General features: G+C 37.1%; 13 protein-coding genes, 3 long non-coding RNA genes and 4 pseudogenes across 25 annotated transcripts; 10 read left to right on the top strand and 10 right to left on the bottom strand.

The window, feature by feature from the left end:
* Positions 1–3,087: 3,087 nt before the first annotated feature.
* On the bottom strand, positions 3,088–4,281 carry LOC137714135 (LOB domain-containing protein 15-like). Its single transcript, XM_068453417.2, has 3 exons — positions 4,115–4,281; positions 3,704–4,019; positions 3,088–3,622 (listed from the first exon to the last, which is right to left on the bottom strand). Exons 1-3 carry the CDS (start codon positions 4,126–4,128, stop codon positions 3,179–3,181), a joined length of 774 nt encoding a protein of 257 aa, XP_068309518.2. The 5' UTR covers positions 4,129–4,281; the 3' UTR covers positions 3,088–3,178.
* A 16,974-nt stretch (positions 4,282–21,255) lies between these two features.
* On the top strand, positions 21,256–23,791 carry LOC137715053 (CBL-interacting serine/threonine-protein kinase 10). The gene is made up of 2 exons (XM_068454271.2): positions 21,256–21,399; positions 21,804–23,791. The coding sequence occupies exon 2, from the start codon at positions 22,236–22,238 to the stop codon at positions 23,604–23,606; it is 1,371 nt and encodes a 456-aa protein (XP_068310372.2). The 5' UTR covers positions 21,256–21,399; positions 21,804–22,235; the 3' UTR covers positions 23,607–23,791.
* Positions 23,792–24,963: 1,172 nt separating this feature from the next.
* Positions 24,964–26,253, bottom strand: LOC148698241 (uncharacterized). The gene is made up of 2 exons (XR_015961013.1): positions 25,922–26,253; positions 24,964–25,651 (listed from the first exon to the last, which is right to left on the bottom strand). It is a non-coding gene; the product is annotated as an uncharacterized LOC148698241 (long non-coding RNA).
* Positions 26,254–27,480: 1,227 nt separating this feature from the next.
* Positions 27,481–30,316, bottom strand: LOC137715621 (UDP-glycosyltransferase 87A1). Its single transcript, XM_068454966.2, has 2 exons — positions 29,333–30,316; positions 27,481–28,534 (listed from the first exon to the last, which is right to left on the bottom strand). Exons 1-2 carry the CDS (start codon positions 29,826–29,828, stop codon positions 27,654–27,656), a joined length of 1,377 nt encoding a protein of 458 aa, XP_068311067.2. The 5' UTR covers positions 29,829–30,316; the 3' UTR covers positions 27,481–27,653.
* A 3,233-nt stretch (positions 30,317–33,549) lies between these two features.
* Positions 33,550–38,657, bottom strand: LOC148698240 (uncharacterized). Its single transcript, XR_015961012.1, has 2 exons — positions 36,619–38,657; positions 33,550–34,494 (listed from the first exon to the last, which is right to left on the bottom strand). It is a non-coding gene; the product is annotated as an uncharacterized LOC148698240 (long non-coding RNA).
* A 7,884-nt stretch (positions 38,658–46,541) lies between these two features.
* Positions 46,542–48,418, top strand: LOC148698239 (uncharacterized). Its single transcript, XR_015961011.1, has 2 exons — positions 46,542–46,865; positions 47,729–48,418. It is a non-coding gene; the product is annotated as an uncharacterized LOC148698239 (long non-coding RNA).
* A 1,839-nt stretch (positions 48,419–50,257) lies between these two features.
* Positions 50,258–51,890, bottom strand: LOC137714220 (uncharacterized). Of its 3 annotated transcripts, none has more exons than XM_088691519.1 (3): positions 51,279–51,890; positions 50,609–50,758; positions 50,258–50,532 (listed from the first exon to the last, which is right to left on the bottom strand). In XM_088691519.1, exons 1-3 carry the CDS (start codon positions 51,807–51,809, stop codon positions 50,506–50,508), a joined length of 708 nt encoding a protein of 235 aa, XP_088547645.1. In that variant the 5' UTR covers positions 51,810–51,890; the 3' UTR covers positions 50,258–50,505. The 3 variants fall into 3 exon arrangements, with proteins under 3 accessions (XP_088547645.1, XP_088547647.1, XP_088547646.1); XM_088691521.1 differs by having other exon boundaries at positions 50,258–50,529; positions 50,655–50,758; XM_088691520.1 differs by having other exon boundaries at positions 50,258–50,529; positions 51,279–51,888.
* A 1,800-nt stretch (positions 51,891–53,690) lies between these two features.
* On the top strand, positions 53,691–54,688 carry LOC148698238 (uncharacterized). The gene is made up of 3 exons (XM_088690409.1): positions 53,691–53,973; positions 54,254–54,474; positions 54,590–54,688. Exons 1-3 carry the CDS (start codon positions 53,691–53,693, stop codon positions 54,686–54,688), a joined length of 603 nt encoding a protein of 200 aa, XP_088546535.1.
* Positions 54,689–58,521: 3,833 nt separating this feature from the next.
* LOC137716520 (LOB domain-containing protein 12) lies at positions 58,522–59,972 on the bottom strand. Its single transcript, XM_068455978.2, has 2 exons — positions 59,678–59,972; positions 58,522–59,272 (listed from the first exon to the last, which is right to left on the bottom strand). The coding sequence occupies exons 1-2, from the start codon at positions 59,834–59,836 to the stop codon at positions 58,895–58,897; spliced, it is 537 nt and encodes a 178-aa protein (XP_068312079.1). The 5' UTR covers positions 59,837–59,972; the 3' UTR covers positions 58,522–58,894.
* An 8,179-nt stretch (positions 59,973–68,151) lies between these two features.
* LOC148698237 (protein DOUBLE-STRAND BREAK FORMATION-like) lies at positions 68,152–75,484 on the bottom strand (annotated as a pseudogene).
* Positions 75,485–76,083: 599 nt separating this feature from the next.
* On the top strand, positions 76,084–78,571 carry LOC137715026 (protein FLC EXPRESSOR). 2 transcript variants are annotated; one of them, XM_068454231.2, is made up of 5 exons: positions 76,084–76,662; positions 76,853–77,019; positions 77,148–77,233; positions 77,674–77,779; positions 77,860–78,571. In XM_068454231.2, the coding sequence occupies exons 1-5, from the start codon at positions 76,184–76,186 to the stop codon at positions 77,889–77,891; spliced, it is 870 nt and encodes a 289-aa protein (XP_068310332.1). In that variant the 5' UTR covers positions 76,084–76,183; the 3' UTR covers positions 77,892–78,571. The 2 variants fall into 2 exon arrangements, with proteins under 2 accessions (XP_068310332.1, XP_068310331.1); XM_068454230.2 differs by having other exon boundaries at positions 76,090–76,662; positions 77,850–78,571.
* Positions 78,572–78,985: 414 nt separating this feature from the next.
* LOC137715025 (transcription initiation factor TFIID subunit 15b) lies at positions 78,986–82,591 on the bottom strand. 6 transcript variants are annotated; one of them, XR_011065506.2, is made up of 8 exons: positions 82,295–82,591; positions 82,089–82,209; positions 81,146–81,881; positions 80,785–80,935; positions 80,635–80,710; positions 80,032–80,254; positions 79,854–79,908; positions 78,986–79,687 (listed from the first exon to the last, which is right to left on the bottom strand). XR_011065506.2 is itself a non-coding variant. In XM_068454228.2 (6 exons), exons 1-6 carry the CDS (start codon positions 82,515–82,517, stop codon positions 80,131–80,133), a joined length of 1,431 nt encoding a protein of 476 aa, XP_068310329.2. In that variant the 5' UTR covers positions 82,518–82,591; the 3' UTR covers positions 78,986–80,130. The 6 variants fall into 6 exon arrangements, 1 of the variants encoding a protein (XP_068310329.2); XR_011065505.2 differs by having other exon boundaries at positions 78,986–79,507; XR_011065503.2 differs by having other exon boundaries at positions 79,854–80,254.
* Positions 82,592–82,990: 399 nt separating this feature from the next.
* On the bottom strand, positions 82,991–85,943 carry LOC137716545 (glucan endo-1,3-beta-glucosidase 9). Its single transcript, XM_068456000.2, has 2 exons — positions 85,494–85,943; positions 82,991–84,466 (listed from the first exon to the last, which is right to left on the bottom strand). Exons 1-2 carry the CDS (start codon positions 85,829–85,831, stop codon positions 83,353–83,355), a joined length of 1,452 nt encoding a protein of 483 aa, XP_068312101.2. The 5' UTR covers positions 85,832–85,943; the 3' UTR covers positions 82,991–83,352.
* A 10,291-nt stretch (positions 85,944–96,234) lies between these two features.
* On the top strand, positions 96,235–98,729 carry LOC137715690 (uncharacterized). Its single transcript, XM_068455027.2, has one exon. The coding sequence runs from the start codon at positions 96,426–96,428 to the stop codon at positions 98,604–98,606; it is 2,181 nt and encodes a 726-aa protein (XP_068311128.2). The 5' UTR covers positions 96,235–96,425; the 3' UTR covers positions 98,607–98,729.
* Positions 98,730–104,449: 5,720 nt separating this feature from the next.
* Positions 104,450–105,561, top strand: LOC148698236 (uncharacterized). Its single transcript, XM_088690408.1, has 2 exons — positions 104,450–105,212; positions 105,524–105,561. The coding sequence occupies exons 1-2, from the start codon at positions 104,465–104,467 to the stop codon at positions 105,559–105,561; spliced, it is 786 nt and encodes a 261-aa protein (XP_088546534.1). The 5' UTR covers positions 104,450–104,464.
* A 7,900-nt stretch (positions 105,562–113,461) lies between these two features.
* LOC148698235 (ferritin-3, chloroplastic-like) lies at positions 113,462–115,476 on the top strand (annotated as a pseudogene).
* An 8,814-nt stretch (positions 115,477–124,290) lies between these two features.
* On the bottom strand, positions 124,291–126,517 carry LOC137715775 (small ribosomal subunit protein eS4x). The gene is made up of 5 exons (XM_068455123.2): positions 126,383–126,517; positions 126,198–126,275; positions 125,684–125,864; positions 125,468–125,565; positions 124,291–124,940 (listed from the first exon to the last, which is right to left on the bottom strand). The coding sequence occupies exons 1-5, from the start codon at positions 126,383–126,385 to the stop codon at positions 124,503–124,505; spliced, it is 798 nt and encodes a 265-aa protein (XP_068311224.1). The 5' UTR covers positions 126,386–126,517; the 3' UTR covers positions 124,291–124,502.
* A 2,251-nt stretch (positions 126,518–128,768) lies between these two features.
* Positions 128,769–131,471, top strand: LOC137715764 (Mitochondrial import inner membrane translocase subunit Tim17/Tim22/Tim23 family protein). The gene is made up of 4 exons (XM_068455108.2): positions 128,769–129,177; positions 129,800–129,990; positions 130,091–130,163; positions 131,106–131,471. The coding sequence occupies exons 1-4, from the start codon at positions 129,027–129,029 to the stop codon at positions 131,189–131,191; spliced, it is 501 nt and encodes a 166-aa protein (XP_068311209.1). The 5' UTR covers positions 128,769–129,026; the 3' UTR covers positions 131,192–131,471.
* A 276-nt stretch (positions 131,472–131,747) lies between these two features.
* Positions 131,748–134,211, top strand: LOC137715692 (putative disease resistance protein RGA1; annotated as a pseudogene).
* An 813-nt stretch (positions 134,212–135,024) lies between these two features.
* LOC137716623 (gamma-interferon-responsive lysosomal thiol protein-like) lies at positions 135,025–137,709 on the top strand (annotated as a pseudogene). The gene is made up of 6 exons (XR_015961009.1): positions 135,025–135,416; positions 135,727–136,030; positions 136,115–136,180; positions 136,505–136,648; positions 136,913–137,005; positions 137,168–137,709. The product of XR_015961009.1 is annotated as a gamma-interferon-responsive lysosomal thiol protein-like (transcript).
* Positions 137,710–141,946: the final 4,237 nt, after the last annotated feature.

The raw sequence follows: 141,946 nt of genomic DNA, 5'->3' as shown, positions 1-141,946 counted from the left end.
GCTACACGAAACAAGGAAATTTCTCTGGTACACATCAAAAGTGAAGAGTTACACATCCAAATAACAGCGATTAGATCATGTGCAATAGAAAAAGTTTAAAAAATATTATCACATAATATTATTATTTCACTTAAATTATATTAATATGTATATATATACACACATTTTTTACTTATATATTCTAAAAGTGGGACACATGATTTCAATGCAATACATATGTATGTTTATTAAACATTTTAGAATTTGAGTTTATTTTGAAAGCTGCTATTTAAGCTCCAACAAAAAGTTTCCACAATGTCTTATGTGATTCACATACTTGATCACTGGAGCTATTTCTTTTCATATATGTTCGTTGTCATGCAAACAGTGTAGCTCATCGCTTTACTAGACTGGCTGTTTACTCGCGTGGAGTTCGTACCAGGTTGGAACCTGCTAATTAATGTCATTAGTGAGATTTGTTGTTGGAGAAGTTTCTTTGTTGTAATCTGTTTCCTTATTTTGGCTTTGAAATGAAATTATGCGGCATTTGATTTAAAATATATATATATATATATATATATATATAAGGATATTTCTGATTATTTTTTTTTTAATTTTGTTTTGTATTTATTTGTTGATTATATTAGTAGAATAGCTCATGTGAAAGCTTTGTTAGCATAAACTGCATGTTTCAAATTGCTCACATGTCTTGAGAAATAAATTGGGAATGCATGTGAGCTGAATAAATTTAATTTGCAACATGGTTTCTTATCAAATCTTGTGTGGTTAAAGTATTTAGTAGCTCCTGATCTCATGTTCAATTTATTGTATCTAGGAACCTCATAAAAGATTGACGTTCACATCCAACTAATTAGAAGTAGTCAAAGCTATAATGCAGCATGTTAATCAGCACAATTATTTATTCTGTCACTGCTGAAGGAAATGTGAATGTGATTATACTGTTAATTAAATTTGTGATGGTACTGTAGTAACTTAAATTAATTAGCTTGAATATATCTAGTTGCCCTCTTGTTGGAACCAAAAGAAGTAAATTGGAGTCATATGGCGAACAATTTTTTTGTGGAGAGACAATTTGATCATGTCCATAATTTCATATTGATCATATAACTCTGTTTAAATTTGGTTTGTTTAATTTTATTTTGAGCTTAAGCTATTTTTGAATTGCTTTTTAATTATATGAGTCGAGCTTGAGCGAGCTTAAAATGTAAAAGCTTGATAGAGAACTCGAGTCGTTTTGAGTATACAATAAATTATGTTGGTCCACTCTTAAAACAAAACTTTGCAAGTAGATTTCATACCAGAATATATTCAACATAAAGCATATAACACAAAATCCTCAAACATAATACTTTAAGACAGCCACATAAACGTCTTTTTTATGATTGGAACGCTATGGGAGTTTATGCATCACGCATGAAGGTTATTTAGAACAAAAGAAAATAGGGAACATAATATCATTCTCCATATCTAGTAGAAAAAATTAAATGTGAAGATAGTCAATCTAAATTTAGGAAAAAATGTAAACATGATTCTTTAAAAGCAAAATCTCAAGCATAATGATCTGCCTAGGAAAAAAGATGAGCTGCTATGTACCAAACTTTGCGAGCCAAATATACCAATGTTTAAACTTGACTTGTTTCTTATCGGGCTTGAACATAAACTTGACTTATTCACACACCAAGTTTCAACAAATCAAATTAACACGACCCGAATTGCTACAAACTCAATCTATTTTGGGCCGATTTACTGTCCTAGCAATGCAACCTATAAATTAATGAGGATCCAATTCCATCAAAACCCACTAGATTTCTGCCAATTTTGTTGATCTCTAATGTGTCTTTTCCAATATTTAATTTTTAAATTTTAATTTGTTTGCGTATTATAATACATAAACTGACGCCTCTCCCAGATCAGTTTAAGTTCCACACGCCAAGGAAACTCTAATTCAATATATGTACTACACGTCATTATCACAATTTTATCGGCATGGATCACCCAAATCTTATTTAAGGGAAAGGGACATTCTATTGACACTCCAAGGCATGTCAATACATCGATATAACGTCACAAAATTGGTCTGCAGCACGCCACCGATGGGTAAAAAATATAAGAGTCCCATATAACACCTGTGTGATTGTTCACTATAATAATTGCCCTCCACCATCAAACATACAGTTATCTGTAGAAGAGAAATATGAAAGAGTTCCTACTATAATTAAAAATAAAAGAATGCTCAATAAAAATATTATCTTTAAATGAGTTTAAATTTACGTAGTAAAGAGCAATGGAAAGCTATACCAATATAAAGGAAGAAAAGATAAGGGTACTATAACATGTTAGAGTTTTGGTCGATCAAATATAAAAACCCTAACACCTTTTGTCTCCCTCGAATAACATGTGGTACTCTTTAAGAAGGTTTCAGGTTCATCTTTCACTGGCACAGACTAACATGCATGTGTACTGTGAAGACATGGCTAGCTAATTAAAGTTAAAGTCAGAGCCCGCGTATTCCCACACGTGCAATTAACAACTTCTTCCAAATTGTCTGCACCTGTGGCAACCCTACTGGAAAATGCACACCTACCAAAACCCATTAGGTTGCACATGCAGTAAGATTCTAAGACTTCTCTTTGTCTAGTTTCAGATCACTACTGCATTTTAGGTTTCAAAATCTGTTGTGCCTTTAACTTCTTCCAAAAGATCATGAGAAAGCATATTGGTCAAGTCTGGCAGGGAGCCTTACCAAAAACCCTAATGCATCTTTGGTCAAAAACCCTTTTGTAAATTGGCCAGGTTCAGACGGAGTAAAAATTACTACAGAATATATATATATATATATATATATATATATATGAGAGATTGAAATGTGGTTAATATTTAGAGGCCAAAAAACCATGTGAAAAACAAATCTTGTTAATTAAGGCATAGAGGTAACTTGAAGAACTTGGAGAACTACTCACAACAGGATGGGGATTGGAGTAATTGTTGTAATTAGACTCCAAGTTTATGTTTTTAACTTCTTATGCAATCTTAATGTGTGACTTCTCAATCATAAGTAAAGGGAAACCATATCAACCCCCATACATATAGATAAAACTAATTCTGTTGATCTATCAAACATGATAAGCAATAGAAATCAAACAAAGAAAAAGGGGCTAATAAAACACTATATATCATTTTAATCAAAATACGGAACATTTTTGCTTGAGATGGAGCTATAGCCTGTCGTGTTTGTGGATGGATTGTATAAAGAAGAAGCTGAAGACGAAGACGATGAAGAAAAAACAACTGAAGACGGAGCTGATACTGGTGGTAGTGGCGGCAGCGGTGGTGGAGAAATCGCTTGTGGTTGCGCCGCATAGGACACCATCCCAGAATTAGAAACCAAAGCAGCATGGTGAATAATACCCCTAGGAGAAACGATACTGGGACTAGTGGCCTCTTTGAATTTGTGTCTCAATATCTGAGTCCTTACTGCATTGAGTTCAGCTTGTAGAGATTGAATTTGTTGCTGCAAGGCTGAAATTACACCCATGCACCCATACACTGGGTCTCTCAGCCTCAGATTTGCTTCATAAACTAGACTATTGGCTGCATCAGCTCTTTGATTCTCAGCCACTTCCTATTAAAAAAAATAAAACAGAAATTAAGTAGTTCATATAAAATTAGAGTACTTCTTCCTAAAAAATTAATTAATTAGTACCAATAGCATCTTGGAAACATTGCTTGCACCAAAGACTTTGTGAACAGCTGAAAATTTCTGGGGTTCATGTGGAGAGAAGTAAGGAGAGAAAGGGCACTCTTCAGCACATCTTCTTCTCAAGAGCTTACACGCAGCACAAGGTGTGATTGTGTTCAAAGTTGTTGTACTCATCATCGTGATCCCTTGATGAGGAACACCAAACGACGATGACGATGATGACGAAATTCGAGTAGTGCTCATGATTCCCATCTCAACAACAGATGCATCACTTTCTCTCCTGATCTTCTTTCCTATCTCATCGAAGGTTGTGATCTCCCTATAAAACAACAAGAAATTAGTTAGGTGAAATCTATTTAAGGCTTTGAAAAGAAAAAGCAAACCAACCAAAATAAAAAGAATATTGATAAGGACCTTCCTATGGACATATATTCAGTTATATATTGTCCGAATGAAGTTGGGAGCAAAGAGAGGAAAGGAGAGAAGGAGAAAGAAAAGAAAGTTTGAGAATGGGGGAAGAGAGTGCTTATAAGGCAAGGCAAGTTGGGAAGCACAGTAGCCAGTAGGTCAATCTTTATGAAAAGAAACAAACAAAAGGGCATGAGAAAATGGTTGAAGAATCTGATATTATATTCTCCAGGTCGGTGAGATATAGATAGCATCCAAAGGATTTGGTAATGATTTTATTTTTCCTCTGTTGTCATGAGAGTAAAGTCTCTCTTTTGCAATAGGCTGCCACTATAGCATTTGTGTACGATGTGCTATAATTATTCATATTCTAATAAACCCAAATTATCATAACCCATCACATAACTTGAATTTTTAGGATGCTAATTATATTCCTTGTGTTACAGTTAAAAAAAAAAAAAATCATTTCTGTATAGTTATAGCCAGGTGCCTCAACTTAGAACTTGTTTCTCCAAATCATCTTTCATGCTTAAAAAAATTAAAAATTAAAAAAATAAAAAAAACCTTCTATACAGTTATAGCTAGGTGCCTCAACTTAGAACTTGTTCCTCCAAATCATCCTTCATGCATGTGTCAGAAGAGTTCAGTGATGCTCATCTAATAAGGTTCTCATTTTGAGAAACTGTGAGGACCTCTTTCATATAAATCTTTCATATAAATCTAAGGGTAAATAAACTTATAAGTCTAACATATTCCCATTATACCTAAACACAATATTGCCGGGGATTTGATGTCCCACACACACGAGTCGGTATTGCTAATATCTTCTCATTTTGAGAAACCATGAGGACCTCTTTCATATAAACCTAAGGGTAAATAAACTTATAAATCTAACGTATTCCCATTATACCTAAACACAATATAGCCTGGGATTTGATGTCCCACACACACGAGTCGGTATTGCCAATATCTTCCCCACTTTAGCCACCCAGGAGAAATGGGTATGAGGTTTTACCAAAAAGCATCAACAATATGTGTGTGTGGTACCATTGCTTATAAAGCACTGGATATCCCCCCACTTTAGCCACTCGGGAGAAATAGGTATGAGGTTTTACCAAAAAGCCTCAACAATATGTGTGTGTGGTACCATTGCTTATAAAGCACTAGATAGCTCTCCCTCTAGCTGATGTGGGACACTAAAGTGGCTCTCAGCAACCGAACTCCGAAAATCTCCACCTTGGCGAGATTCGAGCCATCACCAAGTTGACATCTCACGATCCAAATACACATAGAGCTCGACTTTGACCACATGCAACCAAATTCCAAATGAGCTCTTCAACTTCAACAATCGTGAGAGTCACCAATCTCAAGCGATATATGGGCTCTGATATGAATTGTTGTGCAGAAGCACACCAATGGGTCCCACACACACGAGTCAATATTACGATATCCACCCCACTTTAGCCACCCGGGAGAAACGAGTATGGGTTTTACCTAAAAGCCTCAGCAATATATGTGTGGTACCATTACTTATAAAGCACTAGATAGCTCTCTCTCTAGTTGATGTGGGATACAAATGTGTCTCTAATCTCACCCACCAAACTCCAACAAATCTTAGATCTATGGGTCCATTTTTTGTTTGTTTCCTACACTTGTGTACTGGAATTGTTGGCTTGTAGCTAGATTCATATCAAGTTTGCTTTTGAATTTTAATCCGGGTTCGATCAATTTACAAAAGAGGAAGTATCAATTCGGATTGTTGGTTCTATTCAAATGTGTCTCTAACCACACCGTCATGCAAGGACTCAACTCATTTTCACCGTTGTGGTAAAGGACCACTTGCCTTTTTATTTTTTTATTGATTCGAATTTTGTTTAGGTGTAATAAGAAGAATTTAAGCTAATAAGCCTAGCTACCTTCAGATCCAAGGGGTTATATGAAAGAGATATGATAGGGCTTTTTATACCTGCAAAAGTAGAGATAAAAATACTTAAACACACTTGCAAGAGTACAAGGTTATCGTAGTATAGTAGCTCAAGTAAGGTCGTTCTTCACAGGGATTGAATTAATAATTTATATAAATACCAAATCTTAATTAATTATTTGAAAACAAAGTTTGGAAGAGGTTGATTTTATGACCTAAAATATTAAAAACGAATTTAATTAAAAACAATTAAATAAATTGGGAAAGTAAAGAAAACAAAAGAAAATAGTTTGAAAATCTATTTAAGCACTAGGGTTTCGCCATCATCTTAACAATTATACGTAGTTCTTCCAATTACTTATGACTTACACATGCATATTTTGAAGGTTAGGTTTTCCTAAAGTATGCCTTACTTGGAACCTCCAACATAGAACGTATATCTAACATGCAACCCGTCTGTGGCATCCAGATTAAATGTGAACATGCAAGACTCATTAAGTTTTGTGAAAACCTTTTGAAAAACCATATAACTCTTAAGACGTGCACATATTAACCACAAGAAGTCTTAGTCAATTTTAGGTGCAGCCCTCCGCCAAATTTGCATCAAATGACTTTTCTAAATATCTGGTGGCCAATCATCAAGACAATTAGATAGTTTTAAATATGGTGATTAACAATTCAAAACTTGCATGCATAATATCATAAATAAATTGAAAAGAAACTACATATTATTGCTAAGGCTCGTGGCCTCGCCCTTGCAAACGAAACTAGTTACGAACAACCATAAAACAAAATAAATTTTATTGAAATAGAAAAAAAGATAAAAAACAACTTGAAATGCAAATTGTCAAAAGCTCCAAAGTAGTGCGTCGGTAAATTTTATGCGTTCTCCTCCCCCTTCTCTCATGGCTAAAAAACCTTATTTATACTACTACAAAATAAAATCCTACCTAGAAAAGGTCTTCTAAAAACTAGGAAATAAAAGGTTTCCCAATTGAACTAAAATTCGGACTTCTCAGAAAATCAGACTTTTGACCAACCAAATCAACTCCGATTTGGCCCCAAAAGGTTTATTTTGAAATCTAAAGACGTCCCCTACAAATCCTCATAATGAATCTTCTTCAAGATATGCCATTTTTACCTTCAAAATGCCCAAAATGAGAAACATCAATCTGGGAAAGCTGCATGCTAGGTCTTTATTTTATTGCTACAGTCAAACGTCTTGGTAGAAAAATCTAGAATTTTGACACGAATATCTTGAAAGACTCATGAACATCATCCAATTAGAATCACTCAAAAATTCATCCGTTTAGTCACTTTTTTCTCTAGGGGAAGTCGAATGTCCTACATTAAGAATATAAATCAAAGCATCAATATTCTACCAAAATAACGAATAAATTAATACTAAGATAATGGTAAAATATATAGTATAATATGGACTCATCAAGATCATCACAAGTCCTTTTTTGAGGACCTTAGGTAAGCATTTCTTTAGAAGAGTTTAAGGTCTTTGGTTAATTAAGGAAGCCCTCAAGGAAAGATACATGTATTAACAATAAGCTATGAATTGCAGTAAAAGGAGAAGAATGAAAAGAAGAACAATGACAGAATGTTTAGAGAGGAAATGAATGACCAAAGATTGCATTACTCGAATGAATTACAGAGAAAATGAAGTCAGTATTTATATATCTATCATTTGCTTCAGAGATAAGCAACTGACTAACTAACTTCCTTATATTTCTACAATCTTAACATACACCCCAACTGCCTTGCTAATGTCTCACCTAACTACTTTGCTGATGTGTCACTTAACTGCCTTACTGATGTGTAAACATTCATGCTGACATCTATCCAAAACAATGCTGATATGTATATATCAGTTAACATCCCCCTTCAATCTCAACTGGGTTCCTAAGTTTGAGATTGTAGGAATGCTTCAAGAAAGAAAGAATAAGTAATTCCTTTGTTAATATATTTGTAGTTTATTCATCCGTAGGCAAATATTAGACATGAAGATCGCCATTTTGAACCCTCTCTCGGACAAAGTGATAGTCCGTGTCGAGGTGCTTAATCCTGGAGTGAAAAATTGGATTTGCACTCAGAGCAATGGCAGACTTATTATCACAATATATCATAGGTGTAAAGGGTATCACAACAGCCATATCTTTCAAAATGTTTCTTATCCATGCTACATCAGTTGCAATGTGAGCTAATACTTTATACTCAGCTTCTGTAGAGCTTTTCGAAACTGAATTCTGCTTCTTCGATTACCAAGAGACTAGATTGTTGCCAATGTAAACTACCTAACCTGTGACTGACCTCCTGGTGTTCAAATCTGCAGCCCAATCGGAATCACTAAATGCAGTAGTTCCCACTTCTGTATCAGCTGAGAATGCTACACAATTTTGAATAGTTCCTTTTAGAAACCTCAAAATCCTTTTAACTGCCCCAATATGTACTTATGTGGGAGCAGCCATGAATTGACACTCAAAGTTGACTACATATGCAATATTTGGCCTTGTAAAGGTTAAATATTGCAAGGAGCCAACAATGTTGCGATACAAGCTTGGATCAGTCAACAAAGTGCCTTCAGTGACCAATAAAGGATCATGAGGCTTGCATGGTGTATATGTTGGTTTGTAGGACTCCATACCAGCTTTATGCAACAAGTCCTTTATGTACTTGGATTGATTAACACATATATCCCCATTCGATTTATAGTTTACTTGCAAACCAAGAAAGTAAGTGAGCTTTCCCATATCTTTAAGCTTAAAAACTTCAGATAACTTTGTGATAACACTTTGTACTTTGCAAGAATTAGATCCATTAAGTATAATGTCATCTACATACAACAATAGAATGACAACATCCTCATCAATATGTTGAACAAATAAACTTGAATCAGAAGTAGATGCTTTAAACCCCATTGTAGGTAAGTAACTTGTGAACTTAGAGTTCCAAGCTTTTGGAGCTTGCTTAAGACCATACAATGACTTCATTAACTTGCATACATAAGATGTCTTAGCCATATCCACAAATCCCTTAGGTTGTTTCATGTAAATCTCCTTTTGTCAGTCACCATGCAAGAAGGCATTTTTGATGTCTAACTGCCTTAACTCCCAATGATTAATTGCAGCCAATGCTAGTAATATTCTCATTGTCGTGTGTCTCACACCAAGATTGAAAGTTTCTGAGTAATCTAAACCTTGTTCTTGTGAAAAACCTTATGCAACCAACTTAGCTTTATACCTTGATATAGACTCATCAGGGTTTTTTTTTAAGTTTTTATACCCATTTGCTGCTAATAATGGATATATCATCTAGAGGTGGTACTAGTTCCCAAGTTCCTTGAGCCTGAAGAGAGTCATACTTATTTTGCATTGCACTTTGCCATTGTGGTATAGTAACAACCTTCCTGAAGGTTGTTGGTCCTGCAGAATCACTATTACTCACAAGGAAAGAAAATCCTCCACCAAAGAATGTATCTTCAGTTAGTTGAAGTGACTGTAGTTCAGGTAATGTAGCTAAATACCCTTTGTACCTCTTCTGTATAAGTACCCCACTCTTCAATCTAGTAAGCATTGGATGTGTAGATGCAATTCCAGAAGAATCAGAATTAGATAATATATGATAAGAGATTGGAAGAATTGCTCGAAGTTCTGTATCTCAAGAACTTTGTCAAACAACACTTGATATGGTGACTTCATTTCCAGCACCTTACTTGGCATTCTATTAATTAAGAAAGTTGCATAAGAACAAGCATGAAACCAAAATGATGCGGACAAATTTGCTTCAAACATTAGAGTAAGTGTTGTCTCTATTAAGTGTCTATGCTTCCTCTCAGAAATACAAATCTGTTGAGGGGTATATGGACATGAAATTCTATGAACAATCCTTTTAGACTCCAAAAAATCAGTAAAGACTTTACTCATGTACTCTCATCCTTCATCAGTTTGCAAACATTTAATGGAAGTATGTAACTGATTAAGCACAAAGGCATGAAATTTCACAAATGCATTCACTGCTTCAGATTTATTAATCAGAGGAAAAATACACAAAAACCTTGAATATTCATCAATGAAACTAATGTAATATCTATATCCTTCAATTGACATTTTTGGAGAAAGCCTTTGTACATCTGAATGTACTCTTTCAAAAAATAAAACTTGCACTACTATGTTTTACAGGAAATGATTGCCTACACATTTTGCTTGAAATACATGATGAACATACTAACTGTGAAGAATTTATGGTAATTGGTACTTTAGCTGACTTTAACATAGTTGTTAATATCTCTTCAGAGGGATGACCCAATCTCTTGTGACAAATTGCAGTCTTCACCATCTTTCCCAGAAAACCAACTCTTAACTCCTTTGCTTCTCCATTCCTCAAATTCGATCTTGAAAACACTATCACATGTATGGTAAAGAGATCCCCATCACTCATTCCTTGGTAGAGAATCACATTGGTTACCTTATCCTGTATGAAAAACACATAATCATCACAAATAAACCAGCATTCATTATCATGACACAATTTCTTCACTGATAAAAGATTGACAGTAATATTGGGAACATGTAAAACATTTTTCAAGTATAAGAAAGTTGCTGGAGTAAGTAATGTGGTTGAACCAATATGTTTCACATCCAAACCTTGACCATTCCTTATTATTATCTTTTCTTCTCCATTATAAGCAGTGACTTGATTAAGAGTATTGACATTGTTGTCATGTGATGTGTGGCACCAGTGTCCAACACCCATGTATCAACAGTAGAAAACCCATGTGGTTGTGAATCATCTCTTTGTTGAGTAAAGCCCTGTGAACCTTGAGCAGACATTGCAGTGATTGTTGATGGTGGTGGTGGTGCTCCCTGATAAGCATAGTTATTCCTATGATAGCATTCCAAAGCAACATGGTTTTCTCTGTTGAAATCCCATGATTCGATCATCAAGAAACTGCACCAAGAGTAGCAAATCCTCCAAACTAACAGAAGAACGACAAATCACGCGGCGGAAAAACGGAAAATCACCATAGATCGACCTCCGGCGATGATACCATACTAACAGTAAGCTATGAATTGCAGTAAAAGGAGAAGAATGAAAAGAAAAACAATCACAGAATGTTTAGAGAGGAAATGAATGACCAAAGATTGCATTAATCGAATGAATTACAGAGAAAAGGAAGTTAGTACTTGTACATCTATCATTTGTTTCAGAGATAAGCAACTGACTAACCGACTTCCTTATATTTCTACAATCTTAACAAACACCCTAACTACCTTGCTGATGTGTAAACATTCATGCTGACATGTATCCAAAACAATGCTGATGTGTATATATCAGTTAACAACAAGAAGGTCTCCTTGGACTCTCTAGCAAGTGTTAGACCTAAATTACTTATAATTAACAAGGCAAACGAGTATCACAGTTATTAGTGCTTGGTTCATGCATATACAATCATGTACTTTTCTGTTCTGACAATATGGTTGACAATATGGTTAGGGGAAAGAGAACTTTTTCTTGTTTGACCCGTAGTTCAAGGCTAGCAACTCGCACTCTTGTTATCCTCAGATAAATGAGAGTGCTAACTGCTAAGGAGACCGACCCATCCAACAACCACGAAAGTCGGCATTAGCGATTTGACGGTGTCTTCGCTCTCTCTCAAAAATAATTTTTTTCATAGATTTTTTATTACTTTATATTTCAAAGTCAATTTTCATATTAATATTATTACACATTGTGTCAAAACAAGTCCCTTTAACATTTCTCCAAATATATTCTTTACAACAAACAAAATTAATCAGAAACTTGATCCCACTTTGCCATTCAAAACCCTAGGAAATTATTAACAATAATACTTGCCGCACAATTCTCAAACATTATTAATTACCAACATTAATATCAAAACTGGGGTATCATAGACTGCATAAATTACTCACAGGCTCTTTTTGGATTAATATATATCGGGAGTAAATCCGTCACACCATTTGAAATTAAAACACCAAATATTTTTCTTATTGTTGTTCTTTAAAAAGTATGGGGATCAACTCAGGCAATAATTCTAATAGCAAAGATTTACCTCCATGCGTACATAAGAGTTTTGACTCAAACTCTCCTAATTCTCCTCGTATAGTGAAATTAGGTCAATTTTGTTTACTAGGGCTTGTTATTGTTAAGATGATAAAGAAAACGAATTGAAAGAAAGCGAATTGAAAGAGAGGAAACTGAGAGAAATCAAAGATAATTGCAATTGTATTTCACTATAATCGTAGTAGCTTTATTGCCATATATCTTATATCTCTTTACAATAGTTACAACTAGGGGTGGGTTCAAAAAACCGAAAACCGAAAAAAACCGAAAACCGAACCGGACCGAGACCGAAAAAAACCGAACCGAAAAAAAAACCGAACCGAAATTGTCAAACCGAACCGAACCGAATCTGACCGGTTCGGTTTCGGTTTTTGAGGCTCGGAAACCGAACCGAACCGAACCGAACCGATATATATATATATATATAATTTTTTTGAATATTTATAAATAGTTTAGTCATACAATCATAACAAAACAGAACCTGTTGCCAAGTTGGTTTCAGTGAAACTTTACAAGCATGGAGGCATGGGTTCGAACCCTCATGCCTCCAGGATTTGTAAGATTTTTTTTAATTTTTTAATCTTTTTAACAAAACAACCCTAACCCTCCTCCTCCTTATTTTTCATTCCGCCTAGCCTATTAATATGAATGTGAACTTTTATATTTCCTTTTTTTTTTTTTAATAATTTTGGAGGGAGAGAGAAAAAAAAAAAAAAAAAAAAAAACCGAAAAAAACCGAAACCGAACCGAAAAAAACCGAACCGAAAAAAAACCGAACCGAAAAAAACCGAAAAAAATTTGAACCGAACCGAACCGAACCGAAATTTCGGTTCGGTTTCGGTTTTGAGAAAAAACCGAACCGAAAAAAACCGAACCCAGCCCTAGTTACAACTGCCCTTCTAAGTTCTAACAATACTACCCATACACTCAAAAGAAACACGGTCTTTCATGCTCTAATTGTTTCAAATTTCAAATAAACAAATTTGGTTGCTGGATGCACGAGTGGCACAAATGTTATTTGCGTAAGGCTTATCAATTGAAATGCTCCCTGAAACTGCCATTTTTAATTCTTTTAGTCTCACTTCACCTCATTCTGTCTCAGTTTACTCTTTGAAATTGGTTTTGTCTTATCTTGTCCACTGAAACTGGCATTTTTAACTCTTTTAGTCTCACTTCACCCCATTCTCTTAAATAAAAATTAAATTTAATGGTATTTTAGACATTTTAGTTTTTACACATCTATTTACCTCTAGCCTACACACTAAACCAATTTCAAATACATTTTTAACAATTCAAATTCAAATTCATGAGTTTTGGGTCTTTTTAAAAATAAATTATTTAATAAATAGAAAAGTTCCAAGAAATAAAATCATTATATCAATAAAAATAAGGGTTATATTTTTGTTCGTAAAGTTATTTCACTTGCAAGACATCCATGTATTGGCTCAAAACTTTGCACTTGAAACACACTGCAATAGAAAAGAAACATGATAAGTTTCACCCTTAAAAGATTATTTCAGATTAGTTGCACAAAATATAATCTAAAAAAAAATATCATTAAGCTATCATGTCCAAAATACTTCCCCCCCCCCCCTCCCTGCCCCCAAAACAAAAAAAATCATCTAAAGCAACTGTGCATAGTTTGAAACCAAAGGTTTCACATTGTTACTCGGAATTTTTCTATTGATTGAATAATTTATTTTAAAAAGGCCCTAACTCATGGGGTTTGAATTAGAGTTGTCAAAAATGGAATTGAGATTGGTTTAGTGTGTAGCCTAGAGGTAAATAGATGTGTAAAATGTAAAAAAGTCTAAAAAAAGAGGATAAAAAACAAAAATTAACAGAACTTATGTATAAGGTAAAAAAAAAGGTATATTGATAGCACCACCCTGAGTAATTTCTAAATAATTTTAGTATTTTTCTGGTTTGCCATGGAAGCACATGATTTGGCCCGACATTAATGGCGAGGTATAGGGCCATAAATGGGCCTCATAAAACAAGATCAGACAGTGTCATGCAGCCAGAAGATCGGAGTAGACAAAATCATATGACAATTGCGAATGCCTTGTTACTAACAAGCATGATGCATGTCCAAAAGTTTGAGCTGATATGTCACACATGCATTTGATTCAACAATAAGCTGTCACACGAAGTTGAGTAAGATTATGGCGCATCATTTGTTCTTGGTTTAACAAAGGAAAAATAATAATTGATTAATTATGTTAAGAAATTGATATGCACACATTTACAGCATTGACACATTCTCCGCATTGACAAATGAACTTTACCTAATTGATTCGATTCCAGTGTTCAGAACAATGTGTTCTTCTCTTCCTTAAACTTCAAACAAGTACACTACACACTTATCTTCCTATATTCTTTTGCGATTCACGAGAGATTGATAGAGAAAGAGGAACAATGAACCCGGGATAGGGAAGTTCCTCTCCAATCGTGGCTAATTATATATGTTTATTCAGGTAAGCATGCATGACAAGGAAAAGTTAATTGAGATGTAATTAACAGCTCAATATATAACGTGCATTAATTTCACTATATCCAAGTAACAATCTGATCACAATTAAGCTAATTGGTGATCATACATTTGTTTACAATGCATAAGCAAACTAAAAACTTAATGAAATTCCCTAAGAAACAACTTAATGAAGGGTGCATAGCAACCTCTAGTTGAAAAATTTGACCCATCATAGTCCTCGTACTGATCATGATGATGAATCCTTGAATCAACAAAACCCTTCGGGCTTGACATCGATCTACCTCGAGCCAGAAATTTCTTCGGTGTTACTGGGGAAGATGGCACTTTGTATGTTGTTGAATACGCTGATGACGACGAAGAAGAAGAAGATGAAGGAGATGCTGATGAAAAGGCTGGTGCTGATGATGGGGTTGATGCTTTTCTTGAAATAGTACTAGTACTACGCATTTTGGGGAAAATATTGTGTAAAAGAAGAGACCTTTTTGAGTTCTTTTTCCTTGAGTGTATTTTCGGGGAATCGTAAAAATATGAAGGTGGGGGTGTAAGAGGAGGTAGACGACTAGGGTTTCGGTGGAACTTGGCTTTAGGAGTACCTGGTTGAGATTCCCAAGTGAATGGAACTGAAACAAAGGCAGAGGCTCCTCCATGGTATTGATATTCAAGAGCTGATGAGAAGTCAGCCATAAATTCTTGTTTGGGTGCTTAGAGAGCTTGTCGTGCTTGGGGTTGAAGCAATCGTTCGCTTCAGTTTTAATTAAAAGTGTCTTACTAACACCCTAGATATATATGTATGCATGGGGCAGAGTGGAACAATCTCATGCCTCTTTTGCTAATTTGAAGGATCGATTTGTGCCTTAAAATTGTCTGCATGTGTTTGTCTAACATGCTGATGTATGACTTCGATTAGTTTTTCTTATATAAAAATAGGAGGGGCTTGAAAAATTTGTTAGTGGAACATAAAATTATAATTTTATGGATTGATAGTTATATAATTGACCATGACTGGCCAACTAACATATTACATACATAAAAAAAAAATAATAAAAGATTAATTCCAGGTTTAGTTTTCATCATTAGTTATAATCTAGGTTTAGATCGCTACCGCATGCACATTAACTAAAAGCCCAGTCAACCGTCTAGGTTTGCTAAATCAACTGCTAATTAATTATGTTAGATTTTTTTTTCTTATATATAAACCAAATTAATCAAATGTTCATTTTTAATGGTTTATAGGGTTTTTTTTTATTAGCACTCACATATTGTTAAATAAACCCCACATAAATATTTATTATTAAATCACTTATGTATCTTAACATGAAATGACTATTTAGCCCCAAATAATTTAAAAGAAATTGAATACACAAATTATTTACTAATATGAACCCTAACTCTAAATTGGTTGACTAAACTTGAACCCTAAAATCCTAAAACCCCTAATTAAAAAAAACCCCCAAATTGATAGAAACCTAAACCCTAAAAATAAATATAAAAATGTTATGAATTCGTAACCATACGTACTTCATTATGGATTTTGTAAGAACTACAACATTTTTTTGTTATCAAAATCTATAACTATCCAAAACAAATTTTCGATTTCTCAAAAAAAGAAAAAAAAAAAAAAAAAAGAAGAAGAAGAATAAACCATTATAATATAAACAATTTTTTTCTCTAAGTGGTAAGCTTAGCAATTGGCACTACTTTCTTTTAAGTTTTGTACCGTAAAAAGAATTGAACCCATTATAATTTTGGAAAAAAAAAAATTCACCCATGTCCTATCATTCCTTTTTGGGTCAAAATTTTGTGAGATTGACTCTAGAGGAGTAAGAGAGAGGGATACAAATTTTGGATTTGTGCTCTACCAATAAAATAAACCAACAATCGAATGTTATGTAGTCGACCTCATAATTAGCATTTACATGTTTAGCGAGAGTCTTGAAATTTGGAGGTGTGGTGAGAATGAACAATGAGAGAATGTTGAATGTATGTGAAGAATGTGGGGTGCATGTAGAAAGTTTGGGATGTGAGGGTAGTATAGAAAAGTATGTGGGGTGTACTAAGATAAATTTTGATTGAAAAAGTAGATGTGAGGTGTATTTAGTATGTGGGGTGTATTCAACAATATGTGGGGTGTTAATAAAACAACTCAGCAGATGATGTTTTATTGTAGTGACAGAAAGCAATAATATTTATGCACCTTAGTGAGGATACGATTTTCACTAATCCTTCTCCCTCCTAACATTTAACAATTTTGATGCACTAACTCCATCGTTGGTAAAAAAAAAGGAAAAAAAGGTTTATACTAATGTAACTGTGTTAAAAAGTCAGCTCAAATATACGTATTGTATACAGCAACTTGCTTACTCCTTTTCGCTTTCATCTCATCAAAAGAGGTATGACCATCATTTTAATGCCTTTGTTTTGGCTTGCCCTCTGCCCTTTTGGCTGTTTTGTTTCTCGACTCTTGCCTTTGTGCCCTTTTATGAAAATATTTTTCGATACAAACAACTTGGAGCATGCGATAACGAACACATGATCTCATATGCAAAAAATGTACTTAATTTCTTAAGTTACGAGCCCTTGGTATATTTGCAATTAGTTTAAGCTTGATAACCATGTGCTTAACCATTAAAAAATGCATTTATATAACTTCAACCAATCCATTGCAGAATTTATGCAGATGCAGTAGAGGCTTGAACCTTAAAGCCAGGTACGTCCAGGTGCGATCCATTTGCCTCACTCACCGAATTGCTCATTTTCTTTAATTCTGAATAGATTAATATATTAAAGACCCTAGAAATTTAATCATCGTTTAAGTATCGTAGTGGCCTTTTGCGAACTTTTTGAGACATTTTCCTACTATTATTGCCCTATGAGCGGCGACTTCGGCGATCTGTTGATCAATCTTAGTCTGCTAAAATCTACTATTATTTAAGATTGCCCACATAATTAAAAAATATAGGCATATTGATTTTAATTATTTAGTCAATTTATTGGAATTGACATACATTTAAACAATTTCAAGTCCTTATTTTCTAACAGTTTAAAAGTATTCGAGAATATTTTTAGATCTTGGAAGTTGCTTTGTAAGATGCATGGGTTGAGTTAATTAGCCTCTATTGACAAGTTGGATTGATAAGCACCTAAGGAAGCTTTGTGCTGAACAAGTTTGAACTTGCGTTTAATTATGTAGTAATTAATCTTCCTCAATTACATCAAACTACTACGATTGATAATTGTCATGTTTACAAGAACCATGGAGAAGTCGGTGTCTAAATAATAAGAGGGAAACGACCGGTCTAATGTTTTTTGACCAAAAGATATTATTTACACTAAGGTGGATGAGAGTGGCTTTAGTCTCATAATGGACTAGTAATATTGTAGTTCAAATTCGCTTTTGAGGAGAATCGAAACAAAGATCTCTCACTTACAAATGAAGAAGAATATTACTAGACCGTATTATTAATTGACCCGACTGGTGTTTACCCAACAGTTTTCGATGCTTTATTGACTCAGCACACCAAAAAAAAAAAAAAAAAAAGTTACGTGGCGAAATGATCAAACAACTTAGATCAACAAAAAAATTACGGAGACCATTCAATGCCGCAGGCCCGCAGCTGACCATTCACGGCTTGTTGTACAAGCCTGCAATTGGTCCCCGACCTTTTCCATCCCCCTTCCTCATTGAACAACCATGCAAAAAATTTGTAAGGGTTTTGGGTTTTAGGTGGTAATTATAATTGGATTTAGAGGGCATATAAATCTATCCAGTTGAGTTTTCTGCTATGGGTGAATTTTTTTATTTATAAAAACTGTAATTTATGAATTGAATGGTCAAATTTTGGCTATAAACGATAAAAATCCCTAATTAACAAGGAAAGACAAGTGGATTCCTAAATTGACTAATTTGTGAGAGGGACCTCATTCTCTTCTTGAAAAATATGAGCAATGAGAAACCACCATGTGCTGTAAAAAGGAATGGCAATTTTTCCAACGTCCAAAGCATCCACGGAAGAGAGAATGAGCCAAAAGAAACGTAATATATCACATTGAAAGAGTCACTAGTTTCAAGCAACATAGTTTACCAACCCTGCGGATGCCCCAACTCCACAGCAAGGATGGACATCATGAAGCTCCACATAGAAAGAAGTAGGATGCCTCCAAACTTTGAGAGAAATCACCACGAAAATAACCTGCGAAGTTTCGAAAGCCCCCACCGCAAGTCGCAGAATGTAGGTTACCCTCAACGAGCCCATCTGTATTCACTTTGACCCAAGCATACAGAGAAGGATGCCAAAGAATGGAAACAATAAAAGGAACTCTAAACAACTCAGCTAAAATCCCTGACATGACCGAAAGAATGCTCCAAAACCTCTAATCGAAGCCAAAGTAGAACGACATGTGTGTAAAAGGGAAAGAGGGTCATTTTCTTCATTTTATTACGCATCTTCTAGATAGCCATTAGCAAGAAAAACCTCGAAGCAACCAAAATATTTAAGATCTGTGGAGAAAATGTTTTGATATAAAAGAGAGTCAGAGATTTGAAATAGAGCTAGTAAGTACAAAACAGTGCCAAATTTAGCAGCAAATAAAAGCCAAGCATGTTATGCAAACTCACAACTAATAAATATGTGATCAATGGATTCTGCGTTGCAGTAACATAATTGGCAGATTGGTACCAAAGGAGTACATTTACGTTGTAGTTGATCCTATGTTGGAGGCTTATTGAAAAGTATCTTAAAAAAAAAAAATAGAGCCCAAAAAAAAAAAGGTTTTTAAATCAACAAATGATGTTCCTTATCAATAGGAAGCGGTACTCATTTTCTCATACTAATAATGTTTGAGACCTTGGTGCGAAATAGAGAAGCATTGAACTCGAGAACACTTCCAATCTTTGAAACAGGTGTACCCAATCACTTATCAATCCAAAAGAGAGTTACTAGAACGAGAATTTTGAAACAAAATAGGGAGAATAGATTAAGTTTTGATGCATTGAACAACCCTAATAAGCTTGAACAAAATGGAAATTAATTAGTTGCTAACATGCTTGGATGCCTCACTAACCAAGTAAATTAGTATTTCAGTTAAGGAACCCTTCCACATGGAATCTCACATGTAGATTGATGCAATACATAGTTGGAAACAAATTATTTTAGTCTCTCAAGAACTTGAATTGCCTTGATGTTTGGACTATTTTTCTATCTGATAAAACACTGTGCTTGCAGTTCTATTAGACAACGAAAAACTGCACTGATTGGAATTGTTTGCATTGCATATGTGATGTGAGCTTCAAGTGCCAAAATTGGTTTTTGACACCTATTTTCCACCGCCAACCAAATCTCTCCATGCTTTTACTATGTCAACCATTATCCTTAAAAATACCTTTCTTTCTGCATGTAATTATATAATAATAAGGATTCGAGCTAAAAATCAAATTATAATATGATAATTCCCAATATAAGGTTGTCGAATGAGAACGTTCTGGATTAGCATGACGCTGAAGTCCATTTATATTCAATTAACATATACAGAGTCATATTGATGCTCAATTTATTTTAAATTAATGCAAGTCAAATTACGTTTGGATTGTGCCACTTTCAATGAAGGAACCAAAGATTTTTTTCTTAAAAGAACAAAGACTGAGAAAAATTTGTGCTCGACCCAATCTGAATCTCTCAACATTCATATCCATAAAAAAACATCGAAGAAAGATGCTAGGATACTTTGATGAGAGACATGAATTTTCAGAGGGAGCGATAACTTTCATTAGCTCTTATCTGATTCCGTCACTGCTCATTCTTTGATATTTTCTTTTAAATCATTTTCTCTGTACCGTCACATAAAAATTGAAATGTGCGTATCAATTTTTCGTTGTTTTGACAAAGATCCTTTTGTATATGGGTGATATTGTAAGTATCCTATCAATCTTTTTTTAGTAGCTGTTTATTATAAATAGGATTCGTTTGGAAGTGTTCTTGAAATGATTGAGAGTGTTTTTTGTGAAATTGATTTTGTGTTCCAAAAACATTTAAAGTGTTTTTCCAGAATCTACTTGAATTTTTACTACAGATTCTAAACACAAATCTTACCAACTTTATTTGAACAAGCGATATTATTTACCCTAAGGGGAGGGGATGTCTTTAGCCTCACAATGAGCTAGCAATAATGTGATTTAAATTCGTCTTTGGCGAGAATCAAAACTAAGACTTTTTATTTACAAGTGAGGAGTAACACAACTAAATCGTAATAGTAAGCGACACAAATTTTACCAACTGAAAAAGTAAAATAAATGAAAAACCTACAAATCCTAGCGTGTATAGGTAGGCGCGCACACACGACACAAAACGGAAATATAAGTGGTATATGACGTGTTTTTATGTAAGTGGTGAGAAATTTTATTTGTTAAGTTGTTAACTTTTTAACACATATATCTCATCATTTGTATAATAACATGTGATGTACCATCTTATATGTCGACCACAGTGAAAAATCTATCTCACGCGCATGGGCTCATACGTAGGCCCGCACGTTCTGGGTTACCGGGTTTCTGGCAGAGGTAATATTACTTTTTTTTTTCTTTTTTTTTTTTGAGGTAAAGCCGTCCAGGTAATATAATTAATTAATATAAAAACCCAAGGGTTTACGTGATTATTTTTCAAGTAAAGTTTGATGTTAATATTTTGAATTCGAGCACCACCTCCTGCTTTTCTCTCTCTCCTTTTCTTCGTTGTTCCTCTGGTTTTGGGGATCTCCATACCCAGGAGCTTCTCCTTCGTCAACAAAAAGGTATGATTTCCAATTTTCCTTTTATTTTATATATTGTTTTTCATAGTTTTTTAGCTTTGAGAATTGATCGAAACGTCTAGAGGGAATTGGAATTTTCAGTTGAAAATTTAAGCCGGATTAGTTTCGATCAAAAGAATATAGAAGAATTAATTGCTAGTTATTTCATGAAGATTTGTTGTTTTATAACATTTTTCTGGTTCCTCTGCTTAATCGACGGGTTACTAATTTTGTTGAATAAAAGTTTGAACTTTGAATCAGGGTGTGTTATCAATCTTTCGTCAAATTAGAGCTTTTTTATGTATTATGTGTAATTGTTTCAAAGGGTTAGTTTCAATTCATGGAAAATTGACAAAGATTGTAGCTTTTTTGTGTTTTAATCGCTGTCCTGTTTCCGACTTTTTTAGGTTTGGCTTTACAAATTTGAGCTAAATTTTGGGTAATTGTGTGGAAGATCGTTGCGTTGCAGTTTTTTTTTTTGGTATAATTCATCATTACATTGGAAGCAAAAACCCGGGGAATGCTGAAAGATGTGCCTTAGCGCGCTGGACTCTGCCTCACAACTCCATGAGGTTGTGTCTATAATCGAACTGCCCTTCTTGATTCTTGCTGGTGAGGGACCTGTAAATCAAAGCTGGTTTGGTCTCGGATTCCAGAAGCAAGTTGGGCCTTGTATTGTGCACGCAGCGCCAGTTGTGTTAATGCATGACCATTGTGAAGACGGTTGACGGTTGAGCTTCTTGTGGTATTATAAACTCCTGCACTGTATATTGTTGATCATATAGATCATAACCGCAGGAGGAAGTTGTGTATTTATTGTTTATTAGGTTTTGATTGGGATGGAGAATAAATCGCATGTGCTGATGCAAAGATATGAGTTAGGGAGATTGTTGGGTCAAGGGACTTTTGCCAGGGTTCACTATGCAAGGAGCTTGATAACGAATCAGGGTGTGGCCATTAAGGTTATTGACAAAGAAAAGATTATGAAGGTCGGGTTGATGGATCAGATCAAGCGAGAAATATCTGTTATGAGACTGGTTAGACACCCTAATATTATACACCTCTATGAAGTCATGGCAACCAAAACTAAGATATACTTTGTCATTGAATATGCTAAAGGCGGTGAGCTATTTAACAAGGTTGCTAAAGGAAAGCTGAAGGAGGACGTTGCAAGGAAATATTTTTTGCAGCTAATCGATGCTCTTGATTTCTGTCATAGTAGGGGTGTTTATCATCGGGATATAAAACCAGAGAACTTGTTGCTTGATGAGAATGATAATTTGAAGATCTCTGATTTTGGGTTAAGTGCCCTCACTGAAAGCATACGCCAAGATGGGCTACTCCACACCACATGTGGTACTCCTGCCTACGTTGCTCCAGAAGTTATTAACAGGAGAGGCTACGATGGTGTGAAAGCTGATATTTGGTCTTGTGGAGTTGTCCTGTATGTCTTATTGGCAGGCTATCTACCATTTCATGATTCAAATTTGATGGAGATGTACCGGAAGATTGGGAAAGCAGAATTTAAATGCCCAAATTTTTTCTCACCGGAAGCACGTAGGCTACTGTACAGGATGTTGGATCCAAATCCCAATTCTAGGATTTCCATAGCCAAAGTTAGGGAGAGTTCTTGGTACAGAAAGGGACCATACTCCAAAAATATGAAATCTGAAATAGGAAACAAGGATGTGGCTCGTACGAGTGCAGAAGCTTCTGGTTCCAGTGAGAATAGTATGGCTTCTGAGGAAAAGCAAGAACCAGGGAGACCTCCAAACATGAATGCTTTTGATATTATCTCCCTTTCTGCCGGGTTTGATCTGTCTGGCTTGTTTGAAAAAGATCCTTTTCACAGAGAAGCAAGATTCACTTCCAGACAACCTGCTACGGTCATCATCTCCAAGTTAGAAGAAATGGCTAAGCAACTGGAGCTGAAAGTGAAGAAGAAGGATGATGGATTGTTGAAAATTGATGGATTAAAGGAAGGTAGAAAGGGGATTTTGTCCATAGATGCAGAGATATTTGAAATCACTCCAACTTTTCATCTAGTCGAGGTGAAGAAATCAAGTGGGGATACATTGGAATTCCAGAAGATGTTGGATGACATAAGACCTGCTCTTCGAGACATAGTCTGGGTTTGGCAAGGCGAGGAAGAGCAACAACAACAAGAAATCCCGCTGCAGCAACAAGAAGAACAGCATCCTCCACGATAGTAACAAGTTGCCCGCATTCCCATGGTATCTTATTTTTGTTTGTACATTTTACAGTCTGCTAAGTTTTCAACTTTGTATTTCTGTCCTTGCAATTGTCGTGACCGTCTTAATAAACTTGTTCTTCCTCGTATATGTACATGACCACACTGATTATGATTGTATGAAACTCCAATTGTTGTTTTCGACATCGTTCTGCATTTTTCCTGCAACCATGTTCTATCCATGAATTTCGTTACCTGTTCGACATCGATTTTCAGCTGGGTGTATGCCTCTACTGCATTCTCTTCTTTCTGAGACTACCAGTTGATTTAAGATTAACTTTCAAAATAGTTGTAGAGTTAGGTTTACCAAAACCAAATTTCTAGTTGAATATTAAGTACGAGAGGGACGCTTTTCCTTTGTGTGCCCCTATGGAAAACCTTTTCTCCTGACCTGCTAGTCCAACTGCTTATCATATACTTCCAACTCCAAGCGTATTGACAGCAACTGGCAAACAAATTAGGTGGAAGTGTGGAATATCTAGCCATTAGGATACACCACATGTGGGACACAGATGTGCATACTCAATGCTGATGTGTAGACTTACTAGTCTTTTAGACACGTGTCACGGTTTCAATGGGGAGAGAGGAGGAGATAACACTAGATCAGGGAGCTTTTTTGCTTACGATTATAATTATAGTGTATGGTCGCTATACACTTTATCATTTACCATATGTCTTTTCACTTAACATTAGGTTTTTTTTTTTTTTTTTTTCAAAATTGAAAAATGAACATTTAGTAGCATGTGGTCTAATCTCCTAGTAGATAGGATGTTTGGTTTCTACTCATGCGTTCTAGGTTCGAAACTGCCTCATCTCCTAAATTATTGTAATAGTTTCGAACATTTTCTCTCCCATTAATAATAATAATTTTCTTTAAAAAAAAGAAGAAAGAAAATGAACATTTAATATTAAAATTAACCAGAGTTAAGTGAAATGCCACGTGACAAATGATGAGCATATACTATAGTTTATATTGGTGAGAAAAAATTCGCTCCTACATCAGGGTGGAGTAGAATTCTCTCTCCTATTCCCATCACCTTTCCTCCCATTCTCTCACATATTGTTTTTTGTCTTATTGTCTCTATAAAAAATCAATATAAGATGTTGACGTGGCTAAACCGTAACCGTTTAAATAGAAGAGAAGGGAAGTGGAGAGAATCCTCCTTCCATCAGGGTTTAGGGGGACGAACAAAAGCAGACCGCTTATATCTTGAGAAAGCACGTTGGAGGAAATATGGATAAGAAGGGTTAAGAGATCATATATTTATACCTCATTCGTGTATATTCACGTTTGTAAGTGATGCATAGAGTCAACATTCAATGAGATAAATTTATTAATTGATGTAGCGTGTACACATCATTTGCTAAGATCCCCCTCCCTTTTTTTGGGCTTCAAATAAATACCACTCTTTTTTCTTTTTTTTTTTTAATCTAAATTGTGGAGAGAGGAATCCGAACTCGGATGCAGATCCCCCTCCCTTTTTTTGGGCTTCAAATAAATACCACTCTTTTTTTTTTTTTTTAATCTAAATTGTGGAGAGAGGAATACGAACTAAGGTGAGCACATCATCTCTAGCTAATGTTGATGTCCTCACATCTATCATACCCAAGTAACCCCACTCACAATCGCTCAAACCAAAACAACCACAGAGAGAAGAAACAAACTCCACTTGTTCCTGTACGATCGAAAACACAAGAAAACACACAAAATTAATCACTTAACTCCATCTCTTCTTCTGGATTTACCGTTACCTATGGAGAATCATTCCCTTGTGCTGTTGGGTTTTCGCCTCAAACCCACCGATCAAGAGTTCGTTGGCCACTTTCTCTACAACTTTTTGGAGAACATACCGCTATTGCCGCCACACAACACCCTTATACATGAGTGCAACATCTTCGGCAACAAATCAGAACCCTCGGAGATTTGGGAAGCCTATGGAGGAACTCAACTTGCTGATGATCAACCGGCCTTGTATCTCTTCTCCGAGCTCAAGAGGCTAAACCCTAAGGGTACCGCAAGAAATTAAACCTTAATTACCGCAAGAAGTTAAAGAATGAGCAGGTTTTGGAGAAAGAAAGTAAAACAAACTCAAAATGTAAGGCAGCTAAAGCCAGTTTGCAGTACTTGCAGATATCAAAGCAGGGCAGTACAAGTAGAAAGATTGCTATTCCGGTAAAAACTCAAAAGGTTGAATAAATATTAATTTGATCCCAATCAGTCACATGATTAAAGAATATCTAAACTTTAGGCGGAAAGAAAAGAAATGAAGAAACCTGGAGAGCAACGAGTCTTGTCAAACCATAGATTTCCCATGGACGCTTTGCCATTGTGCTCTCGCATTTGATGCTTATATTCACATTGAATCTGCATCAAATGGCATATAGGAGTCATGAAAGGTACAATTACAAAGCAGCATCAGGAGATTAGTCCTAGATAATCTAAGAGGAAACTAATCCCTAGCACAAGAGAAGATACGATTGCAATAAGCAGCATAAGGAGATCATATATATATATATACACTCAAGAATGAGAATGTTGGAACACGGAGAAAGAGACGCCGGCATTGGCCAAAACGACCCCGTCGCGATACTCCTCCTGTTCCCGGCATCGGACGAAGTTGATCTTTAAATTATAACAAAAGAAATCAACAATTTCAATTATGATGTTCATATTACAAAAGATGTTCTGTTAACGAGGAAGGAGAACTATCCTTTTACAATGAATGAAGAAATTTAGTGGCATTCTTTTTCATTTGTAAGTAAGAGATCATACGTTCAGTTCTCGTCAAAAACGAATTTGAACCATATTATTATAACTAACCATGTTGCTTATCCCACTCTTATCCTTCCTAATATTAAAAGAACGTAAAAAAATTTCATGTTCAATAAGCTATAGCATGTCAAGTTCATTTTTTGGTTAGATAGTGTAGATGTTTTAGTGTCAAACTTTTCAAGCTCGTTTATCAAAACAAAACAAAAAAAAAAAATTCAAGCTCTATTAAAATAGGGGTGTGCGGATTATTTTACTTCTCACACACTTCTTGATAATTCTATTTATTTATTTTCTTCAATTCATCTAATCTGACGGCCGAAAATTAAAAATGTGTGTGAAAAGTAAAATGGGGTGTGTGGATATCACACCCCTTAAAACATTTCAAAATCTCAATTTAATATATATAAGGGAATTTTAACGAAAAGCTCCTAGTACTATTTATTTTAACGAAAAACCATATTTTTACACTAAAAAGTCAATCATGCTGTTATTCACTTTACCCTTTATTTTGTTCTTATTGTTCTTATCCAAAAAAAAAAAAATTTCAAGCTTTATTAAAATATTTCAAAATCTAAATTTAATATATATATATGTATGTATGTATGTATGTATGTATGTATGTATGTATTTGACGAACGATAGTGTGCTTGTGTTCACGGAGGATTGGACTATTAAAATGCTAAGCCAGATATCAACACTTAGAACAAGTGCATGGGCGGATCCACATAGGTACCTAGTGGTTCCGGGACGCTCTTGAGGTCGTAAAAAAAAAAGCTGATGAAGGTCCTCAGGGACTCTTCAGATTTGAGTCCACTAAATGTCCAATGAAATGCAGGTTTAACATATTTCGATATCATTCGATATGATGCCTCGACATTTCTCAACAAGATGCATTACTCAACAGAGAATTTATCGACAACACTTGGTAAATGTCAACATCTGCGTAGCATGGTTCAGCAAATGACGACATGCATTCCAAGTGCTAGATGAAATCTCCAATTGATTAAAAAAATAAAAACCTTGCATTAAGCGTGCTATATTTGTTAAATAAGGAAGATCATTACACTAATAACCCTCAGAATTTTGAATTTTGAATCTGCTACTGAACAAGTTACTACAAGTTTTAAACACTTTCACCACAAACATCAACAAAAATGTTGAGTTTTATTTGATAGAAAAAAGAGAACGAAACAACGAAATAAAGGCAAACAACAAACAAGAAATGCTCAACCCTCACGCCCTATGAGAAATGTCTCCAATGAAGGCCTTGATGTTGGCATGAGATGATCCACCTTCTGCAATGGCATCATGACATAACTGCTTAAGTTCTCTAGCTCTCCTCCTCATTTCCTTCCCTTCATCATCCTCTAAATCCATAAACTTCTTCATTAAGCCTGCAATCTCCTCTTTTGTCACCAAATGGTCAATTTTGTCCTCAATCTTCCTCACCCTCCACCCAACCTTCCAATCCTCCACAATCTGGTTACTATTCATTCCTTGATCGTAACCTATAGGTAAGGTAAGAAAAATAACACCAGCAGAAACACCTTCCATAACCGAGTTCCAACCACAGTGACTCAAAAACCCCCCAATACTAGAATGACGCAAAACCCTCAATTGGTCACACCAAGGCACCACCAACCCCATGTCCCCACAAGCCTCTTTTAACCTTTTGGATTCTCTGCGAGCCGCCCAAATGAACCGAACGCCGCTGTTGCGCAAACTAGCAGCGATCTCATCAATTTGGGCGCTAGAAAATGAAAGGAAACTTCCCATGCCGATGTACAAAACTGAGCTACAAGGTTGGGAGTCTAGCCATTGGAAGTAGCTATCATCACTAGTAACTGGATTAGGGAGGTCATTTTTCTTGGAGTAGGGTATTGATGGGCCCATAGTGTAAATGGGTAGTGATAATTCTGATCGTAAAACGTCGATGGTTAGGGTTTCAAGTTCATAGAAGGTGGCAGGGAATAACAGGTATTGTGCTTTAGGTACCCAAGATAAGAAGTTTAAAAAAAAGTCTATATTCTTTTGGTTGCTTTCATAAGCAAGCAGGTCCGCTAGTCGTGTCGAAGAAACTCCTGGAATGCAGTCCACACGTTCGTTTCCTTTCTCTGCTAACAATGCAAAGTGGTTATCGTAAGTAGCAATGTTACACAATAAATAGGAAATCTTAAAACAAAGTGTTAAACAACAGAAAGATTGTTTACTGCTATCACATGCGTAAAATTGCTATCACATACGTAAAATTCTTAGTACTCAATAAGATCTTAAAAGCAATGTTATCTTGATAGACTCGTACTAAAGGCAGAGGCAGCTATATATACTGCCATGGTTTACACTCCAACCCTTGTTTTAAATGAAGAAAAATGAAAAATAAGAATGGTACTAATATTTCAACCCTCTTGTTATCATGAAAAATGTAAACCTTACATCGGAAACTTCGAAATAAAGACTTGCATATTGAAAGATTTTATTTCTAATTGCACAGTGAAACCTTTTATATTAAAGCTTAACACTTACTGGATTTTATAAGTGGTTAAATTATGACAACTTTAATGTGATTAGTGAAACACATGACCAAATCTGAAATCTTGACACTTAATACTCACTCTGTGCCACAACAAAAGAAAAACATTTAGAAGGTTTTTGAAACCTTTATCCCAAATGGTGATGGTGGGTGAAAAATGAGTCATGATTAAGATTAGGTGCAGTGTTTATGTCATAATATCAATATAATATGTAGTGCCAGTGTGCCACTATGCAATTCGTTGATGTGCATAGATTGGCTTGATTCATTTTTGCATGTGTTGTCCAATTTCGTAGTGGGACAACATAAATATTTGTAGTTAGAGACAATTATTGTAGCTGTGACTGTCGGTACACAATAATTTCTAGTTACAGACACTCACCTAACAGGTTAGCTGGGAAGTGCTCATTCTGCGAGAGAAGGTGAAAATGCTGATACAGTGAAAACCAGGAGGCGGACATTGGCCAAAACGACGCCGCTGGGATATTCCTTCGGTTTCCGACAGCGACTGCCCAATGCAGTATAGTGTCAGCTACTATCAAACTAGGCGGCTGCTCCAGCTGATCTAGGAGGAGCTCGAACGGCTTTTCCATTTTGGTCCTGACGGCGTCCAAGAAGGCATCCATGTCGGCGACACGGACATGCTCCGATGGGATTACGTTGGGAATGGCAGTGAACCGAATGCTGTCGGGTTTGGAGTCGGAGCCGATGAGGCCAAGCCACTCTTGTGTGAGGACGAAGGTGACGAGAATGTCTTTCTCTTGTGAAGCAAGCAACTTGCAGAAGTTCATCAGTGAGTTAATATGGCTTCGGCTTGGGTGAGGCACTGCCACCACGTGGTAGACACTGGTTCGTTGTTGTTCTCTGGTGGAATCCATGTCCGAGTTCTTTGACAAAGCAATGTAGTTATGGAAGCATTTGCGCAGGTGAGGGGATTGTAACTGGCTTTGAATAACCTAAGTATCCCTTGTGGTTCCAATTCACTAGCCTTAGAAGGATAGGAACTTGTAATTCTCTCTCTAGAAAACTCCATTACTGTTCTTCATTGGTTGAAGATTAACAACTGGTACTGTGATGTGCCACGTACTAATATATACTAGATATTTCTTGGTCTGTCCACACATATCCTTCTCGGAACACGCAATGCGTTAAAAAATTTTGCGCTTGTAACTGCTTTTGCTTGCAATAATTAGTTGAATTTATGATGAGTGGAATGAAACTTAATAATGTATATGTCAAGTCTCATTCACTTTCATCAATAATGAAACTTTGATAATGAAACTTTGAAAATAGGACAAAGCATATCATGTTTGTCTACAAGTGATGAGTTGGGAATCCAACCTATGGGAACCTTTTCTCCTGACCTGCTACTCCATGAGTGCTGATCACATACTTCAACTCCAAGCGTATTGACTGCAATTGGCAAAAAAAAAAAAAAAGGGGGGTTTTTTGAAATAGGTCCAAAGTAACTAAAAATTGGACCTATTTCAAAAGTCAAAAGTCACTAAAAATTGGACCTATTTCAAAAGGTAGTCTATAAAATTGGATTTATTTCAAATTTTCCCAAAAAAAAAAAAGGTGGGGGCCTGCGATTGGAAAAAAAAAATTAGGTGGACGCGTGGAACATCTATCGATTAGGATACACCACGTGTGGGATCAGATGTATATACTCAATGCTGAAGTGTAGACTTGCTAGTCTTGTAGATGGGGAGAGAGTAGGAGGTAACACTAGATCAAAGAGCTTTTTTGTTCACCATTATAACTATGTTGTATGATTATATACACCTCATCATTTATCACGTATCTTTTCACTTAATACTAGATTTTTTTTTAAAAAAAATTGGAAATGAACATTCGATAGCATGTGGTCTAATATTTTAGTGGATAGGATGTTGAGTTTCTACTCATGCGTTCTGGGTTCAAAACTTCCCTTTCTTAAATTATTGTAATAGTTTTGAACCTCCCCCCTCCCATTAATAATAATAATTTTCTTTTAAAAGAAGAAAGAAAAGGAACATTTAACATTAAAATTAACTAATTAGGTGAAATGACACATGACAAATGATGAGATGTATGGTAAGCATATGCCGTAGTTTGTGGTAGTGAGAAAAAAGAATGCTCTTTTACATCAGGGTTAAAGGGGGGCGAACAAAAATGGACAACTGTGTCTTGAGAAAGCATATTGGCGGACATTTGGATAAGAGGGGGGTTAGGAGATCATATATTTACACCACATTGGTGTATAATCACATTGGTGAGTGATGCATAGAATCAATATTCAATGAGATAAATTCATTAATTGACGTAGCATGTACGCATCAATTGCTCCAATCCTCTCTTTTTTCGGCTTCAAATGGAACCGTACTTTTTCTTTTACCAAAAGTAATTGAACTTAATTAATCTAATTGTGGATAGAGGAATACGAACTCGGATGCCTAAGGTGGGCACATCATCTCTAGCTAATGTTGCTATCCTCACATCTATCATATGCAACTCCGTACTTCAAATATGTAGAAATAGATAAACCTTGTTCCTTCTAATTTACGCGTCTAGTTGTAGTGCTATATCTCATCCAAAAGACCAAAGATATAGATTTTATTGAAGACTTAACCGTGACAAAGATTTATTAAATCTCTATATACATGATCTAACTGTTGATTTTCTAGACCACTCAATAATACGCAACTTGAAGTAACAGATTAATATTATGTATTATTCATGCTCCACTAAAGAGTTATTTTTTGTGACAAAAAATGGTACTTAATAAAACTAAGTATTAAATTAAAATGCTTGTTAAGTCGCTTAGTACTACGGTTTAGTGGTATTCCTCTTCACTTTTAAGTGATAAGTCTTAGGTTCAATTCTCGCCAAGGGCCAATTTGAACCACATTATTACTAGCTCATTGTGATCCTTTCTCCTTTGTGTAGATATTATCGTTTGTTAAAAAAAATTTAAATGTTTGTTAAAGGAGTCATAAATCATAAAGAATACGGCCCAATTAGGATCCAATGGGTATGGTTAATCCTCAAACAGACTAACATGAGTCCAAGATAGTTTCTCTCTCTCTCTCTCTCTCTCTCTCTCTCTCTCTTGCTCTCTCTTTATCTCTCTCCTCTTTTTTTTTTTTTTTTTTTTTTTTAATGATTATTATTATTAAAGGGAGGAGGAAGCGTTTGAAACTATTACAATAATTTAGGAGAGGGGAAGTTTCAAACCCAAGACATATGGGTGGAAATTCAACACCCTAACCACTTATAATATTGGATCACATGCGTAGTTCAAAATTAAGTTTACTAAATCCTAATAACTTCAGGAATCTATTCACTGCTATCCAAGAAACTTACCAAAACCCTAATTTTGTCACTAAATCCTACTATTATCAGGAATTTTAAATCCCAAATCTCCAAGGAACTTACGAAAATCCTTGTACTCATCGGAACCTATAAGTACCCAAGTATCCCCACTCACAATCGCTCAAACCAAAACAATTACAGAGAAGAAATTGTTTGGGTGGATATTTAATATTGGGTTCAGTGCATTTAAAGCAGGCGTGCAAAAATCTTTTGGTGATTGGGCTGGAAGAGGAGGCAGTCTAGGGTGGTCTTAAAAATCATTTTTTGGCAACTAATAGGTCCCAAGCCTATGATGGAACTAACAAGGGATAGAGGGCAGCTCACCCTCAGCAAAAAGTACTTTTCCATGACATGGATAGGTAAATAACAAAAGCAATTGGTGACTCACTGTGCTCTAGAAAGCCATCACCAAAAGGGAAGGCTTGGACACTCGGGCTAATGGGTCTATAAAAGCAGCAAGGGATGCGAGCAAAAGACTCTCTCTCAACATACTCAACTCTGAACTCAACAGCAAAACCAGATAGCTTTAGTTTGTTCACTTACCTTTTTCAGTTGTAGGTCCACTATAGAAAGCTCTCTTTTGTCAGTTTTTAGAAGCTCTGCTACATTTTCCCTTTGTTGTAGTATGAAATCCCTCTAGTAAACCTTGTTTATATTTTATTTTCCAAGACTTTTGTCTCTGTAAAATATAAGAAGAAGTGGCTACAAGAAGATGAACCTTGCCAGCCAAGGTTGTAATCTTGTCTTTATATAAAGTAAATTTGTCATTTATGCATCTTTAATTAAATCCTATGTCATTTTCAACTACTTTAGTTCAAGTTTTATCCATGATTAATCTTGCCAAACTAACCACTCTTGCTTCCTTATTGTTAACCTAAACTAATAACTAAGCAACTAACTTGAATGACCTTGAATCCCTTTATAAACATATGGTATTATAAATAAAAGTCCTTTATCAAAAGGCAAGAAAAGAACTTAGTACAGACTTAACCCATCTGTAAATAATCCTTATGAACCATGGAGTTTAAGTGACTTATGGCACAAGTAAACAATTAATCCAATAACAAAGAAGACTATCTGTTAAACAAAGAGAATAGTGGCATGCCGGCTTGGACTTATATTAGTTTTGATTATGAGCCTCAAGGCCTAACAAAGACCCCACAAAGATATCATTCAAACTAATGACAAACGTATTTTGCAAAAAACCAAGCACCAAACCTGAACAGAAACAAACTCCACTGGTTCCTGTGCAATCGAAAACACAAGAAAATAGACAGCATTAATCAGTTTACTCCATCTCTTCTTCTGGAGTTACTGTTAGCTATTGAGAATCATTCCCTTGTGCCGTTGGGTTTCCACTTCAAACCCACCGATCAAGAGCTCATCGGCCACTTCCTCTACAACTTTTTGGAGAACATACCGCTATTGCCACCACACAACACCTTATACATGAGTGCAACTTCTTCGACAACAAATCAGAACCCTCGGAGATTTGGGAAGCCTATGGAGGAACTCAACTTGCTGACGATCAACCGGCCTTGCATTTCTTCTCCGAGCTCAAGAGGCTAAACCCTAAGGGTACCAACATCGATCGCAAGATGGGATGTGGAGGTAGTTGGACTGGAAAAGCAGTCACCGTACGGGTTGAGGGTACAGTCGATGGAAGGCCTACCGATATCGGACAAAAAAGAACATTTCGGTACGAGAATGAAGGTCCGGAGGACCACGAGAGGTGGCTGTTAGATGAATATAGTCATTTTGCTGGTCTAGGAATAACAACAGTAATTTAATTTACGATTTTAATGTTGCACTTTGTCAGTTGAGGAAGAAGGATGGGTCCAGAATTAACAAAAGAAAGTGTTCGACTTCATCATCATCAGAGGATCAAGTGCCGAATTCAAAGAAGCAGCGCAACACAAAGAAAAAGATGAAAAAAGAAGATGATCAAGTGGTATCAAAAGGTTCATCATCACAAAATATCAATGTGATCAGTGCCGTTGAAGAGGAGGCACCACAAGGCAGTTCTTTCTTAGGTAGTGAGATTGTAGTCGCGATTGAGATCAATAAGTTCACCGATGGGGATGATGTTGCTTACAATTATGATCTCTCTGATGAAACATTCACTGTTGATGAATTATTGTCTATGCCAGAAGCTTCCCGGATCGTTGTTGGTGAAGCAGTAGAAAGCAACTGTTGTGCCTTGGCCCGTTCGTTAGTGCGGAACCGAGATTCAGATTACAACCTCACCAAAATCACACACAGTTGAACAAAATAAAATACAAGAAATAAAGACACAGAGAAATTTACGAGGTTCGGCAAAAACCTGCCTACGTCCTCGGAGAGATATTGCTCTTCACTATGAGAAAAACAGTACAAGTTACACATGAGTTAAATCGACATAACCCAATCCCATATCCCTTGTACACCCACTCACAGAATTTTCCCAAGAGCCTTACTCTACCCCAAGAGTTCTTTCACAAGAGATCTTTCACTCTAGCTCTCTTGATTTCTCTCACCTATGCCCATGGTAGAGCCAAATGCTCACACCATCTCTTTTGGATGCTTTCCTTCTCTTCCATCCGTTGCCCATGGTTTCCAAATGCTCTTTTTATGCTTTTCTTAATCCAAGCCTTCTCCCACAAAACATGGCTTTGAAAAAGCCACAAAACATGGCTTTGAAAAAAGCCACAAAACATTGCTTTGAAAAAGCCACAAAACATGGCTTTGAAAAAAGCCACAAAACATGGCACTAATTTGGCCATTATCCAACAATCTCCACCTTGGCCAAATTGTACCAAAGTCCATTGGCCTTACGTACCAGCATGCACACTCTGAATCAACCTCATTGGTCCTGTTCCGATTCAATTACTGCCAATGCATGTGCAGCTGCTGCAAGCTAAAAATCACCATTTAGCTTCAAACAGGATCTCAACACATCCTCGTCTCCTCCAGCAGGTTTTCCTCCTCTTCATTGTCTGCAACCTGGAAACTCGTCAGTGCACCCATTTCCAGCAACACCCGTCGAGCCAGACAAACATTCCTCACACTTCCTCCTACCTCATGACCTTCTCATCACCTGTGAATCCCATAGCTCCACCTGCTGCAAAACCCCTGCAACACTTGAGACTAAACATCACCAGGAGAAGTGTTGCTTCGAGTACCTAGAGGGCATACTCAAAGTCTTCCACCACAAACTTGCTAACCCGGCCTTGCACCCGTAGCACTGTGGACCCTTGCCTCCGGAACTGGATCCGAACCTGCTGTCTCTCTCAGATCCTCTTTCCAATTTTCTTCCACGATTTCAACCTTGAATAGCTTAAGCAGTCTTGTGCCCACCATCATCCATGGTCTCTTGTGTGTATCATTCCACACCAAAGAAGCTTGCACCTGCTCCAAACTTACTGTTTCTTTCCTTGCAGTAAAGTTTCACAAGGTTCTCGTACAAATCTGAAAGTGAGGTAAGAAGAAAGAGGCCTTTGTCTTCTTCCTCAACATCAACTTTCGCAGTTGATCCAAGCATCCCTAAACACGGCTTCCATTTCTTCAGGCTTCCATTACTCTCCTTTACCAAGAGCAAAACCGCCTCTCCCTTTAAACTGCTAAACTGAAAATTCCATGGTGAACAACAAATCTGGACCTCCAACGAACCAAAGCCCCCAATGATGCTTTGATACCAATTGTTGTGCCTTGGCCCGTTCGTTAGTGCGGAACCGAGATTCAGATTACAACCTCACCAAAATTACACACAGTTGAACAAAATAAAATACAAGAAATAAAGACACAGAGAAATTTACGAGGTTCGGCAAAAACCTGCCTACATCCTCGGAGAGATATTGCTCTTCACTATGAGAAAAGCAGTACAAGTTACACATGAGTTAAATCGACATAACCCAATCCCATATCCCTTGTACACCCACTCACAGAATTTTCCCAAGAGCCTCACTCTACCCCAAGAGTTCTTTCACAAGAGATCTTTCACTCTAGCTCTCTTGATTTCTCTCACCTATGCCCATGGTAGAGCCAAATGCTCACACCATCTCTTTTGGATGCTTTCCTTCTCTTCCATCCGTTGCCCATGGTTTCCAAATGCTCTTTTTATGCTTTTCTTAATCCAAGCCTTCTCCCACAAAACATGGCTTTGAAAAAAGCCACAAAACATGGCTTTGAAAAAAGCCACAAAACATGGCTTTGAAAAAAGCCACAAAACATGGCTTTGAAAAAAGCCACAAAACATTGCTTTGAAAAAGCCACAAAACATGGCTTTGAAAAAAGCCACAAAACATGGCACTAATTTGGCCATTATCCAACAGCAACCTTTGAGTCCAAATATGTTAAGAGGATTTAATCCCTGAAACCCAAGAACTGCCTCTGCCAGCAGCTTCTGTAGTTGCTGCAGATGGAGCCGTAGTAGAGAAAGCTTGGGATCCAAGTTCGTTGGACGAATATTGGCTTGTTGGATCTTGAAACCCAACAAGACCCTTTTCCGACTATATCTGGTCTGTTACCTTATTTAGAGGAAGCTTGCAATCCAAGTACCATTGAGAATGTGGGCGACCAATCCTTATTCGACATGAACCATTGGAATAACTCGTTTATGGATGATCAGTTCATGCCACCATATCATACAAGTTCAGCATAATTTTCACTTTCTGCAAAACTTGTTCCTGAAGACTTATACCACAATTTTGATCGGCTTTAATTTCTTTTATTAGTACTTTTCGTTTCTTCAATTGTCAATGAACTGATTTTGTTTGTTCGGTCAGTTCTCTTAAGTTGTCGTTGCTTTGCTTTACATGTTCACAATTTCCTTTTAATTTGCAAGTTCTTGTTGGCTACTTAATTAATTTGCAGCAAATCAATCATTTTAACCATCAATTGAATCCAAGTGAGGTGCTAATTGTACTGAATTCTTTCAAGCCCTGGAACACAAAACAGAAGAAAAACAACACATACTAAAATTGGAAACACCGCCATCGTCAAATTTCAGAATTCTACATAAGTAAAACAGATGAAACGTCAGATACAATAAACAAGATGTGATTTGAGTGGCAAATGGGTTAAAAAAATTTATTTCAGTGAAGCCTGTAAGATTTAAACATATTTGACACTTGTTTTCGTACAATGTGCCATCAGGCAAATATGACAACGATTTCTCTAAATTATTTGACCAAACAATAGGAGCAATCATACGCATGTTTGCTTCTCCTTTGTAGTCAAGTCGATAAACACTTCTACATAGCGGAGCTGGAGTTGTAAGTATATTACCTCAGCTCCACGTAAGAGGCTTGAGACAGCTTCTGCGGGGCAACTGATCATTATCTGCAGCTTTAGTTGCTAATGGATCCCTTTGTCCCAGTTCAACACGTACCTTCATCAGCAGATTTACGCTTCTACACCGCTGATGTGATGAAACTAAATTGCTTTGTACAAGCATCATCTTACTTCTTGATTGCATCCATATACATTGTTAATTATCTTTCCAGTATCATTCTTCTAATCAACTGATGGATTATAAACTATAAAATCTGATCATGTTTCTTCCTGTAAGGTACCGTCATTCAAAGCATCATCATCATACTACTTTTAATTGTACCGCTCGTGCTTATTTACAAAACGGTCATCAGATGGTGCTGGAAGGAAGCTCTATGGAGCAAACTTTGCCCTCTATTCTGGCAGGTGTGGACGACCAGCAGATAACATTCTATTAGTCCGTAGCAACAAAAGCATGTGTGCAGGGTCCAATTTCCCATCAACGTTCTCATCCGTCATGATGCTCCTCATGTTTTAGGTGTAGTTCTCAAGTGAGTGATTTCTTGGCATCCAACTTGGTCTTAACCCCCTCACCTTCAACTTTGTACCTCTCTGCCTCCTGTACAATCTCGATCTCATCCTCTTTCCTTTCTCAACCAGAGTTTGTCAATGGTTGTTTGAAAAACAAAAGAAACCAGAAATTTCTCAATCTCCTGTACCTCCAACTTTTCATATTGTGGAATTGTAAGAATAGATTTGAAGTTCAAATTTCCTATAGTATCTAAAAGGAAAAAAAAAAAAAAAAAAAAAAAAAAAACCAACCATCAATAGAAACTTGATAACGGGTGCAAAGCGATATTCTGAACTACTCTACTTACAATCAAAGCGTACAATAAGTGGCTATGTATCATACTGTTGGAAGCATTAGCTAATTTTAGAGGGAACGAAAAGAAATGAAGAAACCTGGAGAGCAACACGTTAGTTGTGAAATCAAAGATTTCCCATGGACGCTTTGCCATCGTGCTTTCACATTCAACACCTTGGATTCGCATTGAATCTGCGTCAAATGACATATAGGAGTCATGAAAGATACAATTACAAAGCAGCATTGATAGGAGCATATTCATGCGACTTAAATGGCTTGTTCTCGTACATTTACGTTATGTTTTCTTTAGTTATTTTAGTTCTTTATGCTTCTTTTGTGTGTTTTCAGGTTCTAAGGGCTTAGGGAGCAAGAAAGTGCATTTTGAGGCCATTTGGAGCATTTTTGGGCATGGATTGGATAGCTTATCCATGGAGCCAAAGTTTGGACGAATTTGAAGGCCTTATTTTCACTTTGGACATAAAACAAAGGGCCTAGCCCATTCTCTCTTATTCTATCCCTTATAGCCATGCAAAGAACCATCCATTCCATCAAAAACAATCCATCAATTCACATGCAAAACCACCATTAACATACATGCACCCAAACAAAGCCAACCTAGCTAACCCTACATGCATTATTTATTAGCATCTTTACAAGACATTATCATTGCATAACATTCCACTTCCACCTCTTTCCAACCTAATTCACATGCATATCAACCCTACATACATTAATTAGTCATTCTTTTCATATTACACTCAAATGCATTCACATGCATTTCAAGAAGCAAAACAACATTGTGCCGTGAGCTTCCCTTGCATTTTCAGCTTTCCTCCTTGCATTCACATGCATAACCAACCTAGTGTCACTCCCATTCATTCCCTTTAATTATTTAGCCATTATCATACATTTATTCTCCCATAAACAACCCAACAATGCCGTGAGTTCCCACTCCCATTTCCAGCTTTCCATAACTTTTCCTAGTTGTTTTATTACATACATTCCCCCTTCATTATTCCAAACACATGCACCCATAATCATTCATCCCCTCCTAGCTGCAATATTCCCTCTTTTGTTCCCCCATTTCACCTATAAATAAGCATCCAACACTCCTCAAAATTCATTCACTCTTCCATACACATTTTCAGTTACAAACACTTCCATTTTCTGTGCAGTTTTTCTCCTTCATTGCAGCCACTATCCAACCACTTCCCATCCCTCCAAAACACTTCACATAATCCCCAAAGCTCACCTTAGACCTTGTGCTACAACAACGAGGAAGAAAAGAGTGCCTAAACGTTCATACAATTCAAGTTTGAGTTGTTGGAATGTTTAGGTGTTTCTTTGATTTCAAAGTTTAAATTCAATTCTCTTTGTTTTGTATGAGGAACTAAACCCCCCTTTAGCTAGGGGGGGATTCGAAATATATGTTTATGCTTGCATTTTGATTTGATTACTTTTAATTACGTTTCATAAGTTGTGAATTCAATTTGTTTAACTATTTGATTGATATCCTATTTATGTATGTTTATTGAGAATGAACGCTTAATTTTCATGCATGAATATGACGCTAGAATATAAGTGAGTTTCACCTAATCGTTATGAACTTATATTCACAAGTAGTGGAGGTTGCTTATAAACAATCGCGTTAAACGAATTCTTGGCATAAGTTTCATGCAATCATAGTAACGAATGCCTCGTCAACACTTATAGTTTTCATGATGCTTAATGATTCTTGCTTGTTTCTCTATTATGCAATTCATGAAGGGAACTTGTGAGGAATGCTTTGGGTTGTCGTATGCAATCATCCAATTCATTAACTTAAGGAAAACTTGACGGTTAATTTAAGCGGACCTAATTAACCCGGGGTGTTGAGAATTAATGATTTGTTGAAATGCAATTGGAAATCGTTTTATTATGCAAGTATAACATATGTGGAGAAGAACCCCTTAGCTAGCCATACCATCCATTCATTTCCGTCAATTTCATATTTACAATTTGTTTTCTTTACAATCTATCCATTTTAGTTTAAATTCGTCCAAAATCAATCCCCCCATATTTCGTTTAAAGTCTTAGTCTTAATCTTTCTTATTTTTAATTTTGAATTCTTCGAGTTTAGTATAGCATTTTAGTTTGTGTTTTTAAAAGCATTTTGAGTCTTTTGATTTGTTTTAGTGTTTTAAAGTTTAGTTTTACATTCTTTGAGTCTAGTTTAGTGTTTTATATTATGTTTTTACGTTTTTAAGTCAAATCCAAGTGATTAACAATCCCTCCTAATCCCCGGTCCAGAACGATCCCTACTTATACTTATACTACAATTGTCAAAAAGAGGGTTTAATTTGAGTGTCAAGTAATTCTCGGCACCAAGCATCAGGAGATAAGTCGTAGCAGTAATCTAAGAAGAAACTAATCCCTAGCACAAGAGAAGAATAAGCAGCATCAGGAGATCCAATTTTGCTAACCAAAGGTGTAGATTTTTTAATATTTAATTATTAAAAATATATTTAATTATTTTTAATCCAATTAGATTATTGAGTGGAACACGTGTCGGGTCACGTCAGCATTTAACAAAGAAATTAACAGAAAAATTGACAGAGGTCTGACATTAGCACAAATTCGTAAGATGAGGTATAACATTGTCAATTTTAAAAGATGAGGCATGAAAGTGTCGTGACACTAATAGTTGAGGTAGTTTTTTGTACTTTACACTATATACTATATATTTCTTAGTTTCTATCCACATATTCTTACATATTACTGGTTGCAATAATTCATCGAATTTACGATATTACTGGTTGCAATAATGCTCTCAAAAGTTTCTATCCACAGTGTCTATCCACATATTCTTATGATATTACTGGTTGCAATAATGCTCTCAAAAGTTTTGCGCTTTTAACTGCTTGCAATAATTCGTTGAATTTACGATTTTGGGGGACGGGGGGGAGGCGAATCCAACTTAAAATGTATATGTCAAGTCTCATTCACTTTCACCAATAGTGAAACTTTTTTAAGTAGCACAATGCACGTCATGTTTGTCTACAAACGATGAGTGGGGAATCCAACTTATAATGTATATGTCAAGTACCATTCACTTTCACCAATAATGAAACTTTTTAAGTAGCACAATGCACTATCATGTTTGTCTACAAATTTTTATATTTTAATTAAGCAAATATTTCACCAAAAGAGAAAGATTTAAGTACGTAGTAATGCACACGTTGTTTGTCTACAAGTCTTCGCTTTTTTAGACGAATATTCTAATCTAAATCGCATAAAAGAGATGTGAACTCAGATCAAAGAAAGAAAAATTGAAACACATCATTTAATCAATTTTAACACGCACATATTTGCTGTACTCCTGTTTTGTTTTGTTCAATAATCAAAAGTTAATATATTTTGCATTCATGTGATTTAAACTAACGAAATTCTTATGAGCACTGTTTTAATTCACGTTTTCTAAAAATTGTCAAAAGAACTAAAAAAGTTAAAAAAATATTGCAGCATAGTTGGCTTTTGCTAACTGCTACCTTATTCTGTTGTCGACTTGGCATTTGTTAATTTACATTGCATCAATTTGACGTAAAGCATATATTACACACTCCTGGTGTCACGTCAAAAATATAACATTGAATTTAATAATCAAAGGGACAGAGAGACTAATAGTGCAACAATTTATAACTTCAAATGTTATTTGTGTCAATTTCTAAAAGGCAAAGTAGAAGCTCAGCAACTTCTTCTCTTGTCATCAACTTTTCATCTTGTACCTCTGATTTACCCCTCCTGCCAATCTTCCACCCTTCAACAATTTGCCTGCTGTTCAGAAATTGATCAAGAAACAGAGGAAAGGCAAGTATTGGAGCACCAGCAAATACAGCTTCTAAAGTCGAGTTCCATCCACAATGCGACCAAAGACCACCCACAGAAGAATGGCACAACACTTTCAGTTGCTCACAGCATGGCACCACCAACCCCATATCATCACTACCATTACAGCTCTCACTCAACCGAGCCGCCTCTCCTCGCGCAACCCACTGTTGGAGCAATATTAGAAAATATGAAAAATAACAATATAATTTCAATGATAATAATCATAAAGAAATTCACAACATCAATTATGTATGAGATTAATATAAACAACTAAAAAGAAAGTTAGAAAAACTGACAAACTTGGAGATTGAGGCTTGCATAAACGCAATGTCCTAAAGACAAAATTTCGCCCCTACTCTTTTGCTTGTAGTTCGGTAGGCGTCCATCTCCCAGGATTCAACAATCTATAATCCGAAGTCAAAGCACTTCAATCTTCGGACTTTGGCGAACTTTATATATTCCGTACTCTTAAGACACGACTTGGAATTTGACTCACAAAACATGAGAGAAACAAAGTGGGGAAACCCTATTTCTCAAGAGTAAAAATTAACTCTAATTTTCTATATTTAATACCAATGGTTTCATGGTTTATATAGAATCCAATTTCTACTTATCAAAAAGATGTAATTTTTCATCTATAAGCATACATCATTTATCAAGGGAACACAACTAAACAACATAACCTTTCTAAGAAATTGGTTAACAATATTTTTCATTCAATTATTAAAATTATATATTATAATATATAATATATAATTTCCAACACCCACAAAACCCCACTACGCCTCAGACCCGCTGCATTTCGTCCATTTGGGTGTTCGAAACCGAAAGAAAACTCCCAAAGGATAGATCATTATGATTTTAAGGCATTAACTTTGTAATTTACGTTAGGATGCTATGACAGGTGTCATAATTCTATAGGCAACACGTCTGCAGAAGTTAGTTAGTTAGTTAGTTACTGGGTTGTTAGTTTTGGTTGTCATTACATGTAGCAGCTTGTAAGAGAAGATAAAGGGTTAATGGATTGATATTTGGTATCTGGCATTCTATCTCTCTGTGCAACCATTGAAGACGTAGAGCAAGGTTCTAACATTGGTATCGAGCCAGTCGTTCATTTCTCTCAATCCTTCGTTGTTGTATGACGCGTCAGGCTTCACGCAAAACTATGGAGTCAAGAGTTTCCAATCTGGAAGCTAAATTCGATGAATTCAAGAGCTCACAGGAAGAATGCAAGAATTTGCAGGAGAAATTCCAGTCAACCCAAGATTTGATTTTACTTCAATTGCAATCTATCTTGAACCGCAGCAATGGCGGATCATTTGGGAATCTTCTAAAGCTACTCCCGGCGATCCCCATCTCCAGACCCACATGAACCCTAATTTTGCTCGTCCAAACAATGGTCAAAATTGCAATCAGCAACCTCCTCAACCTTTCTTGAAGATGGATTTTCCAAGGTCAAGGTTCAACGAGGGTGATGATCTGTTGGGGTGGATTTATAGAGCGGAGCATTATTTTGAGTTTTTTAGCATTGACGATACCAAGAAGGTAAAACTGGCATCTTTCCATATGGTAGGAGAAGGTCTTTAGTGGTTTCAATGGGCAGAGTGTCTCATCAATTATCCAAATTAGGAGGAATTTACAAGGGTTTTTTGCCAAGAATTTGGTCCATCAGAATTGGAAGATATACTGAGAATTTGGTGAAGTTGAGGCAAACAGGCACACTTCGAGATTATGTTCTTGAATTCCGAAGATTGGCAAATCGTACAAGGGATATTAGTCCTGGTTTTCTCCGATCTTATTTCATTGGTAGTTTGAAACCTGAGTTGTGGCATGATGTTAAACTCTTTAAGCCTAAGGATGTGCTTGAAGCTACTGCATACGCTCAACAAGTAGAAGCCAAAACCACATAACTCAAGGTGAAATCTTTATATAAACCTTTCGCCATTCAACCTAATTTTTTATCACCACTGTCTCAAAATGTTAATATTACTACCATGCCTGAGAATCGTATGAAAACCAATAATGTTAGGAAACTAACACCTGAAGAAGTTGATCATTGTGGACGAAATGGCTTATGTTTTCATCGCAAAGATACACATGTCAGGGGACATACTTGTGAGAAGAAACAATTGCTTTTAATTGATGTTCAAGATCCTGTAATTGATGATGTTGTTGAGTTAGAAAATTAGGAACATGAGATAACTGCATGTGCTCTGTTTGGTACACCTGCCCTTTCATCCATCAATACTATGAAAGTCTCAAGAATTGTCCTGTCACTATAGTGGTGGATTCAGGTAGTTCTCATAATTTTGTGGATCTAGGATTAGCGAAACAACTGAGAAGCTATTTGGATACTAAGCATGTGTTTAATGTCAAAATTGCTAATGTGGGTAAAGTGGCTACCAAAGGTACCTTAGCTCAAGCTTCTGTGAAAATTCAAGACTTCCACTTTGTGACAGATTTGTATGCTATTCCATTGGGAAGGTGTGACATTGTATTGGGTATTCAATGGTTAAGGACTCTTGGTCCTATCCCTTGGGATTTCGCCAAATTATATATGCAGTTTTCTAAAGATTCAAGAACCTACTGTATCACTAGTCCAGGAACTTCTAGTCATGTATTGAGGATATTTCAGCTTTACAAATGCATAAATTATTGCAGCAATACAGTACCATGGGTGCAGTGCTTTACCACATTAAGCCCGAGTTAGCTTCTGTGCATAACATTGATGGTGATTTAGTAGTTTCTCTTTCTTCAAATCTCACAACTCAACAACTAGTAGAGTTAAATTTGTTATTGGCAGAATATGAGATGGTTTTTGTTACTCCAAATGCCCTACCTCCCCATGGAATTCAAGACCACATGATTCCATTACTAGAGGGAAGCAAACCTCCTAATAGTAGACCATATAGATATGGCCCTGTGCAAAAAAAAAAAAAATGGAGATAGCAAGATCTTTTGAATTCTGGATTCATCAGGGTAAGTAACAGCCCCTATTCTTTTCCAGTTATACTAGTAAGGAAGAAAGAAGGAACTTGGAGAATGTTCATGGATTACAGAGGCCTTAGGAATCACAATCAAGGATAAATTTCCTATCCCTCTTATTGATGTGTTACTTGATGAGCTATTTGGTGCACAATATTTTTCTAAGTTGGATTTGAAGGCTGGATACCACCAAATTAGAATGCACCTGGATGATGTTGAAAAAACAACCTTTAGGACACATGATGGGCATTATGAATTCTTGGTGATGCCCTTTGGATTAAAAAATTCTCCAGCTACATTTTAGTGTCTCATGAATGAAATATTTAGGCCACATCTCAGAAAATTCATTTTGGTTTTTTTTTTAATTTTTTTTTTTATATATATGATATTTTGGTTTATAATGCATCTTGGGCTTTACATTTGTAGCATTTGAGGATGGTTTTTGATACACTGAAAACTACACTAAAAGAACATACTTTGTTTGTAAAACAGTCAAAATGTGTGCTTGGTAAGGATCAAGTAGAGTACCTGGGCCATATGGTCTCTAAAAAGGGTGTTTATGCAGATCCTTCAAAGTTGGAAGCCATTGCTAATTGGCCTATGCCCACATTTGTTAAAGCATTGATGGGTCTCTTTGGGTTAACAGGGTATTATAGGAAGTTTATACCCCAATTTGGCAAGATTATTAAACCTATCACTGCATTTACCAGAAAAGACAGTTTCAAGTGGAATGAGGAAGCTACTGCTGCATTTCACAGTCTTAAATAGGCCATGCTTTCTCCTCAAGTATTGACACTGCCTGATTTCAGTAAACCTTTTGTGATTGAAAGTTATGCATCAGGATTAGGCATTGGTGCAGTATTACAGCAACAAGGCACTTTGTCCAAGGAATCAAGCATTTATTTACTTATGAAAGGGAAATATTGGCTATTATCCATGCTATTCAAAAATGACAGTCATACTTGGTAGGAAACCATTTTATTATTCAAACTAACCATCACAATTTGAAGTATTTCTCAAAAGGTAGAGCTCATACACCCTTCCAACAAAAGTGGGTTATTAAACACCTTGGCTTTGATTACGAAATTCGGTATGAGCAAGGTTGTGACAACCAAGTTGCTGATGCATTGGCTAGAATGCCTTATACTTCAAAAGATCCTCCTTGCCATCCATTGAGTGCTAGTGAAATCAGTGCCATTTCATATCCTTAGTCTTCTTGGTTGGATGAATTAAGGAGAGATATGGAGAAAGACACTTGGGTGGTTGCCAGCAAATTCTTAATACTCCTGATGATGCACCTATTGGTACTTTTAGATTTCATTTTGACAATGGTTTTTAAAAATATAACAATATAGTTGTGCTAAGCCCTTGTAGTTCTTAAAGGGATAAAGTCTTTATTAAACATCACTCAAGCCCTGTTGCTGGACATGAGAGGTTTCTAAAAACCTACAAGAGAATATCGAGATCATTCTATTGGGAGGGCATGAAGAGGGATATCAAGGACAAAGTTGCTATTTGTGCCATTTGCCAGCAGAATAAGTATGAAACCTTGTCACCACCTGGACTTTTGCAGCCCTTACCAATTCCTGCAAAGGTATGGTCTGAAATATCAATGGATTTTATAATTGGTCTTCCACCTTGTAGAGGAAAAACTGTAATTTGGATCGTAGTTGATCATTTGTTTAAGTAGGCTCATTTCACTGCATTAACATATCCATATTCAACCTCAATAGTTGCTCAACTCTTTGTTGACAACATCTTCAGGTTACATGGAATGCCGCACTTTATAGTGAGTGACAGGGATCTAGTTTTCATGAGAAAATTTTGGAAAGAATTCTTTCTTCGCTAGGATCTGAACTCTGTTTCAATTCTGGTTACCACCCTCAAACAGATTGTCAAACTGAGGTTCTTAATAGGTGTTTAGAAACCTACTTATAATGTTTTTGCAGTTTACACTAGTTACCAAAGAAGTAGGCTTTCTGGCTTTCTTAGGCAGAATGGAACTTGAAACAGTTTATGGGTAGGTTCCTCCTCTCTTTGCTGCTTGTGAAAGTGGTACAACTAAAGTGGAGTCTGTGGAACAATGCTTACAAGAAAAAAAATTGAATTTTGTCCTTGCTTAAGAACAACTTGGAAGCTGCTCAATGTGGAATGAAGGTTCAAGTTAACAAAAAGAGAACATAAAGGGTGTTTGAAGTGGGTGATTGGTTCTATTTAGGATTGGTTCCTTACCAACACAAATCATTAGCAGCTCATCCATTTCATAAACTCCAACCTTGATTTTATGGACCCTTCTAGGTTATGAACAAAGTTGGGGATGTAGCATACAAGATCAAATTACCAGAACAATCGAAACTGCATCATGTGTTTCATGTTTCTTGCTTGAAGAAACATTTGGGGCCTAATGTTCAAACCACAGTTCCTTTTCCAGTTATCACTAACTCTGGTATTTTACAGGATGTTCCATTGGCTATTGTGGATAGAAGGATGGTTAAGAAGGGTAACTCTGCTATTACTGAGGTGTTGGTCCATTTGCAAAATCATTCTGCTGAAGATGCTACTTGGGATAGCTACCATGATTTGAAGTTGAAGTTTCCGGAAGTTGTTAACCTCTGAGTTGTCAGTCTGTCAGTTGTTATTGTCTTGTTGTTAGTAATTATGTTATGTTGTTGTACTGTTGTTTCATACTCTATTGTATTATTCAATTTCTGTTGTAAGTTCAGTTTTAAGGGGGAGGTAGGTAGGATGCTATGACATGTGTCATAATCCTATAGGCAACACATATGCAAAAGTTAGTTAGTTACTAGGTTGTTAGTTTTGGTTGTCATTACATATAGTAGCTTGTAAGAGAAGATAAAGAGTTAATGAATTGATATTTGGTATATGGTATTCTATCCTTCTGTGCAACCATTGAAGACGTAGAGCAAGGTTTTGACAATTTAACTTGATAGTGCAATACGCATGTCAAGTGATGAGTGGGGAAGACAGATAGGGAAAGGCAAGAAGGAAATGTACCTAGTATCCTGGTTGAGAAATGATTTAGATGTGGTTTACAAAATGTGATCTCCCTAACATTTTTTTTAAGAGAGTTGTTAACATTTGTACATGTTTTATCAAGATATAATACAACGAGCTTCCATTTTCCTTTCTTCTCTGTCTTCATTTGTGAGGTTCTTCTTTCTTTCTACTACTTTATGATTACTAATATAAGTAGTCAAAATATTGTTGTACAAAATGCAGCTCTTTGTATATTGTGTTTTTGGCTATTATATAGCTAAACAGAAGGGACAATATCGAAATTGGAAATATCATGGCTCGTTTATATAGAAAGTTTTAGACGTTGAAAAGACAAAAGGATCTAGTCTATATATCTCACTTGCAGCTTCTCTCTCTCTCTCTTCTAGATCTTTCTCAATCCAAATTCCTCTGTCTCTCTCGCTCTCTCATTGTTGTATGTAAGTTCATGGCAAGGGCTACAATGATGCCTTTTGTGAACGGTGGAGTGGCTGGGTTAGGTTTGTTACACGTTGTTCTTCATCTTCATCTTTATTTCTGCAATTGTTTCTCTCTTGTAAAGTATTCACTCTAAAGCTTCTTGCTTTGGACTATATTTCAAAGGCTTTTTGTGAATTGGGCTGTTGGAAGGGTGTTTGATTTGGTTGAGCAGATGAGGGGGCAAGTTTGTGTAAGAAATAATTTGATTATTCTTGATTAATATAGGTCAATCTGTGCTAGGTTCATTAATTCTTGAGATTGGGCCATTCGTTAATGGTAAGCGCGCGGATGATAGTAAAAGTTGCGACGTGTTTGAAAAATGCCTGAGGATAAAGAGGAAAAAAAGGGTTACGAACTGAAGGAAAACATATTAGCAACATAACAATAACAATTAATCCTGTATTGACAACTATTTATAAATATTATCAACAATATTGTGTGACCATATAAGCGACATATTCAAAATATATCAACGCTATCATTCATTATGGATATCATTTCAACAATTTCTATGTGTTTCATTACTATATTTATACCTGACTACTTTAGACATCTCCATTATTTCGTCCTATTGTTTATGTTTTTCATACTGTTTGTGTCATACTTCACCAATCCTAAAACTACCGAGCATCAGTCAACTTCATACATTTAGGGACTCACTTAAGGATTCATGTTGAGGCACTCATGCCAAAGCACATGAGTTGCTCTAACCATGAAGCCAATCACAAGCAACATGTGTCAACATCAGAATAAAACTCCTAAAGTCCCACATCGACCACGGACGAAAGTGTGTGACTCTCCTAAACTATATAAGGAAACATTTTTCCTACAATTAATTCCTAATATCATCATTTCATTTAGTTCATTATTAGAACTTACTAATGATGATTATGCTTGGACTTGTGTACTATATAAAATCCACATTATTAATGAGGACTCCTCTAACCTTATGGGTGTAGCCCAAATTAGGATGAACCACGTACATCCTGTATTTGTTCATCTATCTCTTTACATATTATTCCCATTAAGTGACCGGAACAACATTACGAAAGATCACTCCTTAAATGTTACGCTGTTCCAAAATCCATCCAATTTTTTGTGTCAACACATATCATTCTTTCTATTTCAGCAACAAAAATTTTAATTATAGCATTTGCTCTCTTGGCTTTGGCAGCAGCGTATTATAAAGAAAATGACACAACGTAAACAAAATCCCGTAAAGAGCAAAAGTAAAATGGTATTTGACATGGACCACCACTACGTATATGACCAATATTATTCCCACATGTCCAATAATTACACACTTGACAATCCACTGAAATTAACCCCTTCAATGAATATATTGCTCGTCAAAGTCCATCTATGTGATTGATCGAGCTTATGATCACGCGGTCCAATTCCCATCACAAAATGCCAGGAAAAGGCCATGCCATATATAATATAGCATGAAATATAGTACGAATCAAACTATATGGAAACCATTTCGACCAATAAAAAAAAACTATATGGAAACCATATTATTTCATGATAAGTAGACCCCGCAAACAGAGAATTTTTGGAATTAATCAACTCCCTAAAAGTTAGATATTTTCATCTTTTTTCATGTAGTTGAATTAGAGATATTTTCAGTCGACAAACACATTCAAAAGTTAAAAGTCCACGGATATTGGAGTGAGATATTTGTTGAGATATTCCATGCTCTCTTTTTGTTGAGTTGATAAGTATTTTCACGTGGCAAATCAAACCCTCTTCACAAATCGACCCTGCTACACCAAAAAAATAATTTCAAATTTTCAGGATATATTAATTAGGGGAAGATAGAGAGAGAGAGAGGACAAAAACCTTGAGTCTAGGTCTTTTATCTGCATTGAGCTTGCGGACTTGGTACCTTATCTTTTTGGAAAAGAGTCTAGACTGGCGTTTCTCCTTGTACCTTAGAACTCTTGCCTCTCTTCTTGCCTTCTCATCTTCCATTACTGGCACCTCCCCTATCTGATGTTCATACACAATTAATTAACATAACATTCTGGTTAATTAAGAGGCTCATGATATATGCAAAGCCACTTGATTTATTACAGTATGTGTAGAGTTTAACATTTAAAACCAATCTCAATTTATAATGTGATCATATGGGAAAAAAAAAAAATTAATACAATAATTTACATACTACAAACAAAATTATTTCATTCATCTTAAAAATAAAAAGTAAACTAAAATATTGTACACCATTTAAAGGGTTTTCCATACCTCGAGCATTTTGAAAAGGGAAGCGCTATGCTCTCATGTTTACGACAAGTGTTATTTACGCTTCTTCACAAAAGTGAAGAGAACACAACAAAGAGTGTGAATAGTATTTCTCTTTTGGAACAAAGAAGAAAGAGTGCAGAAGATCAAATGCATGTTATATCAATGAGATCCGTTTTCTTTACAATTGGGGAAACAGGAACTATGAAACAAGGTCAGAAAACAGTAAAAGGATGATAACATATAATAAAGTTAATCAAGCACTAACATAATTGCCATTGCTAGCCACGGAAGAAAGTGAACAATCATCTGCCCAAAGAGTACCGCGATCAGACCAAGCATCCATAACCTCTTGATAATTCAAATTCAAATTCAGCTGCACCTTCTTCTCATCATCATCATCCCAAAACCCTAAACTCTCACACTTTACAACATTTTTTTTGTAGTAGCTCTCCTCTTCAAAGAAGCACTTATCAGTGCCTTGATCAACTTTTTGCTCTATCTCCTTCCCTTCTTCTTCTCCATTAGGAAACTCGTCCCAATCCATAAAATCCCAATTGAGCTCGTGACCGCTGTACATGTTATCGCTCGGTAATTTTCCATCTTCTTCCATTTTGATTCCCAAAATTTGCTCCCAATCATCCATGATATCAACCTCATGATCATTGTCTCCATTGGTGTAAGCATCATCTAATTTTGTAGTATTAGTGTCTGAGAATTCTTCACCAGAATTATGGGTACTGTCCGGAACTTGTTGCTCTTCCTTCTTTAGGCTTCTTAAGAAAGAATGGTACCTCATCTTATCCTTGTTCGATCACTCTCTTTTCTACTACCCAAATTTGAATTTAACAGATGATGAGAGATGTGAGAATAAGATGTAAGTGGGAATTTGTATATATGGTATGTTTATCCTATGTGGCACCTTATCTTCTAACCATTGGCTGATTCAAGGCCTCACTATATATCAGTTGAAAGACTCCAGCTAGGAAAACGGACAAAGGGTAAGGATGACCAATTACATGCCTTTTTACTCCATAAAAAAGAGGAGTTGGGGACCAATTCAAACACTTGTTGAACTGTTGCATTAAGAAGAACGTGCCCTAAATGGGCTGATAAAAGCAATAATTTAGATATTCATAGTAGGATTTTGTTCTGTGCGTGCCGCTGTACGTAGTTGCAGTAGATTCGAGAAGGAAGGAGAAAACGTATAAAGAAGCCCCATATAGTGTTGTTGGTATTCGACAGTTTGTGGGGCGTCGTTGGTCGTGCTGATATTATATCCGATGCCCATCGTGTGCAGCAGTCTAGCAGTAGCAGTTTGCAAAGCATATAACCCTAGAAAATATACAACATTTTACTTTAAATGGGGCTTTTTCAGAGAAGTTACTGTTCGGAACTCACATATAACCCATCTAATCTTACTACCTAGTGTGACATTGAAAAATCTTGGTGTTATTTGAGGAGATATATCTAATCTTAATATCATTACGAGTAGGAGATATATCTAATCTTAAATCTCGGTGTTATTTGTGGATGCAAATTTCCGTCTTCCTTTGATTGACGAATCTGCACCTGCAAAATAATAACACATAAAATTAAGGCCAAAAGCCTCACGTGCCCACGATGAATTAGGAGGGGGAGCTTTGGCCGAAAAATCTTCAATGCCAAAGTTAGAATTCTGAAAAGAATGTGAGTGTTTGTGGGAAGCAAAAAACATCTTTAGGCATAGCTAAAGCTTACTGAATTTTGGAGATAAAATGGTGTATTTATAGGAAAGGATAGGAGTATGGGCCAGCCCTCTAGGGTTTAGGGGTGGCCGGCCCTAGGTGGTATTTTGGGTGGAATATTCTAATATATTTGTGTAAATAAATATTTTAGAATATTTAGGTAAATATCCTAAATAAATGGGATTATGAAGAAGTCTTCTCTAATTTGGAATGTATTTATGATAAGGATAAAGGATTATTCTATCATAAATACCTTTGACTTTTCCTAGGCAGGGTGCCTTAAGCAGTCGTTGATCATTGCCTGCTTTACCTCAACTGCGTGTGGTGAATGAGACTGCTCCCTGCACATTTAATAGGGGCAATTTTGTCTTTCTTGAGAAATAATCCATGTGTCGGCTCCATGTTTTTTAGGATTATTTTTTGGTCCACAAATGTCCCCACACCTGCTGGGTTGCTCGCAGGAAAGGGCATGAGGTGTAGGAATCCAAAGCTGCAATGGAGTTTGTGTCCCAATTTGATGTCGATTCCCTCTTTAACTTGGAATTTAAATTCTTTTAGGAAAGGGAATGTAATTGCCACCAAAACCTATTTAAGTTTGCGTCAAGCAGGGGAATTAAATAAATTTGGAGTGCAACTAAAACCCTGCAAGAAAGAGAGAGTCAGAGCATATTTGTTCCCCCTTCCCTAGCAATCTTCTTCGCTTGCCCATACAAAGAATTATGTTCTGTTGCTTTTCTTCATTTTCAAGGTAAGAACAAATTTATTTTCTCTTTCTTCTTGATTTTGCTTTAGTTTGTGTATAGTATATCAGTTTTAAGTTTGTTTCTGCCAAACTTGAATTGGGTTTAGAATTAGGGTTTTTAAATTTTGTTTTAAATTTAAGTTGAAATTATTAGCATATGTATGGTAAGTTAAATCTTTGTGTACGAAAAAATTGATTTCCAATTTTGTAGATGTCACACCTCATTAGAACTCGGAGGGCGATGACTTCTACACCTAGTCCGATGGCTACACCTAGTCCTACGACTACACCTACTACTACCGCCACTATTTCGGCAAAGATGGACTATAGGCCGGTCAATCCGGTTGACCTAGTTGGTCCTCCAGTCCCACAGGCGCAGGCATTATCGACTTCTTCAGTGTTGTTACTTGTTAGCGCCCGACGTACTTGCTGGTGCCCCCGCACTACGGACCAGATGTCACCATTGGGATCCACAACCAATGCTTCGAGTACACGGCCAAGATTACAATCCTAATTCACTCTATCATTCCCATGTTGACTGAGTTTTGTTATTTTAGGTTCAATTTGTTAAGTTATGTCATGTAAGGATTAAAAAGTTGTCATCGTTCCAAACCTTTTATTAAACTATTGTGATCATTGTGTTGGATATGTATATTGTTTATGTTATTTTCAGGGTCTTGGGAAATGTTTTAATTATGGGGGAGGTTATGCCAAAATTTTAGTAGGAATTGTTATTAGTTTTGGGTTAATGATTTTTTTTTCATCTCTTCACAACGAAGAAAAACACTTGGGGACCTTGTCGACAATTGAAGACGGCGAAGGTCACTCGGGTGACCAACGGTCATATCCCAATCGGATACGATGAACGACATCGGGCAGCACCAACGACAGAGCAGCATAGTGCATTGGCCCATGACATTGGGCATGTCGTGCGGACCTTTTGGCCTATGCAGTGGAAGTCTTGGAAGGCGATGTCAAAGGAGACGAAGAACATGGTGCGCAATCAATTGTCCGTAAGTAGCATCGCTTTTTTTAATGATTTTCATGTAAAAGCTATATATATTACTGTCTTTTATTACTAATACTTTCAAAATATTTGTTACATTGCAGACAAACTACAATTTGGAGGACATGGACAAGAACATGTTCGCGTACCTCAATCGGCTCTTCTCCGAATGCTACAAGCAGTGGAAAAGTGACCTACACTAATTTGATGATCCACAGGTCACTCTCGAGGAGGGTTGTCCAAAGGAGTTGGAGGACCGATAAGATAGTTGGGTTTGGTTTTGCGATCATTTTTAGGAGCCAGGCTATATGGTGCGTTTTTAATTACGACTTCTTTCATTTTGCTTTTTTTAATTTTTACTAATGTTTCTTATTATTTTTTTAATTTTCTTTAAGTATTACAACTAATACGCTTATTTTTTGTATAATAGAAGAAAACGAAGGCGAACAAGATCAATGGGGAGAAAAAGACTCTTCTCCACCATTCAGGTTCAAGGCCTTTCTCCTATAGGATGAGGTGCGACGGAAGGTATATATTACAACTTTCATTTTCAATTCTAAAATGTCGCTAATATATTTTTTTTCATACTAACATTTTCCTTATCTTTTCCGATTTTAGGAGGGTTCAAATTTTCCGGAGATCGACATCTTTGCTGATGTTTATGTTCGGCTTGGGGAAGAGTTGACTGAGTCCCTTCATGTAAGTAATTTCCTATGCATTAAACATTTATACTAATTATTTCAAATTGTTTTCTATTAATAATCCATGTTTTTTTTCATTTCCAAAACCCCCATAGTTCAAACAAATCTAATCTCCTAAGATACATTTGGGGATCTCTGTAACCAATGGTTTTATCTCTGGCTTTCTTGGTTCATTTGCAAGTTTTTTTTTTCTTTTGTTTTTTTATAGAAAAAATTGGGCGTGTGCTTGTGTTGACCCTAAAAATTACAAAGCCTACGTGGTGCGCAGGCCGAGTAACTAATAAGCTAACTACGTCCTTCGGTTGAATGTGGGGTGTGCCAACTGGTCGGCCGAGCTCGGCCGAGGAGTAAAATTTGTTGATGTTGCGTTGAGTGCGCTGCTGACTTCTTGATCTTGCGATTGCGGCCGAGGAAGGAACAAATCTCGACCTTTGGATTCTCGAGCCTGAAGACAAGGCTGCTAGTTCTACGAAGTTCAATATCAAATTCAGCTCTCCAGGTGCCGAATGTAGTAACCTGGTAACACCTCACTTCGCCGAGAAGGCTAATGAGATGACCTCTGCCAATAAGGTTTCGAAAATCCTTCTCGACCGAGACTTGGATAGATAACCAGTCGGCCTCGACGCAGTGCTGTTTATCCAAACTGAAGGTGTTTCAGGAACGACTGATTATACGGCAACAGTGTTGTTTATCCAAACTGAAGATGCTTGCCAGTTGCCTTTACAGTGCTATTTATCCAAACTGAAGATGTGTCAGTGGAAAAAATAAAATAAAAAATCTCAAGATGTTTGAGAGGTTTTGCGCAGGGCAGTTGTGTGTTGAATTGAAGGTCCCCCTTCTGCTGCACGACATCTGTATTTATAGGAACATATTTTTTGTTTGGCATGGTCTGGATAATAAATCGACTGAAACTCAAACTCGTAAAAATAATTGATCTGCGACATAGGTGCCAAAGCCTATCTTCAGATGGTTGATTCTTCAAAGATAATAAAACCCACCTTGACTTGTCCCATCGTAATTAAAAACCTAGCCTAGCTAGGCTTTCTTTTCTTGTCATAATTCTATCACTTATCCATACATCCTGATCCCATTTAATGAATTTCAAACCATTTAAAATTCATTTTTGACTATTTGTCAATCAACCAAACCTACTTAGGTTTTCTATTCACCATTATCCAAAACTTGCAGATCCATGCTATGCCACGTGAAGAGTCCAAGCCAAGCTGTTTTAATTCACACAGTACACTGCTACCAAATCCAAATTAACTCGGACTGTTCTGCTTGCTTCTATGTTGAGGTTGTGATTTGCATCCCACTTATTTTGTACAAGATAATATCAAGATAACTCACAATTAAAAGATAATTATTATGATAAAAAGATCATAATATTACCCTTTAATAATAATAAAATTATCTTCACTTTTATCCGATGATGTGGAGCTATGCTTATTCAACAGTCTTGATTGCACGAGCCGATAATGTAAATTTGAGTCCAAACAGCTTGTCACACAAATTTATTATATGGAGAAACATTATACACACTTGTTATATGCAACACTTAATTAGGTTTTTTCTTCTTTAATACAAGTGATCTTACTATTTTAATTTACACTAGCAATTGTACGCATGATATGCATATGCTTATTAAAATTTTGAAAATAAAAATTATAAAGAGAGAAAATATAAAACGGTCGCTAAAATTTTTTGGTGACGACCTTTTAATGATTTTTCGTCGTTGAAGAGGTTGTTCATATGCTTAATAACTGTGTATGGATAACTACTTCATCACTAAGTTTATTTTATTTGAGAGAAAAATGTGGAAGATTAAAAGCGGACAACTAATGTGAGGCTTTGAAAGAAAATAGTAAAATTATTTTATATTAATTTACTATATTGCTCGTAAGTTTTATCTTGGGTAAATTACATTTTACCCTCTCAGGTTTGGATGTAATTGCAACTTCATACATTTTTAAAACATTTTAATTTCATATTTAATTATCATTTCATTGCAATTTCGTACATTCGTTAGTCAAAATAGTCAATTTGACTGTTAAGTAATAAAGTGGCAAATATGAGACTCACATGTTTTGATGACGCGGAAAATAAAAATATTAAAATATTAAAAATCGATTTTAAAATAAAACTAAATTAAAACACAATTTAAAATTACGAAGTGGCCCGCCAACCTTTTTCTCCAACGGAGAGAGATGGCATCTGCCACTTTCTCTGCAATTTCAGGGAGCAGCGAGGCCTCCTCTTCCATTTCGGCCGCCTCTCTCTCCCCGCAGAGTCGCGGTCTCTATCTCATCTTCTCTCGATCTCTCTCTCCGCGGGGAGCGCGGATTTAATTCCACCGTGTGCACTGGCGTAAGACGATGTCGATGGAAGGGGATTGGAGTTTACGAACACCGGCGACAGAGAAGGTAGGGAATGGAGCTGCGGTGTGACCTATGGAAACCGAAGATTTGATTCTTGCCGGAGAATCGTAAATGTACGAATTGGGCGAATCGTGCAAGTGATGAACACGATGAAAATTTTTGTCGAGACTTTGAAATGTACCAATTCCGAGAGCGAAGTACTAATGATTGGTAAACCAGAAGAGACAGCTCCACTGAGATTAGAAGCGACTCGGACCCCGACGAGAGCACCGCCGTTCACAACACTCTCGCCACCATCGAGAATTTGATGGAGGTGAAGCATGGAACTTTCCTCAAAAATCTGAAACGCAGATCCTTCCGTAAATTAAAAATTCCTGTGAATTTTATGGGCGGACGACGGGAATAGAGAAACCTTTACCCTGAAATTTCCGAGGAATCCAAAGGCGACGAGACGTGCCCAGATGTTTCCGGTTTTGGATTGAACCCAATCTTTACATCTGGGTGGATGCCACTGCCATCTCTCTCCGTGGAGAAGAAGGTGGGGTGGGCCCCTTGTAATTTTAATTTAGTTTTATTTTGAATTTAATTTTTAAATTTTTAAGTATTTTTATTTTCCACGTCATCAAAACATGCGGGCCTTATATTTGTCACGTCATTACTCAACTGTCAAGCTGACGGTTTGACTAATGGATGTACAAAATTACAATGAAATGATAATTAAAGTATAAAATTGGAATATTTTAAAGATGATGTATGGGGTTGCAATTGCAACCAAACATGAGGAGGTAAAATGTAATTTACATTTTTATCTTGGTTTAATTTTGTTGACAAGATTAATTTGGTCTTTTCATCCATATTTAGTTGACAAATATAATTTTGCTAATAGGTAGTTTAGATTACGAAAAAATGATAGATTGAACTCTAGATGCAATAAATTAGAGAAAAAAAAATTATAACTATTATAACAATCCATCACTTCTAATTAGTAATTTAGCGATTCCACGAATATTACGGTGAAAAACTGAAAGAAAAAGGAAATATTGGTCAAAGACCGCTACTAGCTTTACAATGACGTCTATAGCAAGAAAAAGAATACTTGTAAACCCTACTTTACTCCATCCCCCACATGCATGGGTTGACCCAGAATTCCATATATCACTTCTCTCTCATACACACACATATACGTGCACGAAATGAAAGACATTCCTGCGTGCACATGCGGATCACACACAAATAGAGTAGTACTAATTAAATGATCATACAAAGATAAAGGAAATTGTATTGGAAAGATGGATTGACAGTACATTGATTAATAATGTTATGCAAATGATCAAGTCCAAAGAGACTCTCTTTTAAGAGGGTCTTGGATCACGTTGCTAGGAGAAGCGAAGCTGCTGAAGTATTGATGTGGAATGCTATTGAAGTCACTGTTGGATAAAAGAAGGGACTTTTGGTCATGATCTTGATGTTGATGATGGTGTTGGTGTTGGTGTTGATCAATCTGGGTTGGTAAGGCTACAGGATCCTGTTGCATCTGGAAGCAAAGTGTCTCTGCCTGAGCCACTGCAAGCTGCATTTGCAGCTCAGAAACTTGATTCTGCAGGAAAGAAATTGCCCCAACACACCCGTAAACAGGGTCTCTCATTCTTGCATTTGCTTCATAAACCAAACTGCTCACAGCATCTCCTCTTTGATGAATTGGAAGCTCCTGAATGAACGAGGAAACCATAAATTACACACATAAAAAACCTAATTTCACAATTGTTCTTTGTTTGAGCTCATCTCTTTCATTATTTTAACAAAATCAGAAAAATACAAAAATAAGAAGAATATAACTTAGGTATTGATCAAGGGGATGCTTGCACTTCTATTGATGAGTGCAAATAACATGCCATCAATTGTACTGGTCTTGATTGCAGCACCCTTCCATAAAAGTGCATGAAGCGAGTGCAAAATAGCGTTTTCCCACACCCTTTTTCATTTATAGGCACTCAAGGTTTATTTATGTCCACTAATTCTCATTTAACTTATTCAATTAAAAAACCATAAGTGAATAGGTGTAGGGAGAGAAAAAGGGTGTGCCGAAATTCAAGTCCAGAGAAAGGAAAGAAACCTGCAACATTTTGCTGACATTGCTAGCACCAAAGACCTTGTGAACAATGGCAAACTTATGAGGATCATCAGAAGGGAAGTATGGGGCAAAGATGCAGCCCTTGGCACACCGGCGCCTCAACAACCTGCAAGAAGCACACGGCGAAGAGCCCGATCCCATATTTTACACTAACAACCCAAAAGAAAAAAATTTCCCTCTGAAGAACTACCTGATTAAGAAAAGCTAGAAAGCACTTTCTTACTAGTGAAAAGTTGTAACAAAAGGGAGCTTAGTAGTGTTGAAGCCAAAGAACTGAAATTGCATATTTATAAGGATGGTAGCCTTAGGATAGAAGGGTTCCACATGCTTCGCAACTAGACAAATTAGCAAATTCAGACAAAAACTGGAATCTGGATATTCCCAACTAGACAAATTAGCAAATTCATACGTGAAAAATACGATTATAGCCCTGAAGTGCGACAGATTTGAGTGTGATTAGCAAGGGCAACTAGGTCAATATTGCAGGGAATAGATTCTTCTCTAGTTGACCACCGCCTAGGCGCGTGAATTGTATGATATATATGTATATATAAGTCGGCAAAAACCATGCAGCTGTGTAGTTCTCACGTTCTGGTTTGACTCTTCTGTTTCTTTCTTCTGCTGCACTGTTTGTGTATTGGTATAGGAGCAAAAACGAGTAAGACAAGAAGAAAGAAAGGGGTTAACCATTGAAAACGAATATTAAATTAGAGATTAATTTGAAAGCCATCAATTGGGGAGAGAGGTTAATTAAGGTTAGGGATTTCGTAAGAGATAAAAATTGAAGGGCATGTGAAACCATAACCACGACCAAAACACCCAAAGAGATGGACTCAACGACGTGAATGTTTGTTGGCGGATATCCACATGGAAACATACATTTTCACAATATATTTCTATCTCACAGCCCCCCAACGCCGCCTAACTTTATAAATTTTGAATCTTTTTTTTTTTTTTTTTTTGAATAACTTATAACTTTTGAATCTTTGATCAATGCTCTCACTCACCCAAAATAACAGCCCCCCCAGCCCCCAACGCCGCCTGACTTTATGACTTTTGAATCTTTGATCAATGCTCTCGCTCACCAAAAATATATTAATATCTATTAAGTTTATGTTTACCAAATATTATGAATTTTTGTTTTTCTTGTTTGTTTTTCATGCAGCTATCTTGACCAACTACAAATATTCTTTGCATACCAAAAGCAAAAGCCCTAGCATTCTTTAAATATCAAATTAATATGTTAGCCCCTTTTCCAGGAAATAGAAAAAGAAAATGACTAATTAGATCTCATCAGTCATGATAAGACTTATCATAACGATTAAATCAAACACGTACAACTTACAAAAATGGTTGGATCCTCAATAGTTCCTATACACAGATATTGACTAAAATTCGTACGATGTTATCTAAAATCAAGCACATCAATTTTGCCCAAAAAAATACATGACACGGAGTTTCAGGAAAAATGTATAGAGCATGCTCAAATTTTGCATGTTTTTCTAAACTATAGTGTGACAGCTGTCTCTGCACATGCCTTTGTTTTTTGTTTGGGGTAACGCTCATGTCACATCGTCTCCGATGGATGCACGTTTAGGCTAACACATGTAGTCATTGAGCTAAGAAAACCAGACTCTAATATCACAAAACCAATTGGCAGCTAGTAGAAAACTTCGGTTGGCAACTGGTTGACCTTGCGTTCATGTGGAATAACCCCTCTTGATTATTTGTAGCCAGAGAATTGTGAAGAAAGTTTAAGTTTCACCATAAAATCAATTAGTAATATGAGAAGTAGCATAACCTCTTATAAGCTCATGCAAGGTCTCTCTTCCCATTAATATGAGACTCATTCTCAATACGTTCCCTCACGTGTGGCTAATTTACGAACCTAACACGTGGACAACACAACGGGATGGCGTTAAGCACATGTGGCTGTTTAGCTTCACACGTGAGACAACCTTACTCTAATACCATGAAAAAAGTTGAAGTTCTACTATAAAATCAATCGGTTATAAATTGTACAATTTAGCTTGTAAACTAGTAAGTTCTTAAGGCACATGCACCGTTCATCTACCACTGTAGTCATGCAAGGCATGAAACGTTTTATTATAATTCAAATCTCCTGTCACTAGGCTCACCAACCAACCCGGACTTTTATTTTTATTATTCCTACCGGATACCAAAATCATAAGGAATGTTTTCAACCTTTAATTCAATGGTCCTATGGTTTTAAATTTTAATAATTTTTTGTTGATATGAGCTATTGAAAATAGGTCTTAAAGGTAGATAGTTGGGATCGTTAAAAAACATTACAAATTGTGTAAAAAAAGTAATGTCATGAATCCATCTCGACCATGTATTTATATCGAATTCAAATCTTTCATCCTCTCAATTTTATTGAGAGAATACAAGTGGTAAACTATTTTTGGCACATGTATGTACAAACATTGAATGGCCTCAAACCATCCATTAATTAACACGTCACACGAGTGAACAGTGTTAGACTAAGTTGATTCGGTTACAGTCAAAATTAATTGAAGTGTTTAAGTTTATCTGTAACTCTTATCTCATAAGAAGTTGGATAAGTCTAGGACTTATTTCAAATGTTTGTTGTAGGGTCAAACAGTCTGTAGCTATCTTTGCGATCTGTTTGTATTGTTTAATTTCAAATACTCCATGTAAATAGGGTTTTCAAACCCTGAATGTAATCTTCACCGTATTATAAATACATGCAACCTAATATTCGAATGAGTATGCCATTAAAGTGAAACACTGAGTCCCTTAAATTTTAAATAGTTTCTAGAGCCCCTACTGCCTAACGACAATAAAAAAATTTTCTGCCCATCATCGTATTCAATGGCTAAGAACAACAACATCAATACTACCCAACCCACCAACTCCACCCTTCCCCCTCCCTTTTTCCAACCTTTATAAGATAAGAGTTACAGATTAACTTAAACACTTCAAGTAGTTTTGACTGTAACCGAATGACGATTTGGTCTAACAACCAGTACTACTAAGTTTTTTCTAATTTTAAGAAGAGAAACTAAGGGATCCAAGAACTTCTGTCTCATGTTTTTTACACAATGTTTTATAATGTTGGTATAGTTTTTGGCACAATATTTTATAATGTTGGTACGAAAATATGACAAAGAATACATAAAAAATGATCATTTTTGAAAGAGTCCCTTAGCATTTCTCTTTTAAAAATTCTTAGTCACATGTATACATTGTATTAAAAATCAATAAGCATATAAGATAATACTAAACCTCCACAGAGAAATTAATGTGACCCAATTAATGAGATCCGACATGAAGCGAAGGCTTAAGAGTTTATTCAAAAGGAAACCCGTTTCGAGAGAGATTGAAACTAAAACAAATAGTAGTTCTGAAACCCTAAGACCTCTTCTCACTCCCTTGCATTTAATGATCTCCACATGATTCCAAGCTTCTAATCTTTTGTTCCGAGAAAAACAGCTCTCTTCGCCTAGTTGTCATGGCATTTGTATATTCTTTTTTACTTAGGGAGAAGGTTTTAGATCAGACTACTGAGGGTGATGAGTTCAATACTAAATTAATACGATTAGTTTATTATGTGAAGTGATTTTTTAGTGTGTAGGAAACACAGTCTGGTACACCAAGTGTTATAATACAAATGATTGGATACTTAAAAAAAATTCCAACGATTTGTATTATGACACTTAATGTACCTAGTTATGTACTTTGCACACTGAAAAATTTCTCGACTATGTGGGGCTGTAACATTGGATTCTAATAGTATTCTTCACTGCTTAATTATAAGCAAGAGGTTTTAGATTCAAACCTAAATCCCACATCCCTCGGTATAAATATAGAAAAAGTTACGGTTTCACCCCAAAACCAATTGGCAAAATAATGACTACCCAACTACATTTAAGCACATGCAAAGTCTTTTTTTTTTTTTTTTTGGCGATATGCGATTAATACTCTGAACAAATATATCATTATACGATGGAAAAATGTTGAATTTGTTTTACTGCATTACCTCAGAAAACGCGCATATTTTTAATTAATCTTAGGGAAGTGTTATTGACACTCCAAAAATTTCATTTTACACTCCTCACAAATGTATTTTTCTTTCCTAATATAAAAAGTTTGGAGTGTAGAATAAGATTTTTGGACTACTAATAACAATTCCCTTAATCTTATACACGTTTCAGTTTTCTGTTTCAAGTTTCAAACCCTAAGCGCTCTAGGAAGAAGAAAAACTTGTACGGTCTAGACGGCGAGATCTATGTTAAGTTTTTGTTTTACTGTATACTTTAAGCAAATGAATAAGGTAGAGGAAAAACAGACATCTTTCACCAACTTAGAGGAAATTAAAACATGCAACCTCCGATGCATACATTGAATACACTTGCCTTGGTCATATGGAGGATTCGATTCATGAGATACATGCATGCATATGCTTTTCTTAACTGGTGGATAACAATACAAGCCATATAATAAGTTTGACGATGGCAGCCTCAACTTCGATCATATATGTGGCGCTATACTCACCTCAGTTTCAATTTGCTTGAACAAAGTCGTGTTGGATTTCAATTTGGTTGAACCAACTTCCCACTATCAACTCAATACAATGAAAAACGAATAGATAGGCTTGGTTTGCATTTTTGAAACGAGTCATTCTTTCTTTTTACAAATGCCAAACTGTGGTTATAACATGTAAACAGATAGAAATAAGTACTTCCAGAATAAAAACAGTAAGACAAATGTGATGCGGCCGGTACAAGCTAGGCAATACTAATTATAAATAGAGAGTTTTAACGAAAAGCTCGAGGTACTGTTTATTTTAACGAAAAATTATATTTTTACACTAAAAAGTCAATCCTGGTACTATTCACTTTACCCTTTATTTTATCCTTATCATTAAAACTCAAAGTTTTCAAATTTTTTTCATTAGTTTTCCTTTATAAATATAGCTATAGTGTTTAGGTACATGACTTTTTTACAAGCAAAAAAAATAGAGAAATTAAACCTAAGACCTCTAAAACATGAGTAAGTGCTCTCAAACACTTAAACTAGAATTCGCTGCAAGCACATAAATTTTGATTTCAAGATTCTAAGTAGCACCCAAAAGGATCGTTGCCAACACGTAGTGGTGTATAGAAACGGAAATTACTAACACGCTTTGTTGTCTTACCGCACATCTCATTCTTTTTCTAAATCTAAATTAAATAAATCGAAAAACAATGAAGAGAGGAAAATAATTGAAGAGTGCTTAAACCATTTCACGAACAGAAAATACATAATAGAAACAAATTAATAAACAAAACATATGGAAAGGGAACATTTTTGCTCATCATTAAACTATGATGTATTACCGTTATATAAATTTGAATTTCGAAATTCGTGTAGTAGATAGACATAAATTTCAAAATTCAAACACATCTAACAATGATGGGTGATGAGAGAGATGACATATAAGCCTAAGAATGCCACGTGGGTACATGCGATCGGCCTGCAGCTGATGCATAACACTCCAAACCCAAGAGAAAACCAATGTGATTATCCAAATAAAATAATTTAAGAAAATGATCGCCCTTTCGGTCTGGTACCCTTAATTTGAGAAATTCTTTGTCGTTTGTATAGATACAAGTATAATGTTCTTGTAATGGAGGACCCCACAAGTGGTGACTATTTAGTTTCTCTGGTATACACACTCGTGACCGTCATCGTCATTGAAGAATCAACGTAGTGCTTATATATCTGGGCATGTTTACTTTTTGATGTATTTGTTGACTTTTTCAGGTGCCGTTAATTTTTCTTTTAAATTTTAATTTTAGTCGGTTATCTTTTTAAACTTCTATAAAAGGTCAATTTTTCATTGAACTTTAATTTTAATTGATTATCACTTGAACTTTTATAGTTAATTAATTTTTCTCTTAAACTTCAATTTTTACCGATGATCTCCCTGAACGTTTATAATTGATCAGTTTATAGTAATGAACTTGTTGAGATTAGTAATTATTATTTTTATTTGAATTTGGGTCTTGAATTGAAATAGGTGAATCGAGACGGTCGTGTGAATCAAGTCACAAAGAAGACTAATGAAGTAGCATCACAACCCAAAATTGTTGCTAAAAAAACAAAACCATGGAGAAGATTCATAGTTATCCACATTAGGGATAAGTTCAAACAAAAAATGTACAGAGTGAATTAGTGGAAGAGAAGAAGGAAAAAAAAATATGTTGTCTATATTAGAGATAAAATTACCTTTTTGCTCTCTGACAATTGTCATGTGCCGAGATGGATAGAAAATTGGATGAAAAATTCTAAAATCTAATGTTAGGAGGCAAGTGGCCAATTATAAAAGTTTAGAGGGTAATCGGCTAAAATTAAAGTTTAGAAGGAAATTGGTAAATAATAAAAGCTCAAGAAGGTAATTGGCTAAAATTAAAGTTTGGAGGAGAAATTTGCCAGTTCCTTAAAAGGTCGCGGGAGGTTGGGGGCCACAAATACCTCTTACTTTTTTTAATCTCCTTTTGAGTTTTTAAACAAGTGACACACACTTACTAGATAGTGCTGCCATTATAATTTTGTCTTGTAAGCTTCGTAGAAATTACTAACCATGGGGTTATAGAAGCCGTTTTTTGTTTATGTTTGTTTCTTATTGTTGATCCTAAAAATTACCAAGCCTACGTGGCATACAAGCCGAGTAATCAATAAGCTAACTACGTCATTCGGTTGTGTGCGAGGCATGCCAACTTGTCGGTCGAGCTCGGCTGGGGAGTAAAATGTGTTGATGTCGCGTTGGGCGCGCTGCTGACTTCTTGATCTTGCGATTCCGGCCAAGGAAGGAACACGTCTCGGCCTTCGAGTTCTAGAGCCTGAAGACAAGGCTGCTAGTCTTGCGAAATTTACAAATTGTCAGCGCCGGGTTCAGTCACAGTAACTATATTCGTAAGAGTATAAACACACCGAACTAGCACCAAACTATACAGACACAAGTACTCAAAAGAGATGTATGTCTTGAAGGTAAATGTGGTTCGGCCGTTAGAATGTCGAACTCTAAAACTTACCTGTGAATATCCAATCATAAGGCATTCAATGCGCCAAGCCTAGTAATCTGTAACACCTCACTTCGCCGAGAAGGCTAATGAGATGACCTCTGCTAATAATGACTTAAAAATCCTTCTTAACCGAGGCTTGGATAGATAACCAGTCGGCCGAGAAGCAATGTTATTTATCCAAACTGAAGGTGCTCCTTAATCAGTTGATTCTACGGCTCCAGTGTTATTTATCCAAACTGAAGATGTCGTCGGTTGCCTTCACAGTGTTGTTTATCCAAACAAAAGATGTGTCAGCGGGAAAAAGAAAATAAAAATCTCAAGTTTGTTAAGAGGTTTCGCCTAGAGCAAGAATTTGCGCAGGGCAGTTTGTATGTTGAATTGGAGGGGGTCCTTTTCTGTTGCCACTACCTATGTATTTATAAAGCTGTTCTCGCTGATAGTCCAAGCCCTAAATTTCTAAATCTCCTGATATGTCACAGCTACTAGAAAATAATCTCTTAGTCTTTTGATGTATCACGACTACCAAGGAGTAATCCTTGATAGTCTTCTGATGTATCACGACTACCAAGGAGTAATCCCTGAGTCTCCTTACGCTACAAATCTTTAATATTTAAATCCACCACATCTGACCAAATAATAATGGCTTTATCCCATTATCACATGATCAATGGTCAAAAAATTACCATGTCACTATCTTCTGCTAATTTGTTCTTCCCATCATGTCTATAGGCTGAAACCTACTCCTTTTTGTTATCTATATATAATCATCCCAATCACATCACATCACCATCTCACAATTTCACTTTCATCCCATGCATAGATTAATTGCATGAAATTAATCCAGTAGTAGATGCATTGCCGTATGCCGAATATCTCCAATTAATTTGAATTGTAGGTTAGAGATATTATTTGCATCACGTTTATCTGGTTTAAGAAGAAGTCAAGATAATTCACATTAAAAGATAATTATTATGATAAAAACCATAATATTATCCTTTAACAATAACAAAATTATATTCATTTTTCAATCCGACGGTTGAAAGCTATGCCCACTCAACGACCTTGATGACACGGGCTGATAGTGTAAATTTGGGTCCAAACACTTATACAAGTAATATTATGAGGAGGCCACCTAAACGCAAGACCTTGAATGCAGGATAAAGAGCTTGACCACATAAGCTACAAGCCCGCCCCTTGTAATTGTTTTAATATATGAATGTAACAAACTACCCAAATCCAATTGTAATTGTTGAGATTCTAGAGCTTATCTTTGTTATGTCAAGATATACAGGCACTTGGTGCACATAAGCACGTCTAAACTTGGAGGGTTCCCTTCCCATCCAGGCTGCAAATAAATTCCATGAGCACAAGGACGTTGAGAATGTCCCGCAAAAATGGAGTAGGCTATGATTCATTAGTCATCCTCAGCAAGCTTCGACTCTTGTTTAGTTTTCGTAGATTCCACCTTCTGATTCCATTTCGGAACATAGTGCTTGCTACACATTTTGGCCCCTTCAAATCTAGAGGACGCTCCGTGCTCTTCTCCTTCCGTCTCTTTTTCAAGTAGTCTGCCGTCTGCCCTTGAACTGATATCAGCCAACAGAAGTTTCCATGATCAAATTATACAAACAACCCCCAAATTCCATGGATAGGTTAATACATTAACTTGAGTTACCAAATATGAGTCACATAAAACCATAGTGAAACTACTAAGTAGAACTACATTGTGTGAATATTCTAATATCCGATCATCGGATTGACAATTTCTCTAAATTGTCATTGAACTGTTAAATTTTCTTTTCCCAATCAGCTTCAACGTTACTGGAGATATAAGTTTCGGTCTCTTGCTTAAAATCTACAATTAGACAGTAAGCTCGTTGAGATTTCCTCTATCATACCTAAGCAGGTGTAACTATCGCTTGAGGAACTGCAGCAAACACTGCCACAACGTACATTCTTTGTTTGTTGCAATGGAGATTATCGAGCCCTTGACATAGCCCAATCCAAACCGATTTTCCCACCTACCCATATCATTGCATTTCGTCATTGCTCCTATATGACGAAAGCGAGAAGTTTGTTTACCTGAATATTAATTATCACTGTTTGGCAGCAGAGATAATAGCGTCAAAAACTTAACCTCACATCGCAAATAGGTCAACGGAAAGCATTCAGTATTATTACCTAATATCACGAAGCAAATTGGAAGCCTGGAAATCAACCAAGGTAAATGTGGACATAACTATCAATTCACCTTTCAAATTGACTCTATCAGCAATTCTGTCATATAAAACACAAACAAAAACAAGGCGTTGATATTGAAGAAAATCAAAACGATTAAGAAGACTTACCAGAGCGAGAAGAAGCAGATGCCATGGCACAATCGTGTTGAATTATAAGCCATGAGCTGATTAGTATTAATGAATAATCTTGTACTTAATTGTGTATCCACTTGTGCTTAGAATTGCCAAGTGCAAGACTAAAATATTTAAGGCCATGTGTGACATGTGTAATGATCCTAGCTACTAGCTAGCTGAGTAGCTGAGATCAGTTTCTAGAAGGAATGATCTAGCTAAGCATTGTTAACAGTATTATACCTCTTGCACGCTTTGTGTGAAGCGAGAGAGAAATGCAATCAAAGAAAAAGCAGTGAAAATCCTTTGTGATTTGCAGAGATAATAGTAGCCATTTTCTCATCATTTTTCTTTCAGTGTTCATTCATCTCTTCTTTCGAATTCATACCTAGCTATCAATTTACACTAACATGGCCTCAAAGCCAGGTTCGATCATTTGAGCCTGGGCGTAAATCTGTGAAGTCACCGAGCACAATCGAAGCTCACTCGAAGCTCGGTGAAGGTCGTCGAAGTTCCACTATCATCTGAGAAGAGAAATCTATTCATTCGGACCAACGATGTCTGGATCTAGAGGCTCGGAAGTGAGAACTCCAATTTTCTCCGGTGAGAACTACGAGTTCTGGAGAATTAAGATGGTAACTATTTTCAAATCTTTTGAGTTATGGATTCTGGTAGAAAAGGGGATTACAACCTCCGATTTGAAAAAGAAGAAGAAAGTGGAAGGATCATCAAAAGATGAAGTTGATGAAGAGATGCTTACTGTGCTCATGAAAGACGCAAAGGCTCTGGGAATTATACAAAACGTAGTCTCTGACCAGATCTTCCCTTGAATTGCCAACACTGATTTAGCTAAAATGGCATGGGATCTATTGTATGGAGAATGCCACGGTGGTGATCAGGTTAGATCGGTAAAACTTCAAAATCTTAGACAAGAATTTGAATATGCTAGGATGCGAGATGATGAATCTCTATCTAGTTATTTACAAGGCTGAATGAATTGATTAATCAGATGAAAACATTTGATGAATCTCTTTCAAATGAGAGACTTGTGCAAAAGGTTCTGATTAGTTTAAGTAAATCGTATAATCCTATCTGTTTGGTTATAGAAAATACAAAATGTTTGGAGACTGTAGAATTGCAGGAGGTAATTGCAATCTTAAAAAGCCAAGAACAACGGTTTGATCTACACATTGTTGATACTACTGGGAAGGCATTATCATCCCTCTTAGTGAGTCCAAAAGGGCAAAATAGAAGTGGAGCTCAATCTGGTCCATCTCAGTTCCAGAAGAATTGGAATTCTAAGGGCAAGAAATGGGATTCAAAACCAAGTTTCAGCAGAAATTTCTTACTAGTCCTGCACAAAATGCATATTCATCACAATCAAGGGGTCAAGCAGTTACAAAACCACAGTGTAGGGTATGCTCTAAATTTCACTTTGGTAAGTGTAGATATAAGGGGAAGCCTAAATGCTACAAATGTGAAAAGTTTGGACAATGGGCTAGAGAGTGCACTACAGGCAAACCAGTGCAAAAGGCAAATAATGCTAATCAAGTAGAGGTGACAGGGAACTTATTTTATGCCAATAGCAATATCTCTGGATCAGTTGTCAATGGTAAATGGTATATTGACAGTGGTTGCAGCAACCACATGACTGGAAATGAGAAGAAATGAGAAGTTACTGTTTGATATAAGGACAAATGTGGTAGGCAAAGTACAAATGCCAACTGGTGACCTTATGAATGTAGCTGGAATGGGCACTCTAGTAATTGATACTAGCAAAGGCAGAAAAAAAATTCAAGGAAGTAATGTATCTACCTGGATTGAATGAGAACCTACTAAGTGTGGGACACATGGATGAGCATGGGTATTACCTGTTGTTTGGAGGTAAAATGTGCAACATTTTTTATGGTCCTTCACTGAAATGTCTTGTGATTAAAGTAGAAATGAAGAGGAATAGATGCTACCATTTGGCACTATTACCTAATGATCATGTTTCTTTGAAAACAAGCCTGTCTCACTCTACCTGGACCTGGCACAAAAAGCTAGGCTATCTGCATCTAAGGGGACTAAGACAACTCAAAGACAATGAGATGGTACCTGAACTTCCATATTTAGAAAAGGTTAATGAAGTCTGTGAAGGATGTCAACTTAGAAAGCAACATAGAGAGTGGTTCTCAAAGAATCAAGCATGGAGAGCAAGCAATCCTCTAGAGTTAATTCATGTAGACTTATGTGGGCCTATGCAAAATGAGTTCATTGCTGGTAACAAGTACTTTATGTTTCTTGTAAATGACTGCACAAGAATGATGTGGGTTTATTTTCTCAGATACAAGTCAGATGCATTGAATTGTTTTAGAAAATTCCAATCTATGGTAGAGCTATATAGCAGTTTTAAATTGAAATGTCTGAGAAGTGATAGGGGTGGTGAATTCACATCTTATGAGTTTAACAAACTCTGTGAGGAGGAAGAAATTCAAAGACAACTCTCTATGGCTTATACTCCACAGCAAAATGGACTGGTGGAGAGAAAGAATAGGATACTGGTTGAAATGGCAAAAGCCATGTTGCACGACAATAATCTTCTATACTATTTGTGGGCTGAGGTTGTGCATACAACCGTCTATATAATAAATAGATGCCCAGCAAAAGCTCTAGGAAATGTAACTTCATTTGAAGCCTACAATGGTAGAAAGCCAGGAGTTGCTCATCTTAAAGTCTTTGGTTCTTTGTGTCATGTACATATACCAAGTGAACTAAGGCAAAAGCTTGATATGAAAAGTACCAAGGGTATATTTGTAGGGTATGCAACTTGTGAAAAAGGGTACAGGGTGTATGATCATATCACTAAAAGGCTTCTACTCTCAAGAAATGTTGTATTTGATGAAAGTGCAGCTTGGCATTGGAAAGAGATTACTGAGACTTATGTGACTGTGACTAATCATGACAAGTTATCTTAGCCGTCTCAAGTTACATCACCTAAGAAAACTCTTGGAAGTCATGACCATACTCAGTCACCAAGATTGTCATCTTCTCATGAATCAACGGATGATATAAGTAGCAGCATGAGAAAGTCTCAGGCCTTTGATCGCACTCCACTGAAATGGAGAAACTTGGATGATGTTCTAGCACAATGCAATCTCTGCATTATAGAACTTGAGAAGTTTGAAGAAACAGCTCAAGATGAATCATGGATGAAGACTATGAAAGATAAACTGTCTATGATTGAAAAGAATGCAACATGGGAATTGGTAGACAAACAAACTAACAAGCCTATAATTGGTGTGAAGTGGGTGCTTAAGACCAAAATCAACCTTGATGGAACTGTGCAAAAGAACAAGGCAAGACTTGTTGTAAAGGGATATACTCAGAAACCAGGAATAGACTATAATGAGACATTTGCTCCAGTTGCTAGATTGGATACAATTAGAACTCTTATTGCTTTGGCTACTCAAAAGAGTTGGAAACTTTATCAATTAGATATCAAGTCTTCTTTTCTAAATGGAGTACTAGAAGAGGAGGTATACATAAAGCAACCAGATGGTTTTTGGTCAAGTGGGGTGAAGACAGGGTGTACAAGCTTCATAAAGCTTTGTATGGCCTAAAACATGCGCCAAGGGCCTGGTATAGTGAAATTGATTCTTACTTTGCTCAAAGTGGATTTGTGAAATGCCAAAGTGAGGCTACTCTTTACATCAAAGCAAGAGGAGAAGAAATTCTAATTGTTTCAATCTATGTGGGTGACATAGTATATACTGGAAATAGCAATGAGTTGTTGAAGGAATTCAAGAAGGACAGGATGATCAAATATGAAATGACAGACTTGGGACTCCTGTATCACTTTCTGGGAATGGGAGTCATTCAAACTCATTCAAGTATTTTTATTCATCAAAGAAAGTATGATGCATCTTTGTTGAGTAAATTTGGCTTGAGTGAGTGCAAATCTGTGTTTACACCTCTTGTTTCATCAGATAAACTATGCAAGGATGGTGGTAGTGGTTCAGCAAGTAAGGAACAATATAGAAGGATTGTGGGAAGCTTGTTATACCTCACTGCTACTTGACCAGATATAATGTATGCTGCAAGTCTCCTAGCTAGATTTATGCATTGTCCTACAAACAAACATCTTGGAACAGCCAAATGGGTGCTCAGATACATCAAAGGCACTTTGGATTATGGTTTGGAGTATGTGAATGGAAAGAATGCAATATTAATCGGATTTTGTGACAGTGATTGGGGAGGATCTGTTGATGATGGCAAGAACACTTTTGGTTATGCGTTTTCCTTTGGTAGTGGAGTATTCTCATGGGCCTCTGTGAAGCAAAATTGTGTAGCCTTTTCCACTACACAAGCAGAATACATCAGTGCTTCTAAGGCATTTGCACAAGGCATTTGGCTTAGATTCGTACTTGAAGACTTTGGTGAGTTACAAACTGAAGCAACTCTAGTGCACTGTGACAATACAGTTGCAATTGCAATCACTAATATCCAGTGTTTCACCAGAAAACCAAGCACATCGACAGAAGGTACCATTTCATCAAGGATGCACCGCAATAGGGGATAATTGACTTAGTGTATTGTCCAACAAATGAGCAGGTGGTAGACATATTGACTAAGGCTCTAACCAAGGATCGATTCAATTATCTCAAAGACATGCTTGGTGTGAAATCTGCTCAAAGCTTAAAGGGGAGTGTTGAATTATAAGCCATGAGCTGATTAGCATTAATGAATAATCTTGTACTTAATTGTGTATCCACTTGTGCTTAGAATTGCCAAGTGTAAGACTAAAATATGTAAGGCCATGAGTGTCATGTGTAATAATCCTAGCTATTAGCTAGATGAGTGGCTGAGATCAGTTTCTAGAAGGAATGATCCAACTAAGCATTGTTAACGGTGTTATACCTCTGCACGCTTTGTGTGAAGAGAGAGATAAATGCAATCAATGAAAAACGTGAAATTCCTCTGTGATTTGCAGAGAGAATAGCAGCCATTTTCTCATCATTTTTCTTTCAGTGTTCATTCATCTCTTCTTTCGAATTCATACCCAGCTATCAATTTACACGAACAAGTCGCTGAGTCTCTTTATCTTGTCAATGACTTGCACACTTTCAAAGACTTAATCTGTTTTTGGGTGTTTGGTAGATGTCGTCATGTGGTTAACTTCATCTGTTTTCGGGTTTTCAGTCGATTTCCTCTTAAGACAATCCCATGCATGTTCACATGCCTACAGAAAAAAGCGTAAATCGGAACATGAACCACATAGTCCTTATAGCCTGCATCTAGCAAGAAGATTGAATGCCAAAATAAGAAACATTGCCGATAAAAAAGAGTGAGTAGAAGAACACACATAGCAGTTGCATAATAAATGCAATAGATTTGAGTGTCTAATCCACCTTCATCTAATACTAAATATGCCGCTTGTATAAGAACTAAACACACGATTTGTTGCACTTGTACCGCACATTTTAGGAATCGTTAGCAATCAAGAGAAACGATAACAAAAAAATTAATAAGAAACCTCATGCGTTGTTAACTGAATTATGTTTTATAGCGTTGCAATTGCTAGTCTACCATTATATCGTCATGGAAAACTGATAACTTGGGGTATCGACCACAGATTTCGTTATCAAGCAGTTGGTCATAGACATGGCTATTGGTTACTAAATCAATCGTAATCTGATAAATCTAATCAAATAACTTCTTACTTCATTTAATGCACAGCTTCCCTGAATGCGAGTAAGTTAAGAAATTACGAACGTTGATGAAAGTAGTGATAGTGATGAAGGTGATGATCACACTCACCTTTCCTGCAACTGAATAGAAACCACTATCTCTTGACCGGTGAGCAAAATCCAGCCATTCTGTATAAGAAACTTGTAGCCACGGATTCGTTGAAGATTTGACTTCCTGCAAAAGCAAAGCCTCATATCTCAAAGCCAAACAACTCTGCAATCACAAACCGATCCACAAGCACATAGCAGTTAATTAGTTACCAAATTCCAAGGAACCCTAGCGATTTGGCTTATGACATAATTAATTCCATAAATATGGGAGGATTTGAATTTTGAGAAGATTTGCCTCAATATCGCCTACTAGTGAGAAAGCAAGAACGAGAAACTCAAGAACCAGAAGCTTCTCCTCCACATTGTTCTCTGCAATTTCTGCGGAACGGAGAGCGATATTCGGACCTCATGAACTGCCTGAAGCCTGACCTGACTTCCATCGATGACTTTACGTCCTTCGAAACCAATGCCGACTCCAATACTAGTAGTGTCGCGTCATCGAACCTACTAAATATTTTCAATGCCAGAGAGATATGGATGGAAGATCGGAGAAGAAGCGGAAATGGACCTTCAGTTCAAGACGAGTGAGCGAAAGAGCTCTGACATTTGGCGGCAAAACGGTTCTCTGAATTTCAATTTGAGTTGGATTTATAAACATCAGATGGGCCTAATGGGCCCAAATCTTTAACCCATTTAAGGCCTGTGTTAAGGGCAATTAAGGCCTATAACCAATGCAATTAAGGCCCACCCAAACCAAAAACAAACTTCTGACGAGGCAAAATTTCATTTGCCACCAACTGTCAAAATAAACACATTTTTCATCCATTTTTTAACTCAGTATGTCTCGGTTTAAACTTTTTCCCTCGCAACATAGTGTTTAGAATAGAAATATTATTTGTATTGACGAAGAAAATAATTTTCAATTTGACGGAAAAACAGACAAATGTTATGATAAGGGGAAATGGGCACATTTTAAACTTGAGATTATTCATGACCAAATTGAAAGTCAAAACCTGAAGAAGGTAAGCTTAAGAGTTTTTGACTCCATCGCTAAAAAGAAAATTGTTATTGACACTCCAAAACTCTCATTTTGCATTCCAAAAATTGTTAAGTGTGAAAGGAGGGGAGGGAATGGAAGAAGATCTGAAGTGCAACGAATCATACTCCTAAAAAAATGAGATGGGCACAATGGGCAGGGCTGGGCCTGCGTTTTATAACCCAATCAAGGCACAGAAAGCAACGAGGCATAATCTCGCTCTCTCGGTCAGAGTCGCCGTCGAGCCGAGTAATTGTTAATCAAAAGATATGGCGGGACGGGAACATCCTCGACAGCTCGTCCGGCTGACGCCACTATCGGTCAATACGACGGCGCTGGAGGACCGTATCGCCCTCCAGAACCGTGAGATCCAGTCCCTCCTCGTCGACAATCAACGGCTGGCAGCCGCCCACGTCGCGCTCAAGCAGGACCTCGCCGCGGCCCAGCACGACCTCCGCCACCTATCCGTCGTCGCCGGTAAAGCCAAGTCCGAGAGGGACGCCGAGGTGCGCGAGGTCTACGAGAGGGCATTGAAGCTGGACGCCGAGGTTCGCGCCATCGACTCCATGGGCGCAGACCTGGCTCGGACCCGAGCCGATATACAGGAGCTCGGCTCGTCCCGACAGGAGCTTGCGGAGGAGTTGAACACGATCGATGGCGAGCTTGCGAGGACTCAGTCCGAGGCGAACAAAGTGGCGGACATTAAAGCCGATATCGAGACCTTCAAGCAGGAGATTAAGAAAGGAAGGTAATTTTGAACTAACTTTTCATATGCATTGTGTTTGTGTGAATTGTCAAATTTGGGTACTGAATTTCAGATAGGGAAGTGTGTCGAAATTTCGAGGTTGATCTTTCGGTTTTAGGAGGGGATTTTGTGTGAATTGTGAAGTATTGGATGTAAAGATTCAATCTTTTCTATGATTTGAATGCAAATATAGGGATGCAATTGAGAATGAGAAGAAAACTAGAGCTAGCAACCTTGAGCACAGGCAGGGGATGGAGAAAACAATGGCGGCATTGGCTCGCGAAATGGATAAGCTTCATGGGGAGTTGGCCAATGCAGAGAAGAGAGCAAGGGCTGCAGTAGCTGCAGCAGCAAATCCAGGTCAATTCATTCGCGTTCGACTTGTCTCCCGTATTTAAGATTCAATTTATTCTATGTTTCTCGGTTTGAATTCAGAAACCAAATGCAATGTAAAGTGCTTGATGAAATTTCTGGTTGTGTTTATGAAGGTCCTGGGTACCCTGCAGCCTATGGCAATGCTGAAATGTTATACGGGGGAAATGTGTACCCTGATCCCTATGCCGGGATGCATCAGGTATGTGTACGCCCTTGCCTTCTTGATGCTTTGGTGTTATGTTTGTTACTACTCCGTAGATTGAAACCATTGAAAAGATGTGCAAGAATTTGTTTGTGTCTTGAGAAGTTATGGTGTCGGTACAAATAATAACGTGAGCATGAGAAGTGTTCTATCATGATCAAAGATTGCAAACTTAAGCCCTTGTTTCTATTGAGAGACCTAATATGTGGTAAACGGTTACTTTAGAGTCATTAGAATTTGGAAGGTCCCTTGTTTCTGTGGAAATTCAGAGTTTCAATATGGAGCATTCGGAAGACAACAATTCTTTTTGTCTTTGTAGACAAATGTTACAATATATGTGCTTATATTGAATTTATATCAGATACTTGGCCAAACAACTTAGTTTCGGATTTCTATTTATACCTTTTTCATCCGAATGAACCTCCTCTGGATTTCAGGCCCCAGGTGCTGCCGACGCTGCCAGTCCATATGGTTCTGCACCAATGCCACATGCTTCTTATGACATGCAGCAACCGCAGGATATGAGATACAAGTCTCCAGCAGGTAATTAAGCCGACCATAAAAACAGTTCCGATGATTGTATGGGTTCAGAAATATAAATATAAATGAAAAGGTTTTGGCAGCCATTCGGACGAACAACATGGCAAAGATGTGATAAGCAGTTAAGCACAGCTGATTTAGTGCCGTAAGGCATTTTTTGCCTCGTATTTTTCATGCTACCGCAAGGAAATTTCTCATTTACCACGAGGAGAATATTAGTACAATACACGGAAACGAGCAGTAAATGAACACTCTGCACAGGGAAAAGGGCTACGGTTGCATCGACAAAAGTTTCGATCAATGTTGCAAGAAGCTGCTATTGCTATCGGAAAAGGATCCGCGGATCCTTTTCCTGGGGATCCAGAGGATCTTGTGATTGTATCCGTTCATCGCATATCTTACAATCAGTTTTTGCTAGGTACTAGTTATATTCAATTTTAAATTTTAAATTTCAAATGATTTTTGACCGCACCATGTATGATGAACGGACATGATCACGGGATTTCTCGGATCCCCAAGAAAAAGATCCTCGCCAGATCCTTTTCCATTGCTATCTATTTATCGTAACTTGCTTCAATTGTTTTCGGTAACTAATGGACTTGCTACTCGGTTTTCACAGTAACTTGTTTTCAGGTAGGAAATTTTTCGAGACTTTTAAGCCATTTTTTTGGGGATTCAGATATTCTAGGCATGTTTAACATAACGGGAATGGGAAATGTCATGAATGGCAATGATGTGGAATGAAATTTGATTGTTCAGGTGTGAGATGAATAACCTACTCGCTTGGCGATCCAACACCTGGTTTATTAGTTATGGCATACCTAATTTCCATGCTGGAGCTACTTAATTTTTCATTTCTTGTGTGTTAATAAACGCAACATATGTCACGAGCGAGAACGATACTCGTAACAACGTGCAACGCTGTAGCCCCGATTGAGGTGCTCAAAGAGATTTAAAACACAATGTGCACATTGCAGCCAATGGCAACGAGCGGGGCGTGGGAGGGTGGGATAATTTAGCTTCCGAAACTTTGATTTGTTTGTGTGACCGGCCGGCCATGAAATTGAAATACCGTCTGAAATGGAACAAGAAGAATTTGTATCTTTGCCATTCAACATTACAAGTCATACAGAAACGGGCAGGTACGTGCCCAACGTTTAGCACATCATTTTACAAACATCAATTTACTGAGAAAAAAAACAGAACAAATCGAGGAAAAGAATGTTTCATTCAAATTTGCTAAATGTTTGGGATGTAATACAACGATTTAAACACGCACCGGAAAGTGATTTCTAGGGTCTACTCTCATCATTCCCTAACCTAAAAACTGAAAGAAAACCCTTCATCTTGCCACAAGGCAAATGCCAAGAAGACAACTGTTGCTCAACATTTGAAGTTCCAACTGCTGCCGGCTAACCGCCCAAGAAAGAAAGCCACATGAAAGTAGGCACCCATCAGCAACACATGAGAGGATATAACAATTGAAGGTCGGTGCTACGCAGAGATTCTCGTCATCCACAAGTCCTTTGCGGTCACCACAAGGAAGACTTGCCCCACCCAGTAAGTAGCAGAACAATGAAGGCAACAGGTGGGCAAAATTTTAGGCACCATGCCCATTTTACCAAACAATAGTAGGTCTTAAACCCTAGATTGATGTGGTGAAGAAAAACTATCGCAAAGCGCAAGCCTCGATGTAGGAAAAGAGCCTCCACCAAACATGATAACAAATGTCTAAACAAAATAACAAAATCCTATATGGAAACCTATTCCATGTAACTAGCAATTTAAATAAGTTCAGCTGGAGCTAAAAGTCGAGCAAAATCCAATCCAATCCAATGGTCGGGATTCACATCTAACATCGAGTACTTTCCAATACAAAATCCCAGCCACATGAACCATCTTCAGTGATTTCTTATATGGATCACAAATTTTCAGTCAGAAATGCATGTTATAGATATCAGCGCTCACATATGAGCCATAGATTTAAAATGATCAGATGCAATCAAGATCCCGGTTATGCAAATCGGGGAAATCTCCAAATAAGTGTTAATAATGGTTATGAGAGAGCAGCACTCACCTGAAAATATCAACCTAGCATAGCAGCAAGCAATTTGGAGATTATCCACTTGTCACTATAAAACATTCACACAACTAAAATCAATCCCATGCCTATAACTGAAACTCCTCCAGGTAGTTGTAGGTAAAGTTAAATATAGGAGGACAGAGGACTTGCTCAGGGTTAGTGAACAACCTACCTCTTAGTCTCCCGTTTAAGAACCCTCCAACGGAATACTACAAAAACCCTCAGACAACAATTCTCATTACATAAAATCTGGCCTCATCTGGAACTTCTCTCAGTAAGGACGCGAACGGTTTCCACCATGCTGATGTCTATCCGCTCCACCGTCTCTATAGTTGTTGCGCCTGTCACCGCCCCCATATCCACCTCTACCACTACCACCACCACCACCACCACCACTGCTTGCATAAGAAAAAGTAAGTCAGGACTCGGTATGCAGCCAAAAGAAGAAAATTATGTAAGCAAAACAGAAAGTCATTCACGCAAAAGAATTTCATAAACCACATCGGAAATTCAGGATAGCACCCATTAACAGAATACCACAACGGAATTACTCAATGACTTTGGTGATTGTGACATCAAGAAAAAGAACAAAATATAAAAACCACAAGCAAATATTAAACATCAGGGTACATATCCAGACTTGCTCACTTTTGCTCACACTGTGACTCAATGTGAGGAAGCAAGATAGCAAATGAACAACAAGGAAAAGGGTTTTTTTCAACTTCCACTCAAATTATAAAAAAGTTGATAGATATATAGATCAATAGATAAATACCCTTGTTCAAACGAAGGCCTTGGAGCTGACCTCTCCGCCATCGCAACACTGATCTTATAGCCCCTTAACTCATAATCTGTAAGCACAGTACCAAGTTAGAATATGATTTTAACATCATCTTATCATGCAGAATAAAAATAAAAGAGTTACCATTGTAAAATCCACCAGCTGAATGTGCAGCAGAGGGATCTTCATAGGCTAAGCATGCGTCGCCCTTGTTTTTTCCAGACTCATCTGTGTATATCTTGATATTATATGGCCATTGATCCTTATAGCCACGTTTCTGTTTGATTCTTCCCACCTGAAAAAATTAACTTAGCATAAAGTAACCGCATAAATGTACACCAATTTGTGGAAATGACAAGGCGATTTAACTTGTTCCTACAACTGACGGAGAAATGAAAAATGAAGTTCCAATATTCCATACATATACTCAAACTAGAAAACCAGCAATCAAAATTCAATCTTAAAAACTCGGATGCACTAAGTTCAGAAGTAGGTATGGATTTACTTGTCCAATGCCTCCAAAGAGCTGCTGAAGTTCGTCAACAGTAACATCTGGTGGCAAGTTTGATATGTAGATTCTAGCATTGTCACAAGTATCATCACAATTCTGGTCGCACTGCTTCACCTTAGCTGGGGCTTCCGTAGCAGCACTTCCATATCCACCACGACCACCAGCACCGTATCCACCATCATATTTAGCAGGAGGGCCCCCTCGGGCACCACCCCTTGCATCACCAGGACCATCACCACCATAACCGCCTGCAGGACCACCATAAGATGGGGGATATGATGCAGGTCCACCAGTATAACTTGTAGGAGGCGGAACAGCATCTGTTCCATAACTAGCATTGTAAGATGGGTAATTGCCTCCAGCTGTACCATAGGACGGTGGTGCATTTGGAGGAACCTGACCGTAACCCCCATCATCTCTTCCTTGGCTACCACCATAAGAACCACCCCTACTACCACCTCCGCCTCTACTTTCATAACTACTGCCTCTACCTCCGTCATAACTGCTACCTTTACCTCCTTCATAGTTACCACTTCGACCACCATCATAGTTACCACTTCGACCACCATCATAGTTACCACCCCTACCACCACGGTTACCACCACCAGTTCCTCCTCTGTTATAATTGCCGCCACCAGCACTGCCACGATCACCACCGGTGGCACCCGAAGGAGAGGGAGTGCCACACTTGTTACACTCAACTCTTCTTGCAAAGTTCAAATTCCCACAGCTATATACAATCATACCGATTCATAAACCACATATACACATGCAATAAGGAAAATAAACAAAGAAAATAAATTTCGACTTAAAGCTATTACTTTTAATGTTAAGAAGAGAATTCTAAAACCCAGTAAAAATTACAGATACAAAATAAATAATAGAACCGATCAAGATAAAATAGAAAGAAAGAGACACAAAAAGAAAAAGGGTTTACCCTGGATTAGGGCACAGCCAATCGCCATCTCTTCCACTGCCACCGCGGCCGCCTCTGCCGCCCCCGCCGCCGCGGTCACCACCTCTGCCGCCACCACCGCGATCTCCTTGATATCCTCCACCTACCGTCAAAACCAAATCCGTCAAATCAAAATTAAAGAATTTAAAACAATTATAAACTCGAAGGAACAAAGTAATAAAATTTACCTCGACCGCCACCACCGCCACGTCCGCCACCGCCTCCATAACCATCGCTGCCCTTACCTCCATAGCCACCACCGCCGCTTCCACCATAGCCTCCACCGCCACCACCACCTCCATAACCACCAGAACCGCCTCCGTACCCGCCAGAGCCACCATAGCCACCGCCGCCGCTAGATCCGTATGCAGGAGGGGCGCCATCGCCATCTTGACCGTACATTCCAGCCATGATCTAGGTCCGAGAGAGATTCCGAGACACAGCGATTAGGTTAAGACTCGGAAAAGACATATTTCCACGCGAGAGCTTCTTGCTTATATAGGCGTGGGTAAAGTCATCACCAGATTTTTGTCTTGCCGATTTTGACTCCGACACGTGTTAATTAACTATGTCTAAGCCCAATCCCAAAACCCCTTTGAGTCCGGATTCCTTTCTTTGGGCCTCTAGGACCGTGACAATTTTATTTTTTATTTTTTATTTTTTTTTAAACAAGTAAGAGGAAGCATCGATACACGTGGAAATGTCGATATGTAAATTTATGGAAATATCGATATCGGTTGTTTTCAACGGAAATTATGAAAATTTACAATGAGGTGAGTAAATCAACACATTCAGATTTAATCAAAATTAGAGAAAAACTTATCAAAAAAAAATTTCAAAATTTCGAAATTTACAATGAATTCCGGCAAATTTTGCGCAACGAATCGATAAATATCATCAATATTCATTAATTTTCCTATATCTCACCAGATTACAAATCGGCCCATGATAACTCCACCGCCAACAGACCTTAATCCACACATACAACTCATCTTATTTCTTACTAGTAGGGAAATTGAAATGCTCACACCCACTCGGCAGACTAACAAGAAACAAATTTAGAGAATTTCCAAACCCTTCTTTTGCCATTGAACTTTTGTAGAGCAATAACTTCAACAAGTGTTCAAACCTAATATAAGTTACAACAACAAACACCAGCAACAATCGATCAGCAGAATGATCATACAGCGGCGAAAAATTTCCTCGGATATCTATTTTCTACAAAACTTTCCTCAAAATCTATCTTCTACGTAAATATGGGTAAGGATAACAAAAAGGTTGGTACTAGCAAGGTCATCCACAGAGGAAGGTAGGCCGGATGGAGAGAACCTGAAAGAGAGGTGCGTAGTTGAACCAAAAACTTACAATTATCCACAGATGGATCAACGGTTGTGATTAAACCCAAGCCGCCAAATTCACAGCTGTCTGCACTCTGATTATGCTGCTGATAGTAGCTGTTAAATGCATATGATATGTTACCCGGCCAACTGATATTGGAGCAAGACCCACCAGGAGACATTGCACTGCAATCAGCATGCAAACATGCCTCTAAAGCACTAGCAGTTGCATTAGATAAGTCCCTATTATTGTTCACCACACACCACTTGGCAGGAAGGTACTCAACGTTTTGAGCGTCCACCAGATTCTTCGAACCTAGAATGAAATCAAAATGGTACTTGGCTTGACCATCAAAAGTGAACACACCCCAATGTCGCTCGAAATTTCCCGTGCTTATGCTTCTTTGGTCCTCGTCTAAGAGGCTAAAAATGTATGTTTCAACTGGAGGATTATGAGGCCTGAGTGGGGTTCCTGATTTGCTACGAAGGTGCCCCATCAGGCCTTTCATGAAGGTCTCTGCAGTGGAAGAGGTTGCGTTTGCCGCTCCATCTGTAGGCCAACCAATCTGTGACACAACAATTTCCATCTTAGGGAATCCTAATGTTGACAAAGCTGTAACCAAGGTGTCATAGATCAAGCCGAAGCTGTTTTTGTATGTTCTGCTGCTGTCATTATGAGGTTTTGCATTCTCTTTAAATAGAGTGAAGTCGAGGGAAATGTTTTTGTTTTGGCGGAGACTTATGAAAGGGGAAATGGTTGCAAAGAATGGTGAATTGTGCTTGCTGAGAAACATGAGCAGTTCAATCATGGTTCTATTGAGGTCTGCCCGAAAGTGTCCTTTTGAAGGATGGCCAGACTCTGATAGGAAGGAATCAAAACTACAAGGCACGACCACTTTCACATTGCTCTCCAACTTTGCTTTGGCCAAAGCTGCATGAATATTCATTGTCGCTCCTATGACGAATGGGTGAAATTGCTCACCATAACTCTGGAGCAATGGCTCATCTCCAACAGCAACATACCTGAAAAAGGACTGGTTAGAAACCTGTATATACAATACGAAACAACCATACCTTGATTTGTGAATGAGCAAAGTCCAGTCGATATCTGATGGGATCAACAAACAAATATTCAGTAGTTACTCTAAGAGGCTAATGAGTTCATGAACCGAGAAATCCCTGCTACAAAAATTTATCTGTCAACTTGTCCTAGCACGGCTGGCTAAACCTAAAAGGGAAGAGAGAACATCTACCATTATCCTGCAAAGATTTCTTCTTCTGCAAACAAAAAAGACCCACTACAAAATTTTGCTCTTTTTGACTGGCCCTAATGCAATTAAGCCCATAGAGAGATCACCGATACTGGCACAGTGAAGGGCAAACAGGCTCCTAACTAAAGTTCAATACACAGAGGAGAGTTTCTTCTTGTTCTAGGCATAGCTCATTTCATAGAAGGTTTATTGTTTTATTGGTTTATTTGCCAAAAATCAAACACCAATCGAATGCTAAGAATGCAGCGCTTGAACCCACTAGCATCGGAACACAAATACCATTACCAACTATTTTCTTTCATTCTTCAACCATGAAAACCACAATCTATCTTTAAGTCCCTATGCCGGCTCATTCGACATCAAAGATTAACCTTGACGTGATGTTTAAGCATCTACTCTGAAAAACATAGTGACCAACATTCCGATATGATCTCCTTTCGTTTGAGGTTCTTTTCATAGACATTAAACTAAGGATAATTGCACAAAAGTCCCCACTTCACGCGCAACGCAACTTTGATCGTAAATACGATTCTCTAACTCCTACATTGCCTCAGAATCGCAACATAAAGCCTACAATGTCACTTAAATCTAGGCAAATCAGCAAAAGGTACATTCTTTCTAATGTTCAACACAGATTCAATACAATTCAGCAATTGGGTATTTCTAACAATCAAATTTCATCCACAGTAAATCAAGTATTTAAGCCCCAAAAATGCAAATGCAGCATCAAATTAAAACCCCCATCAGGGTAAAAACCAAAAGGAAAGACGAAAACTCACTCAATTTTAACACCGCCACCGCCGCTATTGGAGAAGTAGCGAGTGACATTGTCATGGACCCAACTCTCGGCAGCCTTCTTGGAAGAGTTGAGAACTTTAAGCAACGCATTGGGAATGCCCACAGTGACGCTAAGTTTGGACCCAGAAAGCGCTTCGAGGACGCCTGGGTCCGCGTCGAACAGCTTGACCTTGGTGACATTGTTGGACGTCAGCAGCTCCACCACCTTGGTCGGCGGTAGTGGGTGCGACGCCGTCGTGCCCCAGTTCACGCCTATGGCTCCGCAGGTTGAGGCCGTGGTCGCCAAGAGGAAGAGGAGTGTGCGGAGATTTGGAGGCATTTTCTGGGTTTGATATTGGACTTTGGGGTTGGAGAGGGAGAGTGAGAGTGCGGGAAGGGAAGGAATTAAAGGTTGAAGGTTTTAATGCCGAAAAGTAATGAATGATGAGAATTTTGGTGGGGGATTTTGGCAGTTAGCTGGGTTTAGTCTAATTCAGCAGTGTGTGCTACCTACTTTGCATGTTTATCTGATATAATAATATATTTACCTTAAGAATTATGAATTTGGATCTAGTCTCTTTTTAAGCAAGATCTATTTTTTTTCATCGTTGATTGCTAATTATAGATATAGCTGAAGTTTAGTGCCTTGCTAATATTCTTCTATACTCATTTTTTTTCTTTCAAGCTTATGCCTCAAAGTTAAAAAAAAAAAAAAAAAAAAAAAAAAAAGAAGGTAAATACACATTTTTAACCGTTTATTCATGTTTAATCATGTATGTTCTGTTCATTTAATTTATTCAAATTGATGACTGGAAATAAAAAAGAATGTGAGAAGGTACAAAGGGTTTATGAACACCACCACTCTTAAAAATGTCTGAAATATTCTCTTGGTAACCTGTGACAAAAATGTATGATCACTTATCTTTAAATTTTATATGAAACATGAGAATAAGTATACGGGCGGGTAATGTTTTAATTTCAACCAATGGTATGAAATCCTAAAAAGGGTGATTATAAATAGTTGCATGCATATAATAACGTGTGATATGCTATAATATGGGTAGACAACAAAGTTAATTTGTACTAATTTAGAGTTTATTATTACTTAATAGATACACATATTATGTAATAAAAGTAATCCGAACAGAAGGTGACATTTTGACGATGATGCAGAAAAATTACACAAAACGATCTCATTTTTCTTTTTCTTTTTTGGATCGGGCCATATCCGATGACTCAATGTAGAAGAGGCCCATTGGCCACATTCGTGCGTGGAGTGAGGCTACATGGTAACCGCTTGTCATGCTTCGAAGTCAAGATTTCTTAATCCAAACCGTGACTATCCATGAAACCAAATCCTCTCCATATCTTAAAAAACTGAACTTAATGATTAAATGATCCGGACCGTTGAAATGTAATCTAACTGCTACAATTATTATAACTTTTATAGGGGCTCCATGTTTGTAGCCGTTGGATCAAATTTTAACGGTCCTGATCATTTGATCCTTAAGCTCAATTTTTTTAGATCCGAAGAGAATCTGGGTACATTATCTATTATATTAGGGAAGAAGACATTATAGTTAAAATTTTCATTAAACTCTACAAATATCTTTAATTGAATAAAATAGTTAAGATATTACATACATCACTATAAAAAATATGGAAGTCGCCAAAAGCAAACTTACAGGGCGAGAAGGAACGAAAATATGTGTCCCTGTAATCTTTCTAAAGCAACAAACGAGAAACTTGACTTTGAGAAATAAACACCTTCTATTATAATATAAAGGCGTCGTAGCTTATTTATAGTAAGATCAACTTCAATGGTTGGGCTAAAAAAAGTTAAATTTTTTAGCCCGGACAATTTAGATTTAAACCCAGAAATAACTTTTTTACTCTAACCCTTCTGGCCTAAAATTTTAGCCCTAGATTATTAAAGAATAAACTTAGGCTATTTTTTTTTCTTCTTAAATTAAATTTAAAAATAAATAAATAAATATGTAGACTATCGTAAATTAATTTTATGAACATTTTAATCTAAAAATATTTAAATTCCGATAAATATTGAAAAATCACTAAATTTTTCACAAAGCAAGCCTTCAATTTAATACAACCGATAATTCATATACCACATAATTAATAAACTACATAAACTTAATACAAACAACAATTAATAAACTTAATTAATAAAGCACATAATTCATACACTACATAAACTTAATAATCATATTCACCATCTTCACTTGGTAATGGACTTTGTGATTGAATTGGGATATAGGGTTCAGAGGATTCATCATCTTGAAACATACTCCTTGAGGCAGAATTTTACAAAATTTCCTTTTGCTTACCACGTAAGAACTTCTTCTTCTCTGGAGTGTATATGCTTGGGTCCTCCATCATCAAATTAACTTCAAACCTCTCTTGCTCCTTATCTGATATTTCTTTCATTTGCAAACGCATTCAGGTCATTTCTTCTTGACGAGCGCTATGGGTTTCGTTCAATTTTGCAATTCCGGTAGAAAACTATCCACTCATTGGATCTTGGGACTTATCTTTTCTCTTTGCTTCCTTTTGTTTATCTCTTCTCAGGGGCCTTGCAAAAGAAGGAGATGGGGTAATTTCATCGACACCTTCATCTCCGCCATTTGTCTGTGCGGCTTCACGTTGAAATAATCTTCCCCATTGTTGGTCCGCATCGGTTTCCCACCTCGGACAATCCTTCAGGATGTCCCAAGCATGTTGCAACTTAAAAACTTGATTTTTTAGTGTTACTCTTGTCTTGTAAATTCCATTGCTTTGTCACCCTATACAAAAAATACATAAAAATAATTAGTTGCAAACTAATATTATGTACATGACAAATAAAATATCAAGAACAAAACTCATAATTTCTATAGCGCTCCTTCCACTAGGCATGCCAACCACGGCTCTCTCCAAACTTCCCTTCCATAAAGTGCATGCTTTGTTGATAGTCTTCCATCGATCATAAACACCACCATCGTCCCGGCAGTCGTCGTTGCAATTTTCTTGAAACTTTGCAATGATTTTACCCCACAAAACTTTTTTATTTTGATTTGTGCCAACTGCACCATCTTCGCTAACAGAAACTCATGCCAAACATAAAACAACATCTTCCTCACAGGTCCAATTACGACCTTTAATATGCTCTCTTACCATGTTGAACAATTTGGAAATTGAAATAAATGGTAGAAAGATAAATTGGAAGAATTGTAGGAGAAAATTAAGTTTTGTGTGGATGTTTGAACAAATACATAGGTATTTATAGAGTTTTTGGGTGAATTTTGAGTTAAATAAATTTTTTTAATTATTTTAGGTGTTGGATTTAAATTTGGGCCGTTAGATCTTTTTTTTTTTTACCGTTAGATTTGATTATATTCGATCTCAGCTGTTGGATTCAATAATATATAAATATAAAAACAAACAAAAAAATTTTGAATCTAGGCCGTTGGATTAACCAATGGCCTGATGATCACGACCGTTGGATGGAAGGAGCCGTTGGGCTCATGAAGAATGTGGCCGATAGGCCCATGTGGGTAGGTCCCTAGCGGTCGGAAGCCTCACGCGTTAGGCGAGTTGGGCGATTCAGTGGGCTGTGTTTGGCGCCCAAACACTGAAATGCAATCCCTTCAGTAGGGCCCACACCGACCTTTGGGCTAAATTTTGGGTTGAATCTGGCCTCAGTTCCCCATTTAGCTTTTAGCCCAATGTTTTCCCTTAGGTTGGATTGGGTTTAGGAGGAAATTTAGCATTTAGCCCACCATTGAAGATGGTCTATGGGGGTCTTTTCTTACTCATTAGTGCTTTAGTTTTTAATAAGGATATTTAGGCTTTACTAATAGAATATATAGGGCTTTTCTCGCTTGTTTAGTATTGCTTTGACATTGCCGTTTGTATCTTGCTAAGGCCGAAGTTACCGCAACTAAAAAAATGAATGAAGAAAGAAGGCATCAGCATTAGAAAGACTACAGAGGCATATTTGGTAGAGTAAAATAAAAAATAGGAAAACAACTAATATATATGCTTCAATTTTCATACCATGTTTATGAAATAATTGTCCAATGTTAATGCATGAAGATTTCACTCATATCGCTCTATTCTCATTAATCCATACTACAAAATACGTACCTCATGGTTCATTCACTTTCTATTGTTCTTTAATATCATGATGTTCTCTCATTCACCAAGTATTCCCACAAGACATACACATAAAGGAGAAACTTTCTCTTGCAACCAAGACATAATCATAACTTGTCTTATAGATATTTGTCCATGATAAAAAAATGAACCATTCATTTAAGAAATACTTGCTACATGGTTAATTAGTGACAAGAGAGTATCTCTCCACCTAATTAAAGACCGTCTTTATCACTGTTCATTTACTATAATAAAACTGTTGAATAATGAGATATCTCCCACATCCTCCATCTTATAAAACAAATTGCAACTTATAACTAAGAAATTTAGGCTTAAACCTCACACCTATTGAATTGAATAGGTAGTTAAGTTGGCTGTGATTAGTGGTAGATCATTATCCTGTTTCTTTGAAATCTTAATACGATACCAAAGAGAGTTGCTTAAATAACCGATGTGGAAGTGATTGCACGTGTGATGCGTTAAGTAGTTGTCCCAAATGAAGGGACATGTTGAAAAGGAGAAACACAATACATGGCCATCTTAAAAGACAAGTAACAATTTATGAGCTCGTTTGGATGTGTTTTTAAAATGACTGAAAGCATTTTTGGTGAAAATGTTTTTAGAACCAATCGTTAGTAAAGATGTAAGTAAATCCTAGAAAAGCACTTAAAGTGCTTCTTGAAAGAAACACATAACTGATGCTTCTTGAAGAAAACACTTTAAGTGCTTTTGGAACCCAAGAATATTTTTTTCAAAAAACCATTTCAATCATTTTAAAAGCACATCCAAATGAGCTTTATATTAATTGGTTTCACTTCTGATTACACTTTTTAAAATAAAATCTCACCCTTCTTTTTAAAAGTAGTAACTAAGATATTCATAAACTTAAAAATAAGAATTATCAATTCCATTCAGATACATTTCTTTCACTTTACATCCTATACCATGTCCCTCCCTTCACTGAAAGTATATTCACAATCCCAACTCATTTTTTTAATATCGTTTTCTCACTCTTTTGCTTTCACTCTCATGTATTCCTTTCTTTGTCAACAAGAAATACATCACTTTTGCATGCAGTGTTGCTGTCTATAATTGGTGAGAGACCCGTACGAGGAAGTGTGTTGCGTACACTTGTTTTCGTTGGCAAATTCAGGATTCGAACTTTGGTGATATTATCATATTAGTGTTAAAAATTTAAGCTTATAAATAAAAACATAGTGCAAAGCGCGCAAAAAAATTTTAATTTGTTCACCTAAGCATTTTGTCGAACATTTGATAAGATTGTTATTATCAACCAAACCATGTTTTGCACATGTCAACAAATTTGTTCACCTAAGCATTTTGTTGAACATTTGATAAGATTGTCATCGTCAACCAAACCATGTTCTGCACATGCCAACAAATATCGATATATATCGAAGAAAACAGAGGACAGTTGCAATTTATTGTGAGATTCTATGAGCAAGTATTTACAAGGGTTTTGAGTTTGGTTTATGTCGATTGAACTAAAGGCATATTTAAGTAAAAGAAAAAAAGGCGTGAAAATGAAAGAAACGGAAAACTTAGATACAGGAGAAGATCTAAAAGGATCGGATCAACTAATATCCTAGTCGACCTGAGTCTTGATTTTCTAGAATTTGATTAAGGATTTCAACGGAAAACTCGCACTGTGTTATACTTATGATAAATTAAGAGGTGAACGATTTTTGTAACATTATTTTAGTAAAGTATGAAACTCAAGAATCAAAATATTTTAATTCTTATTCTCTATGAATAAACATGCTCTAGGTATATTTGCTATTACGTCTGGCAAACGGGTCGTGTTTGTCGTGTTCGTGTTATATCCGTTATCTTAACAGGTGGTGTAGTGCATAGACGAAGCCACCTTGGGCTCAAGGGGGACAGATACCCCCACTCGATTTTTTTGGTAGGGAAAAAATGTACATACTTGTGACATAAGCAAGGTGTATCACTAATTTATTTGCTACTTCCAACGTTGGAAGAGCATTTTCAACCATGAAATTTTTGAAAAATTGATTGACAAAACGAATGGGAGATCAATGGATGAATGATAACGTGGTTATTTTTTTTTTATAGAGAGAGATTAGATGGTGCGATAATGAAGTTGTCAGACAACGTTTTCAAAAAATAAAAACGCATCGAGGGACAATGTAATGGGTTATGAAAAATCTCATGGTTTAATATGTAAGTGTTTTGTTTAGTAAGTTCTTTAGCTTTTTTATTTGTGACTTTGTTGTTTGAGGATGCCCCCATACACACAAATTTCTTGCTTCATCCTTGATGTAGTGTCAAACCCGTTATCATAACAAGTTCTTACCAGGGGATCTAATAACAACACGATTTGTTAATGGGTCATGTCGTTTTATGTTAACGAGCCATACAAGAAATCACCATGATTTGGCAAACGGTATCATATTGGGTTCTTAACGGCTTACCAGTAACTATTGAAATGTTAATGAGTTACTCAATAACGACCTGACTTGTTAACAAAGTGATTCAAAACCGTTATTTTCATGTTGTTTCATATTGGGTAACGAATTATGTAAGAAATTGTCATACCTAAACCATAGTAAAAAATAATGTCTCTTCAAAGACGCAGGTAGGATTTTCCCAATCTCACAAGTCTCATATGTGCTACATCTTTGTTTATTTATTTCATATTATTCAAAGAAAAATAATGCATTGTAAAGAACTTTCTAAGAAAATAAAGCATTGTAGAAATGGTCACTACAAAACTATGAACAAGTAGAGGCCAATACATTTGCACCTATTAATTAGAAATAGGGGCAAAAATTGAGAATTTCCACACCTAATAAGTAGGAGTGGTGGATATTGGAATTGCACCTAAAAAAGCGTTGCTATTTATAAATAGGGACAAATAAGGACTTATATCCGCCCCTAATAGTTTTGCTGTCATGTAGGCAAGTTTGACATGCAAACAATATTAAGTGTGGATGTTTAAAGTATTAGGGGCGATTATTAAGGCTCCTACTTTATTATATATATTTAATGACATTTATATTTATTATTATTGCATTTTGAGAATTGTATTAACTGAAACGATTTTCAATCTCCCATTAGTTATTTGATTGTATTCTCATACTTTAGGGTGAAATATATTTACGATTATTTTTATTTTCCACCACCGATCTTGACAGAAAAAATAAATTGTTAACAGAAAAACTAATATTAAAATAATGGGTTATTATACATAATGGTTCCTGAGATTGAAAATCAATAGAAATGGTCCTTGAGATTGTCCACCATCTATGATTTTGGTCATTCCGTTAAAAACTCTTTGGGCAATTTTCAAAACTTCATAACTCAATCAATTTTTAACCAAATTCGACCCATAATATATCAAAATGAAGATAAATAGGTGTAGAACAAGATTATACCCATTTGGAAGCCCAATGATTGCCCGAGATGGCCAGAAAATAGCCTGAAAGGTAACTAGTCCTCGGGAAAACTGGAAAACTCCCCGGAAACTGGGTAAACTTTAAACGTTCATAACTTCTTCAATACTCAACGAAATCGAGTGATTCAAAAACGAAAATCATACTTCTCGACGAGACGAATAGATTATGTAGAACTCACATTCATGAAAAGAAACAATCAAATTATGTAGAACATTCAAATTATGTACGAACCCTTCACAAAACATCGAGAAAACAAAACTTGCAAATTAGACAAAAAAATCAAACCTAAACTAAGCCAATTGGGGTTTATGATGTAATTCATCATTTTGTTAACACTAATATCTCTATTAATTAATGAAACCCTCTTTGTCAACCAAAAGATGGTGAAAAGACTACTTAGTTTTTTATCACACAAAAAAAATGATGGGCAATAATGTAATTTCACAAGTCCAAAATTTACTGTTTTTTATTGAAGCCTCATCTACCGGTAATGTTAAAATACCTCAAATATTAAAAATAAAATAAAATAAAAACAAAAAACAAAACCTCTCACTCCCCCACGTTCTCTCTCCATCTCTCCTTCTCATTTTCTAAAAAAATATGTTCATACACATAAAATGTGTAGACAAATGCTAGTTATATAAAAATAAAATAGAAAAAATATGTATGAAGAACACACCTAATGAATTTCACTTCAAATTGTTCACACCCCATCATCAAATTTACCTGCAAAACAACATTTTGAGAGAAAAAAAGCAAAAAAAAATTTCAATCAAACTAAATAAAGCTAGTTTTTTTTCTCTACTACGAACCTTTTTAAATCGCTATTTGGCTATCTTAGACTCGTCAAAGGGAATATTGAAAGGTAGAAAATTACAAAAAAATAGAGATGAAGAGAAAACAATATCACATCCGAAATAAAAAAGTGAAGAAGAAGGATAAAAATACGAAGGAACAATACAAATGGAGAATATGAAGGAACAAGAACAACGAAGATGAGAAGAAGAATATGAAGAAATGAAAACTAACGAAAATGGTTTGAAAATTTTGAGTTTTAACGAAAATGACAAATAAAGGGTAAAGTGAATTTTACCAGGATTGACTTTTTAGTATAAAAATGTAGTTTTTTGTTAAAGTAAACAGTAATGTGAATTTTTCGTTAAAGTTCCCTATTAAGAAACAAGAAAAATAGAGAGCTATGAAAATGGAGATGAGGAGAAGAATATGAAGGAAAAAGAAAAATGAAGATGGGGAGTTTGTGCCGTGAAAGAAGATCAAGAGAAATATGAGGAATGTGCGTGTTGGTTATCCTAGAATTAGGGTTATGATAATTGTCTTATTTATTTAATTAATAATTAAGAAAAAAGTTAAGAAGATAAATGCTCTTAATGTAAACTATTAAATTAAAAAAAAAGAAAAAGAATAAGTATATATTAGAGGCTCATTTATCCGTCTTTAATAACTAAATTTTGTAGATGTGGACTTTTTTTCGCCCCTAAAAATAGTAACATTAATAAAAAAACATTTATTGTTCTACCTCGATTACAGTTAATTGAGACAAATATATATTTCTACCCTTAAGACCATCTCCAATGGTTGAGCTAAAAGTCAAATTTTTTAGCCCGAAAAATTTAGCTTTTAGCCCAAAAACAGTTTTTCTACTCCAATCATTCTACCCTAAAATTTTAGCCCGGGATTATTAAAGAATGAATTTAGGCTTTTTTTTTGTTAAATTAAATTTTTTAAAAAAAATAAATATGTAGACTATCGTAAATTAATTTTATGAACATTTTTATCTAAAAAAATTTAAATTCCGATAAATATTGGGTAAAGTTCACCCCGATTTCTGGGCTAAATTTCGGGGGGCGGGGAATTTGGCATTGGTTTAGCATTTAGCATTTAGCTCAAAATTTCCCCTTGGGTTGGAGTGGATTTGGAGGAAATTTTGGGGAGTAATTTGGCTTTTAGCCCACCATTGGAGTTGGTCTAATAAAGATTAATAGGAACAAATTCTTATATCCGCCCTTAATCCACCGTCTCTATATAATAGCCTGGACACCTCCAGTTCATAGACTACAATAGTCAGCAGGAACCCACCACCTATGCACATTTTCCACCTGGTCCACCTCCATGCATATCCAGACACTTTTTCCACCTCCACCTGTGCCCAATGCATGTTAAAGCTTTCAACCCAAACAATACCCACGTGGAAGAACGATATCACCTCCACCTGGCCCATGATTGTTTTTCACAAAATCACATAATTACTACCAGCAGATTAATCCCTTGATGTAGTACAAGTGTTTACCCTGTGTTTAAATTTTTTTCGATTCTGTTAAATATTTTTGTGAGAGTATCGAAAAAATTAGAAGAGATATACAAAGGATCAGTTTAAACTTCTTCTCATATCGAATAAATTCTTTAATTTTATATAAAATTAACAGATTTCGTCTATATTTTCGACATATTAGTTAAATATCAACAAACTACCTTGTTCTATTTTCTAAAATTTTATTTTAAATTTCATATTTTTAAGCAATTTCTATTATTTTCATCTAAAACAATCAATATCGATATCAATATTTTTACAAATTTAATATCGAGTCGCCGAAAAATACACATATTTTAAACACTAATAGTGCTGAATCACTTAAAGCAAACGGTACCATATTTTTAGCCTTCAAATTAAATAATCTGTTTAAAAAGTCCGTAACTATACTAAAGAGCAATGATATTCATACTATGTTTTTGTACCACATTTTCATATTATCTTTGGTGACATTTGATGTGGACAGCCACATCATTTGAATTAATTAGATTTTTAAATTTAGTTCATTATTTAATAAACTAATAATTAAGAAAAGCTAGTTAATTAAATGATGATTGTGTATACGAGAAGTCTTTCCTCTTCATTTACTTGGGTTTCGCAAATTTTTCAAATGATGTGGTTGTCCACATCAAATGCCACCTAAGATGGTATAGAAATATGTTACAAAAACGTGGTATGAATAGCATTAAGCATCCGTAAAAATTCAAACACAATTTAAAGTTCTAAACTTTTACTTGCTTTCCAAGTATCCCAGTCCTCTTAGAGTATAAATTATTGTGGTAACGTATGCGGTTGAAATTAATTACAAATCAAAACAAAAAAATTAATGGAAACACACGGAATTCCACACCGCACTCTATTTCCTTGAGGAAACGAGACTGCAGTTCGCTGCGCTTGACTATCGCTCTACTCTTCCCCCTAACTCTAGGGATTTTGATCAGGCGGTTCCTCACCGCAACGACGCCGGTTTTAGTACGGTTTATGCAGAAGCGGCCGCGGCCGCGGAAGAGACGATGGAGAAGCTAGAATTCGAAGTGAAAGAATCGGAGTTGAAGCAGAAGACTCTGCGCCAGGCGTACGACTGCGTGCAGGCCCAAGCCAAGTCCCTGACGTTCTTTTCCGTGCAGTGGAAGGACCTCGAGGACCACTTGGAGTCCACGCGCCGCTCCGCCGAGGCCCGGTTCCGGGAACTCGAGCACCGCGAGGAGGAAGTCCGAGGCCGCGAGGAGGATTTGGATGCCAGAGAGGCTAATTTCCGCTCGGAGATGGAGGCGAAATCCAACGAATTGCTAGTGCTTCAGAAGTTGATCGAAGCGAGGAAGGACCAGTTGCTGTCGCTCCAGTCGTTGATTCAAGATCACAGCGAAGAGGTTGCTGTTCAGGAGCGGCGGTTGACGGAGGTGGAGGGTTTCGTGAGGGAGAAGGAGGGGGAGTGTGATTTCATCGAGAGGCGCATTGGAGAGAGGACGAGAAAATTGAGTTGGGTGGAGGCGAAGGTGAAACAGGCGGAGGCTAAGGAGCGGGAAGCGGTGGAGGGGTTTGAAGAATTACTGGACAAGTGCAATGAGGGCATTGAATTGAAAGAGAGGGAGTTGAGAGACGTTCTGAGGTCGCTCGAGGCGCGAAAGGCGGAGTTTGATTCGAGAGGGGAGGAGCTGGAATCAGCGCGAAGGTCGATTGAGGAATGTGAGAGGGAGCTGAAGGCGAAAGAGGAGGAACTCGAATCGAGGGAAGGAATGATTAGGGAAATGGATTTGAAAGAGAGTGATTTGAGTTTGCTTGAGAATGCACTGGAGGAGTGGAGTAGTGAGCTTCAATTGAGAGAGAAGGAGCTCGAAAAATCGAAGCAAGAAGGCGAAAAGTATTTGGATAAAGTCTCCAGGGGACTTCAAGAGAAAGAGATCCAACTGCAAAGGAAGGAGAGCTTACTGCAGAGGAAAGAGAGCCAACTTCAGCAGCAGGCCAGAGAGCTCGCATTGAATCAGCAGGACTTGATCAAGAAAATCATAGAAGAACACACCGAAACTCTGAAGTCGAAAGAGGGGCAAATCGAAGATCAGGCGAAAGAGATCGAGTTGAAGCAGAAAGAGATTGATTCGATAAAAAAATCCGCTGAAGAACAAACCCAAAACCTGAAACCGAAAGAGAGGCAACTGGAAGACAAGGCCAAGGAGCTTGAGTTGAAGCAGACGATCTGCGATTCGATCCAAAAATCCAACGAAGAACGCGCCCAATGCCTAAGATCGATACAGAGGCACCTTGATCACCGCTCGAAAGAGCTGGCATTGAAGCATAAGGGATTGGAATCAATAAAAAAATCCACCGAAGAATGCACCGAAAACCTGGAATCGAAAGAGAGGCAACTCGAAGACAAGGCCAAAGAGCTTGAACTGAAGCAGAAGGAAATTGATTCAATGAAAAAATCGGCTGAAGAACAAGCCGAAAGCCTGAAATCAAAAGAGAGGCAGCTCGAAGAGCAGGCGACAGAGCTTGCACTGAAGCAGAAAGAGTTGGATTCGATCAAAAGGGCAACTGAAAATCGCACCGAAACCTTGAATTCGAAAGAGAGGGAACTCGATCAGCAGGCGAAAGAGCTTGCACTGAAGCAGAAAGAATTGGATTCGATCAAAAAGGCGATTGAAGATCGCAACCAAACCTTGAATTCGAAAGAAAAGGAACTCGATCACCAGGGGAAAGAGCTTGAAGTGAAGCAGAAAGAATTGGACTCGATCAAAGAATTGGAACCTGTCCTTGACAGCAATGCAGCCGTTCATTCTTCCGCAAGTAATGAATCCAGCGTCAATTGGGATGGTAGAGGTGAGAAACGCAGTACCGCCACGTTTGACTCCGGGTTCCAGCCGCCGCAACAACGCGAAAATAAGTATCCTCGGACATCGGAACCAGCTGTTCCACCCAAGTCAGTGCCAACTTACAACACAGGCTATCATCCGCCATATGAATCAGCCGTGACACACTATCAAGTCCCAAATTACACCCCAGTAGGCTACCCGCAGCCAGGTCCGCCGCCGCCACCTTGGCATTACGAAAATGGGCACTTTGGGCAGTTTGGTATGACTAATTTTGGTCCAAATACGGGAATGCATTACCGGCCGCCATACTTTCCCGGCCCTCCTCCTCCTCCTCCTCCTCCTCCTCCCCCTGTAAGCCATCCTAGATATGTTGGTCCTTTTTAAGGAGAAGCACCAAGTCTGATCTGACTTCGTTGTAAATGCTCTTGACATAGTTTGAATAGTTTGAAATGTATTTTGTATTTTCAACTTTGATGTATGAAAAATAAAGGTGTGGATTTAGGGAGAGATTCTTACATGCAATCGCAGATATATCAATGTGTAATCGAAAGGGTTTGGTAGTTTACAACCAATGTCCCTCATAGTGTTCGATAGCGGTCGATCAAATGAAGTAGGTAGTGTTCAGTTCGCGACGACTGGAGAAACAGAGCGTAGTTCGGTTTAGGTGTGGTCAGTTGACGACGACAGAAGAAAGAAACTAAGACCGAACCCGACGCGAGAGGTCATGTTTTTCTTGAAAAAATTTTAGCATCCCTAATGATTACCCGGATTTTCGAGATACGGTGGAGATGTTAAGCCCTAAACTCCCTTTATCCAAAATTTTAACCGAAAATACAAAAAATTCAACGACTTTAGAGATTTACATATAGAACTAAGATCTCGGAGGAGGTGCACTAACAAAGTTCGTTAGTTTGCACTAAGCCGAGGGTGAAAGTTTGGATCTTGGAAGCAGTAGATGTGTGCAATGGCGGATTCATAATTTGAACATTGAGGGGTTCTAGTGTTAAAGCTTAATTTTTTAAATAGAGACAGACCACGAAGCTTGCAAAAAAATTTCAGTTTATTCATTAGGCATTTTGTCGAACATTTGTTGGACTTATTGTAGTCAATCGAACTATGTTGCATATATATCAATAGTTATCGACATATGCCGAAGCAATTTGATGAGTGCTATCGAGAGCATTTGTCGACTGCTCTTGATGCAACATGCCGAATGCTACCGAGATATGTCTAGCATGGATTACTTCAAACACTTGATGGACACAAAAGAGACCTAAACCATTTGAAGAAAAAAAAAAGACCTAAACCAAACATTCGAAGAATCTTTAGAAGACCTTCGCATGTATATTTTCCCATCCGGATAATCGTAGAACCATCTTGGTGCTAATGTCCTTTTCAAAAAGTTAAATTTGGTCAAGATGCCTGAATTCCTTTCTAGTTATCTTCTTCAGCTTACCTAAGTATTTGATTCCCTTAAAACATAAATTACATTCCTTTTTTTTTTTTTCTTTTGCTGGCCTTTATTTATTTATTTATTTTGACATTTTGACATTTTGACCTCATTTTCCGTTTAATCTTGTTTCCTTTATTTTTCCTACATGCCCTGGGAACACCACTTTCATTTGTTTTCTCCTAATCCTCTTCCCTTTAGGAAACAGTTGCTGGAGAACAATTTAGAAACAATAAAATAACAGAAATATAGAACCGAAATACTTATACTTTATTATTCAAAAATACTTGCAATACAGAATACAATTACACAATAATTACAAAAAATTAAAATGATACTAATTTGAATGAATTGAAGGTAGAGGCTAGTGTAAATGTTATGTCATTCGAACAGTATTTCCGTCCCACTCGTGTGCTTGTGGTTCTACAACGTCTGCTCGACCAGGATACAACTACCTAATTCTACAACCCGCACTGGATTATAGAACTCTAGCGAATTGCTTTGTGTGTTTACTCTCTGGAAATTTTGTATGGAAGACAATGAGGAAGAAAAGATGATTTTTGATGAAACTGAGGACTCCAGTTATATAGGCTCTTTCATATCTCTTCAAACACCTTTTGGATGTATCTGAAGCTATACAACTCTTTCCAAAGAGTTGTGTCTATTAATCAAAATGTTTTTAATTAATATAATTAAAAACTTAATTCGAAAATTAAAATTAATGAATCTGATCAATTTTAAATTCCAAGGCCCTTGTCTTGATTAATTAATATTAATTATATTTAGGCTATATTATATTCAAGCCTAATCCACACAACCATAAGGCCCAAGCCTTCAATCCATTTCCAAATGGTCCAAGTTCTAATTACTAATAAGAAGGAATAAGCCTATATAAAGACTAGTAAAAAAATATTGTTGACCAATGTGGGACAAGAGAATCTCAAACTCTTACAACAGTTTCTATTCAATCAAGTACGTGAACTTGCCTTAACCATAAAGCACAACCACATTACTTTCTCTTCTCATCCTCTTGTTTCTAGGGTTTTTAGCAGACGTAATCCCTCGCCGGCACGACATTGTTTTTGCTTAGTGCTTATGCAGCAGAGACGATGGAGGACAAGATAGAGTGTGCCTTGAAAGAATCAGAGATGAAACAGTGTCGTTTGAGCAAGGCGTACGGTTGCCTTCACGCCCAAGCAACCTCCATCGCCATGTTTTCAATACATTGGAAGGAACTCAAGGACCACTTAGAGCAATTCCACCCCTAAAGACTATGCGCCAGCACCCAGCGCATTTATCCACTCAGTGAACAGTGATAGACTCCAATGAACAGTAATAGGCCAAGACCATCTCCATCCCTAAAAAAAAATAGCCTAATCAATTTTATTAAAATATTATTATTATTTATTATAAAATAATAAAATAATAATTGTATTATATAAAAAAAAAAAAAAGATAAAGTCATCTTTCCACTAACCCTGTACTCTTCCTATAATCCCAACTGGTTCTCTCTCTCTCTCTATTTTCTCTCCCTCTCTCTCTTTTCCAGCTCACTCCCGTGAGCTCTCCTTCTCATTCCTCTTCAAACCTTCAACAAATCAAACACAAAATATTATTTTTGTAATCCCTGGAGCTCAAGGAACCCAACCATGGCCTTGTATGCGGCATCGGTGCATGGTGCGAGATTCCACCATTGAAGTCGAGAGCTTGAGCTCTCAATCTCTAACCTAGGTGATGTTTCTATCACTGTATTGTGTTCTTGAGCTTTAAATCCTGTTGTGTTGCAATTTTTGTGGTTAATTTGAGGGCTTAATTCCCTGCATGTGATTCCGACAAAGGAAAACGGACAACTCCGACGAGTTCAAGGTCCAATCTCGGTGAAATCTCTTGCATTTCACCTAGGTAAGTTCTCAATCCTATTCTTATGGTTTCTAACATATAAATCATGTTGGAAACCTTTGTGTTGATGCAAACTTGCTGTCAGTGCATTTTTTTTCTTCAGATTTTCCGTCGAACTCGGGCCATCATTTTCAGGCCATTTGCCTTCTCCCTCCGTCGCTCCATTCATCGCTGACATCATCACGGCATCATATGGGCCGGTCCCAAGGTCTGTCAATTTTGGACTGGCCTGGAGACCAGCTTGAGCTGGGTGCCAGGCAATCTCGTGGGCTGGAGAGACTTCCCTAGGTGCTGGGCCATTTTTTTGACTGTGTGCTGGCCTATCCCACCCCCAGTGGAAGTGCTCTAACGAGCAGTTGGAAATCAACGAGTCAATGCTCAATTCGCATATGGAGTCGAAATTCAACGAATTAAGTGTTGGATAAAGACAAATTTATATATGTTAATAATAAATGCAAATAAATATTTTATAAAATATAAACATAATGCAATAATAATTAAGCAGATAAACAGAAGATCGAGGCTTGCGTACCGCAATGTTTTTGGAACAAAAATTTTATCCCTACTTAGTGCTTGTAGTTTTATGGACGTCCGCTTTACCAGAATTCAACGATCAAGTTAAAATTATAGCATCAGAAAACTTAACTTCTGGCGAATTTCTTTGTGGTTCTCTCAGTAAGAATGCTTTGGATTGTAAAAGAAGAATTATGTTTTTCTGTGTTCTAAATGCCATGCAGATAGATGTATATATAATATGATTATGCCTGTTCGCAATAGGTATGGAGAAGGGATGCATCTGTTGGGAGACATCGTCTCAGATGGGTGTTTGCTTTCTATGTTCTTTCACCACACTTCAGACTTTGTCCAAAAGGATGTGTCTATTGGTAAAAAAAAATAATAATAATTAATTAAAAAAATTAATTAAATAATTTAATTATTATTAATTATAAATAATTATCAATTAATTATATATTAATTAATAATTATCAATTAATCATATATTAATTAATTATTAATAAGCCTTATAAAGTGAGGAAACCTTTTTGTAATGACCAATGTGAGACAATGAAATTTCTACTCAAAATTTCCAACAATAAGCGTGCTTGAGGAATTGATTGGAGAGAAAGTACAAGAGATTGTAGAGAGTAGGAACAGCTTGCGCTTGCTTGAATTGTTGCTCAAGGAACATAGCAACGAGGTTGAAGTTAAAGAGAAGAGATTGGTGGAAGTTGAAAATTTTGTGAGGGAGAAGAAGAGGGAATTGAATGAGATTCTGGGGTCGATTGAGGCGAGTAAGGGGGAGTTTGATTTGAGAGAAAAGGAACCAAAATCGATGCTAAGGTTGATCAAAGAATGTGGCAAAGAGTTGGAAGTTAAAGAGGAGAAGCTTAGTTTGATTTCAGAATTGTTGGGTTGAGTGTTCGAATGAACTCAAATCGAGAGAGGAGTTGATTTAGGAAGTAGATTTGAAGGAGAGAGATGTTTGCTTGCGTGAGAAGGCAATGGAGGAGTGGTCATTTAAGCTTGAACTAAAAGCAATGTTTTAAAAGGCTCGCCTCAAGGCGCCCTCTGAGGTTGGGCTTGAGGGCTGCCGCCTCTGTTTTGAGGGAGTGGGCATAAGACTTTGCCGGAGCAGCCTAGGCTGCGGTAGGCACGCCTCAAGGCTTCTTTTTTCTTTTTTTCTTTTTTGTTACTCCCAAACCCAAATTTTGGGTAGAGTTTTAATTGCCTCATACCTCTTCCTTGCTTTTTTTTTTTTTTTTTTTTTTTCTTCTGATTTTTAGTTTTGGTGGTGCTTACTGTGCCATACCGAATCCTGGAATACATTACCCATTGACATGGTTTCGGTGCAAGTTCAGGTGAGATTCTTACGTACAACTGGAATATATCACGTGGTAGTATGTTATCGTGAAAGTTTAAATTTTGTCTGAGCAATGATTATACCTTAAGTATGACATTGAAACACACAGAATTGTGAACATGATTATATTCGAATCCAGAAAGCATTTGATAAGCCTTCAACCCTTCTATACAATTTTAAAGTGATTTTATCCTTCAAATTAGTAACTCAACAAAACCAAGATTGAAAGTATGCTCATCGTAAAATTCAGCAAAGAAATTAACTGAAGCCCGATCGAACTTAAATCGGTGAGAAGTGATATTCAGTCTAGAATACGTGATTTATCTTTAACTAGATTATAGTATTGATAAATATATCACTATATACGTGAATATCACGTCGTGCTGTGACGATTGCATCAAAAAATTACTTGATGCTATTAAGGAAGGAATCACATAATTGATTAAGTAAATATTGTAAATTGTTAATTAATTATTTACTTACTTGTTTTGTATTTTGACTGCCTTGTTTATAGGCTTTAGTATAGGATCCAAATTAGTGTGCGACTCTATATAATGTTGTAACCCTAGTTCTTTCAATAATAAGAAGAAATTCAGCTATCATATTTTTTAGATGGTACCAGAGAGTTGATCTGGGAAACACAGCAAAACACAAAAAGCCACCCAAGCCGACGCAGCCATGGGTGACAAACCAGAAACACAAATAACTTCTTCAGGCATAGCCTCACATCTAAAGTGGGAAAACCCAAACCACCCACTCTATCTCCACCATTCGGACCAGCCTGGTGCAGTCCTCGTACCGTAGCCATTGGTGGAAGATAATTATGGTACATGGGTTCAATCCATGACAATGGCCTTAACGGTCAAGAACAAACTTGGACTTGTTGATGGCACAATCAAGAAACCAAGTGAGGACAAACACGAAGAGTTGCAACAATGGAATCGATGCAACAATTTAGTCAAGACATGGTTATTGGGATAGATGTCAAAGGAAATTTCAGGAAGTGTTATCCATTGTAAGGATGCTCGTCAAATGTGGCTTGACTTGCAAGAAAGATTTTCTCATGTGAATATCGTACAACTTTTCCATTTAGAGAATGAAATCCACGATTATGTGCAAGGAACCATGACCGTGAGTTCTTATTTCACCAAACTGAAAAGTCTTTGGGATGAACGGGATGTCCTATGCTCCATCCCAGCTTGTAGTTGTGAAACAAAGAAAGAGATTGCTTGTTACGTGGAGACTCAGAAAACCATGAAATTCCTCATGGGTTTGAATGACTCGTATGCCACTATTCGTAGCAATACCCTTCTACTCGAGCCACTGCCCACGGTGAACAAAGCTTATTCTTTGGTTCTTCGTCATGAACATCAACTAGAAGTCTCTAATGGGAAAGGCACTGTCCAACCAGAGGCAGCAGTGTTTGCCGTGAAAACTACAAATCGGGAAGCCGAGTCTGAGGATCATGAGACTCGATGCGGGAAGTGCAACAAAACAAACCACACCACCAAAAATTGTCGGGCGCATCCCAAGTGCACATTTTGTGGATGGAAGGGTCACACCTTTGATTTTTGTCGTAAACAAAAGGCGGTTGCAGAGGTTGAACAAGGTCGTCCTTCCAAAGGCAACCAAGTCATGACAAATGACAAAAGAGACGTGCTGCCAAACTTTCCTTTTTCCCAAGAGGATTGTAAGCAGATTTTACAATTGTTAAACAAGAGCAAATCCTCCTCATTCGTCAACCAAGTGGGTAATTCTTCAAACTCTGAAGAACTTTCAGGTAAAGCCTTCTCCTTTGTACGTAATGGACAGAAAACCGTTTGGATTTTGGATAGTGGAGCCACAGACCACATAGTATGTAGCCCTACCTTCTTTACATCCTTGAAACCTGTTGAAAACCGTACTGTTGAGTTACCCAACGGATCCCTTGCTACAATCACCCATGTCGGACGAGTTGTTTTCTCTCCCCATCTTGTTCTTGATAATGTTTTATGTGTACCATTCTTTAAGCTAAATTTGATATCCATTAGCAAATTAGCCTATGATTCCCTGTACATTACCATTTTTCTAAAACAATTTTGTGTCATACAAGACCTACGCTCGGGGAAGATGACTGGGATGGGATTTGAACGGGAGGGACTCTATTATCTCGACCCACCAAAGAAAGGAACATGCAACATCGTTACCACCCTACCATCTACATTTTGGCACCAACGCCTTGGGCATCCATCGCACAAAGTATCCATGTTATTTCCCTTTTTGCACAATAAAACTTGTGATTCAAATAAATGTTTTATTTTCCCATTGGCCAAACAAACAAGATCATCTTTTTCATTAAGTTCTATCTCTACTCAGTCATGTTTTGAATTAATTCATGTTGATATTTGGGGTGGTTATCAAGTTGCGTCTATTTCCGGTGCCAAATACTTTCTCACCATTGTAGATGATTATACTCGGTGCACATGGGTTTATTTGATGAAACACAAGTCTGACACCCAAAATCTCCTTGTTCAGTTCATTCACATGGTAGAAAATCAATTCAACACTAAGGTCAAAATGGTTCGAAGTGACAATGGTCCTGAGTTCAAACTAAACACATTTTACACTCTCAAAGGCATCATTCACCAAACTAGTTGCGTCAACACACCACAACAAAATGGTGTCGTTGAACGCAAGCATCGCCACTTGCTCAATGTTGCTCGATCCCTACTATTTCAAGCCAACCTTCCTAAACGTTTTTGGGGTGATGCCATCCTTACTTCGGCCTACCTCATCAATCGCACACCTACTCCTCTCCTTCAAGGGCAAACACCATATCAAAAATTGTTTCACAAAGAACCAACTTACACACACCTACGTGTTTTTGGCTGTTTGTGTTTTGCGTCCGCCCATGCACAAAAACCTTCAAAATTTGACCTTCATGCACGTCGTTGTATTTTTCTTGGTTATCCTTATGCGCAAAAGGGTTATAAGTTGTTTGATATCACACTTCAAAAGGTTTTTGTGTCACGGGATGTCACATTCTTTGAGGACCATTTTCCCTACCACACCTCCAATATTTCCGCTTTACCTAGTTCCTTGCCCAACCCCCCTTTTCCACCGTCACCGTGTGATATGGATGTCCCACCTCCATCTTTGTCTTATGACACGTCTCCTATCCTACCCCATTCACTAGATATGCTCACTGCACCGCCCACCGACCTTGCTCCCATGCATCATCATAATTCCAACCTTGCTCCCATGCATCCTCATACTTCCACCGATACCCCATTTTCCACCGACTCACCATCCACTACACTGATACCACCTCTTAACCCTCTGGACAACAACCCCGCGTCACTAATACCACCTCTTAACCCCAACCTCATTTGCCCCGTGGCTGCTATACCACCTGCACCACGACGCGGCACGCGCCCTACCAAAACCTCCACATTTTTGCAGGACTTTCACGTCGAGACATCTCTCCCGTCTAGACCTGCTCCTTCATCTTCCACGAATGTGGTCACATCAACAGGTACCTCTCACCCTCTCTCTCACTTCTTATCTTACCACCGTCTCTTTTCACCCCACAGAACTTTTGTTGCTAACATCACAGCCATCCAAGAACCTACCACATTTTTGCAGGCTGTCTAAAATCCCAATTGGCGTGCTGCCATGAAGCACGAAATTGAGGCTCTTCAGGCCAACAACACTTGGTCTCTCGTCCCTCTACCCCAACACAAACGCCCCATTGGTTGCAAATGGGTCTATAAGGTGAAACTAAAACCTGATGGGACTATCGAGCGTTATAAAGCACGCTTGGTTGTGAAAGGTTACAGTCAGATCGAAGGTGTAGATTACAGAGAAACCTTTGCTCCTGTTGCCAAATTGACCACTGTTCGTGTCCTACTTAGTGTGGCTGCTGTCCGTGGATGACACTTACATCAACTCGACGTTAATAACGCATTTTTACATGGTGACCTCGACGAAGAAGTTTACATGTGCTTGCCTCCTGGTTTCGGCCGAAAGGGGGAGACTCGAGTATGCAAGTTAAATAAATCCTTATATGGCCTAAAACAAGCCTCGAGGCAATGGTTCCTTAAACTTTCCAGTGCTCTCAAGGCTGCTGGTTTTCACCAGTCATGGTCTGACTACTCACTATTCGTCTGAAATCGTCAAGGTAACTTCATTGCTTTGCTAGTTTATGTTGATGATGTAATACTGGTCGGAAATAATTTGCAAGAAATTGAGGATACAAAGCAGTTTCTCTCGCAACAATTTAAATTGAAAGACTTGTGCAAACTCAAATATTTCTTGGGGATAGAGGTTGCGCGGTCCAAGCATGGCATAACCTTGTGCCAAAGAAAATATGCATTGGATATATTAGATGATGTGGGATTCTTAGGTGCCAAACCTTCAAGATTTCCTGTAGAGCAAAACATTTCTCTCACACAGACAGAAGGAAAGCTATTAGTTGATGCATCACCATACAGAAGGCTTGTAGGAAGATTAATCTACTTGACTATAACAAGGCCGGACCTAGCATATGTCGTCCACATGCTAAGTCAATTCATGGAAAAGCCTAGACAACCACACCTTGAAGCAGCACACAAAGTTCTCAAGTATATCAAAAGTGCACCTGGACAAGGTATTTTTCCACCCTCTACAGGATCATTGCAATTAAGGGCATTTTGTGATACTGACTGGGCTAGATGCAAGGATACGAGGAGATCAATAACAGGTTATTGCATTCAGCTTGGTCAAGCACCGATTTCTTGGAAATCGCTCCAGTGCATCACCATACAAACTACTGTATCTCGCTCCAGTGCAGAGGCAGAATACCGTTCCATGGCCACTACATGCTGTGAGATTACATGGTTGAAGAACATTTTAAAAGATTTGAAGGTGAATCATCCACAACCAGTCACTTTATTTTGTGACAATCAAGCAGCCATGTACATTGCTTCGAATCCGGTATTTCATGAACGGACGAAACACATAGAAATTGATTGTCATTTGGTAAGAGAGAAGATTCAAGAAGGAATGGTTCGTACAGTCTACATACGGACATCTGATCAACCAGCTGACATTTTTACCAAGCCATTGAGTTCAACACAATTTGAAACACTACTCAGCAAGTTGGGTGTCATTAACATACACTCCAACTTGAGGGGGAGTGTTAAGGAAGGAATCACAGAATTGATTAAGTAAATATTGTAAATTGTTAATTAATTATTTACTTACTTGTTTTGTATTTTGAATGCCTTGTTTATAGGCTTTAGTATAGGATCCAAATTAGTGTGCGACTCTATATAATGTTGTAACCCTAGTTCTTTCAACAATAAGAAGAAATTCAGCTATCATATTTTTTAGCACCAGTCTTTTCTCTTTCGGGTTGGACTTTGATTGAGATATTTGTGTCAGTATCAGTGCAGTGTCGCATAATGTTTCAAGTCATGTGTTAGTATGTGTGGACGCAAGGTTGATTTGTCCTCAAATAGATTATAGTATTGAGAAGTAGATACACTTTAATTATTAGTACATAAGTGAATTACCACGTCTTGTTGTGACGATTACACTGAGAAATTACGTAGTGCCACCATAGTCTTCTCTCTTTCGAGGTTGACTTTGATTGAGAAATTATTAAGTGTATCAATGCAACGCTGGATAACGTTCCATGTCACGTGTTATTATGTGTGGACGCAAGGTTGATTTGTCCAAAACAAGATTATAGCATTGATAAATAGATCCACATATTCGATTTTTCAGTATAGATGCTTAGGCTAATTGGCCAAGACATTGTGACTACCATATATAACAATTTTTTTTATTTAAAATAAGTTGTAGATGCCAATTATTATTCTTTTTTATTTGTAAATGAAATATTTGAAGTTTAACTTTGTAGATGGTGATTTCGACATCATATTATTATGACAGACTCATTGTGTAGTTTGCTGGTTAACCCAAATACCTTTATTGGGCATTAGTTACCTTTTTTGTAAGGGATTATTTTCCCTAGATGCTCTTGGAACACCAGTTTCCTTTGTTTTCTCGTACTCCTCTTTCCCTACGGAAATAGGACTCCCCTCCCTTCTCTGCCCTTTCTACTTAAACCAATACGTGAAGTTGCTTTAACAAGAGAAACAAACCACAACCGCATTCTTTTCGTTCGTTTTCATCCTCCGTTTCTAGGGTTTTGAGCAGACGATTCCCCACCACCGCGACGTCGTTTTCACTTAGGGTTTATGCTGCGGAGACAATGGAGAACGTAGAGTCCGATTTGAAAGAATCAGAGTTGAAGCAGTCGACTCTGCGCAAGGCGTACGACTGCCTTCACGCCCATGCAACCTCCCTCGCTGTGTTTTCCGTACAGTGGAAGGACCTCGAGGACCAATTCGAGTCCACGCGTCTCTCCATCGAGGCCCAACTCCGGGAACTCGAGCACCGCGAGGAGGAAGTCCGAGCCAAAGCCGAGCAGCTGGAAATCAAAAAGTCGAAGGTCAGCTCGGTGATGGAGTCGAAATCCAACAGTTTGCAGGTACTTCAGAAATTGGTCGACGAAAAAAAGAACCACTTGCTTTCGCTTCAGTCGTTGATTCGAGAACACAGCAATGCGGTGATTGTTCAAGAGAAGAGATTGGTGGAGGTTGAGGGTTTTGTGAGGGAGAAGGAGAGGGAGTGCGATTTGATCAAGAGGCGCGTCGAACAAAGGACGAAAAAATTGAATTCGGTCGAGAGAAGTGTCGAGGACATGGCGTTAAAAGAGAGGGAATTGAGAAAGGTTCTAGGGTCGATGGAGGCCCGTAAGGCGGAGTTCCATTTGAGAGAAGGGGCATTGAAATCGGAGAAAATGGCGATTCAAGAATGTGACAAGGAGTTGAAGGTGAAAGCGGAGAAACTTTGTTTGGAGGAACAAGATATCTGCTTGCGCAGGAAGTCAATGGTGGAGTGGTCATGTAAGCTTGAATTGAAAGAGAAGGAGATTGAATTGAAAGAAAAACAGGTCAAAGAATCGAGAGAAGAAGGCGAAAAGCATTTGGATACACTCTCTCGGGGACTTCAAACGAAAGAGAACAAACTTCGATACCAGGACAGAGAGATTGAATTGAAGCGAAAAGAATTGATTTCGATCAAAAGATCCACTGAAGAACATACCCAAAACCTGAAATTGGAGGAGAGGCGACTTGAAAACCAGGCCAAAGAGCTTGAATTGAAGCAGAAGGAATTGGATTTGATCAAAAAATCCAGTGAAGAGCGCACTCAATACCTGAAATCGAAAGAGAGGCAACTTGAAGATCAGGCCAAAGAGCTTGAGTTGAAGCAGAACAAATTTTATTCGATCAGAAAATCCACCGAAGAATATAGCCAGAAACTGAAATTGAAAGAGAGGCAACTTGAAGGCCAGATCAAAGAGCTTGAATTGAAGCAGAAAGAATTTGATTGGATTAGAAAAGAAAACACCGAAAATCTGAAATTGAAAGAGAGACAACTTGAAGAGCAGTCCAAAGAGCTTGAATTGAAGCACCAAAAAATTGAGACGATCGAAAAATCCATTGAAGAACAGGCCATAAATCTGAAATTGAAGGAGAGGCAACTTGAAGAGCAGGCCAACGAGCTTGGATTGAAGCAGAAGGAATTTGATTCGATCACAAAATCCACCGAAGAACACATGGAAAACCTGAACTCGAAAGAGAACACTGGCGTTCTTTGTTGTCAAGTGAAGATTGAACAATTGGAACATCTCTCTGTCAACAATGCCATTGTTCCTTCTTCTGCAAGTAATCAATCGAGCATTGATAGGGATGTTAGAGGATTGCAGTTGCATGATCATTTGAAGAGATACGATTTAGTGGGTAGTGACATCTCAGCTATTTTTCATGCGTCATCGGACCCAGCAAAATTTGTTTTCGATGCATTGCAAGGGTTTTACCCTTCAAAATCCACCGTGGACAACAGCGAGTCTGATTGTGATTTGACTGTGATTAGGAGGAGTTGTATTCATTTGTTAGAGAATTTGAACAGCATCTCACCACATATTAGCCCTCGTGTGAGAGAAGAAGCAATTAAGTTGGCTGGTGAGTGGAAGGCGAGAGCGGCAAAGGGGGCAGAGAATTGCTTGGAGGTTTTGGGTTTTATGAGGCTCGTTACTGCATACGAAATCACCTCTGCTTATGATACAAAGGAGCTTCAAAGTCTTATCCCTGATATGATTCAAGGGCTTATCGAAAAGAAGCTATTCATTGAAGCTGTTAGATGGATTTGTATGTTCAAGTTAACTGACATGTTCCCCCCAGCACCGCTATTGGAAAAATTTGTGGAGAATACAAAGAGGTTTTGCAGGAAAGTTGGCAAGGGAAAGAAATCACTCGACGAAAAGGATAAGGTTATCAATGACCAGATAGCTGATCTTAGAGCAGTGATTGAATGCATCAAAGATTGCGACCTAGAGGCCATGTACCCTTTCAGGTGTATCGAATCACGAATAGCTTCACTGGAATCGAAGGAGAGCCAGATTGAAGACAAGGCCAGAGATCTTAAATCGAAGCAGAAAGAATTTATTTTGATAAAAAAATCACTTGAAGAACAAGCTCGAAAGCTGAAATCAAAAGAGAGGCAACTTGAATTTCAAGCCAAAGAGCTTGAATTGAAGCGGAAAGAGTTTGTTTCGAGCAAAAAATCTACTGAGGAACACATCCAAAACCTGCAATCAAAGGAGAATTACAGTATTCCTCATTCTCAAGTGAAGATGCAGCAATTAGATTGTATCCCTGCCAACAATGTCGTTGTTCCTTCTTTTGCAAGTAATCAACCCAGCATCAATTGGGATGGTAGAGGTCACAAACGAAGTACCCCTACTTATGACCCGGGGTTTCAACTGCAACAACAGCGCGAAAATAAGTATCCTCGGACATCCGAATCAGCTGTTCCACCCTATCCAGTGCAAAATTTCAACCCAGGCTTTCCACAGCCAAGGCCGCGGTCATATTGGCAGCACCATGGGCAGTTTGGTATGGCTACCAACAACTGTGAAATTGGTGCTTATTCTGGTACCGATTTTGGTGCCATACCGACTCCCGGAGTACATTACTCGCGGCCATACCGGCCCACCCCTCCTTGGAACAGTGGTCCTTTTGAACCTGTATGAACCTGCTACAGTGCAGATTATGTAATACCATTCTTTTGTCCCCCCATTTTTTTTAGTAAGAGACTTTGGTAGGTTGCAAGCCTGATTTCTTCTACTTAAGTTTCACTACTTCTATTTATGAGAAACACTTTATTTTTAATTACACTAGTTTTTCAAAATCTTCTATACTATTATACATTTTTTTTTTAACAAACAATATTATTGAAAAGGAGAGGGGATGGGCATAGTCTCGCAATGGGCTAGCAATAATGTGGTTCAAACTCGCCTTTGGCGAGAATCGAATCTAAGACCTCTCATTTACAAGTGAAAAAGAATACCACTAGACCGTAGTATTATATTATTGTAACTTTGTGAGGAGTTTCTTGAGCCTCCAAGGTGAGGGCAATTTGCATGATACGGAATGTCACAATGACAGTATATAAGCCTTAGTCTCTAAAACTTCTTACCCTTCAAGCAAAGGGCAAAAACTGAAAATTGAAAGTATACGCATCCCAAAATTCAACCGAAAAAAAATCATAATCAAGTACAAGTTATAATGCGTAGAAATATTCTAAGAATCATCTTGAAAGTATATTCAAAATAATTAAAAAGGTTTTTAGATCACTAAAAACGCTTTTTATCATGTTTCAAAAACACTTAACGTGCTTCCGTAAAAGCACAGATCATTTTTATTTAAATTTTTGAGGTGCTTGTAATATGTTTACATATCCAAAATGGATTAAAATGAAAATATTGTTACACAAAGGATATTCGAAACAAGATATATCATTAGCTTAAAATGAGGAGGAAAAGGTTATCATTCTCATCTTTTGAAAAAACAAGATTGACAACGTATCTATTTGCACTGCAGAGTATTAGGTTAAATACACAATCTCTCTCTCTCTCTCTCTCTCAATTTCTACACAATGCCCTTACCATCAAGCCTTTCTTCTTCACCAACAATCACGAACAGGCCGAGCCTTTTGGCGGTCTCAGGCTGACATGTGCATGGTTCAGGTCGGTTGGTAATATTTGCCAAAAAAGAGGCTGATAACAGACCCACATTGGAGGTGGTATTTGAGCCATTGGAGGAGGTCAGAAGGAGCTCCTTCTGGTCCCCACTGTCCCTCATGCTTCTCTTGCTCGCCAAAAATATTCTGACCAATCAGAAGCTGCCATCGATGAACAGATCAAGTGAGTTTTTCACAGTTCACCCATTTTTATATAGTCTTTTTTCTGATCTTAATGTTCGTTGGAAATGTTGATTTCTTGACTATTTTGTAACCCCTTTGTTTTCACAAAAGATTGAGGTTTTTCGAATGACGAAATATTCACAAATAGTACTAGTTATAAACCACAATAATTTACAAAGAAAAGGATTCAAACTTAGGTGCATATGTGAAGTGGTACATTACCCTAACTAATCGGTCTAGCCCATGTTTGCGTAACGGTGAAATTGTTTAAGTCACAATGGAACTAGAGAACACTAAACACACAATAACCGTACATAAAATAAGCCACAATTAGAGCCCTTATTTATTTTCTATTTAATGTCACCTATTTTATGTTTGACTAAGAATTTCTAATTGGTTCGATTTGTGCATATATCATTTTCAGTCTTTCTCATATATAAAATTTATATCAATTCTACTTTTGTTTTTGTTTGATTTTAGTTAGTAGATCCAAATATGTTCTGACCAGTTTCATACCAAAATTTTGTTCTCTGAATTAGTGCGGAATACAATGTCTCCTATGTGTACCACGCCATGTGTGCCTACTTTGACAGAGACAATGTTAGGGACTTGCCAAGTAATTACTCTTTCTAAACCTGAATTTTTTTGCCGAAATCTGATGATATTTTCGGATCTATTCGTTGTTTAAGTTCACGAAACCATGCAGATTTTTCAAAGAATCAAGTGAAGAAGAAAGGCAGCATGCTGAAAAACTTATGGAATACCAGGTTTCCTGCTATACATTTCATACTTTCTCCATTTGAGATTCCAATATCATTTTCTTCTGTTTCCATTGGTTCTGTGTATCGATCTCTAAGTCTGTATTCCGATGAGGATCAGAACAAACGCGGAGGGAAAGTTAAGCTACCGTCCATGCGAATGACCGTCTCCGAGTTTGGTCATGTCGAAAAGGGTGATACATTGTATGGTAAGTTCTTTTCAAGTTTAGTAATGTTTCACTCTCTCATTTTCTCTTTAAGTACTCCTCCTCTTGTTTCCGTCTGTAATTTTATTTTATTCAATCCAGCTGCTAAGAAGAAAAAATGAATGAGCATGAAAAAAAAGGGGAGTTTGGAAATCACTTCCTTTTATCACTTCTTACCATGTTTTCCTTTGTTTTCCCCAGCAATGGAGCTTACACTGGCCTTGGAAAAGATGAACAATGAGAAGCTTCTAAATTTACACAAAGTAAGTAACTTTGCAATTTCATTTTACTTTAAACTCCATTATTCTTTTGTTTAAACTTTAAAGTACATATTTTTTTTCCAAATTAGCTGCTTTACCTGTCGATCAATTCAAATTAAGACTATCTGTGAAACTGTTAAATATTATTACAGATAGCAAACGAAGACAATGATGTGCAACTGGTGGATTTCCTGGAGAGTGACTATTTGATTGAGCAGGTATCCAACTTCCATACGATCTCTTTCGTTTTCTTTTCTCATTATTTGGCAAGATTTTGACGAAGATCGAAGAACTGAATTCGGGTAATTTAGGTGGAAGCCATATAGAAAATGTCCGAGTATGTAGCTCAGTTGAGAAGGATCGGCGCCGGACATGGTAATGGCTGATCGATTAACAGCATCTTTTGAGAAAATTTTACGACATATGAACAAATTTTGCAATGAACTCAAAGTGGCTTGTTGTTTTGTTAATTTGTAGGTGTTTGGCACTTTGATCAGATGCTCCTCAATGGCAATGCTGCATGACAAAAGAAGCACGACGTCGTTTCTCTCTATAGAGATTTTATGCCAAATATTGCACCTCATATTCTCTTTGTACTTCATAAATTTTCCTCTCTGGGAGTACTATTTTAGGATGGATCTTCCATTTTCGTTTTAGACCTTTCAAACATCTATGAATTTAGGTTCGTAATCTAACAACATAAGCATCTTATTATCTAACGTAACAATCTCAAAAATTATATTATGGATAATAGTCATAACCCAAGGCCGCAAAACGAAAGAAAATAAAATCCCGAGTATAAGCTGAACTGCTTAACTAAGTACCATTCTAAAACTATAGGAACAACAATCTATAGTTGCCATATTGTTTATGCAGTAGCAGCTGTTTGGGTGGCTGCTCGTCGCTTCTTTGCCTCTTCAATGATGCTTAGCTTGATACCCTTGTCCTTGGGAAGCGACACCCACGGCTTTGTACCCTTGCCGATGGTGAACACATTACCAAGACGGGTTGCAAACTCATGACCGAGGGCATATCCTGCACGTGGATAGTTTCAAAGCTTCCCTCATGCTTCTCCCTGTTCTTAATGACTCTAACACGTCCCCTATTCCTTCCGCCAGTAACCATGACAACATTACCAACATCAAACTTAATGAAGTCAGTGATTTTGTAGGTCTCTAAGTCCAGCTTGATAGTGTCATTGGCCTTGATGAGGGGGTCAGGGTAGCGAATAGTGCGTCCATCAAAAGTGTTAAGATAGGGGATGCCCTTCTTCCAAACTGCACTGATCGAACCTTGCAGAGCTTGAACTGCTCGGGGAATTTATAATACCAAGTCAAAGAGTTAATTATCTGGCCAAAAGTAGACGACGAAACTGAGCTAGAAATATTTCTGAAAGTACTCTTAGGCTCTTAGCCACAAACACTGTCAACACACAAAAGCAGAATAAACATAAAACTAAAGAACCTATATTACAAGGAACGTTTAAAACTAAAAATAAAACTAACATGAAAGGTAAAAAAACTCTTATTCGTAGTTTAAGCTAACCGAAACACTAATACACTTTGTAGCATTATGATATTACCAGAAATGAATATTAAAGCTGAATAGACAAACAAAAATACAAAAAGGGCCATATGAAGTTCTCTTCCTGCTAAAATATAAGATGTTTTCTACTGCACACAAGATGTAAGCTGTAACATATGTCATTTTACCAGCAATATATCCAAAACTAAGTTACCTACTAAACATTTCGGACAAACATGTTAGGTGAGATCTGTTAATTAACAAAATGACAGTATAGTATAAAAACACGATGCAGCAACATTCTAAACAAGTACTAACAAAAGTACATTCACAATACTAGAAAGCAATGATGTACAACATTCTAAACCGACCCTTGGTGTCAAAGAGCATACGGAAATTTTCATTTGTTTTCGGGATCAAAACAACATCTGAAGACAAATAACATAGCTTTAAGCATTTCTAAGCATCACAGATACATTGCAAAAAAATCATTCAGAAAAATAAGGAATTGGAACTAAATTTAGTGAATGTTGAGAACATACCCATAAAGCCAGAAGGGTAAGTCTTGTCGATCCTGACCCTTCCGTCAACCAAAACATGGCGCTGCATGAGAATCAAAACGACTTCATGGTATGTGAGTGCATACTTCAACCTGTTCCTCAGAATAAGAGCTAGGGGACGGCGCTCCTTGGCTTTGTGGGGGCCCAGATGATGGCTTGGGGCCTAAACACACACATGTGAAACGAAAGTTCCATTAAACCCCAATCAAAATAAGGCAAAAATTGTAGATTTAATGAAAAAAAATTATTATTATTATTTTTTTGAAGAGATTAATGAAAAAAAATTTATTAAATCCCAATAACAATGAGGGACAAGATTGCAGGTTTAATGAAAATTTCTTCATTTTTTAAAAATTTGCGGAAGAGGGTTTTAGGGTTTTACTTACAAAAGCACCACCAAGCTTGTCGAGCATCCAATGCTTTGGGGCATTGAGCCGCTTCAAATGCTTCTTCAGTCATCTAGCAAATACAACATAAAACCAACAGTTATACACACAACAGAGATCTCTAGAGAGAGAAAGTAGAGGAGAGCGATAGAGATAGTATAACATCCCACATCGACAAACGGAAAGGGGGTGATGTGTCTTATATGTACATGCCCACCTCCCTATAGCACAAGGCCTTTTGGGAACTCACTAGCTTCGGGTTCCATCGGAACTTCGAAGTTAAGCGAGTTCAGGCGAGAGCAATCCTAGGATGGGTGACCCACTGGGAAGTTCTTGCATGAGTTCCCAGAAACAAAACCATGAGGGTGTGGCCGGGGCTCAATGCGGACAATATCGTGCTACGACGGAGTCGAGACTGTGATGTGACAAAATGGTATCAGAGCCACACTGCTGTTCGGTGCGAGTGTGCCGACGAGGACTTCGGGCCCCTGAGGGGGGTGGATTGTAACATCCCACATCGACCAACGGAGAGGGGGTGATGTGCCTTATATGTACATGCCCACCTCCTATAGCACGAGGTCTTTTGGGAACTCACTAGCTTCGGGTTCCATCGGAACTCCGAAGTTAAGCGAGTTCAGGCGAGAGCAATCCTAGGATGGGTGACCCACTGAGAAGTTCTCGCGTAAATTCCTAGAAACAAAACCATGATGGGGCCCAAAACGGACAATATTGTGTTACAGCGGAGTCAAGATTGGGATGTGATAGAATAAATATAGAGTAAAACAATTATCAATATACAAACCCCTAGGTTTTATGAAAACACATATAGCATGATAAAAATAGGTTTTCCAAAACCTAGAATGTCGTGCAATGTCTCAAATCATAACTCATATATATCGTAATCACTAGTGAATGTCCAATATCTCTCCAGGCCCCATGCCGGCTTCCCGTCCCTGTGCTAATAGCCAGAGGAAAAACACTTCAGGCCCTATGCCAACACCATAAATGTCGCCCAGGACGGACCGAAATCTATTCCTTCGTCTCATAGCGGAATTGGGACCACTAGATAAGTACAAAACCATTGAACATACATATATATATTGAAAAGCAACTTCATAGTATAAAGTCATCCATCACCTATACTATAAACAGGTGTTCTAAACGTGTTCTAAATATTATATCGTCATCTATCAGATATTCTATAAGAACATGGGTTATAGGAAAAATAGTAATAATTTTTAATAGCCTCAATAAGCATGTTATCTCAAAACGTTTCATAGAACATAATTATTAAATCATGTTTTTCCATGTATGCATTTCTACTATTAAAACATGCATTTTTAGAAGGGGTCCACTCATGTTTGTTTTGCGCCCCCTTAAGGACTTAGAATCAAGGCATACAATCCCAACATCAAGGCACTTCTGCATCGGTATCTTCAAGTCCTCTCAGTGTAGGACCTACCTCTTTCCTTTGTTCATTCAATTTTTATATTTTTTTTTTTAGTATTCTAGTTAGTTGGATGCTTTGAACACGTTCCTTAAATGCATATTCATTATTCTTTTATAGTTATAAGTATCTATCCCTTGTTTTCAGCATTTGCACTCAATAAATGGCTTTCGTCACCCTTGGGTGTCGGCCAGTACGTGCCTATCCTGGCATTTGGGGAATATTAAGATCGGGGCATGTCAGATAAAGAGCGATAGATAGAGAGAGTACCATGTTTGCAGAGTGCAATGCAGAAACCCTAGGCGAGGAGGAGGAGGGCTGTTGAGGATCAACAACAGCCCAAAGAGCCCATATTTAATCAAGCCTAATGTACTGTTTGCGAAGAAATTCCTACGTTACTCTAGAAGTTGGTTAATAATAACCAATTTCTAGAGTAATCTAAAACAATCAAGATACATGCAAAGATAAAGTTGGCGGTGCAGAAGAAGCTAGTTTCTATTTAAGTCTAGTCATTAGTTTTATTTATTTTATACTTTACTTTTGTTAAAATTTCATTTTCTTTCGTACACAAAATCAAATTATCATCTTTATGTTCTACAAGATGTATTTTTTGTGAAATTTCTTATAATCTATGTCAAAAAATTCGAAAACAAGGATAATAATCTACAGGTATTTGAATCTAATTAAAGTAACGTAGGGAGAAAAAAAGTTCAATGGAAAAAAAGAAAAAAGGAGAAAAAAATTAAAAAGATACAATCGGTAGTTTGATACCGATCATCTTCGAAGAGGGTGGTTATGAAGCTAGCGACTTTTATATAAAAAATCGCTAGCTTCCTATCGATCCCTCCTTCCAAAATTTTTGCTTTTTAATTCTTTAATTTATTAATTTTTTTTTATTTCTATTACTATAACAACAAACTATCATATTCATGTTCTTCAAAAAAAAAAAAATTTGGTGCAAATTTTATTATAATTCATATTTAAAACACTTGAAATCAACGATTTAAAACCTAAATTCAAAGATATTTTTCTAATTTTAACTTTAGAAATCAATAAAAAATAGTTTCAAGACCTAATAAATGGTAGGATCACGTCCAAAAGTCTTGCAATAATTTCCTTAACTCTGACGCAAAATATTTTCTAAGGCCAAAAATTTCAATTTTTCCCAAAATCTGTTATTTATAACCCACAGTTTTCTAATCAATTTTGAGAACTTTTACAACATACATTATAAGCCAAAGTTAGAGTTTTTCTACTCGCACCATATGTTTTCTAAAATTAATTTAGGACATTCCCAAGATTTCGGACACCTACAATTCTCTTTGGGGAACCCGCTATTAGTTTTCATTATTTTCTCTATTTTTCAACTTTAAAAATCAATGAAAAATAGTTTGCGGGACCTAATAAAGGATAAAATCACATCCAAAGGTCTTGCAAAATTTTTGTTAATTCCCACGCAAAATATTTCCTAAAACTAAAAATTTCAAATTTTTCACAAAACTATGAGTTATAACCCATGTTTTCTAATCGATTTTGAGAATTTTTACAAGATTCATTATAAGTCAAAATTTGAGTCATTCTAGTCGCACCACATGTTTTTGAAATTAATTTAGGACATTCCAAAGATTTTCAACACCTACAAATCTCTTTGGGGGCCTTGCTATTAGTTTATATTATTTTTCTATTTTTTTTCAACTTTAAAAATAACATTCCAAGACCTAATAAACGGTAAGATCACATCCAAAGGTCTTGCGGCATTTTCGTTAACTCATACGCAAAATATTTCTTAAACTATAAATTTCAATTTTTTTTCACAACTGTGAGTATAACCCACGTTTTCCAATGACTTTCAAGGATTTTTACAAGATTCAATATAACTCAAAATTTGAGTCATTTTAGTCTCACTACATGATGGGCGATCTTTAAGTAGTTGAAGGAATCAAGAAGCTCAACAACAAAATTACAATATGTGGGCAACATCCCTGTAGTCTTACAAGGCTAAGATATTTGGGAGATCATCGGCGGTAATGAAATTACGTAGCAGGAAAAAGACACCAATGACGCTATTTGAACTGCATATCAGAATAAACATAAAACTAAAGAACCTATATTACAAGGAACATTTAAAACTAAGAATAAAATTAACATAAAAGGTAAAAAAAATTCTTATTCGTAGTTTAAGCTAACCGAAACACTAATACACTTTGTAGCATTGTGATATTACCAGAAACGAATTTTAAAGCTGGATAGACTACCAAAATTCAAAGAGGGTCATTTGAAGTTCTCTTCCTGCTAAAATCTAAGATGTTTTCTATTGCACACAAGATGTAAGCTGTATCATATGTCATTTTACCAGCAATATATATCCAAAACTAAGTTACCTACTAAACATTTCGGACAAACATGTTAGGTGAGATCTGTTAATTAACAAAATGACACTATAGTATAAAAACGCGATGCACAATGGCAACATTCTACACAAGTACTAACAAAAGGACATTCACAAAACTAGAAAGCAATGATGTACAAGAACCAACCTTTGCCTTCTCATCTCTAATCAAGCGGAGCCTAAACAGACCCTTCATGTCAAAAAGCATACGGAAATTCTCATTTGTTTTTGGGAACGAAACAACATCTGAAGACAAATAACATAGCTTTAAGCATTTCTAAGCATCACAAATACATTGCAAAAAAATCATTCAGAAAAATAAGGAATTGGGAATGTTTTGTGAATACTTCAACCTGTTCCTCAGAATAAGAGTTAGGGGAAGGCACTCCCTGGCTTTGTGGGGCCCAGATGATGGCTTGGGAGCCTAAAACCAATAGTTAGGCACACAAAAGAGATCCCTAGAGAGGTAAAGAAGAGGAGAGCGATAGAGATAGAGAGCAAGAGAGAGAGTACCATGTTTGCAGAGTGAGACGCAGAAACCCTAGGCGAGGAGGAGGAGGACGTGACAGAGGCCGTTGAGGATCAACAGCAGCCCAAAGAGCCCATATTTAATCAAGCCTAATGTACTGTTTGTGAAGAAATTTCTACGTAACTCTAAAAATTGGTTAATAATAACTCATTTCTAGAGTAATCTAAAACAATCAAGATACGTGCAAAGATAAAGTTGGTGGTGCAGAAGAAGTTAGTTTCTACTTAAGTCTAGAACCCTAATCATTAGTTTTATTTATTTTATACTTTATTTTTGTTAAATTTTCGTTTTTTTTTTCATACACAAAACCAAATTATCATCTTTATTATGTTCCACAAGATGTATTTTTTGTGAAAATTTTCTTATAATCTACGTTAAAAAAAAATAAAAAACAAGGATAATAATCTAAAGGTATTTGAATCTAATTAAAGTAACGTAGGAAGAAAAAAAATTCAATGAAAAAAAGAAAAAAGGAGAGAAAAATTATAAAAAAAGATAAATAGAAAAGATACAAACGGTAGTCTAGACCGATCCTCATGGGAAACTGTCGCTATTAAGTTAGCGACTTATTTCTAAAAAAGAGTCGCTAGCTTCATACCGATCACCTACCAAATTATTTGTTTTTCAGTTTTTTTTAATCTATTAATTTTTTTATTTCTCTTATTATAACAACAAACTATCATATTCATGTTCTTCAAAATATATTGTTTTTGTGAAATTTCTATTATAATTCATATTTAAATGCTTGAAATCAACAATTTAAAACCAAAAGTTAAAGATATTTTCATATTTCTCTATTTTCAAATGTAGAAATCAATAAAAAATAGTTTCAAGACCTAATAAATTGTAGGATCACGTCCAAAAGTCTTGCAATAATTTCCTTAACTCCGAAAAAATATTTTCTAAAGCCAAAAATTTCTATTTTTTCACAAAAACTGTTATTTATAACCATAGTTTTCCAATCGATTTTGATAACTTTTACAACATACGTTATAAGTCAAAGTTAGAGTCATTCTAGTCATATCATATGTTTCCTAAAATTAATTTAGGACATTCCCAAGATTTCGGACACCTACAATTCTCTTTGGGGGCCCCACTATTAGTTTTCATTATTTTCTTTATTTTTCAACTTTAAAAATTAATGAAAAATGGTTTGCAGGACCTAATAAAGGATAAAATCACATCCAAAGGTCTTGCAAAATTAACGTTTTCCACTCAATTTTGAGAACTTTTACAAGATTCATTATAAGCCAAAATTTAAGTTATTCTAGTCGCACCACATGTTTTTGAAATTAATTTAGGACATTCCAAAGATTTTCACCACCTACAAATCTCTTTGGGGGCCTAGTTATTAGTTTATATTATTTTTCTATTTTTTTCAACTTTAAAATCAACATTTCGAGACCTAATAAACCGTAGGATCACATCCAAAGGTTCTGCAGCATTTTCATTAACTCATACACAAAATATTTCTTAAACTAAAAATTTCAATTTTTTTCACAACTGTGAGTTATAACCCACGTTTTCCAATGAATTTTAAGGATTTTTACAAGATTCAATATAACTCAAAATTTGAGTCATTTTAGTCGCACTACACGACATGTGATCTTCAAGTAGTTGGAGGAATCAAGAAGCTCAACAACAAAATTACAATACGTGCGACATCCATTAGTCTTACAAGGCTAAGATATTTGGGAGGTCGTTGGCGGTAACGAAGTTACGTACCAGGAAGAAGACACCAATGACACTATTTGAACTGCAGAGCAATAGGTTAAATAAACAAAGTGAGAAAAAAAAATCTCTCTCTCTCTCTCTCTCTCTCTCTCTATACACAATGCCTTTACCATTAAGCCCTTCTTCTTCACCAACAATCACACAGAGGCCAAACCTTTGCGGCCTCAGGCTCTTGAACAACTTTGGTGGTCGCCAGAATGTCAATTCCATGGTTCAGGTCGGTTGATAATATTTGCCAAAAATGAGGCTAATAACAGACCCACATTGGAGGTGGTGTTAATTTGAGCCATCGGAAGAGGTCAAGAAGGAGCTCCTTCTTGTCCCCAGTGTCCCTCATGCTTCTCTCGCTCGCCAAAAATACTCTGCCCAATCAGAAGCTGCCATCAATGAACAGATCAAGTGTGCTTTTCACAATTCTCCCATTTTTTTGTCTTTTTTTACAGTCTTAAATCTTAATGTTCATTGGAAATGTTGGTTTCTTGTCTATTTTCTAACCGTTTGGTTTTCCCAATATCATTCCTTCAATCGTTTTGGTCATGAGAAATCTCTGTTATGTTAAGAGGATTTTTGTTAAATCAACCCCTTCCTTTGCACTGGTGCTTTCTTCAATTTAACAAAAATTTTCACTGAAGAACCAAAATGTTTGACGATAAACAATATTGTTCAAATTATTTTGAAAATAGATAAAAATGGAAAAGTTTTTGGGCCAAATGTTCAAACAACGTGAACAGTTGATGACGTAAATATCCGCATAATATAGGCAGCAAGCTGATTAAAAATGGTTCAATACACATCTCATTCCAGCACAAAACATAACAAGATTCAAGCCAGTACAGCATCTCATAATCCATAACATAACGCAGGCCACAAAACGAAACAAAAATAAAATCCCTCGAACATAAGCTGAAAAGAGTCGAACTGCTTAACTAAGTACCATTCTAAAACTATAGGAACAACAATATATAGTCGCCGCCATATTGTTTAAGCAGTAGCAGCTGTTTGGGCGGCTGCTTGTCGCTTCTTTGCCTCTTCAATGATGCTTAGCTTGATACCCTTGCCCTTGGGAAGAGACACCCATGGCTTTGTACCCTTGCCGATGGTGAACACATTACCAAGACGGGTTGCAAACTCATGTCCGAGGGCATCCTGTACGTGGATAGTTTCAAAGCTTCCCTTATGCTTCTCCCTGTTCTTAATGACTCCAACACGCCCCCTATTCCTTCCGCCAGTAACCATGACAACATTACCAACATCAAACTTAATGAAGTCAGTGATCTTGTTGGCCTCTAAGTCCAGCTTGATAGTGTCATTGGCCTTGATGAGCGGGTCAGGGTACCGAATAGTGCGTCCATCAAAAGTGTTAAGATAGGGGATGCCCTTCTGCCCAAACTGCACTGATCGAACCTTGCAGAGCTTGAACTGCTCAGGGAATTTATAATACCAAGTCAAATAGTTAATTATCTCGCCAAAAGTAGACGACAAAACTAAGCTAGAAATATTTCAGAAAGTACTCTGAGCCATTAACAATGTCAACATTGCAAAAGCAGAATAACCATAAAACTAAAAGAACCTAGGTTTGAAGAAACATTTAAAACAAAAAATTAGATTACCACAGAAGGTCAAAAACTTCTTATTTGTAGTGTGAGCTAACTGAAACACTAATACACTTTGTAGCAATATGATCTACCATTAGAAATGAATATTAAAGCTGAAGAATCTAACAAAAATACAAGAAAGGTCATATGAAGGTCTCTTCCTGTTAAAATCTAAGATCTTTTTTATTGCACATAAGATGTAACATTTCGGAGAAACATGTTACGTAAGATCTGTTAATTAACAAAATGACACTATAGTAATAAAACCTGATGCACAATTGCAACATTCTACACAAGTAATAACAAAATTACAATCACAAAACTAGAAAGCAATGATACATAAGAACCAACCTTTGCCTCCTCATCTCTAATTGAGTGGAGCCTAAACCGACCCTTGGTGTCAAAGAGCAGACGGAAATTTTCATTTGTTTTCGGGATCGAAACAACATCTGAAGACAAATAACATAACTTTAAGCACATTTCTACGCATCACAGATACAATGCAAAAACAATCATTCAAAAAATAAGGAATTGGTACTAAATTTAGTGAAATTGTTGAGAACGTACCCATGAAGCCAGAAGGGTAAGTCTTGTCAGTCCTAACCTTTCCGTCAACCAAAATATGGCGCTGCATGAGAATTGAAACAACCTCACGGTATGTGAGTGCATACTTCAACCTGTTCCTCAGAATAAGAACCAGGGGAAGGCACTCCCTGGCTTTGTGGGGACCAGATGATGGCTTGGGGGCCTAAACAAACACATTTGAAACCAAATTTCCATCAAACCCAAATCAACATAAGGAAAATATTGTAAATTTACTGAAGAAATTCTTCATTTTTATTCAGTTGGGGTCCCAAATAAACACATTTGAAACCAAATTTCACATTAAACCCAAGCCAAAATTGTAGATCAACGGAAAAAAAATTCATTTTTTTTTTCTCATCTGGGAGCCTAAAAAAAACACATTTGAGACTAAAACTTAAATTAATCCCAAATCACAATGAGGGACGAGAATGCAGGTTTAATGAAAGTTTTTTCATTTTTTAAAATTTGAGGAAGAGGGTTTTAGGGTTTTACTTACAAAAGCACCACCAAGCTTGTCGAGCATCCAATGCTTTGGGGCATTGAGCCTCTTCAAATGCTTCTTCAGTCCTCTAGCCTGCAAAATACAACATAAAACCAACAGTTATACACACAACAGAGATCTCTAGAGAGAGAAAGAAGAGGAGAGCGATAGAGATAGAAAGAGATAGACAGAGAGAGTACCATGTTTGCAAAGTGAGATGCAGAAACCCTAGGCGAGGACGAGGATACAGAGGGACGAAACGGCGGAGAGGCTTAAGATTTATATGGGCGAGTGAAAAATGAGATGGGGTTTTAGGGTTGGGGGACTGGAGAGTGAGATTTAGTGTGGTCGAGCTCAGAATAGGCGGGGACTTTGGGGGGGATCTGATTGGTTGTGGATGTGGGACCCCAGTAGTCTAGCCACTCATTTGTTTTCTTTCCTCATCAACAAAAATTTTACGTTACACTTTTTTGCTAGTAACATGTTTACTAATTTGTAATCGAAATCAAAACAAAAGAGTTATAATTAAGTTTTTTATGTGTCGTCAATATAGCAAAATTATATTTTTTTCAACTAATTATAGATTAGTAAATCGATAATGCACTGTCATAAGTTATTACATGAAAGTGCATAAAAAATCTTTGAAATACTACTACGTTAACATCTTGTATAAAAGTTAATAGAGAACATTGGGAGTATAGAAGACGCTTTATCATAATAACGGAAAACAATAATACTTATCCATCCTAGTGCGGATACCATCCTCATCGACATCCCCTCCTCAAGAAAGTTGTCAAACTCGTTCTTCAAATTTAGGATCTCTTTTAAAAGTTATAATAATTTTAATCATTGGATTAAATTTCAAAAGTCCGAATCACTTGATCTGTGAGTTTTGGTGGAAGAGATTCGAAGAGAATTTCTTTCCCTTTTTGTTATCATAATGTGTCGTTTGTCATCGTCTATATTAAAATTTATATTTAAAGAGTTACATTTATGGATACTGTTGGAGATACTCTTAGGGTGCGTTTGTTGCATCGGATTGGACTAGTTTCAGGGACTAAGCTGGACTGGCTTAAATTAGACTAAGCTGGAGTACCTTAGTGAAGTGTTTGATGCAGTATCAGACTAAGAAGCAGGATAATTAACAAAACTAAAAAAATTATATTATTTTGAAGTATATCTAGAATATTTATATTAATTCTTCCTCTTTTTTTCTTCTAGAAACCCTTTTTTCAGAATGCTTTGTCTTCTCTGCCTCACCACTTCCCCATTTTTTCTCCATCCGTCTCAATCCTCTCTGTCTCTTGATTGTTTCCTTCAGCAAGCTTGGCCTGAACATTTGTTGCTTTCATGGAATCCCGTTTGCAAAAAATCAACCAACGAAACACCTTTCAAAATCCCATTTCCTTTCATGCAATTCCCCAGTTCTTACTAATTGCCATTCCATTTTCTTTTGTTTTCTCTTTCAATTTTCTCACCAACCAAACACCTTTAAAAATCCCCAATTCCAAATAATTGCTCACCTTGTTTGGAGTACCAGATTCAAAGAATCCATCAAATATTCTGAAATTTAAAGAACATAACAAATAAGGTAATTTAAATTTAAAAAAAAAAAAAAATGAGATGAAGAACGCAAAGCACCCAACCCAAAACCCAATCAACTTCTGCAAACCCTCCATAGTTGTAATTGTAATTGTAATCCTTCATAAGGAAAATTAAATCCCAGAAAAATCAAATCCTTCAAGCTCACTTGTATATGCAGGACCAAAAATTCGATTTGAAAACCTTAAATCACCGAAATTCTGTCGAATTGGAAACTGAGCTCGTGGGTTCTCTGATTGAAGATCGAATTTGAGGTCCCATTTGTGATTGTGGGTTGGGGCAATGAGAGAGAGATTGGTGGTGTGATCTTGGCTATGTTTGGTGATTGAAAGATGTGCATAACTTCTAACGAATTTGGTTTTGCAATTCGAGTCTGGGATTTACGATGGAATCTGGGTTTTGAATGTTAGTTGCAATTTCAGCGAATTTGGGCTTTGTCTATCGGCTTTCGGGTCTAGGTTTTGCGATTCGAATCAGAGTAAATCAAACGACGGTGAGAGCAGGGAGAGAATGCGACAGGTTCTGGGTTCTGAGAGATTCGAAACAAGCAGACGATGCGATTCTGGGTTGGCGAGTGTTGACGATGTTGGCAACGCGAGCAGAGAGAGGAGATGGAGGATGACGAAGAGAGAGAACGTGAGAAGATGAAGACGCAATGAAGGTCTTAGCAGTCCCATGGTTATTGGGGGGGTCTCGTTAAGACCTCTTAGTGAAGGGTTTTGTCCATGCGAGTCCCCTTTAGTCTCATTAATGTTAATCCCAGCATGGAACAAACACGGTATTAAACTAACAGCTAGTTTAATCCAGTCCAGTCCCACCTAGCGAGTGCAAACAAACGCTCCTTACACTTCGTTGAACTAAATAACCATTGGGAGATGGAAGTAAGAACCACCGTCGGATTACTCCACAACCAAAGAAATAAAAGATCATGACCGTCGGATTACTCCAAAACCAAAGAAAAACATAGTCAAAGCACCACAAAACAGAGTCAAAGCACCGCACGCGGGTAAATTGCTGCCCACGGCTCTTACCAAGACTAATCGATCCCCCGTCAAATTCCAAGGTTACAATTTCTTTTCACGCACGAATAAGTTTCAGACTTCTCTCAAAACGTCTATGGCGGCGAACCCAAAACCCCACCCTTTTTAACCGATCCAAAATTTTCACCTTGTCCGACTCCCAGATCAACTGAGAATTTTATGGGTTGTTGCTGATTTGGCTGCCGATTCAAGCTTTACAGCAATGGCCTCGAATCCGGAGAACGAACCTACGGCCTCGAGAGAGGTCGGGAAGCCGCCGATTGAGCCCATACGGCTGCCCACGGTGGAGGAGATGCGCGGCCAAGACATTTGGAACAACTGCGCCGTACGCAGCGTTGTTAGTGGAGTTATGGGTATGGCTAAAGTTCTTTCCTTTGGCTTAATTTTTGGATTTTCTCACATGGGTTTTGATTCTTTTTTCGTCTTTCTCTGTTTGGTTGCTGAGAAAATGTGGGAAAGTTTCTGCCTTTTTTCTGTTGGGTTTATTTTTTTCCCTTTATCTCTGTTTGGCTGCCGAGAAAACGTGGGAAAGGTACTGTCTTTTTGTTTGTCTGTTGTCTCGAATTATATTTTTGTGGGTTTCAGAATGTGCAGAAGAGTGGTGTATCAGTAAGGATGTGATAGATATAGTTGTTCACACCAATTTGTTACTGTTGGGGTTTGAATGTATTGAAAAAGGTCTAAATTTCTTTATTTTAAAGTGAGTATTGTGATTTGCTCAGTATAGCAAACTCTACCAGAAGCTTACATTGGCATTGTCGTTTGATTTTGGCCCAGAAAATCACTTGGAAGTGCTTCCTGAAGAAGTGCTTCTATGACCAAGGAGAGCTTTTAAGTTTATCAACTAGAGTTTTTCCTTGTACTTGTGTATAGAAATTAATAGTAAACGGATGTACTTTGTGAGCAGTACTTCTCCAAGGCTTTTAGGATCTGAAAATCTAATTATGTTGATCATAAGCTTTGGGAATTTTATAGGTGGTGGGCTTGGGTTGATGATGGGTTTGCTTCTCGGAGCGTTAGACACCCCTTTAATGCAAGACGAAATGACTGGTAAACAGCAATTCATTTACCAAGCAAAGTCGATGGGCCGGAGGAGTTGGAGTTCAGCAAAAGCATTTGCAGTTATGGGATTTGTTTTCTCAGCTGCTGAGTGTGTTGTTGAAAAGGTATTTTGGGATATGTCAAAATTCATGATCTTAATTTTTATGCGACCATTGAGTTTTAATTTCTTTGATGTAGGGACTAATTCTGGATTATTGTTTTCAGGCACGAGCTAAACATGACACAACAAATACAGTTGTTGCTGGATGTGTAACTGGTGGTGCACTCTCAGCCAAAGGTAACCAATTTTCCATCAGTTTACATGTTTTCATCATTGATTTACAAGGCTTTAAACTGACATGGAGATCTAATACTTTCAATGAAATCCGTAAATCTAGGGCCTTACGTAGTCTATATAATGAGCATTATCAACTCCGCTTTGAGGCTCATCACCATAATGATTCTATTTGTACTATTGTGTCCCCTATCTTCTCCTTTGGAAAGTCCATCTTTTTGTTTAGCAGTGTTTGAAAATATATGTTCGTTTGAGCTGCTGGTTTGAACTGTTTTTATTGAGACAAGGGGTGGGGAAGATAGGTAATATGCTTGGCATAGCTGATGAATGGTGTTATTAGAAATCCAAAACATCCTAACGTAAACTTTTGAAACTAAAACCATATGCCTAAGGGGTTAGTGCTTAGTTCTAGGTCGATATTGAGCTGATCATTGACATTAATTTGCAGAAGCAGACATGGTTTCTTCTCTTGTCCAAGGATTCATTTTGAATCAAGTAATTATTGGTTGATTCGTTGTTGTACTTATTGATACATCACGATAACCTAAAATATTAAGTGGTTTCATATGCCTACTTACTTAATCTGCTATCATAGTTAAAATCAGAGCTTCAACACTCTTTAACTGAGTTCAGCCATAGGTTCTTATTTTTTTTTGCTCCCTATGAGGTCAAAACAGGAATCCAGACCCCATGACTCTAGTTATGTAGAATGTTGGTAACTTCCTTTCATGGAACACTCCCTTGCCCTGGCCTTGACTTGGGTTAGAGCACAGTCATCGAGTAAGCCTCCCTGAAATATATGTGATATCACTGGTGAAAGAATGAGTAAATCAGACAAGTACCGGCATTGTTGGTGTTATTCTCATTATAGTCCTGCTATCTGCATAATTTGTTTTCATGCATGTTAAGATTACTCTTACACCTCCTTATGTTGTCCTGTTGTAGCTGGTCCACAAGCGGCCTGTGTTGGTTGTGCCGGCTTTGCTGCATTTTCGGTGCTGATAGAGAAGTTTTTGGATAGACATGATTGAGTTTGAGCGCGTTGCCTATTCTGCCCCAGTTTTGCAGACACTAAAAATATGACAATTCAGTAGAAGAGCCCTGCGGTGATACAAATGCTTTCGCTTTAGGTTCAACTTCAGCCCTTGCTATGATATTTTATCCCAAATTTATTAAGGGATGTTCTGGCGAACATACAAATCTAAATTTTTTGTATTATGTATTATCTTATGAACGGCTGCTGGGTTTATAACTCCAGTTGTAGACGGTTTTATTTCATGTCAGAATCTACTCAGAAGTTTTAGATAAGAATCAGCATGATCAATGATTTAGATTCATAGTCTAACAAACGGCCACCCAAACGAAAGGTTTCATTTCCGGTAGGAAGTCTACACCCAAGGAAGACATTCAGATTCTGAGAATAATGTTTAGGCTCAAAAGAAATTAAGTTGCTTGCTGGATAGGCATTCACATTCGCTCCTAAAATTTTCGTTATTCCCTTGCGTCCACTGACAGTAAACACTAAACAGTAGCATCAGAGGCAAAATCTTTATGGTAACAAGTCACCATATTCCCATCTTGGTAACAAGTCACCATATAAAGCCGACAGGGAAACGGGAACCATCCTGCATTTCCTCTTCACGCATACTTCCCTTCCCGATTTCTTCTTCTCCGCTCTCAATCAATTTCTAAGTTTCGAACCCTGAAAATGGTTGATGTGCTGGTTTCCACATTACTAGAAAAGTTGGCTTCAACAACTTATCAATATGTAGCGGACGAGGTGAAACTTGTTCTGAACGCTAAGAAAGAAGTTGAAGAGTTCATTAGCAACCTGGAAGCTATCGAATCTGTGCTTGAGGATGCAAAGCAAAGGCAAATTAAGGAGGCCAACGTGCAAAACTGGCTGGACAACCTGAAGGAAATATCGTACCAGATGGTGGACGTGCTGGATGAGTGGAATACTGAGATTCTGAGACAAAAGGTTGAGAAACCAGAAAGAGAAGGTGTAACTCATATTGCTCCTCAAAGAAAGGCATGTTTCTCTATTTTCGCTTGTTGTTTTTGTCTTGGCCAAGCCGGGGAGGTACTTAACCGTCGTGAAATTGCTGTGAAGATAAGGGACCTAAATGAGAGGTTAGCTGAGATTTATTAGCAAAGAAAAATGTATAATTTTCAACTCACTGAAAATGTCATTCAAAAACAGCAAACTTGGTCTTTTGTCGATATATCTGAGATATTTGGTCTAGAAAAGGAAAAAGAGAGTTTGATAAGGAAGTTGGTGAGTGATACTAGTGAAGAAGGGAGGGGGCTCCTCATCATCCCTATTGTAGGGATGGGAGGTATGGGAAAGACAACTTTAGCTCAACTAGCCTATAACGATGTCAATGTTAAAGCCCATTTGCATGAGAGAATATGGGTTTGTGTGTCGGAACCTTTTGATGTGATAATGATCACCAAAGCAATTAGTGGTGATGCCTCCCCAAGTTCAAATGAGTTGGATCGTGTCTTACAATCCATGTCTAAATCCATTAGGGAAAAAAGGTTTCTTCTTGTGTTGGATGATGTGTGGATTGAAGATCGCAAAAAGTGGGACAAGTTAAAGTTTTCATTGATGCAAAATGGTACTGAGGGTAGTAGAATATTGGTTACCATGCGAAAACAAAGTGTTGCTAGTATGATGAGAGCAACTCCTCACACGACTAATCTTGGAGAGTTAAGTGAACAGAATTGTCTGTCAATTTTTAATCATATGGCATTTCCAAATAGGGAAGTAGAAGAGTGTGCGGTGTTTGGAGATATTAGTAAGGAAATTGTAAAGAAGTGCAAGGGTTTGCCTCTTATTGCAAAGACTTTAGGTAGTATGATGCGCGATAAGAGAAAAATGAGGGAATGGTTGGACGTTTTGAATAGTAAAATATGGGATTGGAAAGAAGTGGAGCAAGAAGTTTTCCAACCATTATTTCTAAGTTATTATGATTTGGCCCCAAGAGATAGATGTTGCCTTTTATATTGTGCTATTTTTCCCAAAAGATTATGAGTTTATTAGGGATAACTTGATTAATCTTTGGATGGCACAAGATTATCTTAATTCAAAAGAGAATAAAGATAAGGAAAAGTTAGGTCAAACTATTTTTGATAACTTGGTTGCACTATCTTTTTTCAAGATTTTGTGAAAGACCATGACACTGCTACAGTAATGCATTGCAAGATGCATGATATTCTACATGACTTAGTGCAATTTATCACCAAGAAGGAATGTTTGATTACAGAGGCTGAGGGGGCTAATCGTGAAATAGAGGTATTGGGCAGTAAGGTTCGCCATTTGACCTTAACGTCTGTAGTTGATAGTCCAACTTTACATTCTACCACTTCTGACTATTGCAAGACTCTACGTACGCTCACAATAATTCAATTGAATGTTGATAAGGTGTACACTATTTCACAATTTAAATGTCTTAGGACAATAAATTTGTCTCAGAGTTCCATCAAAGAACTCCTAGAGGAGATTGGTGAATTAATACATCTGAGACAGATTGATTTGTCTGGGAGTCAGAATTTGGTGAAATTACCGGACACCATTTGCGGTTTATGCAATTTGTACACCTTAGACCTTCGGAGATGCAATTCACTTAAAAAATTGCCTGGTAACATGGGAAAGTTGGTAAGCTTAAAGCATCTGTACGTGGGGTTGAGCGGTTTGGAGTACTTGCCGAAAGGGATTGGGAGCTTAACAAATTTGCACACACTAGACGTGTGCCCTATAGTTTCTATTGACAACGGCGAAGCATTTCAAGCTGGGGATTTGAGAACCTTGAACCAGCTCCACGGCAGCCTCACAGTTAAAAGGGCAATGCTATGCGCCAGAAACGCTGCCAGACTTCCTCTGCAAAATACCGCTGCAGAGTCTTTCCATTTTTGTGTGTCTGAAACTTGCCGAACGTTGCAGAGAAGGCAGTGGAGAGGAGTGGCACAAGATTTCTCACATTCCAAACATCAAGATTCTAAATATGCCGTCAATGGCGAATCGTCATATTATCAAGGATATTGCTGAGGGCATAAATGAAACTGCAGGAACACGAAACTTATCAGGGATCTAAGTATGTCTTTGTATTAAATGGTTGTGGTTATATTACTTGCGATGTCTCCAAGGCATGATTGTATTTCAACTCCATTGAATTGTCATTTTTGTGTGACCCCTTTTAACTGTTGACAGTTGTCCCACATTGGTGAGATACAAGGTTTGCTATGTGCTTATATGATATTGGACAACTCCTCATATTGCCAATTGGTTTTATGGTGGAACCTCAATTTCATCATAGTATCAGAACGGGTTGTCCTCGTGTGAAGCCAAAACAGCTGTACGCGCTCCACGTCACCCAGTTATTGTCCACGTGTAGGCTTGAAAATCCGCTACACGTGCAAGGACGTGTTGACAGGCGGGGGCGGGTTGACAGTTGTCCCACATCGGTGAGGGACAAGGTTTGCTATATGGTTATATGATCTTGGGCTACTCCTCATATTGCTAATTAGTTTTATGGTGGAACCTCAATTTCATCATTAACCACCTCCTCCTCTGCTCCGTTTCGCTTTCTCCAACTTCCGCCGCTTATTCCGAGAGCAGAAGCAGCAGCAACAAAGTCATAGTGGAGCACTACTATGAAACGCTGTCCGCCACACGTGCGGGACGTGTTGACAAGATTTGCTATATGGTTATATGATCTTGGGCTAATCCTCATGTTGCTAATTAGTTTTATGGTGGAACCTCAATTTCATCATTAATCACCTCCTCCTCTGCTCCGTTTCACTCTCTCCAACTTCCGCCGCTTATTCGGAGAGCAGAAGCAGCAGCAACAAAGTCATAGTGGAGCACTACTATGAAACGCTGTCCGCCACACGTGCGGGACGTGTTGACAAGCGGGGGCGTGTTGACAGTTGTCCCACATCGGTGAAGGACAAAGTTTGCTATGTGCATCTTGGGCTACCCCTCATATTGCTAATTGGTTTTATGGTGGAACCTCAATTTCATCGTTAACCACCTCCTCCTCTGCTCCGTTTCGCCCTCTCCAACTTCCGCCGCTTATTCCGAGAGCAGAAGCAGCAGCAACAAAGTCATAGTGGAGCACTACTATGAAACGCTGTGTCCCGACAGTTATCAGTCGGAATCATCTTCAAACCGGAATCATCTTCATCAACTATCTGAAGCTCTATCCCTTCGGCAACGCCAGGATTGGATCCGACAGCACCATCACTTGCCAGGTCTCTCTCTATCTGATCATACTTGGCTCATTGAATTCGTTTATGCACACAAATTACAATTTGACGTGTGTATGAAAATAATTTCTTTTGCTCTATGAGAAGAAATTACTTTTGAATATGTATCAACTTGTAGTTTGTTGGTAATGTTTAATACTATTGCCATGGAAACTTTCGTGGTTGTTGAAAATTAACTGATTTCATACTTACCAGCAAATTACCTTCGTATGCATAAATTACTTTTTAAAAGGGGTAATTAACGCTTCAGTGACAACCACATAAACACCTAATAAGCTCTTCCTTTCTCTTTCAGCTTTCCTAGTCCAATGGCTTCCTCTTGGCTCGAAAGTAGAACCCTTTCTTTTTCTCTTCTGTTTTGCCTCTTCTTGGTTGATGTGTTCACACCCCCTTCGTCTTCTGCAGACAGAACTCCGCCTTCGGATTCTGGTAAAGTTTCGCTGGCTTTGTATTACGAGTCCCCTTGCCCCTACAGCGCCAACTTCATTGTGAATCACCTTGTCAAGCTCTTCAAAGACGAGCTGATCTCCATTGTTGATCTCAAGCTTTCTCCTTGGGGTAATGCCAAGCTCAGAAGCAATGACACATTCACTTGCCAGGTCCTCTCATCCAATCCTGTTTTCTTGGGTTTTCCTTTGCATTCGAATTCAATTTATTGACTTAGTTATTTCTGATGGTTGCAGCATGGTCCATCTGAATGTTTATTGAACACTGTGGAAGCCTGTGCAACTGAGATCTGGTCTGCACTGGTAAGCCTTGAAAATTCGCCACTTCGTAAAAATGAGGGACCTTGCGTGTGCTTATAAGAGAAGGGAAGAGCTTATTGGGTGTTTATGGGGTTAAGTTAAACCGTTTAGATTTATCTAATGAATTCTTTGTAGAAATTTTCGTAGATTCGTTATGTATTTCAATCTACTTGGATTATTGAGTGTTCGTACTATATAGGGTTGTCGGTTGGTTTTACAGAAATGTATCTTAATTTGGATGCCATTTATGGAGTTATGTTGGACTTAACAGAAAGTAATATTTAAGCTTAAATTGCTAACTTCTGGTTCACTGTCACTGTTGTGCAGAATGATCTTTTCCTTTCGTTTATTGCGCCAAGAGTTTGGTTTATGAGCACAAGCAGCCCCAGTGGGAGTCATGTTACGAGAAACTGGGCTTGGATTCAAAGCCTATTACTGAATGCTACGGCAGTGGACATGCATGGTAAAGAGGTTAGTTTTCTCTGCTTCTTGTATTCAGCTCATTAATTATTCAGGCATGTACACAAAAACAGCGTTAGGTAGAGGTGAAGCGTAGGAGGGATCACGCTGAAACTTCTTTTTGACGTTTCACTGATTCTTGATCATGTCATTTTTGGAACAACCTCTGGTGTTCTGTTGAGTAGGACAGTGCAAATTCCGCTTCTCTTTTCCTCGTTTGTTATGTGACTTTTATGAAAAGGGAAACAAAATATAAGCGGAATTACTCTCTGGCAGCTTGAGCTACAATATGCAGCTGAAACCAGTGCACTCCAGCCTCCGCATCAGTATGTGCCGTAGGTAGTTGTGGATGGAAAGCCACTTTATGAGGTTTGTTCCTTTCTCATGATCATATTTCTCAATGCTATTACGATTGTCACCAAGTTTGGGTTATGCATATGTGGTTTTTATTCATTTGCACTGCTGATGGTTATTTTGATTATCGTTCTATCATCGGGATTTTCAGGAAATGACATTCTTTTCCTGTTGTAGGACTACGAAAACTTTCTGAGCTATGTCTGCAATGCCTGTAACGGCACCACTGCGCTCAAGGCTTGCAGTAAATTTTCTCTCGGTACCATCCATAAGGAAAGTTCAAAATCTACGTGTTCAGTTGGCTGCGACAAGGGAAATATGGCAGTAGTATTAGGAAGAATAGGATCGACCATAACATCGTGGATCCGTCAAATGAACCTGGCAATTTTGATATAGACGTTTATGGTGTAAGAGCTTGAAGTTCATGTAGCTTGTTCATATTTCCCGTTTCCAGTGGAGTGCGGTTGCTTGTGAGTTGGTTGGTGCTGAACTAAGACGCTGTTGCTGGGAATTTGTTTTTCTCATTACTATTCTCAATCAATATACAGGAATAGAAATATGTAGTGTAAAAGCATGTCTGTTTATTTAATTTGAATTTATAACACAGTAGATTTTAATATTGAATTTTTTTTTAAAGCTGGAGGGCAACTTGTATGGCATCAGTATTCTGTCACTGGTGACGTCTGGTATCAATCAAATTTTCGTATTAACTCTTAAAATCACAAGCTATTTGAGTGAGGTTTTGAAGAAATTAAGTATTGTGACACTTATGTTGCCGGACTGTAAATCTAAATTTCTCATAAGAGTTGTTTATTTCTTAGATTTGCCATGTATGGTGTCGGATTGATTATTGCTTAGGTACAAGTATGGTGCAAATGTCTGATAACATAAGAATATCCTCGCAGCTAGTGTGACGAGAAAGTTACCATTTCAACGTGTGGTGCTATATTCCTATCTACTCCTCAATGCCAAACACATTCTTTATTTGGGTGGACTGAAGGACCCATAGGGTTTCATGGGCTGGTCGCAGTAGCTCCATAAAAACTCCCAACCTACTTGAAAACTGGATTGGATTCCCAGGTGCTACATAAGAGCATTTTTAAGAGAAGCTTTAAATTTTTGTTAAACTAGTAAATGAACACTATTAAAAAAAAAATTTAGATACTCAGTTAACTTTTTATCTCAAACAATACTCTCTCTTTTAACAAACTTCGAATATTTTATTATTAACAATTCAAACTCAACCCACTTGCTAAAACATCATTCTCACTGTTCTTTTTCTCCTTGCTCAAGGATTTACCCTTAAGTTTTATTATTTTTTTAATATTTAATTGATGAATAATTGCTCTGTAAATTTAAGGAGTCACTTATCATTTTGTTTAAATTCATGTTGATTCTTTTACAGAATCTCTTGGAGTTGCTCAAAGTTAAGAGACTCCCCAAAAACTATGCTAAGCATGTATCGTTGGTTTTGGTATGGAAAAACTTTTCAGTGTTCATGTCATGCATTAGTTGCATGGTACTTTTATTCTAGTTGTTATAATATGGTGAACCATAAATTTTTTTATCATTGAGCTAGCATCATTGGTTAATAGAGATGCAATGGGAAACGTCTGGCTTTGTGTTTTCTGTGTTCGTATAATTTTTGTGTAATACCCGTCCTATTTACAACAGATCAATGAACATGAAATAAAGAAGATTAAAACCACTTAATCTGATTACAAGAAAATCCTAAAAATTGGGAAAATAAAAGCTAGTAGGTTCCCTGCATATGGCTACAAAACTTAAGGAGTAATTGGAACGTCACTCTTCTCGTCATATTGTAATTTAATAAATAATCAAATGAAAAACAACATATTAAATACTATATTGCCACATAAATATTAAAACACGTTGTCTTTCAGGTACTACATAGTGTCAGGACCTAGTAAACAGGTCGTTTTTCGTGTTGTTTACTTATCATAAACGGTATTATAAAGTGTTTTTAATGAGTGACTTGATAATGATCCGATTTGTTAACAAATTGACCAAAACCTGTTTATTTTATATTGTTTCGTGTGAAGTTAATGAATTATGCAAAAAATTATCAGGTCTAGTTGTCATATCACATCCCGAGACCAAAACAGAATATTCCATGCAGCAGCCCTCAATAATTTCCAATAGTGGGTCCCTATACATTAATTTGCAATACAAACCCCTCAAATTTGGCAAAGACATTATCTAATCCCATATTTATCTTATGAGAAGAAATGATTTTGAGCCAGTGGTCACTTCAAATCTTCCAAATATGAAGCAACAAAATTTAATCATTAAGAAACAATTGGTAAGAACTTACATCTCACCAAGTGGTTTCTACAACCATGGACTGATTGGGGGTTTGATTTTCGATAGGACTTGATTGCAAAGTAGAAGAAAAAGAAAAGTGAAGGGAGAGGGGATACTCTCCTGTTTTGAGTCTACAAAGTCAATTCCTCCAATAAGCATTGGGTAAAATTTCAATCAATTATAATACTCTTGAGAGTACTTTGATAATCATTTTATTTTTTAATTTTCAATTGTTGTTTTCACTTTTTTAACAACTGAAAAACTTGTTAAGTAACCACTTTCAATTTTCATAAAAATAAAAAATGAAAACAAAAGAAGTGAAAACTGCATTCTTTGAGTTTTCAAAATTTAACTTTCAATAATCAGTTTTTCATTTTCTTGAAAGAGTTTTTAGTTTTCAAAAACTAAAAATTGAAAACTACTAAATATGAAAAAACGGTTTGTTGGCACTAAGGTGAACTTAACTAATCTATATTTCTCCTTTTTCAAGACAAATCACAAAAACATTTCTCTTTGAAAGATATTCTTACATACAATTGAAATATATTTCTTCGTATCTACAAGCTCTCATTATGTGAATCCTCAATAAACCTAAAGTAAAATCAAAATCTCCGATACGAGAGGATTTCCAGGTTACTCGGTACAATATCTCCGATCCCACTCTAGGATCTGGTGCTAGGGACTCTGGATTACAGTTTCAGTCTCTATCAAGAAACATCGTATCATATAGGTACCCACACCCATCAAGTGAATGAATGGTCAATGATGATACATTCATCCAATTAACCTTGAGCAACGCATTTACCACTCTCTAGTTTGCTCCTTTAATTTGTCTTGTAATGCACGGTTCAGACCCTTGTGGTACTCACTAGGGTCCATGACTCCAAAGCAAAACCAAATAGTCCAACACTTACCACCCCATGTCCTACCACATTGATTTCTTGTTAATTTTGCATGTAGATGAGGAAATTTAAAATTATTATGGAATTCTTAATAACATAATTTGAAATGATGAAATTTTATTTTCTTTGTTCTTTAAATTTCAACCATTAAAATCGTCTATTTTTCTAGTTTCACAACATAGTACCTCAATCATTTTTTCTTTGGAAAGTATTTTAACAAACATTAAAATTTCATCACGAGAAATCGAGAATCATATTGGTAAATGATTTTAAATTAAATTGATATTTGCAAGAATAATATGAAGTGAAGGTTGAAAAATAGACGGCGCCAAATTTCTTGTAAAATATGAGAATCCTTTTCCTACTTGCTAATATGGAATTGGGGTGGTGCTTCAAATTGGTGAAGGTAGCTGCATTTGTTAAGGGAGTTGCATTGGCCAAAGTTGTTGCCCAAAAATTAGGAATGGTGGCGTAAGTTATAAAACTATGAATAAATAAGATATTGTTAATATCTACTCCAGTATTGAATGTGTATCAACAAATTATCAAGCCAATTATGTTAAGATGTTGCAGTCCTTTAGCCAAGGCTTCTTCAATAGATGAATTTTTTTTGTTTGATTAACTTAAAAGAATAATGAAATTTAAATATAAAATTTTCAATATGTGTATAGAGTTATTAATGTAAAATGAGAGATACTAGATTAGAGGTGCTAGTAGTGGTGGCGAGATGGTGATTATGGTGGGTGATGACGGTGGATGGTGGCGGCGGCAACTGCAAGTGAGACAATATGTGGTGGTGGTGGCAAGTGTGATGGTGATGATGATGGTGGGTGGTGGTGGTGGCCACTCATGATTGAGTTGTTTTGTATTTTGTATTTTTTATTTTTGAACTCTCATTTATGAAAATTTTGAAATGACAATAGTTTACTTAGAATTTAAATTTGAGAATTGGAGGTCCCAAATTCCCAAGTTTTTTTTTTCCAAGAGAATTGGTGAATGTCAATTTATACATTATGACTTTTGTCCAAATTTAAATTTAGTTTCTTCATCCAAACATAATGTAAGCTATAGCTACAATGCAACTCAAACTTCGCTTGTTGGACTAGCTTTGTGCAAAAGAGAGAACTGCCACGACCACAGTCATCCACTTATGCGTGAGTGATTCTAACTCTAAATAGACACGAAACTCAAATACATCTATGGTCAAAAAATTAATCACTCATCCCGTGACTGGAACTAGCATTTTCCTTTTCCGATGGCTGTTTTGGGGACCATCCAAGGCTGAGAGACGATTGGATACTGCCTGTGAAGAAATCTACGCTTCATATCCTGTCGGAGACTCAAACTACAGTTTGTCAAAAACGTCGGGAGGGACCCGGCATGCACATTGTTATTCTTCTTCTACTGCCATTGGATTTTTCTGTGGGTTAGGTACCCTGCTAATGCGTGAACGCAAAGGGCCACCACCCACTGTTTTCCCAATTCCTTCAGAGTGAAAGGCCCTGCTCTGTACAATGAAAGCACCAGTATATGACAAAGCTTTGCCCTTCGGTCAATATTTTCCCTCAAGACAAGTTAGAAGCAAGCATCACTCCCTTTCTTGTTTCACATTATAAACTTATGAATTACAATGAATACTATGATGGTGATTAAACTGTGTCATGCAAGGATAGCGTTTGGTCACATATGCATACAACGTTTCTCTCACAGTCATTCATCACGTGATTCA

The sequence above is a fragment of the Pyrus communis genome, chromosome 3 (assembly GCF_041283825.1).
Source record: "Pyrus communis isolate YQ-2024b chromosome 3, ASM4128382v1, whole genome shotgun sequence".
NCBI lineage: Eukaryota > Viridiplantae > Streptophyta > Magnoliopsida > Rosales > Rosaceae > Pyrus > Pyrus communis.
The sequence above is the reverse complement of the archived record's forward strand: the minus strand, read 5'-3'. Positions and strand labels throughout refer to the sequence as shown.

Coding starts and splice junctions, on each gene's coding strand:
- LOC137715025 (XM_068454228.2), bottom strand. CDS start 82,517: ATGGCTGGAATGTACGGTCAAGATGGCGATGGCGCCCCTCCTGCATAC. Junction 82,210..82,294: donor TGGCGGTGGTGGCGGTCGAG/GTAAATTTTATT, acceptor TTTTGACGGTAG/GTGGAGGATATCAAGGAGAT. Junction 80,255..80,634: donor AGGCCTTCGTTTGAACAAGG/GTATTTATCTAT, acceptor TTATGCAAGCAG/TGGTGGTGGTGGTGGTGGTG.
- LOC137714135 (XM_068453417.2), bottom strand. Junction 3,623..3,703: donor ATGTTTCCAAGATGCTATTG/GTACTAATTAAT, acceptor TTTTTTTAATAG/GAAGTGGCTGAGAATCAAAG.
- LOC137715621 (XM_068454966.2), bottom strand. CDS start 29,828: ATGGATTCCACCAGAGAACAACAACGAACCAGTGTCTACCACGTGGTG. Junction 28,535..29,332: donor CTTCCCAGCTAACCTGTTAG/GTGAGTGTCTGT, acceptor CATTGTTAGCAG/AGAAAGGAAACGAACGTGTG.
- LOC137716520 (XM_068455978.2), bottom strand. CDS start 59,836: ATGGGATCGGGCTCTTCGCCGTGTGCTTCTTGCAGGTTGTTGAGGCGC. Junction 59,273..59,677: donor ATGTCAGCAAAATGTTGCAG/GTTTCTTTCCTT, acceptor TCGTTCATTCAG/GAGCTTCCAATTCATCAAAG.
- LOC137715764 (XM_068455108.2), top strand. CDS start 129,027: ATGGCCTCGAATCCGGAGAACGAACCTACGGCCTCGAGAGAGGTCGGG. Junction 129,178..129,799: donor CGTTGTTAGTGGAGTTATGG/GTATGGCTAAAG, acceptor GGAATTTTATAG/GTGGTGGGCTTGGGTTGATG. Junction 130,164..131,105: donor TGGTGCACTCTCAGCCAAAG/GTAACCAATTTT, acceptor GTCCTGTTGTAG/CTGGTCCACAAGCGGCCTGT.
- LOC148698238 (XM_088690409.1), top strand. CDS start 53,691: ATGTCACACCTCATTAGAACTCGGAGGGCGATGACTTCTACACCTAGT. Junction 53,974..54,253: donor AACCAATGCTTCGAGTACAC/GGCCAAGATTAC, acceptor ATCTCTTCACAA/CGAAGAAAAACACTTGGGGA. Junction 54,475..54,589: donor CAAAGGAGACGAAGAACATG/GTGCGCAATCAA, acceptor GTTACATTGCAG/ACAAACTACAATTTGGAGGA.
- LOC137715690 (XM_068455027.2), top strand. CDS start 96,426: ATGGAGAAGCTAGAATTCGAAGTGAAAGAATCGGAGTTGAAGCAGAAG.
- LOC137715053 (XM_068454271.2), top strand. CDS start 22,236: ATGGAGAATAAATCGCATGTGCTGATGCAAAGATATGAGTTAGGGAGA.
- LOC137715775 (XM_068455123.2), bottom strand. Junction 125,566..125,683: donor TTACCCTTCTGGCTTCATGG/GTACGTTCTCAA, acceptor ATTTGTCTTCAG/ATGTTGTTTCGATCCCGAAA. Junction 124,941..125,467: donor TTAGAGATGAGGAGGCAAAG/GTTGGTTCTTAT, acceptor TTCCCTGAGCAG/TTCAAGCTCTGCAAGGTTCG.
- LOC148698236 (XM_088690408.1), top strand. CDS start 104,465: ATGTGGCTTGACTTGCAAGAAAGATTTTCTCATGTGAATATCGTACAA. Junction 105,213..105,523: donor AAACTCTGAAGAACTTTCAG/GTAAAGCCTTCT, acceptor TGTGTCATACAA/GACCTACGCTCGGGGAAGAT.
- LOC137716545 (XM_068456000.2), bottom strand. CDS start 85,831: ATGCCTCCAAATCTCCGCACACTCCTCTTCCTCTTGGCGACCACGGCC. Junction 84,467..85,493: donor GGTGGCGGTGTTAAAATTGA/GTGAGTTTTCGT, acceptor GTCCTTTTTCAG/GTATGTTGCTGTTGGAGATG.
- LOC137714220 (XM_088691519.1), bottom strand. CDS start 51,809: ATGAGGTACCATTCTTTCTTAAGAAGCCTAAAGAAGGAAGAGCAACAA. Junction 50,759..51,278: donor TGGCTAGCAATGGCAATTAT/GTTAGTGCTTGA, acceptor TATGAACATCAG/ATAGGGGAGGTGCCAGTAAT. Junction 50,533..50,608: donor ATAAAAGACCTAGACTCAAG/GTTTTTGTCCTC, acceptor TTTTTGGTGTAG/CAGGGTCGATTTGTGAAGAG.
- LOC137715026 (XM_068454230.2), top strand. CDS start 76,184: ATGGCGGGACGGGAACATCCTCGACAGCTCGTCCGGCTGACGCCACTA. Junction 77,020..77,147: donor AGCTGCAGCAGCAAATCCAG/GTCAATTCATTC, acceptor GTGTTTATGAAG/GTCCTGGGTACCCTGCAGCC. Junction 77,780..77,849: donor GAGATACAAGTCTCCAGCAG/GTAATTAAGCCG, acceptor ATAAATGAAAAG/GTTTTGGCAGCCATTCGGAC.